At 36.5% G+C, this 144,179-nt stretch overlaps 1 protein-coding gene across 1 annotated transcript; it reads left to right on the forward strand.

Moving 5' to 3' along the window:
- Window positions 1-32,991: 32,991 nt before the first annotated feature.
- LOC131859039 (uncharacterized) lies at window positions 32,992-89,409 on the forward strand. The gene is made up of 3 exons (XM_059212551.1): window positions 32,992-33,672; window positions 88,555-88,725; window positions 88,918-89,409. Exons 1-3 carry the CDS (start codon window positions 32,992-32,994, stop codon window positions 89,407-89,409), a joined length of 1,344 nt encoding a protein of 447 aa, XP_059068534.1.
- The last annotated feature ends 54,770 nt before the right edge of the window (window positions 89,410-144,179 follow it).

The following is a 144,179-nucleotide window of genomic DNA, read 5'->3' on the forward strand; positions in this document are numbered from 1 at the left end:
AGCAGTGGTAGTTAGTGCATTTTGAAAATAGTTTAGCACTTTGAAGCATCAGCTTAGCACGTAGGGGTCAAACTTTAGCACGTAGGGTTTAACTGTTAGCGCATAGGTGGCCCATATTGGTGCATAACCTTTTGAACCAAATTTGAAGAAATATTAAATAGTATTAACCAGTTAGCACGTATCAAGGGCCAGCATAGCAAGTGGAGTCTTTTCGCTAGCACATAGAGAAGTTTTTATAGCGTATTGTGTCTCTGTTCTAACGCATAGTCAAAACCAGAAAAACAGGGGCAAAACAGAGGTCAATTTTGAAAATTTTGAAAACAATTTCGAAAGCTTTCCTTCATCAACCTGAAATCAATCAGAAAACCAAAAATAGAGTATCAAAAGTTGTTTCTACAAGAAAATTTCCATCAAGCAAAGTTGTCTGAAAATCTGAAACTAGTCACAAGATAAACATATCTCTCCTATCAAAATCAAGAATCATCATCACAAGTGGCAAATGGGTCCTTTAAATCAAACGGATTTTTATCCCAAAACACACTTTTTTAAAACTCTAAGTTGTCAAATCAAGTTTCCATATCGGAAAAGCTCATATTCCATATCTTTTGATGCACTTTGTCGTGAGGGGGCATCTAAACCTTCACTTTGATAAAGTAAGACTTAAGTTTCCAAAACAAGCTAAACCAAAAAAAATCAAAGGACACCATTGATCGCTTGTGCATGACTAATCCTCATATTCTGAGAAGAAAGAATATTTATCATTACACTAAGTTGAAGAAACAACAACCAAGTTCTTCGAAACTTGCCAAAAGAAATAAATTATTATACATCAATTGCCAACTCTTAAAATCTCATCACACATTTCTTCGTCATATACGCTTGTATCTTCAAAACAAAACAAATGAATTTGACAAGGAACCCTTGAGGAGTAGGGCATTCTATCAAAAATCAACATTCAGTCAACGCATAAATCAAGGAGGGAAGATCAATCCGGCCTTCTTTCCCGATGAGTGCATCACTTATAACATACTCCGATTTGAACCACCAACCCCTGAGCAAAACATTGAAGAAGAGTTTGTTCCTTTTGTCATAGAGCTCTTCTAATAGATTCCCATCGTTACTCGCTCTCAATGAAACAAACAAAGCGAAATGCAACTGGAATCCAACATGAATCAGAGATTATCAAATCCTTTCGAGTGTCCAAATCTAGAGGACACCGAAATTTCTGAAGAACTTCTTCAAGAATGTCAAGAGAGAGCTTCATTTCAAAAACTTGTGGAAAGACTCATGGAAAATGACAAGGAAAAATACCTACTCATGCTCACAAGCAAAGGAGTTAAACTTCCTGAAGACTTTGACACGGACATTTTTAGAACAAGATCTCAACATTATGAATATCAAGAACAACAAAGAGAGGAAGAAACACGTGACCCTAAGCAAAATATCCTTGAGCAAAATATACCTGAGCAAAATATCCCTGAGCAAAACATATTGTTCCATACACCATTTCAGCCTAGAATTAATGCAAGGGAAGCATTCTTCCCTCGGAAAAATAATGCACCTTTGATTGCTCTTACTCAACAAATGCAAGACATGCAACAAGGGATGACATTACGGTATTCATTAACTGAAATTTGTCCTTATCCGTTTGACAGAAGATTGAACATGGTACCTTTTCCTCCAAACTCAGACGTTCTCAAATTTGACAAATATGATGGGAAAAGTGATCCCCATGATCATAATCGCGAATTCTATACAATGAGTCTGGAATTTACTCATGATGATACCTATTTGATGAGGTTATTCCCAAGAAGTTTGGGTAGACAAACAATGGAATGGTTATCCAAAATCACACCTCCTGTTAGATCATTCAGTGAACTAGTCAACAAATTCATAACTCAATATTCCTATAACATTCAACATGCTATCACCATGTTAGACGTCTGTAACACCAAACAGAAAAAACAGTGAAACATTCATGGTATTCCTTCAACGTTGGTGGTGTATGGTTTCAAGATATCCTCGTGACATACCTGAAAAGGAAAAGATGGAAATTTTAATCGACAACTTGAATAGTGAGATGAGTTATAGACTCAAACTCCAATGCATACCATCTTTTGCTAAATTGATTGAGAATGGCATCCAAGTAGAAGAAGCATGTGTCAAAAAGGGAACGTTGAAATTTTTCAAAGAAGGAACAAGTTCATCCATTTACAATAACCAAAACAACAAAAACTTGGACAAATCTAGATTCTGGACCAGAAACAAAAACAATGGAAATGAAGGAGGAAATGAATCAAATGATCCAAAATAAAAGAAGCCCATGCTCGCATTATCAGGTAATCCTCAAGCTATAAAAAAACCCAAAGGTGCTAACCCAGGCACTAACACTTATGCACCGAATACCAATCAAAATAAACTCAACACAAACAACACCAACAATACCCAAAAAAATAACACTAATAGGGGACCTAATACAAACTCACAGGGTAATGCAAACAACTTTTCAAAACGCATTGATACACCACTAGGGAAATCACTGGAGTCGACATTCAGAGAACTCCTGGCAAACAAAATTATCTCTTTACCAGTAATCAACAACTTTGAACCACAAATCAAACCACCCTGGTGGAATGACTCACACTTTTATGATTTTCATCGCAACAAAGGTCATCAAACAAATGATTGCATGAGGCTGAAAAACATTGTTCAAGACATGATCAATAGAGGTGATTTAACGGTCGATGGCCTCAAGACAAATGGTGACCACTGAGCTTTCAAGAATCCTCTTCCAAACTACAACAAGGATGGAGCTTCAACCTGAACTGATACACGTGGAGCTCATATCAATCACATATGCAATGACACCATTAATCACATATCAGCTGAGGACAATCAAGTCAATGTTATCACAATCAAAGAGAAGTGTGAACATGAATCCATCAATGTAACAACCAGAGCTCAAAAATATGTCAATCGGGAGACATCATTACTAGTTATGGTGAAATGGAGATTGCAAGTGAAATGAAATCCTTGCTCAATCAGGACCGAAGCTATACAAGGCAATGTGGTACTTTTAATTTCTAATGACCTTTCTGCCTTTTTCGATGCAGGGATTTCTTGAAGATAATGAGCTATTAAATAGGTGTCATATCATTATTATTTGGCATGGGTTATGGGTGCTCTTACAGAATAACCATAGAAACTAGAGGAAAAGTTATCAAAATGAGAGAAGGCATTGCAAGGAAGGTGCTGGAAAAATGGGAGGTAACAAGAAAAGATTTGAACTTGCGTCCTGCTCTGAATGGAGAAAGAACGAAGAAGTCTGGGGTATCCTTCAGCACGGGGGTCTCAATGTTTTCATGGAATGACTAAATGGGAAGGACCCCACAATCACCAGCTATTTCATCAAGAACTAGAAAAATGGAAAAATTCTAATTGGATCACATATGATGAATGTAGATGAAGAGGTTATCACTGAGGCCACGGGGATGACTACCGAGGGTATGAAATTTTACAGGGACAGAGGGATATCAGATAAAGTTGCAGATAAGTTTCCTATTACAGATGGTGAGAGAAGAAAGATGATCAAAATTGACAACTCCTACCACTCCCCGAAGAGAATTTGTAGGCCATGGAGGTTTGTCTTATTTGCTTCTATTGAATATATTACCTTAGATGGTAGGTTTACAAGGGCATATGGGCATCACTTCGTCCTTCTCAACCATTTCCGTGATGGTGAAAGGGTTAGCCTTCCATATTACCTTGCCTGTTTAATGGATCATACTATAAAGGAGATCCAGAAGGACCCTAAAGGTGATCATGCCCTCCACCAGGGGCTTATGGTCCTAGTTTATAAAATGCTAAAGGGGAAGTGCATTGAAAAGCCTATTAAAGGCAAAAATGCTAGAGATGAGACTATGGAAAGTAAGGATAGTGGTTTCAACTTTGATTCAGAGACTGAGGGAGAGTTAGAAGAAACTAGAAAAAAAGGGAGGATTAGGGCCAAGAAGAGGAGGATTATTGTAGAATCTGAAATGTCGGATTCTGAAACTGAATCCCTTGAGGAAAAACCTATTAAAAAGAGGAAAGGGAAAGCCTCTGGAAAGAAGGCTCAAAAAAAGAACACTAAAAAGGGTAGAAATTCTAATCTCAATTATGTTCTGGTTGAATCTGAGGAGGAGGATGAAGAAAATAAGAGGATTGATAGTCAGGACAAAGAAGGGGAGGGTAACCTGATTAAGGATAATTTGGAGACTGTGAACACCACTAGTCTGCATAACGAGGAGAAAGGGGGTCAAAGTGATAGTGGTGACAAAGATACTATTAAGGCTTTCTGTGAGACCATTGCTACTATGGTGAAGGATATTAATAGTTTGAAAACTGATACACAGGCCATGGCAAGAATTACAGTTGGTGACAAGCCCTTGGCGGAGCATGTTAAAGAGTTAGTGGTCATTCTGCATAATGCGGAAGCTATTGAATGTATGGTTGGTAAAATCTTAGCAACAAAAAAAAGGTCAATGAGATGGGAGATAGAAAGGAAATGGAAAACAAACTGAAAGATTTTGGTAGCACAATCGACAGGCTGGAGCACAACGTCAAGCAGATTGCTGATCAAAATTTCCAAATCCTCAAATCTTTGATGGACAACATGAACATCTTTATCAACAGGTTCGAGAATAATTCAGAGAAGGATGGTGATAAAGAGCAGGTGAACAATAAGGGTCATGAAAGGAGGACCAAAGCCAACACAAAGAATAAGGTCGACATCGATGGTTGTGAGCTGGAGGATATGAAGACCTTAGCGAACAACATGAAACAAATGGTTGTTCATGCTGAGGAAATTCTGAATAGTATTTAGTTCCAGTTGTTGTCCTTGGTTCTGTCTCTTTGTTGTCCTTGTTCTTTCCTTTTGCTTCTGAGTTTTTAATGTAATGATGTTTTAAGTTGTTCCCTTTCGGTGGGTTTATTTTGTCTTTTTGAAAGTGATCAGGCACTTTTTTTAGCATTTTTATTTTCCTGGCTTGTAAAAGGTTTGGGTACCTTTCAAATACCTTCTTTTACTTAATCAAAACAACAAACATCGTATCCAAAATTCAATATGATCTAGTCTGTCAACTACGCAAAACTCCTGCTCAAATATCTATAATGGAATTGTTAAAACTTTTGCCAAAACACAAAGACATATTGGAACAAGCATTATTAGAAATAAATGTACCTCAAGATCTGGATGTTGAAAAATTCCAAGCCATGGTGGCTCATATGATAGGGCCTCATAACCTCACTTTTTATGAGCATGATAATATCTCATTGAGCCATCCACACAATACTCCACTCCATATTGAAGTCATGGTCTATAAACACCAAGTTAAACAAGTATTAATAGATGGAGGAGCTGGACTTAATATTTGTACCTTAAAACTTATCTATGCATTAGGCTTCTTTGAGGAGTCTATTGATCAATGCAAAAAGATCACTATAAAGGCATATTACGATGAAGAAAGATCATCCAAAGGAACAATGGTGTTTCCAATTCAAGTAGGACCGATACGAAAGGATACTATGTGCCAGGTCTTAGACATAGACCTCACATACAATATCTTATTAGGTCGACCTTGGATACATGAAATGCAAGCAATACCCTCCACTTATCACCAATGTGTTAAATTCCCCTACAATGGGCAGGAGGTTTCTATATCAGCTGATCATAATCCATTTCAGTATTGTAATGCTATGGGGGCAGCCCAAGACAGCTTGGTTCCACATAATAGAGAGAAACACAATTCCTCGGCACTAGATCTTCAACAAGAAAAGCCTAAATCATTATCTATGGATTTCAAGCAGAAAATGAAAATCAAAGAACAGGGCATGGGAGAATATGCTTTGGAACCCATGTGTTTGGCCAACTTACCAACATCACCTAGATCTCATGGATTACCTACAACATCAACACATCAAGCAACTCAGCCCATCACCAAGTTTGATGGCACATTCATCCAACTCGACACTCTAGCACATGAATCTGAGGAAAAGGACGTCCTTAGTTGGCTATACAAAGATGAGGAAGAAGACAAAGAAGCTACTATGGAAGTAGCTATACCAACACACTTGTATGGAAAAGGCTACTTAATCATGCAGAAAATGGGATATAATGGCAAAGGACCTATTGGTAAGTGAAAGGAGGTGTCACAGAACCATTGGATCCTCCTCCACAATTTAGTAAAGACAAAAAAGGATTGGGCTTTGAACTCACTCTACTACCAAAGAAGGCACCACACAAATATCAAAAACCTCAGTGGAAAGAAAAGAAGAAATACAAAGAAAACTCCTGGCAAGAGGCACTATTTGAATCAGCTGAGACAATACATAAGGAATGTGAGCATCAAGAACAAAAGCAATATCAAAGGCAGCCTATCAAATAGGAAAAGGAAGCATCTACTACAAAAGCGCATCATATTCAAGAACCAATATCCAACAAAGAAGAATCACCTCCTGATTACATCATTCCTCCCTGAGGAGAGATAGTATATGAACAAATGCAAAGAGTGGAAACAGGATCTGACATAGAATTAGAGAAAACTATCAAACTTGTCTCAATTATCAAAGACTTGTTCTCACCCTACAACATACCAGTTCACAACACTACTAGAATCTGGGATAATACCTCTGAGACTGATTCCAATGAATATGAATGGGGCAATTGTTCTAACATAACTGAAGATATTTGTGCAAATGACAATAATACACCCATCTCTCAAGAAGAATGCAGCACAGAATCTAGACCACTTGAATTTGGCCCACAAAATATCTATGACGCCAAGGAAAATGAGTAGCGACATTATGAACAAGTCTATACGGAAGATGATACCATCAAAGACCTTGATGAGATCCTTAACTTCTTTAACACCCAGGCTGACCACGATGATACTTCCATCCTGTCACTTACAACAGTCGAACTTGATCCACCTAACGACTCCTTACCACTTGTCTTTCCTAAGCTCATAGACTGGGACGAACCTAAAACTCATGATATACCAATTTTCCCAAATGATGAATCCATTATCCATTACTTATATACCGTTAACCCAAAAATAGACTCTACCAGTAAACAAAGTAATGATGTTTGCAACCAGGGGAGTGCCAAGTCTCTCAGTCACAAAAATGAGCAAACTAAAAGATCTACTGTGGAAAACCAGTCAATGGCAGCAATAGATCACACAAGAGTAAAAATAAAGGACGCATCTGAGGGAAAAAACCTTTTTAAGACACCTAAAGATGGGAGACTTGACACTCTTCCTGAGCATTATCATGAGCGATCACCCATATTGATTGAGCCCACTCAATCAATCAACATTGGTACTACAAAAGGAACCAGAAATATACACCTCGCAGAATCTTTGATAGAGGAAGAAAGATCAAAATTTATTAATTTTTTTAAAGAAAAGAAAATCAACTTTGCTTGGTCATATGCAGATATGCCCAGCATTGATCCATAATTAATCATGCATCACTTGTCCATTGCCACAAGAGCTAAGCTAGTCAAGAAAAAACTAAGAAAGATGAATCCACATGTAGCACTCATGGTCAAAGCTGAACTAAAGAAACCGTTAGACGTCGGATTTATCTGACCTATCAACTATGCTGAATGGATTTCCAACATCGTACCAGTATCAAAACCAGATGGTAGTATTAGAATCTGCACTGATTTTAGAGATGTCAACAAAGCCTGTCCAAAGGATGACTTTCCTTTGCCCAGTATCGACATAATTGTAGACCTCACAGTAGGCTATGCAATGCTATCACTAATGGATGGTTTTTCAGGCTATAATCAAATAAAGATAGCCCCAGAGGATCAAGATAGAACAACATTTACCTGTCTATGGGGAACTTACTGTTGGAATGTCATGCCTTTTGGCTTAAAGAATGTAGAAGCAACTTATCAACGAGCAATGACAACAATCTTTCATGACATGATGCATACCTTCATGGAAGAATATGTAGACGATTTACTAGCTAAATCCTTCACCAGAGCAGAACATTTAAGCATCTTAGAAAAGATTTTTGATAGATTGGAAAAATTCCAAGTCAGGCTCAACCCTAAGAAGTGTGTCTTTGGGGTTACATTAGGCAAATTACTAGGCTACATAGTTTCAGCTAAAGGTATTGAAGTGGATCCAACAAAGGTACAAGCCATTATGGAGATGCCACCACCAAAGAACATCAGCCAGCTTAGATCTCTACAAGGACAACTCCAATCAATTAGGCGATTCATCGCTCAACTAGCAGATAAAAGTCTCCCATTCAATCATTTGCTCCATAAAAATGTATTGTTCAGATGGGAAGTCAAATGTGCCGAATCCTTTTATCAAATCAAGTAGTATCTAATAAACCCACTAGTTCTAGTACCACCAATAGTAGGGAAGCCACTGTCCTCTACATTTCAACAACAAACATATCACTAGGGGCATTGTTAGCACAAGAGGATCAACAAGGCAAGGAGCGAGCTATCTATTATATCAACAGGACATTGAACAGATATGAACTCAACTATACATTCATTGAGAAAGCTTATCTAACAGAGGTATTTGCCTCTCAAAAATTCTGACACTACATGCTAGCTCACACAATTAAGCCAGTTGCAAAAATTGATCCTCTCAAATATTTACTCTGTAAAGCAGCTCTTACAGGAAGATTGGCTAAGTGGGTCATGATCCTCAGTAAATTTGATATCCACTACACAAAGCGAAGAGCTATCAAAGGACAAGCAATTGCAGATCAACTGGCAGAAGCACCACTACCAGGAAAACAAACTATGGAGATTGAATTTCTAGACAGAGACGTTCTTGCCATCTCCACCAAATAATGGACCTTATATTTTGATGGATCCTACACGCAACATGGCTCAGGTGCTGGCATTCTGTTCATCACTTCTGAAGGACACACTATACCAAGATCATATAGGCTTATGTTTCCATGCACAAATAACATTGCTGAATATGAGGCATTGGTTATAGGCATCAAAATGGCTGTAGAATGGAGGATCCCAAAATTAAAAGTCTATGGAGATTCACAACTAGTCATCAATCAAATCAACAATGACTATCAGACAAAGGATGCCAAGCTGCTACCCTACAAGCGAATGGTTGATGATTTCAAACAATATTTTATACACGTCACCTTTGAGCAAATACCAAGGTTGGACAATAGAGCAGCCGATGCTATGGCTACTATTGCTTCACTACTGCAAATTCCAGAGAACAAAGTTTTTATGAGTTTCTGGTAGAGCAACTATTCTCCCCAACCTATGATCATTCAGAATCCCATGTTATTTATGCCTTGACCAATTTTGACTCTCTGTTATATGGACCAATCTACGACTATCTTAAGAACAATATCCTACCCATTGACCTGTCCTGAAACCAAAAATGTAACTTTATCCGACAAGCCACCTGTTATATTCTTATTGCTGATACTTTGTACCGTTGAGGTCTAGATGGTACTCTTCTTCATTGTCTTGATTGTAATGAATCTAACTCTGCTTTACATGAGCTTCATGAAGGTATCTATGGCACACATTCAAGTGGTACTACTCTTGCTAAAAAGCTTCTAAGAATGGGATATTACTTGCCAACAATGGAAAAAGACTCTTATTATTTTACAAAGAAGTGTCCTAAATGCCAAATCCATGGCAATCTTATACATGCACCAGCACAGGAACTACAACCATTCACAACATCCTAGCCCTTTTGCCAGTGGGGACTGGACTTGGTTGGCAAAATTCATCCTTCATCTTCAAATGGACACAAGTTCATTATAACTGCAATGGAATACTTTACCAAATGGATTGAAGCAGTCCCCATGACCATAATGATTGGGAAACAAATTGCCTCTTTTATCCTTAATATCTGATCTACAGATATGGCATTCCAAATTCCATCATCACAGATAATGGACGACCCTTCAAAAACCAAGATGTGCAAGAACTATGTGAAAAATTCAAAATCCAAAACCATTTTTCTACACCTTACTACCCGCAGGGAAATGGTCAAGCAGAAGCATCCAACAAGACAATATTGAAAATCCTAAAGAAAATAGTGAATGATGCAAGAAAAGATTGACATGTACAACTCAATCCAGCACTTTGGGCATACAGAACTAGCATCTGCACACCAACGGGAGCTACACCATATTCATCGGTATATGGATCTAAAGCAATTTTACCCTTAGAGGTAGAAATTCCATCTCTTAGAGTCTCTTTAAAAGGCCTAATTCCAGATGAAGAGTATTGCGTTAACCAACTACAAGAGCTCAAGCTTCTAGATGAAAGACGTCAATGTGCCTACTCTCATCTCAAAGCATATCAGCAATGTATGTGTAGGAGCTACAACCACAAGGTCATTCCCAGAATTTTTAAAATTGGTGACCTAGTACTCAAAGAAAATCCTAGAAATCAACAAGATCGGGAAAAGAAAGGGAAATTTGAACCTAACTGGTTAGGTCCCTATGTCATTATATCAGCTTATGGATTAGGCGCCTATCAACTAACAACTTCAGAAGGAGATGTGCTCGATGAACGAACTAACAACATCCATCTGAAGAAATACTACACTTGAGTAATCTAATGCACAGAAAAGTCAAAAAATAAAAAATATCAAAAAATCAAGAAAAAGGTAAATAAAAAGGTACAATAAAAGCAACTGGTGAAAACGTGGCAACAAGTGTATTGTGAGAGGACAACTCCTCTATCTATATCCATACCATTATATCCACAGTAAAGCACTATTGGCCATCGCCCATCATTTTTATCACAATATCCATCCAGGACATACTTAGCGTAGTCACTATCTTGGTTTATCCACATATCCTTTCACCACATCTCACCATGGCTTGGTAATCACTGTACAATCCACATTTAGAAGCACACTTGACTAGGGGCAGTATAAACTTGCAGCACATTCAAGCCATCAAAACTTGTCGCAAACTTAGAACATCATATCCAACAAACAACACTTGCACAATCACAAAGAAAAACATTGATCGCTTAACATGATTCACAAAATATGATGGATGATTTTCTGAAGTATCAAATGTTGCATCTTGCTTTAAAGTTTTGACTATTTTTGCACTTGAACTTTTTGAATTGTTGGATCCTATAAATTTTCTCAACAATGCTTCAAAGCTAGAGAACGTCATGGGGACTCCAATATTTTCTTAGTTTTCTATCTGTGAGGTGATCATCTGTACTGTATAAATACTTGTCTCGAGACGTGATTCACAGCATATCACTGAAGACATGATTCCACTTTATGCATACAAATGATTTAATCTTGTCTATTTATACGCAATCCACACTCAGGTCATCCTGGTTCAATTATACCTTGATGCTTATGCTATCTTGCAAAATCAACAATCATGAAAAATTTTCTCAACTCATTATGGTTCAATTATACCATTATGCTTGAATAAATTTTCAACATATCCCGAAATTAATCAATGCTCAATGATGATACATACAGAGAAAGCAAACAACATGTGGCTATACAGGGATGACAAGTACAAAATGAGGATGCTCAAAATCAATTAGTTGAATATCATTTTACAATTAGTTGCATATCATTTTACAATTAGTTACATATCGTTTTACAATTAGTTGCATATCATTTTACAATTAGTTGCATATCAAATCAATTAGTTGCATATCATTTTAAATCTGGCATAAGTCTCACATCATATCATTATCATACATCTCATTTTCAAGATACATCTCACAACATATCATTATCATACATCTTATTTTCAAGATACATCTCACAGCATATCATTATCATACATCTCATTTTCAAGATACATCTCACAACATATCATTATCATACATCTCATTTTCAAAGATACATCTCACAACATCATGCATTATCACATCATATTCATCACATATCAAATCACATACATCTAAGCATCACATCATCATCATAGAAAAATCAAAATCATATAGAAATCATCATCCATAACACATCACATGAGGATCAAGGAAGATGGTGTCATATATATCTCAAAAATGATCAATGTACAAAATATATCATGTCTATGCTAATACAAAAAAATGATCAAAATACAATAGAGACAACGTCTCTCAGGTATGACTATCTCCTAAAGGAGACAGTCTCACTGTAGATGTCCCAGCACCTAGATCTCTAGGTGGATCCTATCTAGGAGGCCCTGTCACACCTTTGCTCTCTGTCCTTGACCCAGTATCTCGAGATCGACTTGATCTTGATGCTGTAAAACTTTGCACTCGATGCTCCCTAGGCACCGCATCCTCATAATGACGTCGGTAATACTCCACCTCCTTGGCTCTCAAAGCTAGCTCTCAAGGTGTCTCTCATCAGGCCACCTGCTGCAGCTCTCTGCAAACTCACTGTGAGTTCCTCTGCTCAACCCTGATGCTCTATCTTAGTATCACGCTCTGTGGTTAGCTGAGTAATTTGACGCTGATGTGCCAGCAACTGCTACACTGACAATTGCAGAGATCTAATCTGCACATCCTCCAAATGCGTCAGAATCTGCATCTGTAGGGGTACTTGTGAAGGGGTACCCCTTGTCCCTCTACCTGTCCTTGGTGCTGGTGGAGGTAGCACATATGACCTCCTCCTTTGGGCTGATCATCTGATGTCATCATACCCTCCCACTGCCGCTATCACCTCCCCAACCCTCTCCTCACCCCCAGCTCTGATAGCCAAACCTCATCTCCCTCTATCCATCACAGCTTGCCGCATAGCTCTCTCCGCCCATATCCCCCTATCACCACCATCTCCACCCCTATCTCCTCTCCTCCCCCGATCCAGTCTCCCTCTATCTCCTCGCTGACCTTGGCCACCTCCTCCACCATCTCCACCATCACCTCCTCCACCATCACCTCCTCTGCCATCACCTCCTCCTCCATCACCACCTCCCTCATCTACCTCCTCATCGTCATCAAAAGCCATAATCATCTCACTTGGATCCGATATCCTAGCCACTGCATGCGCTGCGAACAATCCTATGAACTCGTCAGTCATCCCCGCATCCACTATCTCAGGGGCATGATCCCAAATCTGGTCAGCTAAATGAAAGAACTCCTCCACAACCACCGCGCTATCAATCGTAGGTCCCCAATCTGGAATGTCCTATCTCCGTCGAGCATATAGGCATGCTCCCTGTGGAATCCCCTTTTGTCGACCATACTGTCGTAGTACCTGGCTATGCAGAAACCTTTCAATAACAAAGGGCGTCCACCCTATCAAATATCTGGTCATATAAACATAGGGCATCTCCATCCCATCCTTGGCCCATACCTTGCAACTTGTATATGGTTGCCAGACGATCATATCAATATCATCTAAACTCTCCTCCAGTGCTCTAGTTTGCCTAGCTTACGCTGGACAACTATCCCTCTGTATTTGTATGCATACACACACCCAACAGGGCTATCTTTGTCCGCTAGTGGCTTGGCTGTGGGAATATGCTCCCATGCCCATACCTGTAGTAGTGTCACTCCAATTGATAAAATGTCATAACCTAAGTATACCACCTGATGTAAATCCCTGTATAAGTGGGTCAGCATAGCCGACCCCCATGCAAATCGGTGACCCTGTGTCACCATATCCTCCAAAACCAATCCCCACCCCACTGCTAGTCCCTTTGACCTATGGTCGACACATAAGAAACCACCTATGAAACCTGCCAGTACTAATGGTAGAGGAGTGTAATCCAAATCCAAGAACTCCTGCCAGGGGATCTCATACCCACAAACAGTGTCATCCTACAAGATTTGACAAAGTGCCTCAGTCCCACCCTCCTCAGTCTGCTCATAGGGTAGCAATGCACCTACCACAAGAATCTGTAGAATCCGGTAACAATCCTCAGGCGTCACTGTAATCTCATGTGTCACCAAATGGAAGGTGTTCGTATCATTGTGCCACCTCTCCGCTAATGCTGTCAATAAACCTCGATTCACGATAAACCGAGGCATATCTAACAATGAGGTCAAACCACACCTCTCAATAATATCTTTATCTGCTTGTGTGAATTGTAGTATCAATGACCACGGTCTCAAAAATCACTCACGTAACTGAACCACTCCAAGACGCTCCTATCAAAAAGCAAAACAAGTCCAATATTAGTTTCCTCATTAAAACATAGATACCAAAATCAAATTCATATCAAAACATGAAAATTTGACAATCTAAATCAAGTTCTACATCATATCAATCATATCAACTTGTAACACAACTCAAGTTTCATATCAACTTGTAACACAACTCAAGTTTCACATCCATATCAACTTGTAAAACAACTCAAGTTCCACAATCAATGTAGCTTGTAAAACAACTCAAGCTCCACAATTCATATCAAAAACCACAACATATCAAATCCGCATCAAATCTATATCAACTTGAAAAATCACAAATCAAATCAAGTTATATCAGAACTCATATTAGACAACTCATACGCAGACCGACAATTTGCACCTATCTTGGCAGAGCTAGCATAAACCTACCAATTTTCTTCATTCACAAATCACACTATACCAAATTTTTTCCCTATGCGCTAACCAATCTTGTCTACGTGCTAAACTGATTATCATGCGCTACCTTGTCCTTGGTAAGCACTACTAAATCTACCCTATGCACTAGCCAAAACCTATGTGCTGCCCTTTTCTTCCAAAGCGCCACCTAACCTAACCCTAAGCGCTAAACTACCCTATGCACTATTCTATTTTACTCTTGCGCTATATTTCTATCCCTATGCACTAGGCCATACCTATGTGCTATCTAGCCCTACCCATGCGATCTCCTAGAAACCCTATGCACTAGGTATCTCCTATGCGCTACCCATTTTACCCTTTGCGCTACCCTGTGATCCTAGTGCGCTAACCTGACCCTAAGCGCTACCCTACACTTTTCAGATGCTACCCTATTCATTAAACCCTATGCGCTACGAAACCTATCGTATGCGCTATTTCTTGACCTTGATGCACTAAACCACCAAATCTGCATGACAAAATAAAAAACATGATAAAAAATGACAAAATAAAAAATCCAAAAGGGGTCAAAAAGGTTGAGTTACTAGTGGTCCATACACGACAGGCCTCTGATACCTCTAAATGCGCTCGAATCGATGCGAAGCATAAGGAACAGGCATATTGACTTCTCTCCTAAAATCACTTTCTCCAAGGTCAACAAGCACAAATGAGACAAAAGAAATCACTTTTCCCCTTTATATAGGGTAAATAAAAATTAGGGTTACATGGAGGGATGCGTAAAATTGCTCGCGGTATCTCCTACCACCCTACCAAATGGCAATATCAGGAGATGAATCAAATTACCACATTCAACATAGACAAAATTTTACAATGCAATGAAATTTATCAAAATTATCTAAATCAAATCAAATTTCCAAAATTTTTGATTCATCTCCCAAGGGGGCATTATCAACATCGTTTATCAAGTCTGGGGCACGACATGAAAATCTCAAAATGACATAAAAATTGATCATAACTAAATCATGATGATGCATCATTTTCTTTGAATCAACATGTGCACACATGTCACTTCAAAGAGGGGCAAAATGTAGACGTATAAAATTAACCATATTCCTAAATGAATATTTTATTTTCATTCCTCTATTTTAGTTAAATCTAATTTAACTAAATCACCTACATTCTTCTATTTAATTAAGTAAATTATTTAGTTAAATTCACTTAAGCCCTTTATGTCATTTAATTGAATAAATCATTTTATTTAATTAAAACCCTTCTTCTTACCTTTTAATTAAATTTACATTTAATTAATAGTTTACCCCAAATTGAATAAATCTAATTTATTCAATTTCCCAAATTGCAACCAAATTGAAATAAATCAATTTTATTTTAATTAAATTCTATTTTCCCCACCCACTTGCATTTTCCTACATTTCCCACTTGCCTCCTAAACCCTATTCCTATTTTCTTCTAGAATCCATATAATCCTAATCAATTAACACCAAACCCATCCATTATCCCTTTTCCCTAAATTTGAGGTCACTTCTCAAATTTGGAGTAAAGTCTTCAAAAGGCATTAAAGCCTTTATCCATTCAACAAGCTAGCTTTTTGAATACCCCCAAATTTGGAAGGACTCTTACAAATTTGTCCCCAAAGTCTTCAAACCATTAATGGTTAACTAACCCTTAGTGGCATGGTTAGAGACTTTTTGACTAACTTAACCTCCATCTAACCCAAGGGTCTCATCAAGCATTTATTGCTTTGACCATGGTTATTCCTTTAACCTTTGCACAAGAGTTTACCCCTTGGGTAAAAGATTTATCCAATAGATAACCCTAACCTAACCTTAACCCTTACCTCCTAGGGTAACCATGAGGTCTTCTCAAGCATTTAATGCTTCTTACCTCTCCTCTCAACAAGCCTTATGTTAACAATTGTCACCATTTCATTGGTGAAAATTGAAAACATGGATTGACAACTTTCAAACTTGACCCTTGATTAACTCTTTCAATCCTGACCATCCATTGCCCTATTTTCACTATAAATATAGCTCTCATTCCTCCATTTTAAGGATCCATGCAAGCTTTTAGTATCTCATTTATGCCCAATTTTATTAACACATCTAGCTTCTCTTTGTAAATAGGAATTAATCTAATAAGCATTTTAGACTATTTCCTTTATCATTAGCTTAACTCATAAACTAGTATATCATGTTAGGATAGTATTGTTACTAATCTTGTCATCTTATAATCTAGTTTATTGCATTTGTAGAATCATGCATAGATAGGATGCATTTTCATAACTAAATCAATCATAAGCATCCCTAGTTCTTGCATTTGTCATCCCTAAGCCACTTTGCTTAGTAATCTGAGAGCAAAGGCATTGGCTTGAGGGACCTTGTGAGATAGAGAACCATGGAACCAACCTTGGGAAGTTGATTCATTCTTCATGACTCCATAACTTGCACCAAGAAGTCCTGTGGGTGTGTGGACAAGCCTCTTTGAACTTCATTTTTTTTACATTTTAGGTTTCATCGCCCCGCTTTTCCCACTTACAATGATTACATGGGAAAACCCTTTTGAGAAAAAATCCACACTCCAAAACACCCAACTCAAATGTGTAATTCAACAAACAATAAAAGGTTACAATGCGATCTCAGAGCAATACTCTACAAGAGTTTACACACCAAAAAAATCTTGGAGTAATCCTAACAAGATAATGGCATATCAAAATATCTTCAACCTATAATATAAAATGAGCTAACATGTCATATATTTATATAACTTCAACATGAAGTAATTAGTCCTACCATGGGTAGTTAGGATTATTATATCATTTGCTATGGTTTGTTAGTATTAGAATATTTTGTGCATAGGTTAATATAATATTTTTGTATGAGTGTTTGTAGGGATTCAATTTATTTGAACAACTCACATTATTAGAGATTGGTTATGTTGAATCTCAAATCAATATATTACTAAAACCTTCAACATATAAGATATCATGCTTACCATCAAGAAAAATAGAACCTCTACCATAGATTATACCATTTTTGTCATCACCAAATATTACTACACCACCATCATACTTTTCCATACTCACAAAGTTACTCTTATCACATGTCATATGATGAGACAAGCCACTGTCAATAACCCATTCATCTTTCTCTTGAACTTTAGTAGCATGAAATTTCTCCTCATTAGTGCAGCTAGTGGAATCAATAGTAACTGGATCATCTTCCTTGATAGCAATAAACACCCATTCATCTGCTAAATTTCCCTTACTAGATTCATCATCTGTCACACCTTCATCAGTAGCATAATAACACTTATTCTGATATTTAGGCTTGCATGGCTTGAAAGGCTTCTTAGGAACTCTTTCCAGACACCATGAAGAAAAATGTCCTATCTTGTTACATGAAAAGCATTTAAGAGGCAATTTACCTTCATACTTACCGACACCTTTAGGCAATCTCCTAGCAATAAGTTCTTTAAGCTCCTCAAGTTCTTTTTCTTTTTTCTTCAAGTTCTTTCATCCTCTTCTCATATCTGAAAACCCTTGCAGAACTTTCTCCTGAATCATATCTATGCTTCCCAAAAATAGAAGCTTTGAATGCAGATTCAGACGAATAGATTCTCCAAATTCACTCAACTCAAAGGTAGCAAGCTTACCAATCAGCATGTCTCTAGTCACATTAGTCATCGTCCAGATCTCCTCAATAGTAACAACTTTGTGTTTGTGAGAATGAGGCAAGGATCTCAGTACCTTAGCTACAATTTTTGATTCATCCAACACACCACCAACACATCTGATATCCAACATAAACTCATTCATCTTCTACATAAAGGATGTAATATTCTCATCTTCGCCCATCTTCAGCATCTCATATTTCCCTTTAGTCTCTGCAACTTAGCAACTTTCACATGAATGTCACCTTCATACAAAGTCTCTAGATTCTTCCAGATCTCATGAGCAATCTGCAAATCCATCACATTAATCATCTCAGAATTAGTCAAGGCACTCAATAATGCTTCCTTTTCCCTAATATCGTATTCAGCTTCTTTAATCTCATTCGTAGATGAAGGACCATTTGGAGGAACATTATACACATTCTTTGTAATCTTCCAATAATCTTCACCAATGCATCTCAAGTGACATTCCATCAGGTTCTTGCAAAGAGAGTAGTTCATTCCATCAAATCTTAGGCTATCCTTCTTATAAGTATAGGTTGCCATCCTGGATCACCTCAAGTGGCCAAGATTCTTTCGGAGGATCTAGATCTGATACCAATTGTTGGCAACAATGAAGAAAACTAAGAGGGGGGTGAATCAATTTTCTAAAAAAATTACTCAACTTTAAACACAATTTCAGAACTTTAAACACAATTTCAGATCAAATAAATAATAGTGAAAGCATAAATCAACACCACATCAATAACACACATAACACCAATATTTTTGACATGGAAAACTCGATTAAGGGAAAAACCATGGTGGCAACCTACATGCAATATGATGATACCCTATTAGAAGTATATGAAATATTGCAATGGGGAATGCACATGCATTCAGGCACACTGCCTAGAGCTCACTACTCAAAACATAATAACAACAAGGGCTACAACCCTAGGGAAGACTCGTTGTCTTGCAAAAAGATTCAGATTACTTATAGAAGATCATGAACTGATAGAATAGCATCTCCTCATGCCTAGTTATAGTTCCAGTTAAGCTCATATACTGCTCTACCAGACTTCTTCCACACTTCTTCTCTACTACCGAAAGATCAAAGTAGTATTCTCAGATCACATACTCGTAGATACCACAGATACACCTGCAACATGATATTACATTGATTTATACAAATCATCAACCTATATTTCAAGGTCAGCTCAATCCACAACAAAAATTACAAAATATAAGTACACACACTACAATAACACATGCAGACCAAAACAACATTGGAAAAGACATAGTATGAACCCAAATCACCACCTCGAACAAGAAAAATCTCCAAGAATTATGCCTCAATCATCCACAACATGCTATAATAATCATGTCGGCCAAGAACATGAAGAACACCACCACAATAAAGAAAAACATCAATAATGCATACAACAATCAATGCGGACCACCAACACAAATAAGACACGATCTAGAAACATCCATGATCATCATGAATTAACATAACAACAACTCCAACATCACCACTTACTATAATCTTCATCATTATTATACAAAACTTCAAGAACACTAACTGAACTGACTATCAAATTGAAAAATACACTTGCAAACCTCCAAATCACAAATTATCTGAATTGAGGACACACCAAAACATCCCAAACATTCTCCCAAATCTGGAAACAAAGATATTGCAACGCGGAGCAAAATCCAGAACATTGAACAATACCAAACAATTGAAAAACTAACCGCAATACCGGATCTCTTAATTTGATCAAATGATCATGCAAACCACTAAAACTTTTGTTGAATCAAGTAGAGTTACTTATCTCAAAACCCTTTAATTTTCAATAGCTCAACTACAACACACTGGCCAAACCATGTAGCGCCTGCCAACAGACCCCAGGGAACTTACACTAACAACCTAGAAATGGAGTAATTTTTTATTTTTTTACTAATTAAGTTTCCATCATACTTACTCTAGGCAACAAAATTATGAAATTAGTTCACTTAATCTTATCTTAGTGATTAATCTTAAACATTGATTGTCTAATTATGTTCTTGACATAATCAAAAACTTGATTACATAGTCACATATAGCTCCCTAGGGCATATTAATGCCACCACTTAAATTCCATGCTAACTTTATGATTCTTAACCCATGCATTAGATTTACAATCAACATGACAATGCATATATGCACTTAATGATCTAGCTATCATAATGTATCTACATGTGGGTATTCTACATAGGCTTCCCCCTAATCTCTCAATGCATTCTACTATCCATAATGTGTAGTAACTACTTAACTACATATGAAGTAAACCCCTCTATACACTAGCTCCTCCTAGGAGCCAAAATCATTCAATCCTACAAGTCTACATGCCTTAACTTACCTAATGCATTGCCACTTCTTACTCTTCCTGGTACATGACATTAAATGAGAAGCTCCTATCATATGCATATTACTTAAGACTACATATATCATGCCTACAAGATTATAGTGCATTCAAATAGATTATCTATCACACTATGCAATGCATAATCACTAACTCTCATCCTACAACATGCATGCTACTAAATGCTTATGCCTTAACATGCTAACGAAGAGCTCCTGCTACCATTATCTTAATGTTTCTATTTCTGACCACAAGTAAATGTTGGCATTACACACTCAAATGAGAATGGTTGATGTTGTCATTGATGGCAACCAATTGGTAACAACATTCTACAGGATTCTATTAATTATACTGGCAACAGTCTTCGTATATCGGCACCGGCAGCTACACAAAGTTCATTCACACCATCATCCAGTTTACACTGCCAATGAATCATACCGGCACCCAGGTTGACATATGATAAAGTATTGTTTATGTGAATTATATTGTAATGTAATTAATTATTTGTAGCTGACATGGTGTATTGTAAAGACTCATATATGTATGAGATCTTGTAGGTCATTTTGTAGAAGATAGTTTTGTAATTAGGTAATGAATATGAGAGCAAATATCTGTATATGCACTTTGATGTACTAATTTTATGAGCGAATAAGAGCAAAGAAGAGCGAAGAAAGGTTTATGGCAGAGGTATTTGATAGAGCTTAAATCGGTACTGAATCCAGCATTGCAAATGCTATTTTGAGCAATACATTGTCATTGGATTTAATCATCTAATTTTGTAGTCAGTGTGACTACTTTTTGTGATTGAGTAGTGAGCTCTAGGCTGTTGGCCTTCCTACATGTGTAGGCCCCTATTCTATCAATAATATTTATTCATATTGGTCAATGAGTAAATATTGTGGGTCACAAATCCCACTGAGGTTTTTCCCCTACCGGGTTTCCTCACCAAAATATCTTGTGTTATGGTGTGCATTGATTCTGTCTCTCTTATTTCTCTTTACTGCATTATTACTTGTTTACCAGTACATTAATTTGGGTAGTAAAGTTGCAAATAAGTTTAAATATTTTGTTTACCAATTAAACACTGATTCACTCCCCCCCCCCCCCTCTCAGTGTCTTTGGGACTGATCAAGTATCTAAAAATTGGTATTGGAGCCTAGTCCTCTATTTACAGAAGCCTAACAACTTGAGGAAGATTCTGAAACCAATACCGATGGAAAGTTTGAGACAACAATTGAAAGGATCTCTTGAAGATTTTGATGCAGAAAAATTGAAGAATATCAAACTGGAAGATGAACTCACAACTGCTCGGGAATTTATCAAAGCACTTCAAGATAACTTGGTTATAGAAAAGAATAAGAGAAAAGAATTACATGTGAAATTGCAAAATCAAGATGATGAAGAAAAAGAAACTCTCAGAGATATTGCAGAGAAATTGAGACAAGAGAACAATAAAATGAAGAATGAGATGCAAGATTTAACCATGAGACTATGCAAAGATATTGAAGATAGGAAGAAGAATGAGGAAGATTTGGCCAGAAGACTTAATGAAAGTTTAGATGAATCTCTAAGGCTTAGTTATGAAAATGATATGCTTAAAACTGATTTGATTCACATGCAACATGACAAAGAGGAACTTTTGAGACAAGTTAGTACTTTGGAAAGTGAGTTGTCACTACAAATGAATACAAAGACAAATTCAAGAAAAGTTCAGATAATCTTGATGATATGCTGAAATGTCAGAAACCTGATGGAGAAATAGTTGGACTTGGATTTGAACATGGAGAAAGATCTAGGATTGCAAACAATCATGATTACAGCAAACCAGTAAGGCAACCTAATGCTTATAAATTTAATGAGAAATGTTATAATTGCAACAAATTTGGTCATAGAGTCAATCAATGCAGATTTAGAAATAATCAGAATACAAACTTACGCACCAGTCAATGTTCCAAATGCAATAAAAATGGTCATAACTCAGACAATTGTAGAATGAATGTGAAATTCTATGTTTGTGGTAGATTTGGACATTTATCTAATCACTGCAAAACTCAAACCGGTCAAGGTTATAGAAAGGCAATTCAGAGAATTAATGTAACTTGCTATGCATGTAACATTGGGTATATTGCAAAATTTTGTAGAAGCAAAGATTCACCGACAAACAATAAAGGATTCAATAACAAAGGCAAAGAAAAGGTGACTGAAAATCAAGCAAGAATTTTCATACAGGGTTCTACAGGATTCTATTGATTATATTGGCAACAGACTTCACATACTGGCACCGACAACTACACAAAGTTCATTCACACCGACATCTTGTTTACATCGACAATGAATCATACCGGCACCCAGGCTGACATATGATAAAGTTTTGTTTATGTGAATTATATTGTAATGTAATTAATTATTTGTAGCTGAGATGGTGTATTGTAAAGACTCATATATATATTAGATCTTGTAGGTCATTTTGTAGAAGATTGTTTTGTAATTAGGTAATGAATATGAGAGCGGATATATGTATATGCATTTTGATGTAATAATTTTATGAGCAAATAAGAGCAGAGCAGAGCGAAGAAAGGTTTATGGTAGAGGTATTTGACAGAGCTTAAACCGGTACTGAATCCGGCATTGCAAATGCTATTTTGAGTAGTACATTGCCATTGGATTTAATCATCCAATTTTGTAGTCAGTGTGACTCCTTTTTGTGATTGAGCAGTGAGCTCTAGGCTGTTGGCCTTCTTGCATGTGCAGGCCCCTATTGTATCAGTAATATTTATTCATATTGGCCAGTGAGTAAATATTGTGGATCATAAATCACACTGAGGTTTTTCCCCTACCAGATTTCCTTGCAAAAATATCTTGTATTATGGTGTGCATTGATGTTGTCTCTCTTATTTCTCTTTACTACATTGTTACTTGTTTATTGGTACATTAATTTGGGTAGTAAATTTGCAAAGAAGTTTAAATATTTTGTTTACCGGTTAGACATTGATTCACCCCCCCTCTTAGTGTCTTTGGGACTGATCAAGTATCTAACAATTGGTATCAAAGCCTAGTCCCCTATTTACAAAAGCCTAATAGCTTGAGGAAGATTCTGAAACCGGTACTAATGGAAAGTTTAAGACAACAATTGGTGGATCTCTTGAAAATTTTGATACAGAAAAATTGAAGAATATCAAACTGGAAGATGAGCTTGAGACTGCTGGGAATTTATCAAAGTACCTCAAGATAACCTGGTTATAGCAAAGAATAAGATAAAAGAATTACATGTGAAATTACAAAATTAAGATGATGAAGAAAATAAAACTCTCAGAGATATTGCAGAGAAATTGAGATAAGAGAATAGTAACATGAAGATTGAGATGCAAGATTTAACCATGAGACTATGTAAAGATATTGAAGATAGGAAGAAGAATCAGGAAGGTTTGGCCATAAGACTTAATGAAAGTTCAGATGAATCTCTAAGGCTTAGTTATGAAAATGATATGCTTAAAACTGATTTGATTCACATGCAACATGAAAAAGAGGAACTTTTGAGACAAGTTAGCACTTTGGAAAGTGAGTTGGTCACTGCAAATCAATACAAAGACAAATTCAAGAAAAGTTTAGATAATCTTTATGATATGCTGAAAAGTTAGAAACTTGGTGGAGAAACAATTGGACTTAGATTTGAACATGGAGAAAGCTCTAGGACTGCAAACAATCATGATTACAACAAACCGGTAAGGCAACCTAATGCTTATAAATTTAATGGGAAATGTGTTAATTGTAACAAATTTGGTCATAGAGCAAATCAGTGCAGATTTAGAAATAATTAGAATACAAACTTACCCATCGGTTAATATTCCAAATGCAATGAAAATGGTCATAACTCAGACAATTGCAGAATGAATGTGAAATGCTATGTTCGTGGTAGATTTGGACATTTATCTAATCAATGCAGAACTCAAACCGGTCAAGGTTATGGAAAGGCAATTCAAAGAAATAATGTAACATGCTATGCATGTAACAAGATTGGGCATATTGCAAAATTTTGTAGAAGCAAGAATTAAACAATGAACAATAAAGGATCCAATATTAAAGGCAAAGAAAAGGTGACTTAAATCAAGCAAGAATTTTCATACAGAGTTCTACAGGATTCTATGGATTATACTGGCACTAGCAGCTACACAAAGTTCATTCACACTGGCATCCAGTTTACATCAGCAATGAATCATACCGGTACCCAGGCTGACATATGATAAAGTTTTGTTTATGTGATTTATATTGTAATGTAATTAATTATTTGTAGCCAACATGGTGTATTGTAAAGACTCATATATGTATGAGATCTTGTAGGTCATTTTTTAGAAGATGGCTTTGTAATTAGGTAATGAATGAGAACGAATATCTGTATATGCATTTTGATGTAATAATTTTATGAGCGAATAAGAGTAAAGTAGAGCGAAGAAAGGTTTATGGTAGAAGTATTTGATAGAGATTAAACCGGTACTGAATCTAGCATTACAGATGCTATTTTGAGCAATACATTGTCATTGGTATTAATCATCCAAGTTTGTAGTTAGTGTGACTCCTTTTTGTGATTGCACAGTGAATTCTAGGCTGTTTACCTTCCTGCATGTGCAAGATCCTATTGTATTAGTAATATTTATTCATATTGGCCAGTGAGTAAATATTGTGGGTCACAAATGCCCCAAGGTTTTTCCCCTACCGGGTTTCCTCACCAAAATATCTTTTTTATGGTGTGCATTGATGATGTCTCTCTTATTTCTTTTTACTACATTATTACTTGTTTACCGATACATTAATTTGGGTTGTAAAGTTGAAAACAAGTTTAAACATTTTGTTTACTAGTTAGACACTGATTCACCTCCCCTCTCAGTGTGTTTGGGACTGATCAAGTATCTAACAATTGGTATCAAAGCCTAGTCCTCTATTTACAGACGCCTAACAACTTGAGGAAGATTCTGAAACTGGTACCGATGGAAAGTTTGAGACAACAATTGGAAGGATCTCTTGAAGATTTTGATGTAGAAAAATTAAAGAATATCAAACTGGAAGGTAAATTCAGAACAACTCGGGAATCTATCAAAGCACTTGAAGATAACCTAGTTATAGTAAAGAAAAAGAGAAAAGAATTACATGTGAAATTGCAAAATCAAGATGATGAAGAAAAAGAAACTCTCAAAGATATTGCAAACAAATTGAGACATGATAATAGTAACATGAAGATTAAGATGCAAGATTTAACCATGAGACTATGTAAAGATATTGAGGATAGGAAAAAGAATGAGGGAGATTTGGCCAAAAGACTTAATGAAAGTTCACATGAATCTATAAGGCTTAGTTATCAAAATGATATTCTTAAAACTGATTTGATTCACATGCAACATGACAAAGAGGAACTTTTGAGACAAATTAGCATTTTGAAAAGTGAGTTGGTCACTGCAAATGAATACAAAGACAAATTCAAGAAAAGTTCAGATAATCTTGATGATATTCTGAAAAGTTGGAAACCTGATGGAGAAACAGTTGGACTTGGATTTGAACATGGAGAAAGCTTCAGGACTGCAAACAATCATGATTACAGCAAACCGGTAAGGTAGCCTAATGCTTATAAATTAAATGGGAAATGTTTTAATTGCAACAAATTTGGTCATAAAGCAAATCAATGCAGATTTAGAAATAATCAGAATACAAACTTACCCACCAGTCAATGTTCTAAATGCAATAAAAATTGTCATAACTCAGAAAATTGCAGAATGAATGTGAAATGCTATGTTTGTGGTAGATTTGGACATTTATCTAATCAATGCAGAACTCAAACCGGTCAAGGTTATGGAGAGGAAATTCAGATAAATAATGTAACTTGCTATGCATGTAACAAGATTGGGTATATTGCAAAGTTTTGTAGAAGCAAGAATTCATCGGCGAACAATAAAGGATCCAATAACAAAGGCAAAGAAAAGGTGACTGAAATCAAGCAAGAATTTTCATACAGGGTTCTACAAGATTCTATTGATTATACTAGCAACAAACTTCGCATACCAAAACAAGCAGGTACAAAAAGTTCATTCACACCGGCAATGAATCATACCATCCCCAGCTGACATATGATAAAGTCTTATTTATGCAAATTATATTGTAATGTAATTAATTATTTGTAGCCAACATGGTGTATTGTAAAGACTCATATATGTATGAGATCTTGTAGGTCATTTTGTAGAAGATGGTTTTGTAATTTGGTAATGAATATGAGAGTGAATATATGTATATGCATTTTGATGTAATAATTTTATGAATGAATAAGAGCAAAGAAGAGCAAAGAAAGGTTTATGGTAGAGGTATTTGACAGAGATTAAACCGGTACTGAATCCAGCATTGCAGATGCTATTTTGAGCAGTATATTGTCATTGGATTTAATCATCCAATTTTGTAGTCACTGTGACTCCCTTTTGTGATTGAGTAGTAAGCTCTAGGTTGTTGGCCTTCCTGCATGTGTAGGCCCCTATTGTATCAGTAATATTTATTCATATTCACCAATGACTAAATATTGTGGGTCACAAATCCCACCGAGGTTTTTCCTCTACTGGGTTTCCTCGCCAAAATATCTTGTGTTATGGTGTGCATTGATGTCGGCTCTCTTATCTCTCTTTACTGCATTATTACTTGTTTACTAGTACATTAATTTAGGTAGTAAAGTTGCAAACAAGTTTAAATATTTGATTTATTGATTAGACACTGATTCACCCCCCCCCCCTCTTAGTGTCTTTGGGACTGATCAAGTATCTAACAATTGGTATCAGAGCCTAGTCCTCTATTTAGAGAAGCCTAACAACTTGAGGAAGATTTTGAAACCGGTACTGATGGAAAGTTTGAGACAACAATTGGCAGGATCTCTTGAAGATTTTGATGCAGAAAAATTAAAGAATATCAAACTGGAATATGAACTCAGAATTTCTCAGGAATTTATCAAAGCACTTCAAGATAACCTGGTTATAGAAAAGAATAAGAGAAAAGAATTACATGTGAAATTGCAAAATCAAGATGAAGAAGAAAAAGAAACTCTCAAAGATATTGCAGAGAAATTGAGACAAGAGAATAGTAACATGAAGAATGAGATGCAAGATTTAACCATGAGACTATGCAAAGATATTGAACATAGGAAGAAGAATGAGGAAGATTTGATGAGAAGACTTAATGAAAGTTCAGATGAATCTCTAAGGCTTAGTTATGAAAATGATATGCTTAAAACTGATTTGATTCAAATGCAACATGACAAAGAGGAACTTTTGAGACAAGTTAGCACTTTGGAAAGTGAGTTGGTCACTGCGAATGAATACAAAGACAAATTCAAGAAAAGTTCAGATAATCTTGATGATATGCTGAAAAGTCAAAAACTTGATGGAGAAACAGTTGGACTTAGATTTGAACATGGAGAAAGCTCCAGGACTACAAACAATCATGATTACAACAAACCGATAAGGCAACCTAATGCTTATAAATTTAATGGGAAATGTTGTAATTGCAACAAATTTGGTCATAGAGGAAATCAGTGCAGATTTAGAAATAATCAGAAACAAACTTACCCACTGGTCAATGTTCCAAATGCAATAAAAATGGTCATAACTCAAACAATTGTAGAATGAATGTGAAATGCTATGTTTGTGGTAGATTTGGACATTTATCTAATCAATGCAGAACTCAAACCGGTCAAGGTTATGGAAAGGCAATTCAGAGAAATAATGTAACTTTCTATGCATGTAACAAGATTGGGCATATTGCAAAATTTTGTAAAAGCAAGAATTCCCCGATGAACAATAAAGGATCCAATAATAAAGGCAAAGAAAAGGTGACTGAAATCAAGCAATAATTTTCATACAGGATTCTATAGGATTCTATTGATTATATTGGCAACATACTTCGCATACCGACACTGACAGCTACTCAAAGTTCATTCACACCGACATCTAGTTTAAACTCACATTGAATCATATCGGCACCCAGGCCAACATATGATAAAGTTTTGTTTATGTGAATTATATTGTAATGTAATTAATTATTTGTAGCCAACATGGTGTATTGTAAAGACTCATATATGTATGAGATCTTGTAGGTCATTTTGTATATGATGGTTTTGTAATTAGGTAATGATTATGAAAGAGAATGTATGTATATGCATTTTGATGTAATAATTTTAAGAGCGAATAAAAGCAGAGCATAGTGAAGAATGGTTTATGGCAGATGTATTTGGTAGAGCTTAAACCGGTACTGAATCCAGCATTGCAGATGCTATTTTGAGCAGTACACTGTCATTGGATTTAATCATCCAATTTTGTAGTCAGTGTGACTCCTTTTTGTGATTGAGCAGTGAGCTCTAGGTTGTTGGCCTTCCTTCATGTATAGGCCCCTATTGTATCAGGAATATTTATTCATATTGGCTAGTGAGTAAATATTGTGGGTCACAAATCCCACCAAGGTATTTCCCCTACCAGGTTTCCTCGCCAAAATATCTTTTGTTATGGTGTGCATTGATGTTGTCTCTCTTATTTCTCCTTACTACATTGTTAGTTGTTTATCAGTACATTAATTTGGGTAGTAAAGTTGCAAACAAGTTTAAATATTTTGTTTACCAGTTAGAAAATGATTCACCCCCCCCTCTCAGTGTCTTTGGGACTGATCAAGTATCTAACAATTGGTATCAGAGCCTAGTCCTCTATTTATAGAAGCCTAATAGCTTGAGGAATATTCTGAAACCAGTACCAGTGGAAAGTTTGAGACAACAATTGGAAGGATCTCTTGAAGATTTTGACGCAGAAAAATGGAAGTATATCAAACTAGAAGATGAACTCAGATCTGCTCGGGAATTTATCAAAGCACTTCAAGATAACCTGGTTATAGCAAAGAATAAGTGAAAATAATTACACCTGAAATTGCAAAATCAAGATGATGAAGAAAAAGAAACTCTCAGAGATATTCTAGAGAAATTGAGACAAGAGAACAGTAACATGAAGATTGAGATGCAAGATTTAACCATGAGACTATGCAAAGATATTGAACATAGGAAGAAGAATGAGGAAGATTTGGCCAGAAGACTTAATGAAAGTTCACATGAATATTTAAGGCTTGGTTATGAAAATGATATGCTTAAAATTGATTTGATTCACATGAAACATGACAAAGAGGAACTTTTGAGACAAGTTAGCATTTTGGAAAGTGAGTTGATCACTACAAATGAATACAAAGACAAATTCAAGAAAAATTCTGATAATCTTGATGATATGCTGAAAAGTGAGAAACCTAATGGAGAAACAGTTGGACTTGGATTTGAACATGGAGAAAGCTCTGGGACTGCAAACAATCACGATTACAGCAAACTCGTAAGACAACCTAATGCTTATAAATTTAATGGGAAATGTTTTAATTGCAACAAATTTTGTCATAGAGCAAATCAGTGCAAATTTAGAAATAATCAAAATACAAACTTACTCATTGGTCAATGTTCCAAATGCAACAAAAATGGTCATAACTCAGACAATTGCAGAATGAATGTGAAATGCTATGTTTGTGGTAGATTTGGACATTTATCTAATCAATGTAGAACTCAAACCAGTCAAGGTTATGGAAAGGCAATTCAGAGAAATAATGTAACTTGTTATGCATTTAACAAGATTGGGCATATTGCAAAATTTTGTAGATGCAAGAATTCATCGGCAAACAATAAAGGATCCAATAACAAAGGCAAGGAAAAGGTGACTGAAGTTAAGTAATAATTTTCATATAGGGTTCTACAGGATTCTATTGATTATACTGGCAACAGACTTCACATATTGGCACCGATAGCTACACAAAGTTTATTCACACTGGCATCCAGTTTACATCGGGAATGAATCATACCAGCATCCAGGCTGACATATGATAAAGTTTTGTTTATACGAATTATATTGTAATGTAATTAATTATTTGTAGCCAACATGGTGTATTTTAAAGATGCATATATGTATGAGATCTTGTAGGTCATTTTGTAGAAAATGGTTTTGTAATTAGGTAATGAATATGAGAGCAAATATCTGTATATGCATTTTGACATAATAATTTCATGAGTGAATAAGAGCAGAGTAGAGCGAAGAATGGTTTATAGCGGAGGTATTTGATAGAGCTTGAACCGGTACTGAATCCAGCATTACAGATGCTATTTTCAGCAATACATTGGCATTGGATTTAATCATCCAATTTTGTAGTCAGTGTGACTCCTTTTTGTGATTGAGCAGTGAGCTCTAGACTGTTGACCATCCTGCATGTGCAGGCTCCTATTGTATGAGTAATATTTATTCATATTGGCCAGTGAGTAAATATTGTGGGCCACAATTCCCACCATGGTTTTTCCCCTACCAGGTTTCCTTGCCAAAATATCTTGTGTTATGGTGTGCATTGATGTTGTCTCTCTTATTTCTCTTTACTGCATTATTACTTGTTTACCGATACATTAATTTGGGTAGTAAAGTTGCAAACAATTTTAAATATCTTTTTTACCAGTTAGACACTGATTCTCCACCCCCCCTCTCAGTTTTCTTTGGGACTGATCAAGTATCTAACAATTGGTATCAAAGCCTAGTCCTCTATTTATAGAAGCATAACAGCTTGAGGAAGATTCTGAAACCAATACCGATGGAAAGTTTGAGACAACAATTGGAAGGATCTCTTGAAGATTTTGATGTAGAAAAAATGAAGAATATCAAACTGGAAGATGAACTTAGAACTACTCGGGAATTTATCAAAGCACTTTAAGATAACCTAGTTATAGCAAAGAATAAGAGAAAATAATTACATGTGAAATTGCAAAATCATGATGATGAAGAAAAAGAAACTCTTAGAGATATTGCAAAGAAATTGAGACAAGAGAATAGTAACATGAAGAATGAGATGCAATATTTAACCATGAGACTATGCAAAGATATTGTAGATAGGAAGAAGAATGAGGAAGATTTGGCCAAAAGACTTAATGAAAGTTCAGATGAATCTCTAAGGCTTAGTTATGAAAATGATATGCTTAAAACTGATTTGATTCACATGCAACATGACAAAGAGGAACTTTTGAGACAAGTTAGCACTTTGGAAAGTGAGTTGGTGTTTGCAAATGAATACAAAGACAAATTCAAGAAAAGTTCAGATAATTTTGATGATATGCTGAAAAGTTAGAAACCTAGTGGAGAAACAGTTGGACTTGGATTTGAACATGGAGAAAGCTCTAGGATTGCAAACAATCATGATTACAGCAAACTAGTAAGGCAATGTAATGCTTATAAATTTAATGGTAAATGTTTTAATTGCAACAAATTTTGTCATAGGGGATGACCCTTTGGTGAAATGGTGGGGCTTCTTGCCTATAGTGCCTACAACCTAGGTTCAAACCCTATGGGTTCATCTCTACTGTGTTGACAATGGAGCATGTTTGTCCATGGAGAGAACCTTGGAGAAATGGTGGGGCTTCTTGCCTATAGATCCTACATCCTTGGTTCAAACCATACAAAAAAAAAACCATAAGCGGCAATGGGGGAAGGCGTAGTAAGCGGCAATGGGGGAATTCAAAATTCAAATTCTTTGCAAGGCGGGAACTCTGGTTCCAATGATGGGAGCAGCCAGATTGTAGCTGGTCCCATAGGAGAGAAGGATAAGCCTCCAGACTATCCAGAAGCTGCTACTATTTAGCAGACTAGTGGTACTCTTCCAGAGAAGATAGTGGGTTCCTCTAGGCCCTTGGGGGAAGGGACCAGTGGGGGGGCCATCCCACGTGAAGATTCCGGGGAGAGCGGAAAAGAATAAAAAAAATGGTCTTCCCTTTTTGGAACTAGACCAACTGGTAAATCCTCTTTTCCTCCTGTCAAGAATATATCTAATCCTTCAAGAGGTAAGTTCACTATTTCTATCCCTAATTTGGTTTTGGACCATAATATTAATAGTATGTCGAACTCCTTGGTAGGCAAATTTATGGGACTGCGACCTAACATTGAAGTTGTTAGGGCCTATGTCAAATGAAAATGGGCCCTTAAGGGTAATGTTGAAATTTAGGCCTTACCCAAAGGCCTTCTATCCTTTTCTTTCTCTTGCGAAGAAGATAAACACATGATTCTTTGTGGAAGCCCCTAGTTGGTAGGAAAGACAGCGTTGGTTCTTCGTAAATGGCAACCGAATATGAATATGAATGACTCTCTCTTGACACAAGTTCCAGTTTGGGTTAAGTTACCAGGCTTGCCTCTGGAATATTGGGCAGAAAGTATCTTCTCTGGAATTGTAAACTCTTTTGGTGAACAGCTTTTAATAGACCCAATAACAGCTTCAAAAAGGAGACTCACTCATGCTAGGTTTTGCGTAGGGATAGCCCATGACGCAGATATGCCGGAACAGACAGATCTAGTATCAAAGCTGGGAACATGGAAGCAACATATTGAATATGAATCTATTCCCTTTGCTTGCTTCCATTATAAAAAAGCAGGGCACTGGGCGAAGTCCTGTCCCATCAAACCCAAGGCAGAATCCAGGCAGCCTGAGCCCCATTCTGAGAACCAAAGGGCACTAGAAAAAATGGTATGGCAAGTTAAAAACTTAGAAAGTAAAGAAGAAAACTCAAATTGTTTTAATCCCTTGGGAGAGAAGAAGGAAGTACCCTTAGTCTCTATCTCCAGTCCTACAACCCAGGAAGCTCTGAGAAATGATTCAACCATTGTCAACCTTCCGATTACTTCTCAAACAAGGGAGCAGAAAGATCAGACTAATTACCCAAATGATATAGTTGAAGTGGTGGTTGATACTTGTGAAGGAAATGAACTGCAAGAGAAAAATGATCAACCAGAGGAAGGAGAAATCCCTGCATCCCAAGAAGAAAAGACTGATTCCTCTCTGCTCATGTCTAGTCTTGAAATTCAAGAAGCCCAAAAATGTTCAATTTTGGGCCTAAACCTCTCGGACTTAGAATGGAGTTCAAAATTAGCTAACAGTGATTTAAATGATTCAAATGCTTCTAGAACCCCTAATTGGGGAAATGAAGAAGAAATTTGCAAAATCCTAAGCAACCCGGTAGCGGCTCCTGAGACAGATGCTGAGTGGAAAATACCAAAGCAAAGGAATAAGAAAGGAACTACTCCCTTGACTTCTCTTCTAAGGAAATCTAGCAGAATAGCTCAAGTGGATGTCAGGTATACCTCCTCCCTAGGTCATCCCTCTAGTCACACAGTCAGAAACAAGGAGGCCAGCAAGAACATTGCAGATGGAACCCAGAAGACTCTTAAGGAGTTGGGTATTGGTAAGTAACTATGAAGATTATTTCTTGGAATATTAGGGGACTTAATAACCCCCATAAGCATGACATTATCAGGAACATGATAAGGGATAGTAAACCTGATATATTTCTAATTCAAGAAACCAAAATGAGTAAAGAAAAAGTTGAATCATTCAAGTTTTTCAAAAATGGAAGTGTCAGTGGCGGCAGTTCTGAAGGTGCTCAGGAGGTATAGCTACCATTTGGAATCTTAATTTTGTCAAAGGGCATATTATTATTCAGGACAAGAATTTCTCCTGTATCAAATTTGAGCACCTAAAAGATGGTACTTCATGGGTCCTCACCAACATTTATGCTCCCAACACTTTGAAGGCTAGAAATTCCTTCTAAAAAAAACTTATTCAAGCTAGTGATAGCTTTGGGAATCTTAGCTGGCTAGTTATGGGAGGCTTCAATACTCCTTTGAGAGAGGAGGAAAATTATGGAGGAAGCCCCCCTCAGCTAGAAAGCAAGTTGGCCCTTATGGATTTCATTAACTCTCAGGCTCTCAATGACTTGGAAATATAGGGATGTAATTATACTTGGACTAATAGGAGAAATGGTATTGATCTTATCCAAGTTCGTCTTGATAGGACCCTCATTTCCGATGACTGGTTTAGTCATTACTTTTGTTCTCTGTCAGCCCACATTCGGGTTGGTTCGGATTATTTTCCCATCACCTTTATTGCTAATTCCATCAACAGAAGGAGAAACTTCCCCTTCAGATTTGAAAAAATGTGGACCCTCCACCCAAATATCAAAAGTAATATCTAGAAATGGTGGAGCATTCAAGTTGAGGGAACTGCCATGTATAGAGTTGTTAAGAAGCTTAAGAGTGTTAAGGAAAACATAAGAACCTAGAATAAATCCAGCTTTGGGAACATTTTTGAGGCCAAAAGTAAAGTCCAAGAAGACCTCAAAAAAATTCAAACTCAAATCCAAAAAGATGGTTTCAGAACTGTATCCATTGCGGATGAAAATGAGACTCTCAAAAAATATCATGATATCATTGCCAAAGAGGAATCCTTTTGGAAGTAGAGATCAAGATGCATTTGGCTTAAGGAAGGAGATAGGAACACAAGATTCTTCCACATGTCTACTATCAAGCATAAAGCAGCTAACAGGGTTACCAAACTCGTGGTGGATAAAGGGGAGATTATCAAGGAGGAAATTAGAAAGGAAGCTAAAATGTTTTTTTCGGAACTGCTAACAAGGGATAATAGATTGGATGTTGAAGCTCAATCTTCTTTTCTTCTTAACATCCCTTGTCTCATTGATGATCATAAGAATGCCTCTCTTTCTTCCATTCCTTCTATTCAGGAAATCAAAAATGTTGTTTTCTCCTTTGATGGTAACAAAGTGCCAGACTCGGATGGTTTTCCAATGTTCTTTTTTCAAGATTTCTGGGACATTGTCGGGAAAGATGTTACCAATGGAGTCAAGGAATTTTTTGGGGCTAGGAAACTTTTGAGAGAAATCAATGGTACATTTCTGGCTCTCATTCCCAAATCTCAAGGTGCTGACTCTATGGACAAATTTAGACCTATCAGTCTTTGCAATTTCTTTTATAATATCATCTCTAAGGTCCTTACTTCCAGATTGCTTTCTATCCTTCCTGCTCTTATTAATCACCAGCAAAATGGTTTTGTCCCTAGTCGTCAAATTCTTGACTCTATTATTACTATTCATGAGAACATCCACTCTCTTGTTAAAGCTAAGAAGCAGGGTCTCATCCTTAAGCTTGATCTCTCCAAAGCCTATGATAGGGTTGACTTGTCTTTCCTCTTGAAGGTTCTTAAGTCTTTTGGTTTCTCACCCAGAGTTTTGGATCTAATCACCCAACTTATCACCTTTGCTTCTTTTGTTGTTATTATCAATGGATCACCTTCTCCTTTTTTCCAAGCCTCTAGAGGTCTTAGGCAAGGGGATCCTATTTCCCCCATCCTCTTCATTGTTATGGCAGATTTTTTTGGAAGGAGTATGGAAAATTTGGTTTTGCAAGGCTCCTTTAAGGGTCTCCACCCCTCCTCAGCAGATCTTGTTTATTCTCATCAGCAATTTGTTGATGATACTATTATCATGGGGGAATCTAGTATTTTTGAAGCTAAAACTTTGAAGAGTAATCTTTGTAAGTTTGCCTCTGCTTCAGGTCAGCTTATCAATTGGACAAAAAGTGAAGTTTTTTTCATCCATACCCTAGAGAGAAGACAACAGAGAATCAGTAGAATCCTAGAGTGTAGGATTGCTTACCTTCCTACAAACTACCTTGGTCTCCCTATGGGCACTACTCCTCCAAACTCCTTCTAGAGTTCTCTTGTGGACAAATTCCATAAAAAGTTAGCTAGATGGAAAGGAGCCCTCCTAAGTCAGGTTGAAAAGCTCCAACTTCTAAAAGCTTCTCTTCTAAGTATTCTGATATATTCTCTTAGCCTTTTCAGAATTTCAGCTAAGTATGCTAATGCCATCGAGAAAATTCAAAGAAGATTCCTTTGGTCTGGGGTTGAGGACAAGAAAAGAATGTCCTTGGTGGCTTGGGACCAGGTATGTAAACTAAAGAGTCATGGCGGTCTGGGCCTGAGGAGAATCTGAACCCTAAATGAAGCTCTTCTGTCCAAACAAGTCTAGAGAATGTTTCATCTTGATACTCAATGGTGTAAAATTTGGTGAAGTAAGTACTCTCTTCAGTCCTCTTCCCTTTCTTATTTTATCAATTTGGATATTAGTATTAATGGCTCCCACATATGGAATTATGCCTCTAAATGTAAAGAAAGTATAGCTGAAGGAGTGATCTGGAAAGTTGGAAATGGGAGGAAAGTTAAATTCTGGGAGGATCCCTGGCTTTTTGATAAACCTTTGATAGAAATCAATGAATGGACCCCATATGCTCCCTCTTATATAAGATCTTTTGGCTCCTTAGTTGTTGAGTACTAGACTGGTAATGAATGGTAGAATATTGAAAGCACCCAGCCAAGCCTCTCTAAGCTCAAGATCCATTTGTCTGCAGTTTGGTTGAACAAAGAGGTTGACTCCTTGATTTGGAAACATGATCCCAAAGGTACCCTTACTATTTCCTCTATGTATTGTGTTATGTCCCCTGATCCTTTAGGTAATCCCTTTTGGTCTAAAGTCTGGATTAGAGGCCTAACCCGCAAGATCAATTTCTTCTTCTAGACCATCCTCCATAATAAAATCTTGACCCTTGACAACCTGAAATGCAGAGGCTTTGCTATCCCTAATAGATGTGCTCTATTCCTTCAGGAAGAAGAGTCTATGGACCACCTTGCCATTCACTGCACCTTCTCAGCCTCAATATGGGAAAGCTTTCTCAATAGTTTTAGTATTTCTTGGGTGTTTCCCAACACCATCACAGATCTATTTTCCTCCTGGAACATAAAATGGACTAATTCTTTTTTGAGATCTTTGTGGTAGCTCACGCTTCCTCACATCCTATGGGGACTATGGAAAGAAAGAAATAATTGAATCTTCAGGGATATTTCCCTCAATTAGGATATTGTGCTCCAGAAAATCCAATGGGCGATTCAGGAAAATATAGAGATCATTGAGGGTCCTTGTTTTCCAAACAATACAGTGGAAGCAAATATTTTAAGGGTGTGGAATATGAAGAGCACCGACAGTCCAAATGTCACTCATAACAAAAGGCTTAAAGTTAAATGGAAAACCCCCCCTCATGGTTGGTTCAAAGTTAATTTTGACGGTGCTATCAAAGGTAACTCAAGTCCTTCAGGTTGTGGAGCTGTTCTAAGAGATGACAAAGGAATGTCTAAGGAAATGGTCATTGTCCCTATTGGAATTCAAACTAATCATAAAGCCGAAGTGATGGCTGCCCTCCAAGGTATCCTCCTAGCTAAAAAATGGAATTGTCCCCTCCTTTGGATTGAAGGGGACTCAAACAATATTATTAACTATCTTAAGGGAGTCTCAAAACCTTCATGGTCGATCAACAACATTATCATCTATGCTAAAGACCTTATTAGCACCTTTAAAAAAAGCTACATATCCCACATTTACTGGGAGGCCAATGGCTCTGCTGACTGGGCTGCCGCTGTAGCGGTTAACAAGGAAGCAACTACCACATGGACGGGAGAACAAGGACTCCCCGAAGATGTTAGGCAAATCATTTGCTATGATCGTTATAGAAGTACTCCCAAGATACTTGATGGACAAGATAATTATGAAAAGAACTAACTTGAGTACTTCGAGTCATTTTGATAATGAGAGACTCATTTATTATACTACCAATGCCATAAGTTCCCATGCTTTCTAGGTGACTTTGATAGTTTTGAAAAGCTCACCGGCTAATCTGCTCTGCAAGTTTCAAAATTTGGTGTTGAACAACGACAATATGAGTGGTAATAGGAGGCGATATGAACCAAGTAGTTGTAAAGAATGGAAACAGAAGGAGGAAGTTTGGGGTATTCTGTAGAAGGGTGGCTTCTCAAAATTCATGGAGAGAATCCATGGTCGTGACGGTATGATCACCAGTTTTTTTTGTAAAAATTGGAAAAAGGGCATGTTGAAAATGGGAAACCAAACTATAGAAATCGATGAAGATTTAATTGCTCAAGCTACGGACCTCACAAGAGAAGGGTGCAACTTCTACAGAGATAGGAAGCTATTGAAAGATACCCGGACACAGAGAAAGAGAAGAAATGACTGGTAAAGTTGAGCAAAACCTACTACCCGCCTAGGGCTTTTGCCAAACCCTAGCGGGAAGTCATCTTTGTTTTAATGTGATACATCACTCTAGATGGTAGGTTCACTAAAGTTTATGGTTATCACTTTGTTCTAGTGAATCACTTTAGGCACAATGATAAGGTTAACTTCCCTTATTTTCTGCTTTGCTCGATGAATGCATCCCTCAAGGCCTACAAAGAGAACCCACGGGGTGATACAGCCATGCACCAAGGCCTTATGGTTCTAATCTATGACCATCTTAAGGCCAACCAAATTGCTCGGATGCAACCCTCTATGGATTATAAGGATGAGGGGTCTGACCCTGCCTTCTCAAAGGAAGAGGAGTCTTAAAGTGACCCTTCGACTAATACTGAGGACAACATGGATGTCTCAAATTATGAAAGTGGGAAGAAGAGGAAATACATCAAAACCAGACCCTCATCCTCTAAGGGCAAAAAGCCTAAAGGTAGACCCCTGATTAGTATTTCTTCAAAAGAGGAGACTTTGGATGACTCTGAGGAGGAATACCCTCAAGGGCAGCTGAAGAAGAAGACTAAAGCTCACACCTAGGAAAGGAAAATGCACAAGAAGAAAGAGGAGACTGTTAAGGAACCAAAAGCCCACAAGCAGGTAAGGGCCCTAGAAGATGATCAGAATCTAGAAAAGGAGACCATGGATGAAGTTCTTAGGGCTATTGACACAACCATCCAGCACACCCCTAAAGAGGAAAAGGCAACCCCTGGAAAAGTTGACCCCCCCTCTAACCCTCCCCCCGAGGGTCTACAAGGTTTCATGGAAACTATGGAGTGGCTCATCAATGGTTACAAGAAAGCTGTGGACGAAAATAAAAAACTCTGTAACAAAATCTTGATCTTGGAAACCATCAATATAAGGGAAGGGAAGACCATGGCCAACTTTATCGAGGACCTGAAAAGTACCATCGCTAAAGATAAAGACATAAGAGATACTTTCAACCCTAGGTTCAAAAAAATTGAGAAGGATTTGCTGGAAAGAAAGAATCTTGCTGACACTAACGACCACACTCTCACGGAAACTGTTAGCAAAATTGGTAAAATTGAGGAGTGCTTGAAGAACATTGCTGAAAAGAGCCTTAACATCCTGAAGATTTCAGCCAACAACACCAACACTCTCATCAGTAAATTGGATGATGAAAATGAAATCCTGGACATTGACCTGGAAACAGAAGGAACAGGGGAAGCTCAAGGCCACAGAACCTGCACTAGAGACAAAAAGAAGGATAAAAAACCTAACAAGGATCTGGAAGACCTTAAAGCTATCAGGGCTTCTTACAATGAGCTGGTGACAAAGGCGGAGGACTTGTTGAAGAAAATTTCAGTGTAGTGTCTTCTCAGTTTCTTTGTTGTTGTTAGTTTTGTTGTCCTTTCTGTTCACTAGCTTTTTGCTAGTCTTTTTGTATGTGGCTCTTAAGCTCTGATCTTTTTGGTGTCTTTTCTTAATATCTTATGTAAAGGTTTTGGGTCTTGAAAACCTACTTTTTTAATTATTCAGAACAAATTTTATCATAGAGAAAATCAGTAAAGATTTAGAAATAATCAGAATACAAACTTACCCACTGATCAATGTTCCAAATGCAATAAAAATGGTCATAACTCAAACAATTGTAGAATAAATGTGAAATGCTATGCTTGTGGTAGATTTGGACATTTATCTAATCAATGCAGAACTCAAACCGGTCAAGGTTATGGAAATGCAATTCAGAGAAATAATGTAACTTGCTATGCATGTAACAACATTGGGCATATTGCAAAATTTTGTAGAAGCAAGAATTCACCGGTGAACAATAAAGGATCCAATAACAAAGGCAAAGAAAAGGTGACTGAAATCAAGCAAGAATTTTCATACAGGGTTCTATAGGATTCTATTGATTATACTCGCAACAAACTTCACATACTAGAACTGATAGCTACACAAAGTTCATTCACACCAGCATCCAGTTTACACCGGCATTGAATCAGACCGGCACCCAGGCCGACATATGATAAAGTTTTGTTTATACGAATTATATTGTAATGTAATTAATTATTTGTAGCCGACATGGTGTATTATAAATACTCATATATGAATGAGATCTTGTAGGTCATTTTGTAGAAGATGGTTTTGTAATTAGGTAATGAATATGAGAGCAAATATCTGTATATGCATTTTGATTTAATAATTTTATGAGCGAATAAGAGTAGAGCAGAGCAAAGAAAGGTTTATGGTAGAGGTATTTGACAGAGTGTAAACCAGTACTGAATCCACCATTGCAGATGCTATTTTGAGCAATACATTTTCATTGGATTTAATCATTAAATTTTGTGGTCAGTGTGACTCCTTTTTGTGATTGAGCAGTGAGCTCTAAGCTGTTGGCCTTCCTGCATGTGCAGGCCCCTATTGTATTAGTAATATTTATTCATATTGTCCAGTGAGTAAATATTGTGGGTCACGAATCCTACCAAGGCTTTTCCCCTACCGAGTTTCCTCACCAAAATATCTTGTGTTATGGTGTGCATTGATGTTGTCTCTCTTATTTCTCTTTACTGCATTATTACTTGTTTACCAGTACATTAATTTGGGTAGTAAAGTTGAAAACAAGTTTAAATATTTTTTTTACCGATTAGGTACTGATTCACCCCCCCCCTCTCAGTGTCTTTGAGATCGATCAAGTATCTAACAATTGGTATCAGAGCCTAGTCCTCTATTTACAGAAGCCTAACAAATTGAGGAAGATTCTAAAACTGGTACCGATGGAAATTTTGAGACAATAATTGGAAGGATCTCTTGAAGATTTTGATGCAGAAAAATTGAAGAATATCAAACTAGATGATGAACTCAGAACTACTTGGGAATTTATGAAAGAACTTCAAGATAACTTGGTTATAGCAAAGAATAAGAGAAAAGAATTACATGTGAAATTGCAAAATCAAGATGATGAAGAAAAAGAAACTCTCAGAGATATTGCAGGGAAATTGAGACAAGAGAACAGTAACACGAAGAATGAGATGCAATATTTAACCATGAGACTATGCCAAGATATTGAAGATAGGAAGAAGAATGAGGAAGATTTGGTGAGAAGACTTAATGGAAGTTCAGATGAATCTCTAAGGCTTAGTTATGAAAATGATATGCTTAAAATTTATTTGATTCACATGCAACATGACAAAGAGGAACTTTGAGACAAGTCAGCACTTTGGAAAGTGAGTTGGTCACTACAAATGAATACAAAGACAAATTCAAGAAACATTCAGATAATCTTGATGATATGCTGAAAAGTCAGAAACCTGATGGAGAAACAGTTGGACTTGGATTTGAACATGGAGAAAGCTCTGAGACTGCAAAAAATCATGATTACATCAAACCGGTAAGGCAACCTTATAAATTTAATGGGAAATATTTTAATTGCAACAAATTTGGTCATAGAGAAAATCAGTGCAGATTTAGAAATAATCAGAATACAAACTTACCCACCGGTCAATGTTCAGAATGCAATAATAATTGTCATAACTCAGACAATTGCAAAATGAATGTGAAATGCTATGTTTGTGGTAGATTTGGACATTTATCTAATCAATGCAAAACTCAAACCGGTCAAGGTTATGGAATGACATTTCAAAGAAATAATGTAACTTGCTATGCATGTAACAAGATTGGGTATATTGGAAAATTTTGTAGAAGCAAGAATATACCGGTGAACAATAAAGGATTCAATAACAAAGGAAAAGAAAAGGTGACTGAAATCAAGCAAGAATTTTCTAAACAATGGGTTAGGAAGAGAGATCAAAGTAGTGATGAATCTATCTTTGCACCGACAAAATAGGGTAGTCCTACACCAGCAGGAGGTACTTCATCTAACTGAGGAATAATCCTTAGGGGTAAGGCAGCAAATTGAAAATCATGCATTTTACCCTCGGTTGATTGTAAGAAGTTATATTTCTTCTTTACCGGTAGACATGTTTAGTTTTCACTTAACTGAAAGCATTTAATGTGGCTGTTGGCGAACTTTTTGGTTATAAAGCGTGGAAATCCCCCATTTTGAATCACAAAGCATTCAAATTTATCAAGAGCGTGAAGTGAGCGAAGGTATTCAAGAGGTGAGGCAGCTAAGACATTTTCAGAGCATTTCAAAGGATTTCACTTGCAGAAAAGGTATTTATTTTAGTATCGTGGCTACTTCATTTTTTGTTCTCGAATTCATTGCAAACCCTACTGTGGTAGAGAATGTTAAGTGTCCTAGACCCATTTTTAAGATCATTCCTGAGATTGCTAAGCAAGATGATTCCATTGGTGCCTTTTCTAAAATTCTGAAGGGAGTTCCTTTTACTGAAGATCTAAGGATATATATTCATTGCAACATAGATAATTTAGGGTCTAATGATTTGGAAAACATATACTAGAATGTTATAACTGATAAACAAGGTTTAATCAAGCGAGATGTCATGCCCAAAATTTAGGGCAAAAATGGAATGAATTTTTTTTTTTAAAACAACTAGTTAATTAACAAAGTTTGCTTTCACGACATGTTTAAACATGTTGGTCATAACAAGGTTCAAACTAACTCTTGATACAACTACGTATCGAAACTTAATTAAAATTCATTTGTGGAAACTAAATGTTTTAATTTATTTCCTCGTCAAATAAAGTTGTTAGTTTGATTTATTAAACTTATTTAAATGGGTAGACGAAGATAAGAATTGATCTCTCATAAAGTCATATTGTCTGAATTTCATTTTAAATTACAAATTAAATTAATGGATTAAAGTGTCAACTTAATTTTCTAAATGACATTATCCGAGGAGGAAAATTATCTTTCCAAAATCCAATTTAGTTTTCGAGAAATTAATTTCCCCTATTTTTTTTTCTATTTAATCAAGGCTTCACAATTAGTCAATTTAATAAAATAATTAGTTGGGATTAAAATCCCCACGTCTATCTATAATGAAAAACCTATCTAATCTTAAATATAGATTGTCCACTACTTTTTAAAGTAAATTTTCATACAAACCCTAATTAGGGATTTTTTTTTAATATATATATTAAATGTCTCTAAACTAAATTAATCTAATATAATATTTTTATTTCATTTACCCTAGTCCTACTCGGGCTAGGGTTTAATCCTTTTTTTTTATTACCATTTATTTTCCATAGGGCCGAAACCCCATGGCGGCGGCCACGAATTTTTTTTTGATGCAGGTTTATTGAGGAGTGACGGGGGGGTTTCCAAGGCGGCGGCTCGGCCATGGCCGCCCACTGTGCACTGCACAGTGTTCGGCCTTGCCGCCCACTGTGCACTGCACAGTGTTCGGCCTTGCCGCCCACTGTGCACTGCACAGTGTTCGGCCTTGCCGCCCACTGCACAGCGCACAGTGTGCGGCACCGCCGCTCACTGTGCTTTGCACAGTGCACGATACCGTCGGTCACTGTGCATTGCACAGTGCGTGGCTTGTCGCCGTTCACTATGCGATGCACAGTGCTCGGCCCCGCATTTTTTGTTTATTTTTTTTTAAATTTTTATTTATTTATTTATATATAATATAAATATATATATATAAATATATATATATATATAAATATATATATATATATATATATATATATTTCTCAAAGCTAATTTTATATGCAAATTTTTTTTATAAAAGACACAAAATAACAAGAAATCTCATAATGTTAAAATAATATATATATATATATATATATATATATATATATATATATATATATATTTGGTAAATAAACTTAGGCTCTCTTTTTCATTTGTTTTATGAATATAGGGTTTAGAAGAAATTTCTATATATTTAACACTCTGATTTTTTTTCCTTTTCTGGATATTATCAAAAGCAAAATTATGATATTGCTGGAGTCTAAGATGAATAAATTTAATAAGATAACAGCAAAGTAATAGTTATAGATTTATATCTTGCAATAAAATAACCATAGAAATCAATAACTTAATAGCAACTAAAAAAATAATCTAAAGTTTAATAAAATCAAATTAAGAAATTAGAAGAGATGAATGCTTTGATTTTATTCTTAAACTTAATTATGAAATTTCATTCTTGCTACTATTATTTTCTAGGATCCAAAAAAAAACTTAGATCTCACAATAGAAAAATAAACTGCAATATTCACCTTTAAAACAACATGCATTCATTCATTAAAATACTAACAATAAATACTACCCATATTTTTTTGCAAGTAGAATGAAGGTAAAATTAATTAAAAAGCTGATTTTCTTTTATATTTCAAAAAAAACTTTTGCATGCAAATCAAAGCAACCCTTTTCTTTTCAAAGTAGAAAATAGAAGCATATCTGGCTTTTTACAACTCTTTCAATATTCTGCAAGATTACAGGGTGTTTCTTTATTTAACTAAAATAACAAATCTCATGTCTATTTTCAAACAAATTACAACTTGCCTCTCATTTTAAATGAATGAGGGTATATTTCTCCTATCAAATGTAGACTAATAACTACATATGAATTTTAAGATTCTTCAACAATAATCTTCTGCATCTTTTTTCCTTTGTTCCTATTCTTTTCTCCTGACATTCCTGCATAATAGTAACATAAATATGACCACGGAGTGCTCACCTCCCAGCCTAGGCTAACTGGTAGCCACCCTCGAGCTCGGAGAACCAAGCCCTAGATGGGTAACAAATAGGCAAACACATAGAAGGCAAAATACATACAGAATTTCAGACACACTCCCAACTTGGCTTCACAACACCACACTTTGGTGATGATCTTTTCAAGGGTGGTAGTGGACCAATACCCTGAGGAGAACTACAAGTATGGAAAAACAAGTAGCCACCTCATGGCACAATAAGTACATCAAGAATCTCAACCCCTTATTCCTTATGCCCCCCAAAGGCATTCTAGCCTTATAACCCTCCTTATGACCCCCATTGCACAAACAGGCCATGCAGCAAGGGTCACACAAAGATCCCTTGTGATCGCTCTCAAATGAGAGTCTCTCACTCGAGGGTTGTCATTGCTACCACCCACAAGATCCTCCTCTCTCCTAAGAGTAAGAGGTCTTGAGAAAACTCCCAAAGCACAACAAAACATAATGCAAAATTTTCAATGAATTTCTAAAACAAGCCATTCAAGAAACTCAGATTTCTTCACCAATCATACACTCAAACACATACAAGAAAAATAACCACTTTAAAGAATAATCAAACCAACCTTAATCTGCCCAATGGTAGTTTGATATTTGAGGAAGAGCTGCCCAATCCACGATTCTTCTTCTTCTACCCTTAGTTAAATTTTCTATTCCAACACTATTCTTTTCTTTTCAAAATTTCTCTTGTCTCCAAAAATGGAGAGTGGGTGATTACCCTCAAATTCTCAAAATCTTGCTTAAGAAGCTCATTCTCTGAGTTCTCACAAGTTCTAAAAAACCAAAAAGGAAAGTAAAGCAGAAAGCAAAAAGACTCTCATTCGAATTGGAAAAATCTCAATTAGATTCAAACTTCTAATTTTCAATTTTCGCACAACTCAAAAAAGCCAATTTTTAAAGCATCAAAAAGATCATTTAAAAGTAGAAACTTGCCTAAAAATACCCCTAACCCCTAGGTATACCTTGTGGGCTTTAGGAAACCCTATTAAACTATCCCTAGGTGTTCATTTAACCCATTTTAAACCCCTCTGAAGTTTATTTTCGGGTCAAACATATGTTGACCACTCCAAAGATTATATTCCCAAAGTATTTATGACAACACATTATATTATTTAAGAAAAACTATAGTTAAACACTTTCTCACCAAGAGACAAAAATAAAACATTTAAATTTAAATCACACATGTGTCAAGTGACACAAATAAAACACTTTTACAAAATAAAACATGAAATTGTCTCTTGTGGTTTTTACACATTAAATTTAAATAACACTTAACACTCATGCAGAATATACTGTTACGAATAAAATACAACACAAACGGGGTGTTGTCTCTCCAAATAGACAACCCCCGGCTTACGAACATACATAAGTCTAGGTTTGGTTCTCCATAATTTTCCATGGTCACATGGTAAATTTCCTGCGCATCTCAATTAACACATTAGTACTTCCAAATATCCATATATAATATAATTCAATAATATAACAATACACATAATCACTTGCATAAAATTTTCATCCGCACAGATTAAATACATCTTTTATCAAGCAAATTCTCATAAGCAATTTCATCCCAATTCACATAAACTTAACCATACATCATAGTTCAATATTCATAGTAAAGTCCTGCAAATTCAATAACGACATCTATCATAGCAATATCATCCTATCTAACAATCATGTAGTGTTCTATCCCATAAAGCATATAAGTAAATCATCAAATCATAGTAATGTTATCCAAATCCTGAAATCATATAAGTTCTAAGTCTCAAAATGCATCAAAATAAAGTATCCATAATAGTCTAAATATAAAATCCACTGAATGTCAGACTGAGTCGAGGTGAGGCCTCACATGAGAGCATAAGATTGTTGAGGATTTAGGATTTGTTGATATCTTGAACATTCTTGAATTTCCAGATGAGATAGTTAGTCTTGTACTTAGCAGGGTTCATGGTGAATTTATGTGGTTAGATTCTATTTTCAAAATTACTAAGGAGGCAATCAAGGTGGTCACTAATTTACCCTCTATCGGTACTAGGCCTGACAAGAAGAAGATCCCAAACAAGGGGGTTATGAACCTAACCGATGGTACATCTGATAGTAGATCCCTTAGGGTTAGTGATATCATTGATGAAAATGTGAAATATGTGAGTATGATGATTGGTTACAGAGTTGCTCATACAAATAGGTTAAATTCTATTTCTAGTCTATGTATACATAGTGCATATGAAATGGTGAAGAACAGTGCAAAGATTGATATTTGTGAATGGCTAAATTGTTGGCATTCTACACTCTTATGAGAATAGTTGATGTTGTCATTGATGGCAACCATATAGCAACCAATTGGCATTCATCTAGTAAGCCACCGACAGTTACCGACACCAGCAATAGACTTCTACATACACCGGCAGGCACTTCACCGATAGCGACAACAATGCATACCGACACTCCAACCGACAGGGAATGAAATTTTGTTTATTGTATTTTAATGTAATTATCTTTTGTAAAGCTGACATGATACATTGTAAAAGACTCATATATGTATGAGATCTTGTAAGTCAAATTTATGATAGAATGTAAGAAAGAATAAGGAAAAGGAAGGATGATATATGCGAATGCATAAGGCAAATTTTGTATAAGGTTTTTGTATAACATGTAAAATTCATCTTATTCAAAACAATATTCAATTAATTAAAATTCAAGGAAAATCACGAATCCCTATCTAATCAAAGAATCTAACAAACAAGACAATTAAATAATGCAATATCAAGAAATAAGAATTATAATAATTCAATGAAACTCCCTATTCCAAGATTGCATATTGCTTCCGTTGCTCTTCTCTTCTATGTGGTATGATGGCTCTCAGATATTGCACTGGTAACCTGCAAGTGACACAAATATTCAAAGTTCGTGATTGTTGAGAATGGAGATTGAATGCTCAATTTATAGAAAATTGGAGAAGATTGATTGAAAGGTGGAACATAATGATCAAGAGGTGGAACTCAGGTGAGCTCATATGAAAATTGATAGTCGAACTGCTGATTGTAGGAGTGAAACTCAATAGATTGAATAGATTAATTGAGTCAACTGATTGAGAAAAAGTTGATTGAAGGAAGAAAAAGAATGATTGGTGGAAATAAAGAAGATGACACAGAAAGCTTAATTTAGAAAAAGCTAACTGAAATATGGAAATAGAAGTTGAAGAGATAAATGATTTAATTAATTAATTTAGCATGTGTTTGCATTTAGATTTAGATTTTTAATTTAATCTTTGCATGATATTTATTCAAATAATTGAATTTATTTATTCAATTTAGCATTTGAATATATTTAGAACTTAACTTTGATTTTCAATTTGGTTTTTGAAATCATGCACATGTAATTGAATTTGGAAGAAATTAGAAGAATATGAAATTAAATGAAATTAGAATTTGGGGATTTGAAAATGGAAGAATTAATTAGTTAATTAAATAATTTAAAGAAACTATTTAATTATTTTAGAAATAGAATTTAATTAAATAATAAAGATTATCTAATTTAAAGGATTAAATCATAATTAATTAAATAATAAATATTTAATTAATATTTAGAAAAGAGTTAATGATTAGATGATCAGAGATAGAAATTGAATAATTAGTAATTTATTTAAATAATAAAGATTATTTAAATTGGGGAATTAACCATGATTAATTAAATAATAAATGTTTAATTAATATTTAGGAAATGATTAAAATGATTAAATGATGATAGAATAGGAAAATAGAATAATTAGTAAGATGGTAAGGAAATATGAAATTAGAAAAAAATAGGAAAAATAGAAGAATAGGATTAATTAACTTAACTAAATAATTAAAGAATTATTTAATCAATTAGAGGAATAATTAGTACATGATCAATGAGACATTTTTAGGTGTCTACATTTGTCCCTTTTTGAGACAATGTCAACATGACGTTATTTCAAAGAAAATTAAAAAAAAAATTTGCCCCAGCATGCCTTTGTAATACTTAGGGTGTAATGCCCCCTTGAGAGATTGTTTGTGCATTAAAGACATGCATGATCTCTCGAAAAAAGAAGAATGTGAGATGAAAGATAGAAGAATGGTTAGCTGATTAGAGATAGAGATAGGTGATGTGAAGATGATATTGAGATAGAATATAAGAGAAAAGATTGATGAAAGAATAATGTTAGAAAAAAATATGATTTAGAAAGAAAATGGGAATTCAACAGACTATCAAGAAACATATGAGATGAGAATGAAATTGAATGAATCACGAACTTGTGTCATTATTTTATTGTGCAATATATATTCATCACTGAGCCTTATTATTGAACAATGAAGCTTAGCACATTAGGGTATAAGGAACCAAGATGTAAAGATATCTCATTGAAGAAATAAACATGTAGCAGATAAGAAGCAAACAAAGAAAAATATAATGCCCATCATGGCTCCTCTAGTCACTTGTGGACATCCTTGAGTAGCATAGAAACAATATCTATTGCCAAATGATAAAAGATAAAGATTGACCCGGACAAAATTCAGCAGCTATACTGACCTTGTGCCTTCGTTCTTAGTTGCTTGATGTGATAGTTGATAATGTCTGATCTTAGAAAGTTGTAGACCCCATTTAAGACTGACCTATTTGATTTCGAGTGTATCCTCTTGTGTTAAGATAATGATCACGTTGATATGGATATGATACGATTGATAAGACAGTTTGATCTATTGATTGCAGATGTTTGACTGGATAGTCATATCCTTTGTTAACTTCATGCAAAGTGTTTGTTGGTTATTTGCTAGGGTATTTGTTTCTCACAAGACATTTTATTGCAAGTTTTTTGATTGATTGATTTTCAATTTTTAGTTCTTTTCCAAGAGCTTTTTCTAATATTTTTGGATTATGTAGATTGATATTTGAATGTTTTTGGATTGATTTTTTCAAGATCATATTTGAATGTTTTTTGGTTGACTTTTTCAGGACATTATATGATTTTTTGCGATTTTTTCAGGACTTTATATGACTTTTTTGGATTATTTCAGATATGCCTCCAGTGTGTAGACCTGTAAGACATGATGATTTGCAGAATGTATGTGGAGACAAATGAATTTTTGACATGACCTATATGAATGCAATATGCAGAATGAAGATGCATTTCTTATTCGAACAAGGTTGGCTGTGTTTGTTTTAACATTTGTAATACATCAATTGAAATGGAGGTGCAAAACATTTCATAGATAAGCAGTCGATCGATCTTTAAGGTCCCTTGGAACATTCATCTCAACAGACTTAGTGACTAGGATTTACAAATGGACACGCGAAAAAATTCCCCATTGGTTCTTGAAACTTTGATCTTCTTTTGCCCATGTGTGTGCAGATGAGTTAATTCCTTCTTTTGTGCTCACTAAAGATCCTTAGCATCCTATATGACTAGCTACATGGATTATTCTAACTATAAAAGCATCTCGAATAGAGCCTCGCTGCTAGCAAGCCTTGAGAGCTCTGACGAGGTTATAGACTATAATTTCCCAAATATTGCTCCATCGCCAGTAGGCGTTCATAGCCCTGATGGAGTTACTTACATGTTCCCATAGTCAAGCTTTTTATTGCACTTTGTATACATGATATTTCAGTTATATATCATTGCTCTTTTGCCTTGAGATGGATATTTGGCATAACTCTTTTTCTTTTTATTTTCTTGCCTTGACTTGTAAGTAATGAAACCTACTTGGGTGTGACAATTACAACAGTGCTGAAGTATAATTTTAGATTTTTCACTAGTCATATGATCAACTAGGTGTCTAAAATGAATTAGAGATTTATTGTGTTTGAGATATAGCAATTGATAGATTGTGGGTTAACAAGTCTCAAATAGCGAAATCACTACCCAACCATAAGTAAAGCATCGTCATAGGGTAATGTTGAAAATGAATGACCTTAGGACCTCAAAGACTTCATGTCTGAATATCTAAGAAAGGAGATGACCTTGTTTCTCTTAGATGCAAACATATGATAAACTTGGACAATTGCCTTGTTTTATTGATGCTGCTATATGTAATTGCCGAAACTTTTGAGAATGCGATGCATTTAAAAAAGAAATTATATGTAATGCAATATTTTAAATGATATGATATGCAATGCAGAAAATAAAACCTAAACTATACAGCCCTTATGTATTGTAGACACCTAAAATTGTCATGTCTAATTAAATAAATATTTTATTTATTTAATTACTTTAGCCTAATTCTTCTATTAATTAAATAAATCTTTATTTATATAATTAATTCATTTATCCTCTTCTAGCCTTATTTTTCATTTAAATAAATACATTTATTTATTTAAATTATCATTTTCCTAAATTAAATAAATATCGTATTTATTTAATTGATCCCACTTCTTCTATTAATTAAATGAATCTTTATTTATTTAATTAATTCATTAACCTTTTCTATCCATGACACATGCCATTCATCTCTTAATTCCTACACTACCTACCCTCTCATTATTTTATTATTTCTTTTACCTACTCTCTAATCATAGCCGACCATTTATCTTTTACACCTCTCAATCTTATCCTTCCATTTCTTATAGTGTCTTCTATATAAGGAGATGCTTCCTTCATTATAAAACCTTGACTAACTACTTGATCAATTGACTACACTATGCCTTTGCACTTTCATATGCTATCCTACTTGCAACCACATTTCCATTCTTTGTTGAGCTCTTGTGCACATAAAATCTAAGAGCAAATATATCAAGCAAGATCAATGGAGATAGGAAGAATGGAGATCCAAACCCTATTGGACATGTGATGGTATAATCTTTGCGATTTCATTTGATTTGCATTGTCTTAGGTAATCTTCACATGTTATGGTAGATCTTTGTTGTTGTTAGGCTAGGGTTTTGTGGTTGAATTCATTCAGCCTTTCAATATTGTTGCTTCCATTTTCACCGTATACATTTTGGCACGCCCGGTGGGACTCTTGTCCCTTTTGCATTTAACACCTTTTGTTGCAAATTTTGTTTTGAGGTTGCAGATCTGACATTTCTAACAACATTTTGATATTTCGTGTCTGTGCACTTTCAGATCGCGTTTTTAATTTTTTGCCGCATCTGTGACATCTGGAACCACGTCTGCGTATTTGACAATATTTTATTTTTGCAGATTTTGGCAAACGCGTTTGTATTCCATAGTCATGTTTGTGAAGTCTTCAAGTACGTCTGCATTAGGAAAATGCGTCTACAATTAGGGAGTCGCGTCTGTGTCAGATCTAAGCGCGTCTGTGTGTTTTGGCAGCATCTGTGTCTGTGACAACTACGTTTGTGTTTAGTTGTTGCATTTTTTGTTTCATTGATTTAGTTTTTTGTCATTTGGATTTCAGATCTGGTTTATTTTGAGCTAACATTTTCAGATCTAGCTAACAAAAGTGGTGCAACTTGTCTTGGAAACAAAATCATTTTGTTGAAGGCCCCTATTTCACAAAGTCTTTTGGATCGAAAATTTACCTAACTTGTGTGCTTGCAGGAAGGGGTGATTATTTCAAACAATCCAAACTACTAATAAATCTTTGTTGCAGGTCCTTGGCAAGGGTTTTTGGATTTTTATTGTGTGCCTTGTTTTCATAGACTAGAAAACACTTCAATTGGTGCACTAAAATTGAACCATTGTCTTTTGTGTCTTGAGCAATAGGCTCTTTTTGTTTAATCTTTAGAGGGCCTGTCTCCCTGTGTGGTCATTAGGACTACTAGTGAGGAGAGAATGACCCAAGTGGTAGCAAAAGAAAATCCATCTTCTTCCAAACCACTATAAATAACTGTATTCATGGTGAAAACTATGAATAACATGTGCTGATTAGTTCATACCGACACTATGTCTCCCCATAAACCCGTTTGATCAAATTTATTTGATCATTTATAGGGCATAACCCCTACCGGTTGGGAGCCTTCTGTATTTACAGAGCTAAAAGTGTCGCATGTATGGCCACATGAGTGGATGCCCTTACTAGCACCTTTTTGTTTTAGAAGCCAAAATCCTTCTAGTTGTTGGGGCAGGAGGTCAGACCTCTGGTAGCGGCCCACACACATACGGTTCTTAGTAGAGATACAAAGTTTGCCACGAGGAGTTTTTGTGGGGACTGATGCTTGGCTACCCCGAGAAGTGAGTGCCAAGGGTGGAGCCAGTGGGGTCAAGCATCTAAGTATCCACTCTGAATAGTGTAGCCTCAGGGGAAACTCCATGTGGGATCAACAACTATTGTCTTGGCCAGCCATAAAAATTATGCTTGACTGATCTTAAACAATCAAACATTCAAGACCAAACATCAAAACATTGTGTCTTTTATGTCTTCAAGTGTATGCAAAACATTTTTACACCAAACAACACACTTTTCTTTGAGTCATTTTGAGTTTAAACACTTGCAAACATTGAGTCCTCATCAACATTGTGTCCTCTTGTCATGAGAAATAGTCAAACATTTAGATTTGGTCACAACAAACAACTTCACAGATTGGAAAAATTGCACAAAGTTTGCAGAAACGCGTCTGTGTTAGAATAGTGTCTATGTCATTTAAGTGCGTCTATGTCTGATAGAATAGTGTCTGTGTCCTTTAAGCGCATCTGTGAAGTATACAGGCACGTCTGTGTTCAGGATTGAAAACTTTCATAATTCAGCAAACAAGAACAGTCAATTTCAGACTTATTGAGCTTCCTAGGTTATCTCTTCAGGTTTTCATCTAGCATTCAACCTATCTTTGGGTCGCACAAAGTCCATCATTTCTTTACACCTTGCATTAAATTCACATTTGTCTAAACTTGAGTCAAAAGGTCACTTGCTTGTCCTCATCATACTTTGTCAACACACTACATACAACATTTTGCTAAGTGGTCCCTCATCAAGGATTATCACCTTTGGATCTCATTTGGTCTTACTTAGAGTCAAGGTCAACTTACCTCATCAAGAGAAACTATCATCTCTTTGGAAGCCAGACCTACTCTACTACATACATACTTGGTCTTACACTTTGGACATTGCAAGTAAACCTCAGATTCATTTACATTCCATCCAACTCTTGGTCTTCCATACTCTTTCCATTTTCATCTAGTCTCAAACATCATGGTCAATACCTAGTTCATGGTTGAAACCCGTTTCCAAAAATCTAGGGGAGAAGCTAAAGAGGCTCAAGAGTTCATAAACATGAGTGCCTATGAGTATGACAATGATGTCTTTTTCAATTCTGATCATACTATTATACTTGACATGGATACCTATAGAAACATTCCAAATGTTGAGCACATGGACACTATAAACAACAATGATACACACAATGACAATATGGGCAACATTTCAATACATTCAGCAGAAGTGGAAGACTCCATTATGGATCCCCGTTTCAATCGATTGGTTGAGGAAATAATGAGGAGGGATTGACAATATTTCTTACAAATGATGGCACAAAGTGGAGCCAAGATCCCTCATGATTTTGACATGTCTCAAATAATGGAAAATCGACCTTAGCAACAACCTCACCTCAACATGGATCAAAGGAGGCCTAATAGTGGAGGCAATAGAGGATCACATATGGTGCCTGAATCACCATCATCTTTGTTTCAAAAACTAGAAGTCCCATACACACATGGTCAAGCATATGATACTCACCTTCGTAGACCATTATGGAAGTCTTATGCAAAAAAATATACTCAATCACATACCAATGCTAAGGATCAACCACCAAAGCAATTGGATATTCAAAGGCATGCTCAAAATTTGGACACAAGGAAACCCCGCGTCAAATTTGGGGGCAACACACTAGAACAAACTCATGACATGCCTATAGAGTATGGTATACATGGACAAAGCAGATATTCCATTCCTCACCATGACTCTATACCAAGTGGTCCATATACGTAGCATCATTATAGACCTCCTCCATATGAACATGTGTATGATCAATACCATCCATATATGCAACATGCTCCTCCTCCACATAGTGGTTCAGGCATGGGGTATGGTCCAAGAAGTCGGTCTCCACCTAAGAATAATTTGGAACAACAAATTAAGGACTTACAAAAGAAAATGGAGGACATAAATACACCAAATCCAACTTACACAATGAGAGACATATGTCCCTATCCATTTGACAAAAGCATTCCAATGCCTCTATTTCCTACACACTTTATGACACCTAAGTTTGATAAGTATAGAGGCAAAGGGGATCCTGAGGCACATATAAGATAGTTTTTCATAGCTTGCATTGAGGTAGCAGCAAAAGAGACATATTTGATGAGATTATTCCCACAAAGCTTAGGTGATCAAGCTATGGAATGGTTCTCCCAACTTCCACCTGGTATTAAGTCATGAGGCAACTTAGCAGAGGCATTTATCCAACATAGAGACAGACATATTAGTCACTACTTTGTGCAACACCAAACAAAAGGATGGAGAATCTTTTTCATCATTTTTACAAAGATGGAGAAATCTAGCCAGTAGATGCTCTTGTGAAATTCCACAAAAATAAATGGTATAAATGTTCACCCAAAATGTTAACAAAGACATTGGTTATGACCTAAGAAAAGCTTGTTTGTCCACCTTCAAGGACGTCATTGAAAAAGGCTTAGCAATAGAGAAGGTCCTAATTGAACAAGGAGTCATTAAGATATTCAAGGAAAACAAATATGACTTTAAAGGAAAAGATAAGCCAAGATTTTGGAATAAAAACAAGAACACAGTCAATGATGGTGTTGTTGATGCCAATACAGTATGACCCAAAATCATTTTTTCTGGATCAAGCTCTACAAACAATCAAGTGAATACTCAAACAACTTCCAGATCATGAAGGAAGTACACCCCATTGGGAGAACCACTTGAGTTAGTTTTCAAAAAGCTAGTGGCAAACAAGATAATCACAATTCCAAATTTGCCTCCATATGAGCCAAAGGTTAAATCAAATTGGTGGAATCATGATGAGTATTGTGAATTTCATAAAAGCAAGGGACATAAAATAGGAAATTGTCATCAACTGAAGAGCATCATACAAGATCTCATTGATAGAGGTGACATTGAGATTGAAGGACACTCATCCAATCAAGAACATGAGATGTTTAAGGAACCATTCCCAAAAAATGACAAGGGAAAAGCTAAAGCCACAGATGAGTAGACCAACTATACCAAAGCATCCTATAACTATGATTCAACTATCAATCACATTTCAATGGACAATTATGTCTCTACCATTATCATCAAGGACAAAATACCTGAGAATTCTACCCAAAGACCCAATATTGTCCTAAAAGGCATTGGATCTTCTTCCGAACCTACCTCTGAATGTAATGTCACAACTCATCGAGGTAAATTCACTTTGCAAGGTGCTCTAGCTAAAAACATTTGCTTCCTCATCAACCAAGTCTGAGTACGATCTTGTAGAATAGTTAGGGAAGACACCTACGCTTATTTCAATCCTTGAGCTCTTACGTATATCCCCCACACATAAAGCCATTCTTGATAAAATCTTGAGAGACACTGTTGTCCCCACTGATCTGAATGTGGACCAGTTTCAAACCATGGTGGGATACCTTTCCATTCCACACTCTATTACATTCACAGAAGCCGATGATGCCTCTGTAAGTCAGCCACATAATGCACCACTACACATTGAAGCCTTCATACACAAACATTGAATAAAACGAGTCCTGATAGATGGAGGAGTAGGTTTAAACATTTGTACATTGAGCACTATTAAACAATTGGGATATTCAGATAAAGCTGTGAATTCTACAAACAAAATTACCATCAAGGCATATGATGATGAAGAGAATTCATCCAAAGGCATAGTCACATTGCCTCTCAGAGTTGGGCCGGTTACAAAGGATGTGGTTTGTCAAGTCCTAGACCTGGATCTCACATACAACATATTGCTAGGACGTCCATGGATTCATGAAATGAGAGCTATTCCATCTACATATCACCAGTGCATTAAGTTTCTGCACAATGGAGTTGAAGTGACCATCAAAGCTGACCCAAATCCATTCATATATGCAACAATATGCGACCTAGATCAGAAATAACAATCTCAGTCAATCGAGAAGCTATTCCTTCATCAGCATATGTGGATCCAGAATCATTGAAAGCTTCTACATCAAAACAAACAGAGCTCAGAGAAAAATTCAAGATTAAAGACATGGGATGTGGTGAGTATATCTTTCACGTTGATCAACTCCCATTATCTCCTAAGGTATTCAGTCGATAGGAACAATCTATAAAAAATTTGCAAGGAATTGGGTGTGAACCACCTAGTGTTGTGGCTACTAAGTCAGAATTCAAATCTCCTCTAGTGGTGCAAGCAACTCTTGATATCAATAGTCCTAAGAGTGATTCCAGCAAAGAATCCATTGAGTGTATCACCAGACCTCTTGATAACTCACATATCTTTACCATTTCATCCACTCATTCCATTTCCACTCCACTTCCAGAATTGGATCAACAAGAATCACAAAAGGCCTCACTTACTGGGGATCAAAAATCAAGATTTGAAAAGAAAAATCTAAAAGTCAATAATAAAGAAAAGTCCTTTAGTCCAAATCAAAATCAAAAGCTACTGGACTCCACAAAAATCAAAGTCAAGGATAAAAATCCTATGAAGCAAAAAGAACAAGAGTTGATCTCCCCTAATATCAAAATAACTAGGGGCAAAAGTTCTAAAATTTCAAGTCAAAAAGCATACTTGTTGATCCTAAGTCTCCATCATGCTATCCTACTTTCACTTCTTTTCACAATCATAAGCCTTCATCACTCATCTACTTGTTCCACACATCCTTTCCCTTCTGGCATACATCATGGACCTTTAATGGAACTTCCTTGAGGTACTTTGTTATCAGGGATGCCCAAACTTCTTTAGGTGACACGCATATGGGCCTACGTAGTCCACACATTAGTAATTCTATCTCAGTTCCTTTATCAAGGCAGACAGTCACTCAATCTACACATCATTCAGTCAAGGAACAATGCAACTACAATCACAAGGTAAAGCCTCACACATTTGAGGTGGGTGACTTAGTTCTCAAGGAGAATCCTAAAAATCAGCAAGACAAAGAGAAGAAGGGCAAGTTCGAACCAAACTGGCTTGGTCCTTACATCGTCACAACAACATATGGATCTAGAACATATCAACTCTCAACCATAGAGGGTGAACCTTTGGAGGATCCTATCAACAGCATGCACCTTCGCAGGTTTTACACATAGCTCTTCAGAGTATCCCAATTTGAAAATAAAAAAAAATAAAATAAAAATAAAAAAATACAAAAAAATACAAAAAAAATCAAAAAATCAAAAAAGTAAAGAAAAAATAATTTGTCCAATGGTGAAAACCACTTTGGTGGTGCCCTGGGCAAGTACCATGGTGAAAACTGGGTCACTAGCACCATGTGTAGAGACATTGCTCCTCCCTCCTTCAGGATTCCATTTCGTCCTTCACTTTGCACACACTCACAACCTATCTATCCATAATAAACTTACCCATTCCCATCATGGCTTGTTATTGATCTACCTAAGATTGGTTAGCCATTCATAATAAACCTTCCTTTTCCCCCTCTTTCCATCCATAATAAATCAGCTCCTATCTGTGGCTAAGGCAAATCCTACGTCTAGTAATGGGTGTGGAACTAAGAACATCACACGTTTCGAGGAGTACAATTTCTTCCACTTTCTTTAGTCTATTCATGCACAATCCACAATAAAGTAACATTTGTATCAATGATCCACAATAAAGTATCAATTACATGGATTCAGTCAGTTTCAGATGAGACACAGCAACAACAATAGGCTTCAACAAATCAAATCTTTCAGCAGACTCAGACAACATTATGGTTCAGTGCTATCTATCCTTTTTGTGAAAGTAAACATTGTGACCACAATCAAATAAGACTTATACAAGTGACAAGAGACACTAAAACTTGATGACTACAGTAGATGTTGGTGTCGAGTCTTGGTTTTATTTTGATTTTATCTTTTGGTGACATGTCTTTTATCTTTTCCAGGATGTATCTGACTAGAGATTCTATCTCTTGGATGTCTTTGACTAGAAAGACGAGGATGGGGTATTGTCACCTATTTTTCTTTTGCTATCTGTGGATTGTCTCTTAGTAATGCTATGACTTGTCCAAGGATATGAGGACACTAAGAGTCTAGTATGAACTGGGGCATTCTTTGTTTGTGACTGTCTTATCTCCATGCAAACAAGTACAATGACATTCTGGGTCGAACATATGCCTCAATTGTCATAACCTATCTTGCCATAATAAAGCTCAATGATGATAATGCACAAGAAGCTTTTTCATTTTCATATCTTCTATCTTCCATCCCCCTTTCTTGATTGACTTCCATCATCCTTCTTGAGTCTGTGTAGCCTGCTATCACATGACTGAGTATAATGACACGCCAAAAACATTTGCATTTCATGTAGTTTGCAACTGCATTACCACATATAAGAATTTCATACATACATATAGATATCACAATTGCATCACATCCTGCACACAACACATGTTAGCACATTTTACATTTTCATCATGTAAATAATTATTTGCATTATCATATTCATCTGCATTTCATACATTCACATTTGCATTTGCATAACATATTTAAAAATATAAAAGAACAAAAATATTGCATTTCATTATGTACATATTTGCATCGATATCATAACCATCACATAGAAACATACATCACAGGAACATAAGCATCACATAGGTACACATGCATATAGTTGCCGCAAGAATGCATCTCATATATATATAAATCATAAGTGTCACGATACAATGATGTCAAAATCATATGGCAAAATCACCTGAAGGTGTCTACATCATCATACAAAATGGTACAAAACTGATACATAGGGAGCCCTCTAAGGCTATGATGAACTCCCTCCCTTGGAGCCGCCTGGCCTCGATGGAGTCTGAGCCCTAGAAGGACTTGCCTCAGGGTCATCTCTCCTGCCCCCTCTATCTGGTGGTCGTGGAGGACCCATAACCCAACCACTAGACACACATCTCCTCTGGCTCCCTCCCGTAGCCGTCGCTGTCTGTGATGGTCTATGGAAGCTCCTCGCCCGTTGCTCTAGTGGCACTGCCCCGTAGTATAGGTCTTGCCAGTAAGCTATCTCCTCCCCTACCCATAGAACATAGGTGTATCCAGCCCCTGTGTCCTCTGCCGCCTGCCTCCCAGCCCTCAGTGTTGTCCCAACCTCAGTATAGCACTGGATAGCCTGATCCCGCTCATGCTTTGTGTCCCTCAGTCACCTCCTAAGCCTAGTTGTCTCCCTCTCCAGGTCCTGGATCTCATCTGCCTATCCCTGGCAGATCTCCCTCAGCTCAAGAAGCTCATCCTCCTCCTCCTCGACCCCCTGTGGCTCCCCCTGTACTGGTGGCTATGCCTGTGCCTCTTCCTGTACCTGTACCTGCCTCTACCCCTGTCCCTACACCTATCTAGGACCCTATGCTGCTGGCACCTGTAGTGGCAATCCATTGCGACCCTTCACCACCCGAGCCTGTCTCTCCTCCCCACCCTCTCTCCATGGACCCACCCTCCTCTCTCCAAATGCACCCCGTCTCCTCCGTCGGCCTCTCCCTCCACCATCTCCATCATCATCCCCATCCCCACCACCATCTCCATGTAGAGGCTCCCCTAGGTCTATCAGTCATGGAAAGGGATGCTCAACCCAATATGCAGTGTACTCTGCATCCATGCTCACATCCTCAATCTCTGGCCACATATCCCATGGCATAGGCACCATCTCTACCAGATGCATCACGACCTGATCATACAACAACAGTGGCCCAAAGTGTGCCTGATCCCTGACTGTCTGAGCATACATCCCGGAACCCCATGGCATCCGCTAAATCTAGCCAAACTGCCTGCATGCCCTATCAACTAGCTGTCTCTCTAATACATAGGGCATCCGTCCAATCAGATATCTACTCCAAAAGGTATAAGGTAGATCCACTGCATCATCCTCCCACTGCTCGCACTCATGGTACGACCTCCATATCATAGTGTCGATCTCATCTAGGACTCAACACCAATGCTCCAACCTGCCAATCTGTGGCTATGATGTAATCATATCGTACAAATGAACAAAGCTGCGTCCATGACCCCTGCCCCTAAAATGTATCGATTGGGTAACCGATAGATGCTCATATGCCCACACCTGTAGCAATGTAACTCCGCAGCCCAATCCTATAGATCCATGATAAACAAACTGATGTAGCTCATAGTATAAGTGTGCCAGCACGCACGGTCCCCAGGCATATCTAGTGTGCTGTGTGACCAGCGTCTCCAAGGTGCTCCCCCAGCCCACAACCAACCCTCGTGTCACCCTGTCTAGACACAGGAACCCACTTATCACTCCTCCTAACACTGCTAGTAGTGCCAGTCCTGTCGTTGTCATGGTATCCCATGCCACATGTCCAGCCCTCATCTCCAGTCCTAGATCGTGAAACACTCATCTCAGGGTCTCCCTGTCTCCATCTCGATCATAGGGTATCAGCTCCCCATCAATCGGTATCCTCAGAATCCTGTAAACATCCTCCAAGGTGACTGTCATCTCACCCATCGGCAAATGAAATGTGTATGTCTCAGAATTCCACCTCTCAGCAAGTGTAGTCAGCAAACCCATGTTCACCTGAAACTCAGGCACATACAAAATGTATCTCAAACCCATAACCTCAATGTCAACTCTGGTCATAATCTCTACGTTGACGGGAATCTCTCTCGTGACTCTAGCATAGGCAAGTACTCTTGCAGTCAAGCAAATCAATCATGTTAGTCAAAGTGACACTCACTATTCATCACAAAGTGTTGCCTCTATCCTAGTGACACTCACTGTTCATCACAAAGTGTTGCTTCTATCCTAGTGACACTCACTATTCATCACAAAGTGTTGCTTCTATCCTAGTGGTACTCCCTATTCATCACAAAGTACTACATGTTTTGCACTCACTGTTCATCACAAAGTACTACATGTTTTTGCACTCCCTGTTCATCACAAAGTGCTGCTCCTATTGGTACTCCTTGTTCATCACAAAGTACTATATCTTGCTACTCACTGTTCATCACAAAGTGCCTTGATCTATCCTAGTCTTCCCTAGAGGACCTTCTTGAGTGTATCCTCTCAGCAGCTTATCCAATCGACAGTGTATGTTCATCACAGAACTGCCAATTTGACCTTGAAGACACAAACGTGCCTTCATGACATAAACGCGCTTCCAGACTACACAAACGTGCCTTCTCTACACAGATGCACTTGAAATACATAGACGTGCCTATGCTCTGCATAGATGCACCTGCCCTACATAGACGTACCCACATTTCACAAATGTGTTTGCACAACATAGATGCATTCGCATTTGACATAGACGCTGCTGAATTCATAGACGCACCTGGCACAAACATAGACGCGCCTAGCCAACATAGACGTGCCTAGCACCAACGCAGACGCGCCTACACATTTTTGACATTTTTTGACATTATCCTAAAGTGCATTTATTGCACTACCTAGCATGCATTAATGACAACATTTAATGCGACAAAGTACAAAGAGGTTTTGTGGTACTCACTGACTCTCCTACATCTGTTGGCCTCTAAAATCGGTGAGCGCGATCGAATATGTGCACCAATACCATCGTTGCTGACTACTACTGCTCTATTCTCTCTCTACACTCTGATCTCTTGGATGTGTGGATGACAATGAGGATGTTTTCCCCTCATGGTCTATCTTATAGACTACCCTAGCCCTAGCCCTAGCCCTTGTTTCCCGAGTCAGTCTTCATTATCCTGTGACTCTGTCACTCTATCCTATCCGGTCAGTCCATTCTACCCTTTATTTCTTATCGAGAGATTGTCTACCATCTTTTCAGACATTTTAATCCAATCTCTCGAGGGGGCATATCATTTCCATCTTGAGGTAACTTTGTATCAGTTCGTATTATTTTCTTTGAAACAACGCGACAAGCTGCATTGTCTCAAAGAGGGACAAAATGTAGACACCTAAAATTGTCATGTCTAATTAAATAAATATGTTATTTATTTAATTACTTTAGCCTAATTCTTCTATTAATTAAATAAATCTTTATTTATTTAATTCATTCATTTATCCTCTTCTAGCCTTATTTCTCATTTAAATAAATACATTTATTTATTTAAATTATCATTTTCCTAAATTAAATAAATATCTTATTTATTTAATTGATCCCACTTCTTCTATTAATTAAATGAATCTTTATTTATTTAATTAATTCATTAACCTTTTCTATCCATGACATATGTCATTCATCTCTTAATTCCTACACTACCTACCCTCTCATTATTTTATTATTTCTTTTACCTACTCTCTAATCATAGCCGACCATTTATCTTTTACACCTCTCAATCTTATCCTTCCATTTCTTATAGTGTCTTCTATATAAGGAGATGCTTCCTTCATTATAAAACCCTGACTAACTACTTGATCAATTGACTACACTACGCCTTTGCACTTTCATATGCGATCCTACTTGCAACCACATTTATGTTCTTTGTTGAGCTATTGTGCACATAAAATCTGAGAGCAAATATATCAAGCAAGATCAATGGAGATAGGAAGAATGGAGATCCAAACCCTATTGGACATGTGATGGTATAATCTTTGTGATTTCATTTGATTTTCATTGTCTTAGGTAATCTTCATATGTTATGGTGGATCTTTGTTCTTGTTAGGCTAGGGTTTTGTGGTTGAATTCATTTAGCCTTTCAATATTGTTGTTTCCATTTTCACTGTATACAGGTATAATATCGCTTGAGGTGCATGTTGTTCGTAGGGTCAGAGAGTGGATCACCCTCCATGGTAGCCAAATTTTATGCTCCATTGCTTATGACCCTTGTTATAATGAAAGGACCTAGCCAGTTAGGTTCGAATTTCCCTGGCCTTTCTCATTCCACTAGGTTCCTTTGATTCTCTTTAAGTACTAGATCTCCCACTTGAAAAGTTCATGGGTGGACCCATTTATTATAACTTCATCTTAGTTTATTTTGGTATCCTTGTAGATGGTTAAACGTTGTTTGTCTTTTTTTCATCAAGGGTTTCGAGTTCTTGTAACCTTGCTACCCTGTAGTCTTCCTCTGAAATGATGTTCTGTAAGGAGACTCTTAGAGACGGTATTTTTATTTCAATGGGGAGTATTGCTTCTGTCCCATAGACCAAGGAATATGGTGTTGCTCTTGTAGGTATGCATACTCCTATCCTGTAAGCCCAAAGAGCAAGATTTAACTGGAGATACCATTCCCGTCTTGTGTCAGTGACTACTTTCTTAAGAATTTTCAATATTGTTTTATTTGTAGCCTCTTCTTGCCCATTACTTTGTGGATAATATGGCATGGCAAATCTCTGTTGTATGTGGAATTTGTCACACAACTCTTTCACTTCTTGGTTTTTAAATGGATGCCCGTTATCTGTAACAAAACACATTGGAACTCTGTATCTACATATAATGTAGTTGAGCATGAATTTTTCTATTTGCTTTCCAGTGGTGTATGTTAGAGGAATTGCCTCAACCTATTTGGTAAAGTATTCAGTGGCTGTCAAGATGAACTTGTGCCCATTGGAAGAAGTAGGGTTGATTTTACCCACTAGATCTAATCCCCATCGTGAAAATGGCCATGGTGATATGATGGGTTGAAGATCTTGTGTTGGTGCATGAATAAGGTCTCCATGCATTTGGCATTGTTTACACTTATGTACATACTTGTAAGCGTCCTTTTCCATGGTTGGCCAGTAATAACCTGTTCTCAATAATTTCTTTGACAATGGCGGACCATTTTGGTGAGCCCCACAGATTCCATCATGGACTTCTTTTAAAGCAAGGTGTGCCTCATTCTCATCTAGGCATCAGAGAAGAGTTCCATCGAAACCTTTTCTATACAAAGTATCAGCTATAATGGTGTACCTAGATGCCTGACGAATAAAAGTCTTCTTTTGATTCCTGGATAGATCCAGTGACATGTATTGAGTATGTAAATATGTATAAATTTCATTGTACCAAGGTGATTCGGGACCCATGATTGCACATACATATTTTGACAAGGGAGTCTCATATGCAGGTAGCATCAACTGTTCTATGATGAACTCAAAATGAGTTTCGTTAGCAGGCATATTCAGAAGAGATCCTATGGTTGCCATTGCATCTACTACCTTGTTTTGTATTCTTGGGATTTGTTCAAAGGTAATTTTGCTAAAGTGCTCCTTGTAATCTTTGACCAACTTCTTATAAGGCATGAGTTTTTCATCCTTCATGTTGTAATCATCATTGACCTAGTTTACAATCAACTGTGAATCACCATAGACCTGTAACTCTTGTATTTTCCATTGTACAGCTATACGAAGCCCTTTGAGAAGAGCTTCATATTCAGCCATATTGTTGGTGCATTGGAAATTGATCCTAAATGACTTAGGTATAATGTCCCCTTGAGGAGTAATGAAGAGAATCCTTGCTCCAGATCCGTGACTTGTATATGACCCATCAAAGTATAACTTCCACATTACTGAGGCAGTTAATGTAAACATGGATTCATCTGGAAAGTCTATCAGCAACGGGTGACTATCCTGTATAGGAGCCTCTGCTAATTGATCTGCTATAATTTGTCCTTTGAGGGTTTTTTTGTCTATGTATTCTATATCAAACTCGCTCAAGATCATAACCCACTTAGCCAATCACCCGGTCAATGTTGCTCTGCTCAATAGGTACTTGAGTGGGTCAAAGCATGCAATGAGTTGTACCTTATGACTCAACATGTAATGTCTGAGCTTTTGGGAAGCAAATATTAATGCTAAGCATGCTCGCTCTATGGGGGTATAATTAAGCTCATAGCCGATCAGAGTCCTACTTATATAATAAATGGCTCTTTCTTTTCTATTTTTGTCATGCTGTGCCAATAGAGATCCTAGAGCTGAGTTCATTGCTGATATGTATAACAATAGAGGTTGTCCTGGAGTAGGAGATATTAACATTGGTGTGTTCAAAAGATAATCTTTCAGAGCTTGGAAAGCTTCCTGGCATTGTTTTGTCCATTTAAAAGTAACTCCTTTCTTGAGTAAATGCTGGAATGGGTGACACTTATTTGCCAACTATGCTACAAATCTCCTTATGGATTGCAGTATTCCTTGTAACCCTATGAGTTGTTTAAGTGTCGATGGAGGTTGCATATCAATGATTGCCTTGACCTTGGCAGGGTCTATTTCAATTTCTCTGTTTGATACTATAAACCCCAACAATTTACCTGCTGTTACACCAAACACACACTTCTTCGGATTTAATTTGACATTATACTATTCTAACTGATCAAATATCTATGTAAGAACTACAAGGTGACTTTCTCTTGTTTGTGGTTTAGCCAATATATCATCCACGTAATCTTCCATTATGTTGTGGATTATGTCATGAAACAATGTTGTCATGGCTCTTTGGTATGTTGCTCCGACATTTTTGAGACCAAATGGCATCACATTCAAGTAGTATGTTCCCCATGGGCATGTAAAGGTCATTTTATGTTGATCTTCTGCTGCAATTTTAGAATGGTTGTATCCTGAAAAACCATCCATTAAAGATAGCATCTCATTTCCAGTTGTTAGGTCAACTATCATATCGATATTAGGTAGCGAAAAGTCATCCTTAGGACAAACTTTATTTAGATCTCAAAAATCAGTATAGATTCTTATGCCTCTTGTGGGCTTAGTCATAGGTACTAGGTTGGATATCCATTTTGCATAGTCAATAGGTCTAATAAAACCTAAATCTAGAAACTTTTGTAGTTCTATTTTAACCAGTAATGCGATACTTGGATGCATTTTTCTCAATTTTTGCTTGTAAGGTTTAACTCTCGGTATCAAAGGTAAGTGATGCAACACTAATTCGGAGTCTAAGCCTGGCATGTATGAATAGTATTAATCAAAGTTGATAGGTCTTTGTTTGAAAAAATGGATGAATCTATCTTTTTCTTCTTTGCTTAGTGATTTTGCTAGATGGATGTTATGTACAACTTCCCCTTATGCTATGTTTACTTCTTTTGTTTCCTCTGTAAGTAATGCTAAACTTTCTCTTTCCATAGGAAGGTTACCCAAGTCTTTCCATTATGGGTAGTTTGATCCTTATCTTCTGTTGCAGAAGAAATTTCTTCTCTAAAGTATGCCATTCTATTCAGGTCTATAACAAACCCTGCTTTATGATCACCTTGTGGAAATCCCTCCTTGACTCCTAGAAATTCTGTAATTGCTTTGTCATTTTCAAACCAATCTAGTGTTGGTTTTCCTTCTTGCCCCCAATCAATCAAGTGTGAATGAACTAGGGGTAAATAATTATTCCCTTCTTTAGTAGACTCTAATAACATGAAGACTTGAGTGTTTGACTAACTTTGTGTATCTTCATCCTATATATGCCTTATTTGATTCCTTAATATTACACTTTCTGGTGGGATAGAATCATGGAGTGATAAGAATTCATAGTCATGAGAGTTTGTCTCACTTTCAATATATGTTTCATCATATGAGCTATCATCACTTATTTCTTCTTGTTCCTGTCTCTGATTCTATTGTAGATTGACTAGTCTTCTTTGGACATTTGTTACCCTTGTTAAGCCTGGTATAAGCCTTTGCAATCTTTCTTCATCTATTTCATTAGGTTGAGCCTGAGTGGCTTCTCGTGGTAGAAGTAGTGATAATAACCATGGGTGGGATTTGGGTGGTAGTGGTAAACCTGCATCTGTTTCCATATTAGCCTGTACTTTTGTGTAAACAACTGCATCATTTTGTAACTCAGTGATAGGTTCTTCCAAGAGTTGTCTCATGTCTTCTCCATCTGATTCTGCACTAGGTGATGTAGGTACCTGATTACTTATTCGAGATGAAAATGGAAGTTCTTGTGTCGACCAATTCCTTTGTGATATGTAGTCAGATGGCTTGCTTGGTCGATTTAGAATATCAAGAGTACGTTGTCTTGCTTCGGTGATATGTTGTACATGTTTTTATCCCAATCCTTGATTCCTGAGATTATCATTAGGAACAATAGGTTCAAGTCTTCCTTGTTTCTGTAACCCAAGGCCTATGGTACCATCATATCCATGTCTTTGGAGTATTTTGAATCCATTGCCATACTGATATGTGTGTATTCTGGGTATTGTCATATGATCTTCTTCTCTATATATCCAATGGTTAACATCTTCGTTAAGGGATTCTTCTTGTAAGTCACCCCATCTAATGAAAGAGCATGAGTCTATATATCTGACAATTTCTTTTCCTTTGTCTCACTTTTGCACTGTAGTGTGAGGTTTCCCAAAGGAATTAGGAGAAAGAGACAACTATTTCCCACTTAAAGTATTTGCGATAGAGTACTCTCCACAACCCATATCTTTTATTTGTAAGGAGGATGTTGTAGGCATTTCCTTTTTTGTTTCTATGATCTTTAATGTTTCCAGCTGTGTAGTGAGAGGTGTGGCCTAATTGATAGGTGCCTAATTATCCACACCGTCTTTCAGATAATTGCAATGTTGGAATGGATTTGGATCACCCTTTATGGTGATTTTAATATCATTGTATGGGAATTTGACACATTGATGGAATGTGGATGGTATTGCTTGCATGGTGTGGATCCATGGGCAGCCCAATAACATATTATATCCCAGTTCTCTGTCTAAGACTTGAAAAGCAACCTCTGTTGTTATTGGTCCTACTTGTATAGGTAATGTTACAATTCCTTTAGATGGACGTTCTTCATCATCGTAAGCCTTGATACTTATCCTCTTGGAAGAATCAATGTGAAGTTCAGAATACCCTAGTGCTTTGACCAGCTTTAAAGTACAAATGTTGAGACTAGCTCCCCCATCTATGAGTACTCTTCTGATTCTTCTCTTATGAATGTAAGCTTCCAGATGTAGAGGGTCGTTATGAAGTAGTCTATCATTGGGAATATCTTGTTCTGTGAATGAAATACGTGTGCCTTGTGTCAGATTTCCCACCATAGATTGGAAGGCATTTTCATCTATATCTTTGTTCACTATCAAATCTTGAAGTGCTTTGTCCAGTATAGCTCTATGAGTGGGCAAAATTTGCAATAGTTCGAATAATGATATCTCTCCAAGAGTTTTCTTAAGTTGGTTAACAACATTGTAAGTTCCTACTGCTGGTGGTTGATTTTGTGGTATTCTGTTGGCATTTTTTGTTTATGTTGTGATTGTCATTGATGGACACACACTTGTATTGAGATCCCCTTTATGTGTATGAGCTTGTGCTCAACCAGTATTTGTTCGAAATGGTATGTTGTATTCTAGTCTTTAGACTAGTGGTGATTTTGCAGAATGTGTTTCCCAGTATGAAGCGGCATGTCGACCCCAAGCGGTTCATAGATCCCAAGCGGCATGAGGGAGCAAAGTGGCACAACACATTCTTACCAGTCTTCATTTTTGTCAAACCGGCAATCGGTATTTTGTATGAACCGGTAATACTCTGTGATGAGTTACCAACCGGCATTTTGTGATGAGTTACCAATCCACCAATTGTTTAATGGTGCCGACACATTGACGGTGCTTTTTGTGTCATGTAACTTAATATGTCTAGATGCATTGAACCTAGTAAATTGTAATGTAATCCTATTGGACCGACATGAAATCAGATTCCCTTAAAAGGACATCATGTCTAGGGTTTTAAGTTGTTGCTGAAAGGGTTAATGTCGAGCTAGGGTTTAAGGTGGAAGTTGAGAATGATCTTATCTGAGAAGATCAAGTTGTAACTATGAGAGAGATAGAGAAGCCTGAAGTAATGCTAAAATGCATTAACTGTGAGAAATACTAGATCTAACCAAGCAGTTTGTGCTATCCAATAGATCAAACACTTGTTGATTACTCACATCTTTGACAAGTCTGTAGCCCTTAACCGGGTAGGCCTCAAAGCCTTTGTAAAATCCTCTAACAAGGTGGTTCACACATGTGAATCTAAAATCCTCTAACAAGGTAGTCTTTAATCGGACTTATCTCCTAACAGAGATCGAGATTCCTAACAGGATCTGTTATGGTGAAGAACATTGTAAGACCTTAACTGGTCTGACCTTAACCGGTCTGGTTTCTATTCTGCAGATAGTGACTTGTGAGTTCCATCTCACCGTGGTTTTTCCTAGTTGGGTTTCCACATCAAATATCTTGTGTTATGGTTGTATTGGTTTTGTGGGTGAATGCTTTATTCGCATTTTGGTTTGCATGTGTGGTAACCGGTTTGACTATTAGACTGCTTTACCGGTTTATCTTTAGACTGTGTAAGTGTTTTAGTGCAGAGATTTTTGGCATACTAATTCAGCCCCCCCCCCTCTTAGTATTCATCAATTGGTATCAGAGCCTACCTTTCTATAAGTTTAACCACTTGGAAAGAGATATGGGGGAATACACCATGAGGGAACTTACTCAATGACTCACTAAGTTTGAGCAAGCCTATGATGATCTTATGGTCAAATACAAGGCATCTCAAGCAAAAAGGAGAGAACATGCAGAAAAGTTGATGGAACTATCTGAAAGTAGTTCTGAAGATGAAGCTAACATGGAAGCCATGATTGCTAAAGTAAATAAACTGAATGATTCAAACTCCAATCTAAGAAAGGATTTGGAAGGACTAACTATTAGGTTTAGTCAAGAGATTGAGAACCAGAGAAAAGCTGAAGATCGGATAAAGGATAGAGATCATGAGATCTCCAAGTTGAAACAAGAGATTAGTGCACTGACTGCTCGCCTTCATGAGAGCAGAATGGAAAAAGAAGACATGCAAGGAGAACTAAACATAGCCATCTCAGAAAATGCAAGTCTAATGGAGACAAACACTACTATTTCCAAAGAACTCTTTGAGTCAAAGGAAATACTTGCTAAGTTTGGCAAAAGTACTGTCAAGCTAGAGCAAAAGCTTGAGTCATCTAGACCGGCAAAGAATACCAATGGTCTTGGTTTCTCTAGACATGAGGAAGGAGAATCCTCAGGAACAAATGCTGAAGCATCAAAGAAGCAACCGACACTCAAAGAAAAAGGTAAGCAAAAATTCAAACCTATTTAGTTTAACTGTCTTAAAGAAGGACACACTGCCAATCTATGTAGGAGCAAAGCCTATAATAATTTTCCTTATTTTATCAACAATGTACCTAGATCCAATAAGTTCAATGGTCATTGTTATGCATGCAACAAGTTTGGGCATAGAGCATTTGAATGCAGGTCTGTGATGGATAACACTGGAAGATATCCTCAGAGGACCTAAGGAACTAGTCCTAAACCTTTTGTGAACTGGAATCACAACTGGTTTAATGTCTTCAATCATCAGTCAAGAAGCGGTGGTCATCAAGAGGCAACCAGATGGAGAGAAATTTGTATGATCTATCATGGTCATGGTCACACTGCTACAACATGCAGAAGGAAGAATGGAAACATGTACAATGGACCTTGGAGAGCACCTAGACTTGTTTACTATCACTGCAACAAACCGGGTCACATTGCAAGATTCTGCAGAAGCAAAAAAAGTATATCTGATGATATACCAGTCACTCGGGAAGGAGAAATTGATGTTGAAAAAGTTCAAGGGGACATGAAGAAAACATGGAGGAAGAAACCAACAATGTCAGAAGAGGAACCGGTTTCTACACCTAGTGTGGAAATATCGGAACTAGCAAACTAAGCCTTAAAGGCTTAGGGGGAGCAAACGGCGAAAATGCTTTCGAACCCCCGGTTGACACCGGTAAAAGACCTTAACTGGTATGTGATACCTATCACTTGGCAAAAGATTAGAAATGGTAAAAAGGAAAATTAGGGTTTACGCCCTAATAGAGGAGCATTAATGATGGTAGGTGAGAGACATGTATAAATGCATTTTTCAAATCATTTCTCACTATCTATTTTCGAGCGAAGAAAAGTTTTCAAGTGTAGAGCAAAGAAAAGGAGATTTGAGCTTAGATTTCAAGAAATTGAATAACCTTGAAAGAGATTCAAATCCAATTTGCAAGCGGTAGTGGAGAACACAAAGTGGTGATTTGGCATCCGATGGAGAGTGGAGTGAAGCAGAATCAGGAAGCCCTAAATTCGCGTTTGAAAGGTATTTTTCTTGTTCTTGAAATACTCTACAATGGCTTCTACATCTCATACTAGTTCGAGTACATCAATTGAGTCGAAAAGTTTTATTCAAAGGAAGTCTAAAGATAATGCTTTGTCACAAGTTCCGGCTAGAGTCATAGTTGAAGAAGGAATTTTTGATTATATTGATTGCAAAATAGAAGACCTAGGGTCCTTAGCCATTCACACTTAGTTAGGTCTATTTTGCGGCAAGGACAAAAGAATCAAACCGGAATTTAGTATCTTAGAGAAGAAGAAATTCCATAACGCAGTATATTTTCTGGAAGATTTCACGGAGGATCACATCAAAATTATTTTGAGCAGAGTCCACAGCGACAAGATGTACTTGGAGAGGACGCATGACATTACACCTCAGGAAATTCATGCAGTCACCAGCTTTTATAACATAGGGGAAGTGCCAGCCCTGAGAAAAGTGAGAAAAACCAAAATATCCAAGCTCACCGGTTCAACCAGTGACTCACGGGGTATGACAGTCAATCCTATCAAGGATGATCTGCTGAAATACGCCTGCATGGTGATAGGATACATAATGTTTTCAGCCAGCAGGATTAATTCTGTATCTGCTGCAGTGGTAAATGTCGCTTACCAGATGATAAAAGAGGATGCATCTTTCAACTTATGCACCGGCATGCAGAGGCAACTCCTGTTGAATCTTAAGGCAATCAAATAGGATAATTCACCAAGGTTTAAGTTTGGACAACTACTAGTAGGGTTGTTCTTTTATTTTCAAGGCTACTTTCCTAGTGTAGGAGATGTCCAGTGGTCCCCTGACCAACCGGTAACCAAGCAGATAAAGGAAAGTGTATAAGCCATTGGAACTGGCTACCCTGAAGTACTGAACAAATATTTTGATGAGTTCAGAAGAAAGATGAGTCAGAGGGTAAGAATCTCAGGTGACATAGTGAAGAAATACGAAGATGACATCTGTTTCACTATTCAAGTGGACAAATGTTTAATGGAGGTTGTTGAGCCTAGAATGGAGGAAGTAGAACCAATGGGCTATGAAGTTATGTTTGACATGCTGGAAGGGTATGCCTCAATCCTTATTACCTCAACTCTTGATCCAAAGGCTAAGATAACCGGAACCTACTTGGAGAGGATTGCACCGATTGAAGAACCATCGGTGAAGAAAGGAAAAGAACCGGCAACTAAGAAAGCCAAGGCAGTGCCTGCAGCATCGGCACCGACTACCACTATAACTCCAAGAGTGACCAAGCGGTCACCGGAAAAAGTCTTCAAAAGAAAAAGGAAGACTAAGACAAATGAACCAGACTTTGAAGAAACCGAGTCTAATGAAAAGCCGAAGTAGGCAAGACAGACAAAGAAGGTGAAGAAGAATGAACCGACAATGTCTGCACTGGTAAATATTGATATCTCCTCATACAAACCTTTGACACATTGTCAAAGAATAGTAAAAAATATTAGGAGAAAATTACTTCATGATTTAGTAGATTATTATGATGATTTTAATAGTGAGGAGAAAGATGAAGTACTACAGGAAATCATTCTTTATTTATGTAAAAATGACTAGTCACCATAAGAGATTAAAGCTCAGACACCAGATTCATTATTTAAAGCATTAGATAATACATGGCACATTGCCATTGAAAAGGAATAGGAGATTAGGGAGAAAGTCTTTGCACAGTACTTCCCCGAACTCTCAAATTCAGAATTATTTGATGCCTTGGATCAAAATAAAGGTCTTTTCTTCACAAGGAGAAGAAGACTCTAGTTGTTGGAGGGGATAATTGATGATGTTGAAAAAGATACTCATCAACATATGGCACATGCTATCAGCTCTCACAAAGCATGAATGGCCAACCTCCAAGTAGAAAAGGAACCGGTTATTTCTAGACCGGATGAGGTCTTTGATGAGGAAGGAAACTTGGTGGAAGAACCAATTGACACTATCGATGTTGATGCCCTAGATGTAGAAGATGTCACTCAAGACATACCTTCTGAGGGAACTGAACAGGGGAAACAAGCTGAGGACACACAACAAGCAGCAAAGGAATAGGAAGAGAAGAAGAAGAGGGATGAAGATGAGAAAAAGAAGAAAGAGGAAGAGAAGAGAAAGAGGAAGAGGAGAAATGAAAAGATGAAGAAAAGAAGAAGCAAGAAGATGATAGGAAAAAGAAAGAAGAAGAGGATAAGGAAGAAAAGAGAAAGAAGGAAGAAGAAGAAAAGAATAAGAAGGAAGAAGAAGAGAAGAAGAAGAAGAAGAAGGAAGAAGAAGAGAAGAAGAAGAAGGAAGAGGAAGAAAAAAAGAAGAAGGAAGAGGAAGCACAGAAGAAGAAGGAAGAGGAAGCAAAGAAGAAGGTAGAAGCAGAGCAGAAGCAGAAAGAAGAGGAAGACAAGAAAAAGATGGAAGAGGAAGAGAAAGAGAAAGAAGAGAAGGAGAGGAAAATAGAAGGAAGAAGCAGACAAGATAGCTGAAGCAATGAAGAGCACATAGATGGAGATGGAGACTTCTAAGGCAACCGAAAGCCAAGCCAAACCGGCTGCTATCTTAAGTCCTATTGATCTCCAATCTACAAGTGAGTCTAAGCTTATGCAGAGCATCAAGGTTGCCCAAGAGCGCCTTGAAGTCATTCGCAGGAAAAGGGAACAAGATATTATTCAGGCGGTTGTAGACACACTTACCGGTTTAATCCTCGGTACTAATCTTCCTAACACTGAATCATCACTAGCACAACTCAAACTTCTATGTACTGTAGTGGATGATCAGGTGCAGAGTCTGGAAGAAGCAGCAGAGGCCAATGTAAAGAAAGAGCACCAAAAGGCTCTTAATGTTGCTCTAGTGAAAAAGATGAATGAGCTTAGGACTAAATTGCTAAAAGATCAAAAGGACATAAGGAATGCCTTGGATGAGGGAAACTTGCTACGTAGTAAAATCTGTCAACCTCATCTGTTTTGTGACGATGTGCTAGCCAAGAAGCAAAAGCTTCAAACAAACTTACAGTCCTACTTGGGCACATTTAAGACACCTTATGATTCCTTCCTTTGTAGCATATGGGCAAACCATTCACCGGTTCCAGATCCAGTCAGCCAAGATGGAGCAAGAGATCAGCACACGGTCTAGAGATTTGTAGGAGCTTCAACTGGTATTACTTCCATGACTGCAAATTCTTCAGAAGTGTTATCTGAACCTAGATGCCTTGACAGTCACACAGGAACTGAGCACAATAGATGCCATGGAGGAACAGGTATCCCAGATGCAAATAGAGAAGGAAGTGGCAACCTCCCTTCTTGAGTCCTGGTCTCTATCCATGAAACAATTTTTGCAGGACTATAAATTGGTTTTTGACAAGTATTATTCATTATTGTCATAAACTTTATATATATATATGGAAATAGGGTTTTTCAATAGTACTTTGTCATTGTTGGAAAAGGGGGAGAAGTATATTTGGTTTTTGGTTTTAAAATTTTGATCTTCTGACACGGGGGGAGAAGTATCTGGCTTTGAAATTTTGATATATGTTGTGATATATGCCATATGCTATGATGATTATGCTCTGTATGCAAAATTTCTATACACTGTGTTGATTACGGGATAGTGTATATGCTTAGGGGGAGCAATTTTGTTAATGGCAAGTTTTTTGTTGTAAAACACTTAGATGTCAAAATTTTTATTTTCCTAAGTGTTGCCATCAATGCCAAAGGGGGAGATTGTTGGCATTTTTTGTTTATGTTGTGATTGTCATTGATGGACACACACTTGTATTGAGATCCCCTTTATGTGTATGAGCTTGTGCTCAACCAGTATTTGTTTGAACCGGTATGTTGTATTCTAGTCTTTATACTAGTGGTGATTTTGCAGAATGTGTTTCCCGGTTTGAAGCCGCATGTTGACCCCAAGCGGTTCGTAGATCCCAAGCGGCACGAGGGAGCAAAGCGGCACAACACATTCTTACCAATCTTCATTTTTGTCAAACCGGCAACCAGTATTTTGTATGAACTGGTAATACTCTATGATGAGTTACCAACTGACATTTTGTGATGAGTTACCAATCCACCGATTGTTTGACGGTGCCAACACATTGACGGTGCTTTTTGTGTCATGTTACTAAATACGTCTAGATGAATTTAACCTAGGAAATTGTAATGTAATCCTATAAGACCGACATGAAATCAGATTCCTTTAAAAGGACATCATGTCTAGGGTTTTAAGTTGTTGCTGAAAGGGTTAATGTCGAGCTAGGGTTTAAGGTGGAAGTTGAGAATGATCTTATCTGAGAAGATCAAGTTGTAACTATGAGAGAGATAGAGAAGATTGAAGTAATGCTGGAATGCATTAACTGTGAGCAATACTGGATCTAACCAAGCAGTTTGTGTTGTCTGATAGATCAAACACTTGTTGATTACTCACATCTTTGACAAGTCTGTAGCCCTTAACCGAGTAGGCCTCAAAGCCTTTGTAAAATCCCTCTAACAAGGTGGTTCACACATGTGAATCTAAAATCCCCTAACAAGGTAGTCTTTAATTGGACTTATCTCCTAACAGAGATCGAGATTCCTAACAGGATCTGTTATGGTGAAGAACATTGTAAGACCTTAATTGGTCTGACCTTAACCGGTCTGACCTTAACCGGTCTGACCTTAACCGGTCTGACCTTAACCGGTCTGACCTTAACCGGTCTGACCTTAACCGGTCTGGTTTCTATTCTACAGATAGTGACTTGTGAGTTCCATCTCACCGTGGTTTTTCCTAGTTGGGTTTCCACGTCAAATATCTTGTGTTATGGTTGTATTGGTTTTGTGGGTGAATGCTTTATTCACATTTTGGTTTGCATGTGTGGTAACTAGTTTGACTATTAGACTGCTTTACCAGTTTATCTTTAGACTATGTAAGTGTTTTAGTGCAGAGATTTTTGGCATACTAATTCACCCCCCCTCTTAGTATTCATCATATTCCTTGTAAAGTTACCTTTGATCTGTGAGTAACTACTGCACAGTCTCTGTCTCTGGGAGTTATGGTGATCGTAGAGATTGTATCATTTGTATAATAGGCTATTTTATCAAGATTTAGGTTAAATCCCTCTTCATCGTCTGTGTGGGTATGTTTGACATCCATGATATGTTCTATGATTTCATCTTCAAACCAACCTAAGTGAGATGGTTGATCATGCCCCCAGTCTCTGAGACAAATATTTCTATCATCATCATACTTTGGTGCCTCTAATATTATGCAAATTTGGTTATCATCTGTGTGAGTGTTTTGATATTGGTCATCTTGATCAAGTTTTTCTTGTGAATCATTGTTTGCTACATCTTCTGAGCTAATTGCATGAATAGTGTTGTTAGTTATATTGTCTTGGGTACCTGATGTGGTAGCTTTCCCCTTGTCATTCTTAACAAAAGGATCCTTAAAAATCGTATGATTTGTGTTTGCTAAGGTTTTATCGGTATCAATTGTGATGTCCCCTTGGTCTATCATATCTTGGACCAAGTTTTTCAATTTGTAGCAACTTGTTGTTTTGTGACCTTTAGTTTGATGATAATCACAGAAATCATTATCATTCCACCATGTGGGTTTGAAAGGACCTGGTTCATACACTCTTACCTCAAGTAAAGTGATCATGTTTGTTTGTATTAACTTTTTGAGCACTGACTCAATAGGTTCTCCTAGAGGTGTGTAATTTCTTCTTGGAGCATTTACCCTGGGGTATCTTGTGTTCATGTTTCGTGTAGCATTTACATTTGCTGATGTTGCGTTATTCCCTGTATGTGGATTAGATGAGATACTCGTTCCCAAAGATAATATGGGTTGAGTTTTGTTTATCATTCTGGCATCTACAATACCATTATTGGTCACATTTTTGTTTTTCGACCAAAACTTAGATTTTTCATTGTTGTTGGTATTACCATACTTAATAAGACCTTGTTCTACTAGTCCCTTCTCACATTTGAGAGCCTTTTTCCATGATTTGTTTGAATGTGGTTAAACATTGCATTTGTATCGGATATTTAATCTTAGGAATCAAATTTTCTGTGAACATATCCACTTGCTCTATTTCTGGGATAACTGTCTTGCACCTCCTATAGAGAGCCCTCCATCATTGTATGAAGGATGCAAATGTTTCATTCTCATATTTTTTAGCAGCATACAAGTCCATCAAAGTAACCAGGGTGTCAATGTTGTGTGAGAAGTTTGCAATAAATTATTCAGCTAATTCTCCCCATGATGTGATGGTTGGTGGTAAATGTGAAAACCACTCTAAAGCCGAACCTCCAAGACTTTTAGGAAATAATCTCATTAGATAAGTATCTTCTAAGGCAACCTCTATACATGTTGTAAAAAATTCTCTGATATGATCTCTAGGATAACCCTTCCCTTGATATCTATCAAATTTGGGCATTTCAAAATGTTGTGGGAAAGGTGGCTTGTATAATGTGTGATCAAATGGATAAGGACGTAAGTCCTGCATTGTGTAGCTCTTGTTATCATTACCAGTTTGCATGGTCTTCATTTGTTGTGTCAGAATATCTGTTTGTGTCAAAGGTATACCTTGTGTTTGTGTATGTCCCACAAAAGGATTCGTGGTTGCATAACTAGGAGGTTGTTGGAAGGTACCGAGATTATAACCCTGTGTGTTGTGCATTCCACTAGGTACCATGAAATAGATGATATGCGAACCCATGTTTGGTTGAGTTGTACTTGTTGTATTGACAATACCTAGGTTTGCATTTTGTTGACTATATGTGGATCCCATAGAATAGGAAACTGGAGGTTGGGTTGCACTTGTTGCTTGTGTTTGAATAGGTGTTGAGACACTTGATATTATCAATATTCTCTATGATGGTATACTAGCATTGACTTCTGAAGATGACACACTTGTTTGAAAGTTTGCATTTGTGTTGATATTTGTTTGGATAGGTACGTTTTGAGGAAAACTAGAGGTCGTTGCTTGTATTTGTGTCAAGGGTGGTGTTTGACTGTTATCTTGACCTAAAGTTTTTCTTGGTGGTAAAATCTTTGTGACATCAAAATCCTTAGGTAGTTTTGCCCCATTTTGTATTAACAATGAAAGATACTTGTCCCTATCGCTATGTATAAGTGCATCTAGGATCATGAGGACATGTGGGTCTTGTTGTGTGGATTTAATTTCTTCCTTTGTCAAATGCTATTGTAATTTGTTTAGGGTGGACATTGTCTATGTACCTGAGTGTTGACCTATTGAAATGTCTAAATTCCATGTAGGGTTTACAGACTGTGTGTTTCTCAGGTCCATTATTCCTTTCGCTTTCTGCAACCTTGTGACAGGCATCTAAAATTGCTTATATGAGGGTGGTTCTATGCAAGACGATGACTTAACCCTAGACTGTAGACGTAAATGCAAGGCTATACTAGACTCTCTATTGAGGATTTTGACGTGAGACCTTTTGAGCATTCCTAGATTTCTCTAATGCAAGTCTTTCCATTTGTTGATGAAGTTGTTCAGCCTCAATCTCTCTATCAATTATATGGGAAATCCTAGACTCAATTTTTATCTCGTGTATGACTCCTATATATTGAGGTGCACTTCTTCTTAAATCCAAAGCTAAGTTAGCTAGACCATCAATTATTTCTCATTGACCACCATTCAGAACTAAATTAGGTTGCTCAAAGGGGAGAAAACCATCACCTGGGAGACCCATGAAGGCACATGCTATGAATCTATAACTAACAATGGACTTAGACGTATATGAGGTCTAGATGAAGACGTATATGATAATGTAGGACTATGTAACTAATATGGATGATAATGCAAAAGACTTAGGATGATAATGAGGATGTGATTGGGACTATGCAAAAGACGTAGGATGATAATTAGGACGTGATTAGGACTATGCATAGGATGATAATGAGGATGTAAGTGGGACTATGCAAAGGATGTAGGATGATAATGAGGACGTAAGTGGGACTATGTAAAAAACTGCCTAGGGTCACAAGTATGTAAGGACTTTTGAGTTTTGGTTTCAAAATGGACTTTGTTTTCTATAACTTCATGTGTAAGACAATGTTTTGTAGTTTTCCAAATCTGAGAACAATTGCTGGTAGGTATGTATAGCTGACTGACTCAATTTTCATACAATCTCAGAAAATGTGGAGATACATGGGATAGGGCCTGAAATAGCCCAAGGGATTGACTCAATACTGGTCTAGCACAATGATAAGTTAAAAAAGAATGGAATACAATCTTAGGATGGATAGTGGACACCATTCAGTGAGGCCCTTACGAAATACCGAGACAAAATGAACAGATAGAGAGTCTAGCAGCACTGGCTCCACTCCATGACACACACTTCTCGGGCATGCCAGTCTCTCTTACCTTGAAGATCCGAGGATCTTATAGATGAGGGATTCCTGTATCATAGTGTAAGGTACATGAAGGGTATCTATGGGGTACGATCCGCACTCCCAAAACCACTGAATGTAGGATTTTTGGTAACTAAATTGGTTCTTAGTATTAGGTTTCAAGGGGTCCTGATCCAATGATGGATTCTCAGAGAAAGCCACTTAAGGCTTTAATTGATCTTATCGATGCAGGAAAGGCCCCCACATACTTCGAATTCACTCAACACTCTAGTTGCTTGACCAGTATATTTATATAGCAGCTCGAAAACCCACTCAAGAGTACGCTAGGAGAGATGATATCCCCAATGCATCCCAATTCGAAGTACCTATGTGGGGTGATGAAATCCCCAGTCAAAGATACCCCTCACTATGTAGAATAAAATAAAATTTGGATGTCATTGTCACCTTCCTTCTTTCTCCCAAGACCCTGAAGGTGGGTGGAAAGTCAGTTAGTGCAACAGTAGGTCCACCCTAGACACAATAAAAAGTTCTTTACCTTAAGAAAATGAAAAAATGATTTAATCTAATGTAGCCTAATTCACGTTCATTTTATAGCCCAAATTTAGGTGTTAGATACGCATGTGCATGTCTATTTTAAACACCAAATCAAAATATGAAGGCATACATGTCAATTTTAACCATTTGTTGATTTTAAGCACCAAAAACCAAGTGTGAGATACATGCATTTCAATTTTAGCCCATTTTCATTTTAAGCACCAACAACGAAGTGTGAGATTATCCATGCATGTCCATTTTAACCCATGTTCATTTTAAGCACCAACAATGAAGTGTGAGATTATCTATGCATGTCAATTTTAACTGTTGTTGATTTTAAGCACCAAAAATGAAGTGTGAAGTGTGCATGCAAATATACTAATCTAATCCTTTCTGCAAATCTGCCACAACCTATAAACAAAAGATTAGTAGTAAAAGCAAACTAATAGAAAACAGAAACTCAAAATTTGACAGAGGTGGATGCATAAATTTACCTGTGCGTTTGCTTGATACTTACAGAGCGAATGCGTGAATCTGACAAAGCGAATGCGTAAATCTGATAGAACGAATGCGTGACAATATCTGGTCGATTGCATAGCACTAACAAGTCGATTACATGATAGAAGGCAAACAACAACAAAAATTAAAAACTAACAAATAAAATAAAACTAAACCTGATCAGGAACCTGCAAAACCAATTATGAAGCCCTAGCCAAATCCCTCATCATCCATTCAATATTGATTAGATCATATTTAATTGTATAAGAAAGAACTAGGCTATTATATCTATCTAAGGCCAGTTGTTCTTCTGAATCCTGTATTAATTTTTCTGCCTGGAGAACCTTTTGATAGCGTTTGGCTTCTCTCCTTTGTTGTTTCATCCTTCTTGCACTTGAAATCCTGAACTGAACTTTTCTTGCCATAAACTGTATCAATCAAATCATAAAATAAAAGTAATTTGATTCTAGATTAACCAAATTTAAGACAAAATTAAATAGAACAGATAACAGATGGAAGAAAAAATTAAACAGCAAAGCTTCCTGCGAATGCGTGATTCGGAAAGGGCGATTGCATGACCCTGTCAGAACAAATGCATGACCCCAAAGGGTCGAATGCATGATGTTGTCTATGAGATTGCGTAATGATGAATGCTCGATTGCATGATGGAAAAATCTTTTCTCTAAATTCGTGCAACCTGCAAAAAAATGAAAAATCCGCACAATCTGCAAAAATCACACAGAAAAATAAAGAAGGTTAAATTGTTGTTAGTTCACGTCGGGTTCACCAAAATGTCATACATGTAAAATTCATCTTATTCAAAACAATAATCAATTAATTAGAAATCAAGGGAAATCACGAATCCCTATCTAATCAAAGAATCTAACAAAGAAGACAATGAAATAATTCAATATCAAGTAATAAGAATTATAATAATTCAATGAAATTCCCTATTCCAAGATTGCATATTACTTCCATTGCTCTTCTCTTCTCTGTGGTATGATGACTCTTAGATATTGCGCTGGTAACCTGCAAGTGACACAAAGATTCGAAGTTCATGATTATTGAGAATGGAGATTGAATGCTCAATTTATAGAAAATTGGAGAAGATTGATTGAAAGGTGGAACATAATGATCAAGAGGTGGAACTTAGGTGAAAATTGATAGTTGAACTGCTTATTGTAGGAGTGAAACTCAATAGATTGAATAGATTAATTGAGTCAACTGATTGAGAAAAAGCTGATTGAAGGAAGAAAAAGAATGATTGGTGGAAATAAAGAAGATGACACGGAAAACTTAATTTAGAAAAAGCTAACTGAAAGATGGAAATAAAAGTTGAAGAGATAAATGATTTAATTAATTAATTTAGCATGTGCTTGCATTTAGATTTAGATTTTAAATTTAATCTTTGCATGATATTTATTCAAATAATTGAATTTATTTATTCAATTTAGCATTTGAATATATTTAGAACTTAACTTTGATTTTCAATTTGGTTTTTGAAATCATGCACATGTAATTGAATTTGGAAGAAATTAGAAGAATATGAAATTAAATGAAATTAGAATTTGGGGATTTGGAAATGGAAGAATCAATTTGTTATTTAAATAATTTAAAGAAAGTATTTAATTATTTTAGAAATAGAATTTAATTAAATAATAAAGATTATCTAATTTAAAGGATTAAATCATGATTAATTAAATAATTAATATTTAATTAATATTTAGAAAAGAGTTAATGATTAGATGATCAGAGATAGAAATTGAATAATTAGTAATTTATTTAAATAATAAAGATTATTTAAATTGGGGAATTAACCATAATTAATTAAATAATAAATATTTAATTAATATTTAGGAAATGATTAAAATGATTAAATGATGATAGAATAGGAAAATAGAATAATTAGTAAGATGGTAAGGAAATATGAAATTAGAAAAAAATAGAAAAAATAGAAGAATAGGATTAATTAACTTAACTAAATAATTAAAGAATTATTTAATCAATTAGAGGAATAATTAGTACATGATCAATGAGACATTTTTAAGTGTCTACAACTTTGGTTATAGACTAAGCTTAAACCAGTATTAAACCTGGCATAGTTGATGTTGATTTGAAGCAGTACATTGTATTGGATTTGATAATCCACTTTTGTAGTCAGTGTGACTCTTATTGAGCAGTGAGCTCTAGGCAGTTGGCCTTCCTGCATGTGCAGGCCCCTCATTGTAAGTAATATTTATTCATTGACCAGTGCGTAAATATTGTGGGTCACAAATCCCACCGAGGTTTTTCCCACACCAAGTTTCCTCATTAAATATCTTGTGTTATGGTGTGTTCTCTATGTTGTCTCTGTTATTCTTATTTGTTGCATTAATTCTTATTTACCGATACACTGTTTTGGGATGGAAAGTTCTGAATAAGTTTAAATATTTTGCTAACCGGTTAGATACTGATTCACCCCCCCCCCCCCCTCTCAGTGTCTTTGGGACTGTCATTAATCCTAACAATTGGTATCAGAGCCTGGTCCTCTATTTTCAAAGGCCTAACAACTTGAGGAAGATTCTGACACCAGTAAAGATGGAGAACTTAAGAAAACAATTGGAAGGAGCTCTTGTAGACTATGATGCAGAGAAATTGAAGAATATCAAACTTGAAGATGATCTGAGGACTGCACAGGAATTTATTTAAGGACTTCAGGAGAATCTTACTATAGCTCAAAATAAAAGAAAAGAACTTCATGAGAAGATGTAGAAAGATGACGATGAAAAGGAAACTCTTAATGAACTTGTAAACAAGTTGAGAATAGAGAACTATAACTTGAAGAATTGAAAGTAAGATATGACTATTAGGTTAGTAAAGACATTGAAGATAGGAAGAAGAATGAAGAAGACTTGACTAGGAGACTCAATGATGCTGGAAATGAAAATCTAAGACTCAGTCATGAAAATGATATGCTGAAGACGGATCTAATTCACATGCAACATGATATAACTGAGCTTATGAGACAAAAGGGAATTCTAGAAAATGAGTTGGGTATTGCAAATAAACATAAAGAGAAATTCAAGAAAAGTTCAGAAGAACTTGATGATATGCTAAAAAATCATAAACCTAATGGAGATACTAATGGACTTGGATTTGAAGTTGGAGAAAGTTCTGGTGCTGCAAACAATCATGATCATAGTAAACCGGTATGACAACCTAGTGATTATAAATGTAATGGGAAATGCTTTAACTATAACAAGTATGGTCATAGAGAAAATCAGTGTAGATTTAGAAACAATCAGAACATTAATGCACCCAGCGGTCAATGTTCCAAATGCAACAAAGTTGGTCATAATTCAGAAAATTGCAGAATGAATGTGAGATGCTATGTTTGTGGAAGATTTGGGCACTTATCTAATCAATGCAGAACACAAACCGAGGTAGGATATGTAAAGGCTATTTAGAAGAATAATGTAACTTGTTGTGCTTGTAACAAGATTGGACATATTGCAAAATTCTATAGAAGCAAGACTGCACTGGCAAACAATAAAGGATCCAGTTTGAAAGGCAAAGAAAAGGTAGATGAGGTAAAGCAAGAATTTTCAAAACAATAGATTAGGAAGAGAGATCAAAATGTTGATGAACTATCTCTACATCAGTAAAATAGAGTAATACTCCACCGATAGGAGATTCTTCATCCAACTGAGAAGTAACCTGTTTTGGGGGTATTGCAGAAAGTTGAAAATCATGCAGAGTACCCTCGGTTGATGGTGAGAAGATAGATTTATTCCTTACCGGTAGATGTGTTAAGTTTTCACTTAACCAGCGAGCATTTAATGCGGTTGTTGAGAAAAATTTCATTATAAATCAGCTGATTTCCCTCTTTTTTGACACACCGAACATTCCAATTAGCAGAGAGTGCGAAAACTGAGCAAATGCATTCAAGGCAAAGGTATGAAGTGATTTCTTTGAAGCATTCAGAATACTTTAAGGTAGCTAAAGGTATTTTTCAATGGCTTCTTCTTCTGCTCCCGAATTTATTCGAAACCCTACAATTGTAGAAAATGTGAAACGCCCTAGGCCCATGTTGAAGATAATTCTCAAAATTGTGAAGCAAGATGACTCTATAGGGGCATTCTATAAAATTCCTAAAGATGTAGCATTTGCAGAAGACCCTAGGATTTATATACATTGTAACATTGAAGAATTAGGTTCTGAAAAATTGATGAAAATGTTTAAAACGGTAATTTGTGATGAAAATGGTGTTGTTAAACCTGAACACAAGATTGTAGAAACTCTAGGTTTTGTTGAGATATTGAATATCCCTAAATTTTTGGAGGAAGTAGTCAGGATTTTTTTAAGTAGAGCACATGGAGAATTCTTATGGTTGGATTTTGTTTACAAAATAACCGGATAAGCAATTAGGGCAGTAACTGGTTTACCCTCAACTGACAAAAGACCTGATAAAACTAAGAAGATTCCCAACAACACAATGATAAGCCTAACTAGAGAAACATCTGACAATAGATCACTAAGAGTGATTTATATTAAGGACATCAATGTGAGATTTGTGAGTATGGTGCTAGGATACAAGAATACACATGCTAACAGGCTAAATTCAATTTCTAGCCTCTATATACACAGTGCTTATGAGATGGTTAACAACAATGCAATGATTGATGTATGTGAATGGCTAAAAGATGAGCTTATTGACAACCTAAAAAAGATCAAAGGTGACAAGAAAGGAACATTCCTCTTTGGAAACCTTTTGGTATGTTTAATGTTGTATTTCACTAAGGAGATTCCTGGTACATGACCCAAAGACTTTGGTTATGATATACCGATAGGAAAAAAATTATAGGTGGCTTTCACTGGCATGGGAACTGCTAAAGACAACAACATAGCTGAATACTTTAAAACTTTCCAAGCTAAGATGAGAGCTAGAGAAAGATTACCACAGAGTATAGTAGACAAGTATGACAAAGAAATCTATTTTGCTATCAAGAAAGATGAGACATGGATGAAAGTTGTACTCCCTAGGACTGTATGGGTGACTGAAATGGGATATTAGGTAGATCTTAACATTCTTGAGACATATGCTAAAGCATTACTAGATGCATCGAGAGAACCATCAGAACAAGTTTTTGGCAGTGCTAAAACTATTGAAAGTGATGTAAAAACATTGAAGCAAAGGAAGAAAAGAGAAAAATTTATCAGAGATGCTTCTAAGAAAGTAAAATAAATCAAGGAAAATATAATGAACATCAGTGGCATATCACAAAGGAGATTCCTAGCATTGGTCACAAGGACTTTGCTTATGACATCCCTATTGGAAGATAGATTATGGAAGCAATTACTGGAATAGGTGTTGATGGTGACAAGCTGGTAAAAGATTATTTCAAGAACTTTCAAACTAAGATGAAGGCAAGGGAAAGGATTCCTCAAAGCATTGTGGACAAATATGACAAACAGATATGTTTTGTAATGAAGAGAGATGAGACATGGATGGAGGTTGTTACTCCTCGAACCATTTAGATAACAGAGATGGGCTATGAAGTAGATTTGAACATTCTTGAGTCTTATGCAAGGATACTTCTTGATGCACCAAGGGAACTGACTGACAAGATATTTGGCACAGCTGAAACAATTGAGAGTGATGTATCCATGATGAAGGAGAGGAAGAAAAGAGAAAAATTAATGAAAGATGCTTCGAATTTTGTAGCAGATGTTAAGAAAGGATTGATGGGACTTGAACATATGAGTGGTATTGCTAAGAGCATGAAGGAAAGTAAAGCCAAACAACAACTGGTAGCTCATGTTTCCCCAGTTGTTACTTCTTCTGAGATGGAAAGTGATAAAGAAGCAGAATTTAAAAGAGTTGAAAGAAAGAAAAGGAAACCTTCACCGACACCTACTCCTTCTCCAAAGAGGAGAAGAACACTAAGGAAGAAACAACAAGCTATGAGAGAGCCCAACATTCAGAGAAAGAAACTTATACCAAAGAAACTGACACCTAAGGTATCAGACATTCTATCCCCGGAAGAACTTATAAATGAAATTACCCAGGATGGAAACCTTAGCAATATCATCAAATGTTATCATACTTTCAAAGATTCTGATAAGGGAACAATTGAGGAAAGTATCATTCTACATCTTGATATTTACAAGAGTTTTAATTGAGGTCGTTGATGATTTGCCTAATGATCTTTATCTGAGACTTGAGGCAAAAATAATGTCTATAATGGAACTTGACAAGAAATTGAAAGTTGAAGCATTGTTGGCAGTTCACCCTGTCAATTCCTAGCAGGAGATTGATGAATTGATTGCAGAAGCCAACCGGTCAGTTTTTGCTAGTGGTCACTGGTAGGTTAGCTTAATGGCAAGCAATGTCAAAGAGATTACTGATGAAATGGCTGACAAATGGGATATATTCTTTGTGGAAAAGGAGAACAAGGAAGAGAAGGATAGACAGAAAATAGACAATCTTTCACTAAAGTATATTAGAAAAGTGATAAGGGTAAGAACAAAGTTGGTGGTATTCCTGACTTGACTATCAAGGATAACCTACCCCACCGGCTGAAGACACACCACCGGTAGTGGTAGAGAAACAAATTGAGGAACAACAAAAGGAATAGGTTAAAGAACAAGTTGAGGCACAAGTTGAACATGAGGAAGAGAAAACAGAGGAAGTGAACACTGAGATTATTGATCCAGAGTCAAACATTCTATTTACCATGAATGTGGACACTCAGGATATCAATGTAATTATAGATAAATCTTCTGAGAATGTTGAAGAAAAGAAAACTGAACCTATAAATGTTGACACTCAATAGAAGGTACAAAAATCGACAAAGAAAGAACCTGAACAGAGTATAGTTGAACCGACAGTCAGCAAGGCAGAAAGTAAGGATGACAGTAAGGTTGAAAACAAAGTTGAAACACAAAGTGAGCAAAAGGAAGAAATAGTGGATAAAGAAAAGGTCAATGATGGAAGTAAGATAGCTGAAGTGCTTTATGTGCAGACATCCAGAGATGAGAAGAAACCAACTGCAGAACCTCACACTCCGCCTAGCACTTCCACCATGGATTACAGATGTACAAATGTGACAGATGTACTTTTGGATTCCATTAAGAAGATCACTGAATGCAATGCCTTAGCATTTATGGCTATTGATCACACCTTACCTATTTTACAACAGATAGCATCGACATGTAAGGTAGATGATATTGTAGGCTCTATTGGTAAGTTAGACACATTGTCTAAATTCATTTCATCTAATATTCAGTCGATTGATAAGATTAATCAGGAGACAATTAGAGAAAGGGTAAATAAGGAGAAGGTAGATTTCTTTAATAAATCTATTGAGGACTGTACAAGAAATTTAGATTCCTTAATACTGGCACTAAATTCAACAATTTTGGAGTTTAAGGAACTGTATAGAGATGTTTGCAAGCCACACCATTTGACTACTGATATTGATGATCAAATTAAACAAACACAGAAGGAAATTGATGATATAGCAGACAACCTGATTGGTTCTTCTAAACTCACTTCAATTTTAGATCAAGAAATGATAGTATATGAGGAGAAAATAGAAAATATTGAAAAGGAGAAAGCTCGATTAAGGTTAAAAGCCCGCGAGTTAAAGAATAAACTTGGTCCTAGATTGGACAATTTGTTGACACACTAGAATGGACTATCTAAGGCTACTATTACAAGAGGAAGATCACCGGAGGAACAAATGCTTCATCTAACCAGCATGATCCGATAGATTGAGGATATCATTTCTAATAGTTCTAAATTTTTTCAAGGAGTTAATCTGATTGTAGTGGATATCTTTCAGATTGTACATAACCGGTTATAGTCTTTTAGGTAGAATTTTTGAATTTTTGATTCTTTTTAACAACCTTTGTCATTGATGCCAAAGGGGGAGTGATAGAGAAAAGGAAAAGGTATAGTGAAGGAGATCATTTGCTCAGAGGGAGCACTTTTGGTTTTGGCAATTTTGGTTTTTGTTTTTTCTCATGAGTGTTGCCATCAATGACAAAGGGGGAGATTGTTAGCATTACACACTCAGATGAGAATGGTTGATGTTGTCAATGATGACAACCAACTAGTAATATGATTCTACATGATTCTATTGATTATACCGGCAACCAACTTTGCATACCGTCACCAACAGCTACACAAAGTTCATTCACATTGGCATCCAGTTTACACCGGCAATGAATCATATCGGCACCTAGGCCAACATATGATAAAGTTTTGTTTATGCGAATTATATTGTAAAGTAATTAATTATTTGTAGCCGACATGGTTTGATGAGGTCTTATTTAATAGTAATTACACAAGTTTTAGAGTCTCATAGACATGATCTAATATCTAATTATATTGTATCCACCTATACATGAAAATACCTCATTCCCATACATTGATTCATTCCATAATTAGCAACATAACACGATGAAAGTAAACCAATACATCTTTTCTTCATTGCAAAATGACTCTAACTAAATGCATATTTCTATTGCATGACAAGATGGTGCAAAATAAATGTTTAATTTTCCACTCTAAGTCTATTCCAATGTTAAACACATAAGATACAACTCACTAATTATATTACAACATAAACATGGCAATTTCAATACAAGTGTTTATGTTCACTACACATGCTTATAATGTTGCCCAAAAGGTGAAATAACCAACAGTCTACACTCTTTTCATATGTTTACAATGATGTCCAAAGGTGGCATAACCATTGTTAAATCAATGATACATATGAACCATTACATAACAAAACCATATGAAGAACTCCATAGGAAGCCAAGTCTAATGTATAATCATGGATACACTACATGCTACTAATACATAGTCCATATGATTCTAAGATTGCTCAATCTTTCAAATGGTTCCTACACTATTACATAACAAGTACATCTCATAAACCATAGAAGTTGATACATAAATATGCTCCATCAAATCCGTAGCCATCATGAAGAAAGACCCAAGTCCACGCACATGAAGCACAAGAACAAGAAGGGAAAAACCCCAACGGAAAAAATCTCCAACCACCCGATCAATTTGGAACCTACAAGGAACCACCCCTCAAGCTAAGAGATGTCACTAGGTACCAACACACACACTACACCTAGGTTGATGCTTAAGACCAAAGGGACTAACACAAATAAGGACTTCCATACACATGGACCAAACACCAATGCAATTATAACTAAAGAAACTCCCAGAGGCCAACACATCATCAAACATAAATACGAATGCCAAAAACATAAGGGAAACACATGTACAAGGGAGTGTCATCACATGCCATACCAAAAAAAGGCTCTATCCTAAGGGCATGTGGAGCCATCTCAACCTTTGAGAAACCAAGGGAGATTAGCTTACCATCTCCATGGTCTTCTCATGCTTAGCCTAAAACATCCTCCCTAGGACTGACTCATGAGGCACTATCAATTATTATCTTTTTAGTTACTTAACCACCCATTCCCATCCATTATTTAGTTATCACTTGATTTAAAACAAGGTAAACTCCCTTACGTCCAAGAGGTCTGGACTTCATGCATCCTTACAAGGAACCTCATGATACTCCATCTCTCGTGAACTTGGGTGTTGCAAGGGAGCCCACTCCCTTTACATGGACCCATAAACAACATTTCAAGAGGCTCTAAGCTAAATAAGTAAATCTAAAATGCAACAACATGTAGCACCAACCCATGCACAACCACATAAATATGAAAGCTTAACATTAACACACAAAGAGAGAGAGAGCCTCTTGACATATAAATCAAATAATTTTGTTGTAACAAAACAATAAAACCCAACAAGGTCTCTGTTGGAATCCAAGAACACTGAGAGGGGGGGTGAATCAGTGTTCTACCAGTAATGTTAGTTTTGAACTTATTCCTTATTAACCGGTTAATAGTAAATAAAATTAGAGTGCATACACAAAATATCACAATGAAAGGCAACACCATAACACCAATATTTATACATGGATAACCTTGCAAAGGGAAAAACCACGGTGGGGTTGATACCCACAATATCTATATACTTGATCAAGGTATACAAATATTATATAAGGGGGTCTGCACATGCCGAAAGGCCAACCACCTAGAGCTCATTTCTCAAACACAAAATATAGGAAGTCTCACTGACTTACAAAACACTTACAAGTGTTTACAAATGAAAATGAACTTATAAATAGCATCTGACCATGCTGGATAAGTTCTGGTTAATGCTTTGATATCCTTCTCTATATACCTGTTCTTTAATACTCTGTTCTGCTACCCATTAAGTTGTGCACGTGAAACTGCACATAGTCACTTCCAATCGCATACCAAAATGCATACCAAAACTCACTAAAATATTTGCAATCAATAGCTCGCATACCATCTAACATATATGATCTATCACAGAGGTAATCTTCTTAAATATCCTTCAAACTTAACCATGTTGGCTTCAACAAGAAACATAAACAAGTCAGCTGCCGGAACATAATGAAAATCAAACATAAATCCAATGACCATGTCGGTCATCACACTTTACCATCAAAATCCATAAAAATATAATCGAGACCAAAATATTTCCTTAGCCGAGTCCTATCCATTACTAGGTTCCATATGCATTTTACGGGGATCTCGACATGTTTCTGAAATCAAGACTTAGCCGGGTATGAAGTGAATTCCGGTTTTGGTGTTGGTGTAAAGAAATGTGAATACCAATACAGGTTAAGTGCAATGAATGTCGGTTAATAAAACAATGAAACATTTTACCCTGAGATGATGATTTTCCATCAATGACAACCCATAATGCCATGAACCTTACCAGATGAGTGTCAATTTCCAATAGTCTCCACACTTGTTATTAAAAATTAGCAGCATAGATAAACTAATTCTCACAACAAATAACATGAAAGCATCCCAATACAACATGAATCTTGCAACCAAACAATGGTGCAATGAACATAAAGGTGACACCAAATCTGAAAACCAAAACCAATCAAACTCAATAATTTCAAGACAACCTCTGGTTCCCCAAGTGCAACATAGCACATAACATAATATGATGACCATAGTAGAAAATGATAAAATGAGGGAGGGCATCATTTACATTACGCTTAGTCTGTGTTGTAACTCAGGGGCTTCATCCAAAATCACAGCTAAACTTGACACTAAAATATCTAGAACTCATGCACAACATGATACATAGAATCATACAACAAAATAAAATTTACCAATGAGCTACAACTCCACATATACATAACCTTTATGTTGCCTAGCAACATGGACTCACATTAAGCAAATCTGAATACACATACCAATACCAAATAAAACACTATATTTATAGCATCAACCAAAATGTACAAATTCATTTACAGACCCATCGAAATGGGTGTTTTGGTTCAACGACGTGAGAAGGCCCATCAAATGGGCATTTATCATAAAATACCCCATGCTACAAGAAAACACATCCCAACATCGTGGGTGTTCAAATGTTGTAGAACATGACATAAACATCGTGGTGTAGCAATCCATGATATGTGTATCGTGTTGTTGCAACCACAATACATGTATTGTTCTTGCAGCAACCACGATACCCATATCGTGGGTTGTTGCCCCCATGATCCATGTCATGTGGCAACATCCACGACATGTATCGTGGGTGCTACCCTCCATGATATGTATCATGGAGAAGCATCCATGATATGTGTTGTGGGTGTTGCATCCCACTTCACACACCCAACCAAAATAAAAAGAACAGAGAGGGTGGCAAGTAAGTATGGGCTGCTGGAAAATAAATAAGGTATGGGGGCGACACACAGCCAGCAACCCCATCTGAAACAAGGGTGCTGCATACAAATTGCCCCCAAATACAAAAATAAATAATATAATAACAACAAGCAATACACAAAATCACAATTCCATAATTCGTAAAAGGGTTTGACAGAGAGATTCAATACCAAATTCAAGGAAGACAATGAAGGTCTGAAATTTTACAAACATAGATTCTAGACAACAAATGTTGTCACTATTTACATTGCAATTTCATAACAATTAATTTTTCATTTCCTTATTCATTTGCGAATCTCATTTAGGAAGTAAACTACTCATTCTACCTTGAGTTCACAAGCAATTTCAGACATAGAGAAAACACACAACATTAAAATCTGAGAACAATACAAAAGGAGAAAACAAGGGGCCAACCTCTTTCCTGTGTTACTGAAGAGAGCCTTTGGTGAAGAGCTTGCTCACTGCCTCCATCAACAACACACTTCCAGAACAAAACTCCAAACCACCAATTGTAAAGCCAAAATCCCCAAATTTTGCCAAGTGCCAGCAGAAAAATGAGTGCAGAAGAAGACAACATGTTTCATGACAAGCATATAAAAGCCCAAGAAAAATAATGAAACCCTAGCCTTTTGATTAGCCAATGAGAATATTTCATTTTGAAATATATTTCCCTCTTCCACCATGACAATATAATAAACTTATTTATTTATTATTTTCTTTTCTTTTTTTTTATGGGATATTTTGAGAATCAAAATAAAAATATATTACTCTCGTTAAAATAATAGTAACCATAATATTATAATATAATAGGTAGGGTAATTATTTATTATTTACCCTTATTATTACTAGTATTTTCAATTGTTTGAAATAATGCTAATAAATAGGCTTTATTAAGTAATAAAAAAGGTTGATTAATTAAATATTCAAACTTCACAATAGTAGCTAAATAAAGATTAAATATTAAATAAATAAAGTAATTAAAGTAAACAAGATAAATAATTGAATAAAGGTTAAAATCACCAATAATTAAATAAAATCAGTAAAGCGAAATAATTAATTAACTCAATAGTCTTTGGACATGTAGTGTCACAGTTAAAACACTTCGTTGGTGAAGCGGCCACCAAGGTTGAAACCCCTGTTGGGCCATTGTGCTCGCAAGCCTTGTGTCTTCGCTGGGTCATTGTGCTCACAGGTTTGAACAAGTGAAGTGTGGGGATGAGGTCCCCTAGTTGTGGCCTCACCGGTTCATAGCTCTGGGTCAAAAGTGTTTCACATGGAGCTGGAGGGTGTATCATGCTAGCGTCGCCAGTCACATTAAAAAGTTTACCAGACATTATTTTATAAAAAAAAAAAATTAATTAACTCAATAAATCAAATCAACTAAAAACATTAATTATTAAATATTTAAATTCAATCGCGAGAAATAATTAAATAATCAAGAATCGTTAAATCTTAGTAAATTAAAATAACACTACCACTAATTAAAATCATAAATTATTATTAAATAATTAATCAATCACAATAAATCATTTATCACCAATTAAATAAATTAAACAATCAATCCATTACTAAATTAATAAATCGCGATTAAATAGATTAAATAATTAATCTATTACTATAATCAATAGAGCATAATTTAAATAAATTAAATAGACTAAATGGTCAAACTCACCATGTCACATATCATAAACATGATGACTGACACGACATGACAAAATTCGCCAAGACTGACGACAAGACTCAATGACAACCTAGACCTAGAGTGTGGGTAGGGAACTAATGACATCTCCGAACAATATATTTGCCATTGGGAAGAGATACACTCACACCTATAAAGCCAGGGGAGCTCGCACCTGGGTGTCTGGGAGGAATGAATGTCTTAATACCTGCAACCCTGCAACCATAATGAAGATACATGTGAATATACATATATATACAAAAAAGGCAAGTGGAGGGATATCACAATGACACATCCCACTCGCAATGAGTGATGTGACGTTGATCCCCCCATGAAGACAATCAAACAGTATCCATACAGTGAACATATAACTCATGAAACATCGCATCATAAGTAAATCAAACTAGGGTTAGTATATCCATTCCAAAACGAGGCATAATCCATAAAATCTATCAAAGCACGTGATAATCAAATGCGGTTACTATCCATCTATGCATCAATCATTATATAGTACATTTAGCAATTCACATCATGATAAACATCTAACCATGTAGAAATCATAACTAGTCATGAGTATAGTTAGTAATATCAATAGTATAAGATCATGTAATGTCTATCATCAAAAAAATCAACTGAGAAACGTAAATAGTCATAATCAATATCCATGCATCACATAAGTCGAATCATATCCAGCATATCCATCGCACAAAATAAAGGTCTGATCAAGTCAATCCAAAATGAAACAAGAGTCTACTCAAGAGTGGGCACTACAAACCAACTCACTTAATCTGACTACAACACTAAAACACACACAGAGATATGTTGACATCAATGACAAAAACACATTCCTGAAAACTTCTCAACAATATCCAACAAAGTCTTATACTCAATTTTAGTACTAGATTTAGCCAATGTATAGGATTCAACAAAAAGTTCATATCCTCTATACTTTAGGTTGTGCAAAACCTAGGTGGGTCCCCCTTACTGGCATTAAAAATTAATAACCAACAATCCTAACACAATTCCTACCAGAATAATCAAACAAAATTACAAGGGTTTGTGTGATGACTTATTGACTTATTTATCCCTTGTTTTCCATTTAGCACTTCCATTTAGCACAAGCATGAACTGAATAGGAAAACTAAAACTAATTTAAAACATGGAACAAAAATGATTTTCAGATTTAGAGATGTTTCCATCCAAGGCCTAAGCAAATAAAAATAAACAAGATGAGTGCCCAATCTATTACAAAGCTAAAAATTAACTGTTATTATTATGATCAAAATTACATCATTCTTTCTGTGAATTTCTTTAGACTTCCTAGATCTAACTGGCCTCACTACAAAAAATATTGCACCCAAAGTGGTACGTGCACTTTGAATGGAACCCCTAAGACTGAAGAAGAAAAAGAATAAATAGAAGAAGAAGAGAGCCCTAAAGCTAATCTGCAAATGATAACTAACAACTTCCACTTCACGATCAACGACACTTGGACCTTGCATCTACAAAACAAGTATTCTCGTTCAATAGTTATATATGCCTTTGGTTTTCTCTCATTCAACTTGCAACTGAAAATTTATCTTTTTTCTCCTACTGGGCTCTTCTCGTGAAAATATTTATGTTGTTGTTGTATTATACCTTTCTTGATGACCATGTGAATAATTTTTAATCTGAGTAAAAAATATACTCCCTCCTGGAATTTACCATGTTTGACTTTCATACTCAAATTTTCTAGGTAGTTAAAATGTTTCTGCAATTCTTATACCTCATCATTTTAACCCATAAAATTATATTTTTGTGTTATGCCATGTAGGACATTATATCATACATTTGGCATACGTTAGTCCTAGTTGCATCTTTGCACCCACTATAATATTATCATCACATATTAAATCTTGTATCCTCTCAGTAATCATCTATTAGGATAAGTGGTGAACAACTAAGAGGCAGGGGGGGTGAATTAGTTTTTGATAGATTATATCAATTAATCCACTTAATAACCTTTAACCAGATCACATAAACATTAAGTACTAGAATAGAAGATATAGATACTGGTAAGTAATAAAACTTAAGAATGAAACAGAGAATTAACACAATGCAACCATACCACATAACCCCATGATTTATATGTGGAAAACCCAGAAAGGGAAAAACCACGGTGGGAAGCCTACCCACAGTGAGATGATACTTCTATAGAAAGTATGTGATACAATGAGGGGCTTACACATGTAGGAAGGCACACTGCCTAGAGCGTACTGCTCATTACAAAAGAGTCTAACTGACTACAGAGAGGTTATAACCACCTCAAGATAAATGGACAACAATCCAGAATAATGAACTGCCAGAGATAGCATCTGCCATGCTTGAGTAAAGTCGCAATTAAGCTCAATACCAAAGGCCTTTGACCTCTTCCTTAATGAAAATTCAATCACCTATGATCGACCAAATCTCCTTCGCATATGATATTACATTCCACGACCACAAATATGATCTACAATGAGATCTTACATCAATTTATACCAAACCTAAGGCCTAAAACAATTAGGTCAGCCACCTAAAAGATATTACAATAAGATCATTACATACATCCATATTACAATGATATGCCATGTTGGCTTAAGACCAAGACAACAATAACCAATCCATAAATCATCCAGGTAATGTATAGAGAACACGTCAACATGATACTGGTCCATAACATAGATAGGCACCAGACCTAATCTGGGTCCACCATGCCAAAGCAATGTCTTCAATCAGTTGAGGCATGATCAAAGAACATCTTCAGCATCCTGAAATCCATGTAGAAGTTGCACCAACACCACTTATGCATCCTGTCAAGATTTCTCAGTGAAAGCTCTGTCGTTTAAACCTTAAACCCATGCTGATAAGGGTTTACAAGAGTGTATGATAGCATCTGATTACCAAATCAATACTAACTAACCAAAAAATGCTCCAAAAGCATGTAACACATAAAATCAATCATACTTCATTGATCCAAACATGTCAAAAGTGTCCAACAGATAGTCCTTTCAGCCCGTAACACCAGATCTTCTACTGGTAACCAAAACTTGTCTGTCAGTAACCAAAACCTGTCTGTCGATAACCAACCATAACAGTTAGTGTTGACATCAATGAAAAAACATCAATGCAATGCATAATCAATTCATCCATATTGCCAACAATCTCCCCCTTTGGCATTGATGGCAACACTAGATGTGAAAAATATCTAAGTACCAAGAAATGCCAAACAAGTCTCCCCCTGTGAAAGACAACCAACAATCTCCTGAATATCAATAGCTCTCCCCCTATGAATAGTATCTCTGTAAAGTTCTAAATTTTTTTTACATCACTATCTCTTCCCCTTTGACATCAATGCCATAAATCTGACAAAAATATCAAAGCAAGAATATAAACCTCTAAATCTCAAAACTGACTACTCCCCTTGAGTAGTAGCACCACTCATCAGTGCTAGAATGAATAATATCTCTGATACTGCATGTCAAACTGATGACAAACTACATCAATCAATTCTCTGTCAGAGGGGTAGAAACCTTGAACCTATCTCTCAAATACTCAAATGATTCCTTAGACAACAGTTTAGTGAATATATCTGCAATCTACTCTTTAGTGTTCACATAAAACAATTTCACTTCCTTTTCTTCTACCTTGTCCTTCAAAAAGTTATATTTTATTGATATATGCTTAGGCTTAGAGTGAAATATCAGATTCTTAGACATGTCAATAGCTGCAGAGTTATCGCAGTAGATAACTACCAGTTCACTAGAATTTACCTTGATATCCTTCAACATTTGCTTCATCCACAAGACTTGAGTGCAATTGGTTGCTGTTGCAACATATTCAGCTTCTACAGTAGATAAAGAAATGCATGACTATTTTTTGTTGATCCATGAAACCAATTTCTTTCCAAGAAAGAAAGCTCCACCAGAAGTGCTCTTTCTGTCATCAGTATCTCCTACCCAATCTAAATCAGTATATGCACATAAAGTGAAGTCATCATCTCTAGAATACCGCAAGCCATATTCTATTGTTCTTTGGAAATACTGAAATATCCTCTTTATTGCACATTCATGATTTTCTTTAGGATTACTTTGATATCTTGAAACAATACTTACTGCATTCCTAATATCTGGTCTAATCTAAGTTAGATATAACAAGCCACCAATCATAGACTTATACCTTGTTGGATTTTCCGGTGTAGATGTATCCATGATAGATAATTTCTCACTTGTCACCATAGGAGTACTTACTGGTTTAGAATTATCCATACCAAACTTCTTCAACAATTCCCTTAGATACTTATTTTGACAGATAAAAATGCCTTTACCAGTTTGAGTAATTTGCAAACCTAAGAAAAATCTCATTTCACCAATCATGGACATTTCAAATTCATTCTTCATGTTGTTAGCAAATTCCATGCACAATTTATCTTCTCCTCCAAAAATGATATCATCAACAAATACTTCAATAATCAGAATATCATCATGAGTAATTTTATAATATAAATTACTATCAGCACTTCCTTTAGTAAAACCAAGCTTCAAAAAATATTTATCCAACCCTACATACCAAGCTCTAGTAGCTTGTTTCAATCTATATAAGGCTTTCTTCAATCTGCAAACCATATCTTTATCATCTGTCAGTGAAAATCCATCAGGTTTCTCAATGTATACTTCTTCCTCAAGTTCACCATTCAAAAATACACATTTAACATCCATTTGATAAACCTTATAGTTCTTATAAGCTGCATAGGCAAGAAATAGTCTAACAACTTCAATTCTAGCTACAGGTGCAAATGTTTCATCATAATCAATTCCTTCCATTTGAGAGTATACTTTACAAACCAATCTAGCTTTGTTTCTTTCAACTTGACCATCCTCATTCAGTTTATTCCTAAAAACCCATTTAGTTCCAATAACATTCTTATTTTTAGGCCGAGGAACTAAAGTCCAAGTCTCATTCTTTTCTATCTGATCTAATTCATCTTCCCTAGCCTTTAACCAATGTTTATCCTTACATGATTCAATAACAAATGCTGGTTCAATTAGAGAAATAAGACATACCTCTTCATTTGCTAGTCTTCTTCTTGTAATAACTCCCTTGTTCCTATCTCCAATGATTTGATCTTCAGAATGATTTAATCTTACATACATTGGTGTCTTCTGAACTTCAAGTTCACTGCTCTGATCATCGGTCACAATTAAATTTTCTGATTGTGCCAATGTAACTTTCTCAGTTTCCTGTACTAGTTGAGGCATTGCCGGTTCAGTTATGATCATTTCCACTATCGGTTCCCTGTCATATGATATAGATTGATTTCTGTATTGCTCATCCACTTTCACATTACTGCTCTCCACAATTTTCTGCAATCTTTTATTATAACATCTATATGCTTTGCTTTGAATTGAATAACCAAGAAATATCTCTTCATCACATCTAAGATCAAACTTCCCAATTGAATCATCCCTTTTGATAAAACATTTACTTCCAAAAATTCTGAAATATTTAACAGTAGGTGTATGTCCAAACCATAATTCATAAGGGGTCTTACCGGTTTCACCTTTGATGGTAACTCTGTTGAATGTGTAGATGGTTGTACTCACTGCTTCTCTCCAGTAGATGTGAGGCAATTTGGCTTCCATCATCATAGTTCTTGCTTCATCCAAAATGGTTCTATTCTTCCTTTCCATTACTCCATTTTGCTAAGGAGTTCAAGGTGCAGATAATTGTCTCCTAATTTTGTTTGTCTCACAATAACTATTAAATTCATGAGAAGTGAACTTACTGCCTTGATCTGATCTTAGACATTTGATTTTCAATCCAGTTTTTGTTTCAACCTTAGCTTTAAAGATCTTGAATTTCTTAAAGGCTTCAGACTTCTCCCTAAGATAAGTCACCCACATCATTCTAGAATAATCATCAATTATTAGCATGAAATACCTATCACCTTGAAAGCTTCTAGTCCTCGCTGGACCGCATAAGTCAATGTGAATCAAATCAAGTACATCAATAGATTTATCATGTATTCTCTTAAAATAATTTCTAACTTGCTCTCCTAATTGACATTCCTTACATATCAGATTATAAGGCTTCATAACTTAGGTATATCTCTAATTGCCTTTGTTGAACTGATCTTAACAATAAAATCAAAATTAACATGACACAACCTCTTATGCCATAACCAACTCTCATCAATATGAGTAATCAAACATGTCTTATTACTAGTATTCAAGAGAAAGATATTACCTCCAGTCTGAGTACCAGTTGCAATATCCAAACCAGTTTTGTTAATGATTTTGCATTTTCTATCTTTAAACTGAAGTTGGAAACCCTTGTCCACCAATTGACCAACACTTAAGAGATTATGCTTTAAACCTTATACATAATAGATATTATCAGTATTATGCTTGCCATCCAGCGAAATAATAACTCTACCTTTGATCATAAATTCTTTGTCATCTCCAAATCTAACTTGATTGCCATTGTATTCTTGCAGGGATAAAAATTTCCTTTTATCTCTAGTCATATGATGTGAGCATCCACTATTAATTACCCATTCATCCTTGTCTTCAACTTTTGTTGCCAGGGCCTTTTCTTCATTTATGATAGCCGGTTTTGGTTCATCTTCCTTTAAAGCATAGAACACCCATTCCTTTCCATTTCCAGATCCACTAGCAGAGTCTGCTGCTGGTTCATCCTCAGAGTCATCACTTACTCCTTCCTCATCTGCTATGTAGCATTGTTTACTTTTCTTGAATCTATATCTGTTCTGATTATGCTTAAATGATTTCTTAACTCTCTCTTCAAATCTTGTATTTCTTTCAGGACATGTAGATGCAAAATGACCAATCTTATTACATGCAAAACATTTAAAAGGTATTTTTCCTTCATACTTACTTCCTAGGGGTCCTTTAGGTACTCTTCTAGCAACTAAGGCTTCAATTGCTCAAATTATTCATCTTATTTCCTCATATCTTCCAATTCTTTTGCATATAAGGCTTTCCAATCACTTTTTCTGGTAGATGATGATGATGCATGAAAAGAAGGTTTAGACTTTGCAACTCCAGAAGGTCCAAATTCTTCATGCTCAAAATTAGATAATTTCCCAATCAGAATATCTCTGTTAACTGAAGTGTTTGCCATTGTTCTCAACTCATTAATTGTAGTTTCCTTAATCTTGTAAGCTAGTGGAAGGGCTCTCAAGACTTTGGAAACTATTTCATCTTCACTCAAAGATCCTCCACAACATTGAATTCCCATTACAATCTCATTTAATCTTTCCATAAACACAACAATTCTTTCATTATCTTCCATCTTCAAGTTTTCATACCTTACCCAGTAACCATCAAGTTTAGCAATTTTGATAGTAGGATCACCTTCATTCAGAGTTTGCAATTTATCCTACATAACCTTTGCCGATGATTTATTAGTCAATCCCATGATTTGTTGATCAATAAGTGCACACAAGAGGGCTTCTCTAGCTTTGCAATCATTTTCAATATTCTTGTCTGGGTCTGCAAGAGAAGGCTTGCCAGATGTTGGATCATAAGGTGTGTATCGTTTCTCAGTGATCTCCCAAATATCCTTTCCAAGACATCTAAGATGAGCCTCCATTCGAATTTTCCATATCCTATAATTTGTTCCATCAAGCTTAGGGATTTCTCTTCTGAAAAATAGTTGTCGGTGGATTTGAAGTGTTAGTTGCCATAGGATCTACCTCAAGTGGTTAAACTTTTGCAAAAGAGGACCAAAACTCTGTTACCAATTGTTAGGATAACTGGTGAACAACTGAGAAGGGGGGGGGGGGGGGGGGTGAATCAGTTGTTGACAGATTATATCAATTAATCCACTTAATAGCCTTTAACCCGATCACATAAACATTAAGTACCAGAATAGCAGAAATAGATATCGGTAAGCAATAAAACTTAAGAATAAAATAGAGAATTAACACAATGCAACCATATCACATAAAACCATGATTTATACGTGGAAAAACCAGAAAGGGAAAAACCATGGTGGGAATCCTACCCACAGTCAGATGATACTTGATACTTTTGCAGAAAGTATGTGATACAATGAGGGGTCGACACATGCAGGAAGGCACACTGCCTAAGGCATACTGCTCATTAAAAAAGAGTCTCATTGACTATAGAGGGATTATAACCACCTCAAGATAAATGGACAACAATCCAGAATAATGAACTGCTAGAGATAGCATCTGCCATGCCTGATTATAGTCCCGGTTAAGCTCAATACTAGAGTCCTTTGACCTCTTCCTTAATCCCAATTCGATCACCTATGATTGACCAAATCTCCTTCACATATGATATTACATTCCATGACCACAAATATGATCTACAATGAGATCTTACATCAATTTATACCAACCCTAAGGCCTAAACAAATTAGGTCAGCCACCTAAAAGATATTACAATAAGATCATTACATACATCCATATTACAATGATATGCCATGTCGGCTTAAGACCATACCAACAATAACCAATCCATAAATCATCTTGGTAATGTGTAGAGAACACGTTAACATGATATCGGTCCACATCCTAGATAGGCACCAAACCTAATCTGGGTCCACCACACAAAAGTAATGTCTTCAATTAGTGGAGGCACAATCAAAGAACATCTTCAGCATCCTCAAATCCATCTAGAAGCCGCACCAACACTACTCATGCATCCTGTCAAGATTTCTCAGTGAAAGCTCTGTTGGTTAAACCTTAAACGCATGTTGGTAAGGGTTTACAAGAGTGTATGATAGCATCTGATTACCAAATCAATACCAACTGACCAAAAAATGCTCCATAAGCATGTAACACATAAAATCAATCATACTTCATTAATCCAAACATGTCAGAAGTGTCCAACAGATAGTCCTTTCTGTCGGTAATGTTGGCATTTTTTATGTTTATGTTGTGATTGTCATTGATGGACACACACTTGTATTAAGATCCCCTTTATATGTATGAGCTAGAGCTCAACTGGTATTTGTTCCAACCGGTATGTTGTATTCTAGTCTTTAGACTAATGATTTTGCTAAATGTGTTTCCCGGTCTGAAGCGGCATAACGACCCCAAGTGGTTCGTAGATCTCAACCAGTACAAGGGAGCAAAGTGGCATAAAACATTCTTACCAGTCTTCATTTTTGCCAAACTGGCAACTGGTATTTTGTATGAACCGATAATACTCTATGATGAGTTACCAACCGACATTTTGTGATGAGTTACCAACCCACCGATTGATTGACGGTGCAGACACACTGACGGTGCTTTTTGTGTCGTGTTAATGAGTATGTCTAGATTAATTGAACCTAGGAAATTGTATTGTAATCCTATTGGACCGACATGAAATCAGATTCCTTTAAAAGGATATCATGTCTAGGGTTTTGAGTTGTTGCTGAAAGGGTTTATGTTGTGGCTAGGGTTTGAGGTGGTAGTTGAGTTGTTGTAAGAGTGATCTTATCTGAGAAGATTGAGTTGTAAACAGAAAGAGACAGAGAAGACTAAAGTAATGCTAGAATGCATTAGCAATGACCTATACTGGATCTAACCAAGTAGTCTGTGCTATAAGATAGATCAAACACTTGTTGATTACTCACATCTTTGACAAGTCAGTAGCCCTTAATCGGGTAGGCCTCAAAGCCTTTGTAAAATCCTCTAACAAGGTGGTTCACTTCTATGAATCTAAAATCCTCTAACAAGGTAGTCTTTAATCAGACTTATCTCTTAATAGAGATTGAGATTCCTAACAGGATCTGTTCTGGTGAAGAACATTGTAAGACCTTAACTGGTCTGGTTTCTATTCTGCAGATAGTGACTTGTGAGTTGCATCTCACCGTGGTTTTTCCCAGTTGGGTTTCCACATCAAATATCTAGTGTTATGGTTGTATTGGTTTTGTGGGTGAATGCTTTATTCGCATTTTGGTTTGCATGTGTGATAACCGGTCTGTCTGTTAGACTATTTTACCGGTTTATATTCAAGTTGTGTAAGTGTTTAAGTACAGAGATTTTTGGCATACTAATTCATCCCCCCTCTTAGTATTCATCAATTGGTATCAGAGCCTACCTTTCTATAAGTTTAACCACTTGGAAAGAGATATGGGGGAATACACTTTGAGGGAACTTACTCAACATCTCACTAAGTCTAAGAAAGCCTATGATGATCTTATGCTCAAATACAAGGCATCTCAAGCAAAAAGGAGAGAACATGCAGAAAAGCAGATGAAGCTAATATGGACGCCATGAATGCAGAAGTAAATAAGTTGAATGATTCAAACTCCAATCTGAGAAAGGAGTTGGAAGGACTGACTATCCGGTTTAGTCAAGAGCTTGAAAACCATAGGAAAGCTGAAGATCGGGTAAAGGACAGAGATCATGAGATCTCCAAGTTGAAACAAGAGATTAGTGCACTGACTGCTCACCTTCATGAGAGCAAGATGGAAAAGGAAGACATGCAAGGTGAACTGAACATAGCCATCTCTGAAAATGCAAGTCTAATGGAGACAAATACTGCTATTTCCAAAGAACTCTCTGAGTCAAAGGAAATACTTGCTAAGTTTGGCAAAAGTACTATCAAGCTAGAGCAAAAGCTTGAGTCATCTAGATTGGTAAAGAATACCAATGGTCTTGGTTTCTCTGGACATGATGAAGGAGAATCCTCAGGAACAAACGTTGAAGCATCAAAGAAGCAACCGACACTTAAAGGAAAAGGTAAGCAAAAATCCAAACCTATTTGCTTTAAGTGTCTTAAAGAAGGACACACTACCAATGTATGTAGGAGAAAATCCTACAATAATTTTCCATATTTTATCAACAATGTAACTAGATGCAATAAGTTCAATGGTCATTGTTATGCATGCAACAAGTTTGGGCATAGAGCATCTGAATGCAGGTCTGTCATGAACAATACCGGAAGATATCCTCAGAGGCCCCAAGGAGCTGGTCTAGAATCTTTTGTAAACCAGAACCCTAACCGGTTCAATGCCTACAATTATCAGTCAAACAACAATGGTTATCAACCGGCAACCGAATGGAGAGAAAATTGTTGGATTTGTCATGGACATGGACACACTGCGGCTACATGCAGAAGGAAGAGTGGAATTATGAACAATGGACCTTGGAGAGCACCTAGATTGGTTTGCTATCACTACAACAAACCGGGTCACATTGCAAGATTCTGCAAAAGTAGAAAGAGTATATTTGATGATATACCAGTCACTCAGAAAGGAGAAGTTGATGTTGAAAAAGTTCAAGTGGACATGAACAAAACTTGGAGGAAGAAACCAACAAGGTTGGAAGAGGAACCGGTTTCTACACCTAGTGTGGAAATATCGGAACCGGTAAACTAAGCTTCAAAGAGGCTTAGGCGGAGCTAACGGCAAAATGATTGTGAACCCCCGGTTACACCAGTAAAAGCCCTTAACCGATACGTGATACTTGTCACTTGGTAGAAGACCAGAAATGGTAAAGGAGGCAAATTAGGGTTTTCACCCTAATAGAGGAGCATTAATGGCGATAGGTGGGAGACATGTATAAAAGTATATTTCAAATCATTTCTCACTATTTGTTTTCGAGCAAAGAAAAGCTTTTCAATTGCAGAGTGAAGAAAAGGCGATTTGAGCTAAGATTTCAAGAAATTGATAAAACTTGAAGGAGATTCGAATCTAGTTTGCAAGCGGTCGTGGAGAACACAAAGCGGTGATTTGTCAATCGATGGAGAGTGGAGTGAAGCAGAATCAGGAAGCCCTAAATTTGCATTGTAAAGGTATTTTTCATGTTCTTGAAAATACTCAACAATGGCTTCCGCATCTCATATCAATTCCAGTACATCCATTGAGTCGGAAAGTTTTATTTAGAGGAAGTCCAAATATAATGCCTTATCACAAGTTCCGGCTGGAGTCATAGTTGAAGAAGGAATTTCTGATTATATTGATTGCAAAATAGAAGACCTAGGGTCTTTAGATATTCACACCCAGTTAGGTTTATTTTGCGGCAAGGACAAAAAGATCAAACTGGAGTTTAGTATCTTAGAGAAGAAGAAACTCCATAATGCAGTATACTTTCTAGAAGATTTTACGGAGGATCACATCAGGATCATTTTGAGCAGAGTCCACGGTGACAAGATGTACCTGGAGATAACGCATGATATCACGCCTCAGGAAATTCATGCAGTCACCAGTTTTTGCAACATAGGGGAAGTGCCAGCCCTAAGAACGGTAAGCAAAACCAAAATTGCCAAGCTCACTAGTTCAACAAGTGACTCACGGGGTATGACAGTTAATCCTATCAAGGATGATCTAGTGAAATATGCCTACATGGTGATAGGCTACAGAATGTTTTCAGCCAGCAGGATTAATTCTGTATCTGTTGCAATGGTAAATGCTGCTTACCGGATGATTAAGGAGGATGCATCTTTTGACTTATGCACCGGTATGCAGAGGCAACTCCTATTGAATCTAAAGGCAATCAAATAGGACAATGCACTAAGGTTTAAGTTTGGACAACTACTGATAGGGTTGTTCTTCTATTTCCAAGGCTACTTTCCTGGAGTAGGAAATGTCTAGTGGTCTCCTGACCAACCGGTAACCAAGCAGATCAAGGAAAGTATACAAGCCATTGGAGCTGGTTACCCTGAAGTACTGAACAAATATTTTGATGAGTTCAGAAGAAAGATGAGTCAAAGGGTAAGGATATCAGGTGATATAGTTAAGAAATATGAAGATGACATCTATTTCACCATTCAAGTGGACAAATGCTTAATGGAGGTTGTTGAGCCTAGAATGGAGGAAGTGGAGCCAATGGGCTATGAAGTTATGTATGATATGCTGGAAGGGTACACATCAACCCTTATTGCCTTGCCTCTTGATCCAAAGGCTAAAAGGACTAGAACCTACTTGGAGAGGATTGCACCGGCTGAAGAACCATCAGTTAAGAAAGGAAAAGAACTGGCAGCAAAGAAAGCCAAAGTAGTGCCTGTAGCATCGGCACCAGCTACCACTACAACTCCAAGAGTGACCAAGCAGTCACCGACAAAGAAGAAACTGGAGGAGACACCGGCAAAAGTCTTTGAAAGAAAAAGGAAGACGAAGACAAATGAACCGGACTTTGAAGAGACCGAGTCTGATGAAAAGCCAAAGAAGGCCAGACAGACAAAGAAAATGAAGAAGAATGAACCAGCAGCATCCACACCGGTAAATATTGACATCTCCTCATACAAACCTTTGACACATTTTCAAAGGATAGTGAAGAATATTAGGAGAAAATTACTTCATGATTTAATAGATTATTATGATGGTTTTAGTGATGAGGAAAAGGAAGCAGTATTACAAGAAATCATCATTTATCTATGTAAAAATGACCGGTCACCATCAGAGATTAAATCTCAGACACTGGATTCTTTATTTAAAGCATTAGATAATAAGTGGCACATTGCCATTGAAAAAGAACAGGAGATTAGGGAGAAAGTCTTTGCACAGTACTTTCCCGACCTCTCAAATTCAGAATTATTTGATGTCCTGGATCAAAATAAAGGTCTCTTCTTCACAAGGAGAAGAAGAATCTAGTTGGTGGAGGGGAGAATTGATGATGTTGAAAAAGATACTCATCAGCATATGGATTATGCTATCAACTCTCACAAAGCAAAAATGGCCAACCTCCAAGAAGAAAAAGAATCGGCTGTATCCAAACCGGATGAAGTTTTTGATGAGGAAGGAAACCTGGTTGAAGAACCAAGCGACACTATTGATGTTGATGCCATGGATGTAGAAGATATCATTTAGGACATACCTTCTGAGGGAATAGAATAGGGGCAACAAGCCGAACAGGGTGGTGAGCAAGCTAAGGACACACAGGAAGCGGCTCAAGAACAAGAAGAGAAGAAGAAGAGGGATGAAGATGAGAAAAAGAAAGAAGAAGAGGATAAGGAAGAGAAGAGGAAGAAAGAAGAGGAAGAGAAGAGGAAGAAAGAAGAGGAAGAGAAGATGAAGAAAGAAGAGGAAGAAAAGAGGAAGAAAGAAGAGGAAGAAAAGAAGAAGAAGGAAGAGGAAGAAAAGAAGAAGAAGGAAGAGGAAGAGAAGAAAAAGATGGAAGAGGAAGAAAAGAAGAAGAAGGGAGAAAAAGAGAAAGAAGAGGAGAAGAGGAAAGAAGAAGACATGAAAAAGAAAGAAGAGGAAGATAAGGAACAAAAGAAAGAAGCAGAGAAAAGGAAGAAGATAGAAGTAGACAAGGAAGCAAAAGCAATGGAGAGCACTCAGATGGAGACTCCGAAGGCAACCGGGAGTCAAGCCAAATCGGCTAATATCTCCAGTCCTATCGATCTCCAATCTGCAAGTGAGTCGGAGCTTATGCAAAGCATCAAGGTTGCTCAAGAGCGCCTTGAGATCATTCGCAGGAAAAAGGAACAGGACATAATTCAGGCGGCTTTAGACACCCTTACCGGTTTAATCCTCGGTACCAATCTTCTTGACACTGAATCATCACTAGCACAACTCAAACTACTATGTACTGTAGTGGATGATCAGGTACAGATCCTGGAAGAAGCAGCTGAGGCAAATGTCAAGAAAGAGCACCAAAAGGCTCTTAACATTGCTCTGGTGAAAAGGATGAATGAGCTTAGGACTGAACTGCTGAAAGACCAAAAGGACATAAGGAATGCCTTGGATGAGGGAAACTTGCTACTAAGAAAAATCTATCAACCTCATCTATTTTGCGATGATGTGCTAGCCAAGAAGCAAAATTTGCAAATGGACTTACAGTCCTACTTGGGCACATTTAAGACACCTTATGATTCCTTTGCAACATATGGGCAAACCATTCATCGGTTCAAGATCCAGTCAGCCAAAATAGAGAAAGAGATCAGTACACGATCTAAAGATTTGTAGGAGCTACAACTGGTTTTACTTCCACGTCTGCAAATTCTTTAGAAGTGTTATCTGAACCTGGATGCCTTGACAGTCACGCAGGAGCTAAGCACAGTTGATGCCATGGAGGAATAGGTATACTAGATGCAAACAGAAAAAGAAGTGGCCACCTCCTTACTTGAGTCCTGGTCTCTATCCATGAAACAATTTTTGCAGGACTATAAATCAGTTTTTGACAAATATTATTCATTGTTGTCATAAACTTTTTTTTATATATATCAAATGGAAACAGGGTTGTTTAGCAGTACTTTGTCATTGTTGGCAAAGGGGGAGAAGTATCTATTTTTGGTTTTAAAATTTTGATCTTCTGATACAGGGGGAGAAGTACTCTATCTATTTTGAAGACAAATAGGGAGATGTATCTGTTTTTGAAATTTTGATATATGCTATATGCTCTGTATGCAAAATTGCTATACATTGTGTTGATTAAGGGATAGTGTATATGCTTAGGGGGAGCAATTTTGTTAATGGCAAGTTTTTGTTGTAAAACACTTAGATGTCAAAATTTTATTTTCCTAAGTGTTGCCATCAATGCCAAAGGGGGAGATTGTTGGCATTTTTGATGTTTATGTTGTGATTGTCATTGATGGACACACACTTGTATTAAGATCCCCTTTATATGTATGAGCTAGAGCTCAACCGGTATTTGTTCCAACCGGTATGTTGTATTCTAGTCTTTAGACTAATGATTTTGCAGAATGTGTTTCCCGGTCTGAAGCGGCATAACGACCCCAAACGGTTCGTAGATCTCAACCGGTACAAGGGAGCAAAGCGGCATAACACATTCTTACCAGTCTTCATTTTTGCCGAACCGACAATTGGTATTTTGTATGAACCGGTAATACTCTATGATGAGTTACCAACAGACATTTTGTGATGAGTTACCAACCGACATTTTGTGATGAGTTACCAACCCACCAATTGATTGACGGTGTTGACACACTGACGGTGCTTTTTGTGTCGTGTTACTGAGTATGTCTAGATTCATTGAACCTAGGAAATTATAATGTAATCCTATTGGACTGACATGAAATCAGATTCCTTTAAAAGGACATCATGTCTAGGGTTTTGAGTTGTTGTAACTATTGCTAAAAGGGTTTATGTTGTGGCTAGGGTTTAAGGTGGTAGTTGAGTTGTTGTAAAAGCGATCTTATCTAAGAAGATCGAGTTGTAAATAGAAAGAGACAGAGAAGACTGAAGTAATGCTAGAATGCATTAGCAGTGAGCTATACTGGATCTAACCAAGCAGTCTATGCTATAAGATAGATCAAACACTTGTTGATTACTCACATATTTGACAAGTTAGTAGCCCTTAACCGGGTAGGCCTCAAAGCCTTTGTAAAATCCTCTAACAAGGTAGTCTTTAATCAGACTTATCTCCTAACAGAGATTGAGATTCCTAACAGGATTTGTTCTGGTGAAGAACATTGTAAGACCTTAACCAGTCTGACCTTAACCGGTCTAGTTTCTATTCTGCAGATAGTGACTTGTGAGTTCCATCTCACTGTGGTTTTTCCCAGTTGGGTTTCCACGTCAAATATCTTGTGTTATGGTTGTATTGCTTTTGTGGGTGAATGCTTTATTCGCATTTTGGTTTGCATGTGTGATAACCGGTCTGTCTGTTAGACTATTTTACCGGTTTATATTCAGGCTATGTAAGTGTTTAAGTACAAAGATTTTTGGCATACTAATTCACCCCCCCCTCTTAGTATTCATCAGGTAACACCAGATCTTCTACCAGTAACCAAAACCTGTCTGCTAGTAACTAAAACCTGTCTGCCGGTAACCAACCATAATAGCTAGTGTTGACATCAATGACAAAACATCAATGCAACACATATTCAATTCATCCATATTTCCAACATCATCAACTACAATAAACACTCTTTGTAGCACCTACATTCATCAAGAGACATATAATCTGTATATATATTTTACTTCTATTACCCCTGCATACATTCTTGTCCTTACTGCCAAAAATATAAAAAATAAAAAATTACAAACAACCATCGTAGTGGCATTAAACTTTAGAATTTAGTTTTATTTATATCCATCATTATTACAAGTATTTGTTCATGGCAATGGTATGAGTTTTCAAAAATTGATGTTGAATGCCTTGATTGATGAACATTGACTATAACACTTGCGGAATTCTTTGGATTAGAATAGGAATTTGTATTTTAGTCTTTGTACCCCCTACTCAAGTATTTCAAACATTGTCCTCAAAGGAAGATTTCGTAGTAGTAATCAAACACAATAAGAGAGGCCCCATTAATAGGATATAAATCATATGGTCCATTTTAAGCTTAATGCTACCCTATTGGAAGAAGATCTTATAACAATATCGGTCACATCTATCTTCTTAGAAATCCTAAATAATAGCATTGCTCCCTTATCCTCACAGTATGTACAAATATTCAAACTCTTTGAAAACTCTCAATGCTTCAAAAGAAAGTGATTACTATTGCAACCTTCCTTGTAATCACATTAGAAATAGATGCATCAACACTAATCATTACAAAATCAATTCAATTTCTTTTATTGTGAGGAGAGGTCATAGGGAGTGTACCATTTTGTGCTACCAAATTCCATGCTCAATGACAAATGCATCATTATTTGGGGAATAGCACATGCAAAGGCTTCAAAATCATGCATTCACATATATGTTGCATCACATATAAATGTTGCACCACATAAGTCACACCCATATGCACATTTGTGCAAATTAAATTTAGGGTTTTCTTTGGCATCATGTGCAAACATGATATGGGGTCAAAAGGGGAGTATGAATTCATTGCACCCTTGGGAAAGCGTGCAATGCTTTAAAATCAAAATATTATTTTAGCCAAAATTCTTATGCATTGGAGAATACACAACACCACTCAACAAAACCACATGAAACTAAAAACAACATATCATCATTGAATGCGAAGGCAATAAAAAATAATCCCAAACAAAAAAGATGTCCATTTCAGTGTTTCCCACACTCCTCCTCTAATCTCATATGCTAAGCTTAATACCAATCTTGACAAGGCCGAGCCATAACTCTCAAGAACCATTAAATCAAAAAAAAAGGTTTACATGCAATGCTATGCCCTTGAAATGGCATCTATGGCCGTGAATTTGAATTGAAACTATTACTTTTGAATGCCTTAAGAAATATTAAAGTAACATGCATTTATGAAAAGAGAATTTATATATTTGGATAATCACAATTGGGAGCACAAATATTAATCATCTCATTGTTTTGTTTTGTCAATGCTTGGCTAAAAAATGATCAAGAATTCAAGTCATCACACTAAAGAATTATTCATTTAAGGGCCCATCATTTGGACTTTTGAAACTATAATAGTTGATGGTCATTCCATCAATCTTATTCTTCTAAAAAATGGTGGATTTAAAGTGAATCCTTCCTTTTTTTGCCACTTAGTTCAAATTAGTATGGAGCCTTGCCATTATTAACCTTTGCCAACTAAAACACATGACACATGAACATCATAAAATCTCAACAAAGGAATAAAGGACTTGTTTTGAAATTTATTTACTTAATTTTATGCAATTTGAAAGATCAAACTACGACAACCCCTTGCGCACATTGGACCCCGAGGGATTCAAACTTAAAAAAAGAACCATTTAAAACTATTTAGCCTTAGATCATCACCAAACTAAAACTGCTCACATTTGGGCCCAAAAGATGAATTGGATCACTCTCAAAATTTTCAAATTTTAAAAAAATTTCAGGGTCATTTCAGTCTAGGTTGCAGTCACAAAACAATTAAAGAGCATATCAAACCTTATTCTAGAGCTATGAAATTGAAAAAATGCACTCACATATGTCCCAAAAAATTAACCACCAAAGAGTTTCTCATGAAATTCATTAGGCTTCAAGATTTCAATTATCAAAGTAGGTCACTTGACTAGATTTGAAAAAGGGTGTTCCTAAATGCTACAATCAAGTTGACGATGCAAAGGCACTTCAAATTACAAATTTTGAAGGTGCCAATGGGTTCCTCTAATGTAGGAGATGAAACTGCTTAAAGTCTGAAAGTCACTCTGAAAGTCAATATGGTATGTGTGTGAGTAAAAATGTGAGTGCAAAAACAAAGAGATTGAAATTACAGGATAACAACCTAAGAAAACACAAATTATTCAAACACTCAAGATTAGGACGTTAAAAAGGAAATTAATGAAACATAATTAATAAAAACAATAAAGACTCAAACCCCATTTCCTTTATTTGGTTGTCCTTTGGTTTGATGTGTGCTTGATTTTGTGCTTCCAATGGTGCTAGATGTAATCCATGATGACGAAGGTGCAAATTAGGCTAAGATGGATGCAAATAATGGATTGATGTGGTTGCAAATGAAAGTGATATGAGTAATCAAAAAGGCAATATGATGATATGGTTGCATGAAAGTGGATGATTAGTAAAGAAAATGGAGGGATCAAAAAGGCAAGGGTGGGAGATGAAGGGGCTTGAAAAGGAGACACTTGTCCTCAAAGGGGACAAGTGTCAATCCTCAAGATGCCATGTGGAAGGATATTCCACACTTTTCCTCAAGGCTAAGCCAAGGGTGACAAGTGTTCTTGAGAAGGGCAAGTGTCAAGGAGAGGAGTGACATGTGTCTTTGACGACACATGCCTATTTGGGAGAAAAACACCCAAATAAAAGATCATTTTTCAAATATTAAAAATATAAGGAATGTGAACACACATGTGAGGGGGGAGGTTTGAAAAGATAGAGTTGGTTTGAAGGGATATGGTTGGTTAGAATGCTTGGGTTAGGTAATAGGAAATGTTAGAAGAAGGGATAAATGAGGATTTAGGTTAGGAGACATGTGGAAAAATAGGATTAATTAATTCTATAATGGAAAAAGAGGAAAAGGACAAAAGATGAATTAAGTAGTCAAATCATGTATTTGATTTATTTAATAGAAGAAGGGGGCTCATTTAGTTAGTTAAATGATTTATGATTGTCACATAATTAATTAAAAGAGAAATATAGCATAATTAATAAAATTAATTAGCTATTAGGAGGGAACACTAATTATCTAAATAATGTGTAATTATTTAATTTAAAAGCATCCAAGATAGCTAAATTCAATTAATTAAATTAATCAAACTAGGTGTCTACATTTTGCCCTTATTTATGGTGTTGTTAGAATAGCATCGGTGCAAAGACAATAAGACACTAGTGACTTGAAGAAAAAGGAGAGAGAAAAATGCCCCAAGCTGACCTACTGGAGGAAGGACGGGTTAGTGATTCCCCCTTGAGAGGGTGCATGGAAAGCGAAGGTTCCAACAATGTCTTGACAGGAAAGTTTCCCTAGTAGACAGGAAGAACGGAGGTGAGAAACGGGACTGGCAGGAAAAAATGGCACTCAAGATGGAGGTCGAGGAAGAATAGTGAGAAAAATGGTCCCAAAGGGACCTAAACAGTGAAAAATAGGGCTTCGAAAGGCCCTATAAGAGAAAATTTGAAAATTAGAGTCACTTTTAGCGTATGTGAGAGAGAAATAGGAGAGAACCTAGAGCTCTTTAAATTTACCTTGTGCATTCTAGAGCTTTGAGAGTAGCGGATGAGATGGCAGTGAGGGAGGATATGAGGCATCGTGAAGACGTGGTAGTGAGTTTCAGGCATCACTAATGACCAGATTGCCAAGTGACTCCAAAAAAATGAGACCTCGCATATCATTTGAGGGCATTTATTAGCCTAAGAACCAATGAAAACAACATTCCCACTGGTTTGTGACCCACGAGAATGCGCGCAGAAGTAGCAGGAATGTGTTCCCACCACTCGCGCAAGGGAGTGGGGATGGGAAACAAATATAATAGAATAGGGGGTTTAGGATCACATTTTTGCATTAGCGGGAATGCATTCCTATGGTTATCATTATAGCAAGATTGTATCCTGCTATCAGGTGAGAGGGCAAAAGAAGAAGGGAGTCAAGATTTTCACTTTGGAGGGAATGCAGTGAAAGACTATTGGAATGCATTCTCACAATCCCAAGAATGATGAGAATGTATTCTTGTGGTCCCAAGACTAGCAAGAATGCATTCTCATGGTCTACAAAGGGAGGAAATAGCGAGAATGCTAGAAAGAGAAGAAAGGACCAAGGAAAAGGGGCCAAGAAGAAAAGAATAGATAAGGTACAAGGCTGACATGTTGATTTGTTTGATTATAGTGGAGCATGGACATCCTAGTTAGCCAAAAGAAGTGATCATTAGTACTGTGAGTTATAGAGAAGTTTGGATTGGCCAAGTGGGCATAGATTGATATGATCAGGCTTGGAAATATAGCAAGGATGCCCAATATTAGATCGCACATGGCCATGTTGACGACGTTGGTAGAGAGGTGGAGCAGTGATATAGCCACTTTCCATCTTCCTACGGGGGAGATGTTAGTTACCAATGAGGATGTGTACTAGATTCCTAGACTACCAATTAGGGGAGTACGAGTGATCATAGAGAGGGCACCTCCAAATGATGCCATCCAGAGGTTGGTCAGGGATGGCGTGAAGCTGCAACATAGAAAGTTGTCACTCAAGTAGGCACTAAGGTAGGTGTCGCCTGACACACAGGTCTACTTTTTTATTTTCACACTAGTCAGTGCCTTCATTTTTCTAGATAGAGGTGGGTAATCAGTGCTATGGATGATTTAGCTGTGCATAGAGGCAATAGATGGAGGCCAACCTATGGCTCGGGGTACCTTGGTTTTGAGTGAGCTATACAGGGAGTTGCATGATATTTGTTATCATCATAGCCACAATTTTGCATATGTGATGGTATTATAGGTATGGGCGTGGGAGCATAATGTGGTGACATGGCTAGTAGGTAGGACAAATAGGGTAGCTAATTTACTAGTTGCATATAGTTATCAAGATGGGCTCCATTATGAAAAGGCAAAGGACATTGATTGTTGGTTGGTCATTTTTGACAACTTGGATGCAACATAGATTACATGGCACCCATACATGGGTATGGTAGGATGACCAAAGGATCCTCAACATATACCATATATTATCACCCCTATGTACATAATTGACAGGTGGGAGTATGTTATTGAGAGATATAGACCCAATAGGGTCTAAAGACAATTTAGTTTTGTCCAAGATGTGCCAGAGGCACCACACAGGTTTAGGTGGATGACAAGGGAGAGCTCCGTAGAGTTTGGGTGACTACTAGGAGATAGGATGGGCCTCATAGATCAACAGACTCACCTAGAACCTATAGATTGGGATCCTCAAGGAAGAGTTGTAGATCTAGGGGTGACCAACACATATACAACATTGTGGGTAGGGTTGAGGCCCACAACAATTGCTAGAGTAGGATTGGCAACCTTAGGCACGTGAAGGAGGGTGGCATAAGCAATGAGTGTCAGACTTGACACATAACAATTGGCTTGGGGGAGAATAGTGGTAGTGATAGCCACAGTTTTAAGGAGAGGGAGGGGGATATTGGTACCACCATCAGTTTTGATCAAGAGAGGGTGGAGGGAAGGGGTAGGAGCTAGGATAGGGACATGAGAGGGAGAAGGGGCCCAGGCCATGGATGGAGATGAGGGTGCACGAGCACAAGAACAAGGACATGGGAAAAGATAGGGAACACGAACATAGGTCAGAACCTAATGACAAAGGAGGGAGGAGAGGGTTTAGTAGCACTGCTAGATCTTGTAGAGTGGATACAATCTTTATAAGAGGTGGTAGGCAAAGTAGAGGAGTGGCTTCAAATTGTAATGCCCCGACAGGAAACCCCAAAGGGTTTAAGTTAAAAACACTCAAATAGAGTGTAAATATATATATTTTTTATAATAATAATAACAATTAAGAGTGTACTGATTAGTTACAACATTAAGATAATTTGGAGTTACCTAAACTCAGATAACACAGCGGAAGGCTAAACGAACCTAAGGAGTTTCCCAACGCAATTATGTAACCTTACACCTAACTCAACTCGCGACAATTGATCCAATAAGCTGGATATCTTAATTATGAGACAATGCTCAAGACTTGGATATATATTATGTTAGATAAATTGACATCTTAGAATTTTAGGAAGTGTTCATTTATTTTGAATGGATAGGAGGCTAACACGAGGTTATTTATTCAATGCACTTTAGAACATAATTAACTTAAGAGTCCACCACTTTTAGATACCGTGCGACTATTATAACGAAGTTCATTCATTTGGGTTAAAGGTAACCAACCACAAATGATGTCATCTTTACGATTAAAAGTATGGCTAGTGAGATTCATTCATTTAGGATTAAACTGCAAATAATAAAACGAGGTTCCTTCATTTGATTTTAAGCAACACCAACTAATGAGTCGTAGTTCTTTTATGGAGGATAAAATGTAAGTAGCCATAGAGTTCATTCATTGGAGTTAAAATAATGCTAATAGATGGAGCTCAATTCATTAAGGTGAAAATGTATTAGGGCCACATGATTTCATCCCTTTTATTAAAATATAGTTAGCAAGATGATATTCATTCCTTCAGGATTAAAACATAAGTACATAGTGACATTCTTCCATTAGGATTTAGAATATAACTAACTTAATGTGTGTCACTCTTTCTAGTTAAAATAAAGTTAATATGAAGAAATATATTTGCTAATAAAGTTAATATGAAGAAATATAATTGCTATGGACAAGAGTTAAACAACTAAATGAGTTCTCCCTTTTTGTTCCATTATAGTTATTATGAGGAAGCCCATTTATAGAGGTAAAGTGTGGTAACCAATTTGAGTTCATCCAATTATAAAATTGATCTGGTAAGGATTATTTGTTTAGATTAAAACGTAAATAACTAAATAAATTCATCCAATATAGTGACATATATCTAACAAGACGGTGTTCATTTACTCGGATAAAAAGGTAAATAATCGAAAGAGGTTCATCCATTAGATTTCAATTTAGATATTACAATAGTTAATCCAATATATGTTATCAATTTATTACATTCAAATTACAAGCTTTATGACAAGTTAATTTAATACTTGTAACCTAGTGAGTTTATTTCCATGCTTACTTCTTCTTTTTTTGTTAATGTTAACAATTTACTTTCCATAAACATGTTTACAATCTTTTATGACTCTATATTACCATATTTAACAAGATGGTTACATTTAAGCATTCGACAATTAACTTTATTAAATTCCCATTATACACTTACATAATGCAACCATACATGGTAACTTAAACTATGAAATAAGAGTGACAAAAGCATCGCATAACACAGATATGATCTCGGAGTTCACCCCTAAAGGGCTACATCTCCGGGTCTGCTCAACTGCAAGACCCTTATGACAATAAAATTTGTTTAGGGTTACATAAGTTACATGTCGTATACATTTCTTCCTTTTAGGTGAACACAACCATAATACAAACAACCACTTCGGTCAGTCAATACATCTCTACAAGTTTTCCAACCAAGTTCACATAAATGTAAGCATCACTCGTCTAGATATGTTACTTAATCCTTAGATAAACATCATTGACATATTGGTTTAGAACTATACACTAGTACCCCTCTCTAGCAACACAACTATACCCTAATCAAAAGAAAATATACTTTAAAAGGAACCTTTGAAATGAAAAGAAAATGCTCCCCAATGATTTATAAATCTCTTGCGTATATATAAAGCAAGTATACGTGAATCTCAATTTATATCTAACCAATTAAAAATAACACCCACATTTATCCATAATTAATAATTAATAATTATTAATGCTATATATATTAATCAGTGTAGCAAAAATCAATATATGATTAATAACATATATTACTATATGGGTTATCTAAATATCAATTATCTAAATTCCAAATATTATTTAATACTCAAATTAAATAATATTAAAAAAAAAAAAAAAAAAAACTAAATTTAAATAATTAAAAACTCCATTTAAAATTATTATTATTTTATTATTAACTTACTATTATATCATTAGTATATTGTTTTTTTTTAAACAATAAATTAAAAAAAATATTAAAAAAAAAAATACAAATTTGGGGTTACCCACGTGGACCCCACGTGGGCCCCCTTGGTAGCCCACGCTACCATTGGTAGCAGGCCGCTACCTTTGGTAGCGCTGCTACCATTTAGTAGCAGTTCACTACCAATGGTAGCACTGCTACCAACTGGTAGTAGTTGCTACCCATGGTAGCCCGTTAGCTCCCAACCATGGTGGGGGGTTTTAATAAAATTTATTTTCTTTTTTTTTTTTTTTATATATATATTTTTTTTAAATAACAATAACAGACCAAAAACAAAACTGCCAAAATGTGCAGTCAGAAATTTTCCCAGTCATTAGATACTTTCATAAAAATTATTTTTACTTATTGAATATATATATATTTTTTAAATAGTATATGCAAATATAGATAAAAAGATAAATAACTCACCAAAATAGCCCACACAGTCTGAGACACAAACTCAAAACATTTTCCAGCAAACCCCATTTTTTTTTAAAACAATCACAGATCACAGTCCCATATAATTTCCAGAATTGCTCAAAATAAACAACAAACTGGGGAACACTATTTTTTGAAATAAACATGAACGAAATAACCAAATCAATACATAAAAAACCCCATTTTCCATTTATCACAGTCACAGACATTTCCCTTTTTTTTTTTTTTTCAGAATGTCAAGGGTTTCAAAATAATAGAGGAAATTGTTGAATAACCCACCCATTAAGCACATCTTTGGCACAAGGAAGCTCTCTTCTCACACAAAGATCCAACAAAAGCTAATCTTTAACAAATTTCTACAATGAAACTTACTCATGAGCAAACAATGGAGAATCTAAAAACCAAAATTGCAAGAACAACATACAAGCCCCTTTTCTCTTTTTTTTTTTTTTTTAAAAAAAAAAACAACTTAATCAAATCGATAAAAGAGATTCCTACCTCAATAAGCTTTCCTGGAAGGATTTTGATGATGAGCCCCCAAATTTGTTGCTGTAAAACTCCATCTTTTTCCAAAATCTCCAATCTCCCTTCCAAAACCATTTTTTTTTTGTTTTTTTCCCCCAAAAAAATCACAAAAAGAAGAACCCCCAAAATATTTCAAAAACTAGGTTAAATGAGAATCCCCTTTTTTTTGCCTAATTTTCAATTTCGAATTTAAACACTTTTTTTTTTTAAATAAAAGAAAATGAAATCATTCTTTTCCACTATTCAATACATCTAATTCACTTTTCTAATTAAAATTAAAATGCTTCTATCTCTTATTTAATTTAATTTTAATTTCTCCATATTACTTTAGCCAACATTTATATTTCAAACTATTAACAAGGGTAAGGTATTTAGATTAATTTAATTTCCATAACCAAATCTTTTATACTATATCAACTTTACAAATTAAAAATAATTTTCTTTAAATAATAAAATTTACCCTTTCATTTTCCAGAATGCAAAAATGATTAATTTATTTCTATTTCCAAATGTCTTTAAATCCTTCTTTTTTTTAAAAATGTATAACTACTTAAATTCATTATTTAAAATTAACTATTAAATTAAACTCGCTACAACATAATAAAGCGATCCTTTTTAATAAATGATTAGTCTCATGAAGGAAACCTATTTATTTTAATTCCTCAACTACTAATGTGTAAATGAACACATTAATTCAATTTAAGTACTTAAGCTTGCTACAAGTATAATTAAAGCGATCTCTTAAATTAACGATTAATCATATAAAAGAAAACTTCCTATTTTAAATTTCTAAATTACTAATGCGTACATCCACACATTAAATTGAATTAAATACTTAGGATAACAAACTCCATTTACCACGCGCAAGGCACGCAAACCAAGAAAGTCCACCAATCACACGACACGCAACCCAAACAAAAAGAAAACCCTATGGGCCACACACGACGCTCACCTGACCATAGCTAAGGCAAGATGAGAGTTTTATGACCCCCGAATCCGAATTCTAAGGATGGAGGAGGTATACTCAACCCTGCGAATCCCGAAGGAGATGAACCTCGCCCTAGGCGGTGTTGTACCTACAATCTCCTGCACCCATGAATCACGCAAGCATACATATACATATACATATTCAATGTAGGTGTTAGCTCGAGATTTATCACAAGAATCAGGAAACAATTACATTTACACAAGAATCGATGCAAAAGCACAATAATAGGTATGCACAATTATTCATATTATCTAAACTACACATTGCATCACGGTTAACCTACCATTCAAGAATGCCACATAGGAAGTCAACCAAGGTCAAACGGGTTTTACAAGTCCGACTAGGGTAGGGGCATTACACAAATAGTCACTATAAAGATAAAAAGTCTCTGATAGGAGAGAGATCAGATAGAACGGGCTAAGGTCCAACTACAAGAAGACAAAGATCGATTGATACAAGAGAGGGACACAACTATAGCTATGAGGGATGTCATGGAGCATGTGTGGTAGAGGATAGAGAAAAGGATCTCCCAGTATCAATGAGAGAAGGATGAGGCATGACAAATAGCTGGCAATGAGGGAGGAGGAGAGGCAACCCTAGCTATAGTGATCAAATGGCATCTTCAAGAAATACAAGAGTTATCTCACTAGTTAGGGTGGTACAGGGCGCATTATGAGATCGTAGTATCGCCTCCATAGAGAGGTATACATAGCCCCTCTGAGATCCAGGAAATACAACTCCTCCAACATTAGAGGATCTAGCAGGTAGATGGGGAGATCCACTTGAAGCTTAGAAAATTGGTAGGAGGACCCATACACAGTAGAGTGGGAATAGCATAGGATCTGCATAGGGATCCCAGGGGCAGGATCGGGAATAGGGGCCTACAAGACAGAGACTAGTCTAGTCTACTTGGAGAATTTTGTACAATTGATGCAGAGGACCATGTACCATACATAGGATTTCATTCATATATTGTATTGATTCTTTGCACCCTATGCAATTTTTGAGCATGAGTGGTGTACTCCATTCTTTTATTTATGATGATTTAGAGATGTATATTATTCTTTCATATCTGATGTACCATATGATGTATACATAGACAGAATTGTACATATATTTTTGATAGACATTTTGATGACACTTTTTATGTTTTTGATGCATGTATGGATGGATCATAATGTATGTATGGATTCATAGGATATGAGATTCATGACACGTGTTGATGGATTTGTGATGAAGGGTTTGATTCATTGATGTAGTTATCTATGTGATTGATTCTTATGTGGATGACATGGATATATGGATAATGATATTATGGATGGACATGTATGACCTAATGAGATTGTAGATGCATAGACATGATATGGATGATAGGGTGTTATGATCATGCAATATGAGATGTTTATGATATGAATATATGATGGATGAATATGCATTACATACTAATCTATCTATGATGTAGGATGTGATACATTTGGATTATATGCTAGCCCATTTGTGATGTAGGGTGCAATGCATGTGGTAGTGATGAGGATTCAAATGTAGTGAATGCAAAATACACATGAGAATGAATGTGGAATTCTCTAAGGATATTCGATGAGGACAACATGGTGGAAAGAATAACAAGGGATGTGTGCACATTCCCAGTCACAACTAACAAAGGAAAAGAATAAGATGAATGCAATGCAAATGAAGAGATCAAGGAGTGTGAGCACCCTAAGAATGGGTTTCCAATGTAGCGAGCACTTATTTTGATTCATAATTTTATGTGATGCACTAGGGTACAAGGAACCAAGATAGTCAATGCATGGAATAACATGAAATAAACAGACACAAAATATTACCCTAGCACCACACAAAATTATAGAGAACTTTGCAGGAAACGATGCTAGAAAAACCACAAGCAAAAGACATGCCCTAGTGTAACATGAGATAGTTGAGACCTCATGAGGATACAATAAGGAACACATAAAGAAAACACACACCAATTAAAAACAAGAACCAACAAGATCAGACCCCTGGTTTTGTTTTTCCTAGCACACCATGATATAAAGGATCCTGGTGACCAATAGGAAACAAAATGAAGGAGCTCAAAAAGATAAACAAATATCAAAAGGAATCAACACCAACACGAGTGTATCAGATATATTTTTCCAAAAGGATGACTAATGGATGGAAATTTGATGTTGTTTTACTAGAGGAAGGATACATCCTATGCAGATTGATGATGGGATGAGAGATCAATGAGACTGGCAAACAAAATGTTACTTGATATAATCATGATGACAAAGACACTCAAGGATAATTATTGAGGAACCAACTGATGGGGTATGATATCAAAGACATGAATTATGCACCTATGTACAATTGACACTAATATACAAGTAATACCTATATACAATCAACATGAAAACCAAGAAGAATCCAACAAGAATATTCAAAACAAGACTAACACTATATACAGAGATACAAATGTAAAAACTATGTACAAGAAATTATGGATAGGAGATGACTGCACAAAACCATAGAAGGAGATGTATAATGTGAAGTGAATGGATGTGAATCATGGATGAGGGGATGCAGGTAATGCACTGGAAAAGGTTGATGTGAAGAAGATGCAGATGAGGGTGGGTAGCGAAAGATACCTCACTAGGCCAAGTGGATACAAGGAGCTCAAGGATAATGAAATTGCCCTTTACACACAATGGTTATTACCAATTTTTCACCATGTGTACATGCCCAAGGCGCCACCAGAAGTGGTTTTCACCATAGGACAAATTTATTTCTCTTTACTCTTTTTGTCATTTTTTGCTTTTCCATTTTTTAACATTTTTAAATTTTTTTTAAAATTTTAGAACATGAGGTACACTACCACGAACTAGGCATATAATCTCTCTAGATGTAGGATATTATAGGGATCATTGAGGGGATCCCATTTTGGAGTAGATAACTAATAGGCCCTTGAATCATACTTTGCTATTACTATATATGGGCCTAACTAGTTAGTTTCAAACTTCCCTTTCTTCTCTTTGTGCTACTAATTCTATGGATTTTCTTGGAGGACCAGATCACGTACCTCAAACTCATGAGGGTTAACTTTCTTCTGATTTTGTCTCTTAAGCCTATTTTGATATATTTTCAAGTGATAATATGCTCTCTAGTGTTGTTCATCAAGGAGGTCTAGCTGAGCTAGCCTTGCCACCCTATAATCTTCATTAGAAACAAAATTTTTCAAGGATATGCACAAAGATGGTAGCTTGACCTCGATTGGTAAGACCACTTTTACATCATAAAAAAGGGAATACAAAGTGGCTCCAGTGGGAGTTTGAATGCTAGATCCCAAAGGGTTGGGTTGAGATGGAAGTGCCAATCATGGTCAGTTTCATTGACAACCTTCTTGAGGATATGTAGTAGAGTTTTGTTGGCTGCCTCAACCTAGCCTTTACCTTGGGTGTAATATGGAGTGGACCAACGGTGCTGGATATGAAATATAGAACAAAGATCATGCGTGTGTTAATTTTTAAAAGGGGTTTTGTTATTAGTAATGATGGTGGAGGTGACTCCATAATGACAAAGGTTGTGATATAGGATGACTTTGAACACTTGGACACTAGTGGTAAGGGTAAGAGGGATAGCTTCGACCCACATAATGAAGTATTCAATAGCTACAATGATAAACTTGTGTCCATCTAAGGGTATGGATCTTACTAATAAGATCAAGGCCCCATGTAGAAAAATGCCATGGTGTTGTGATTGACTGCAAATCCTATGCTGGAACATGAATTGAGTCTCTGTGTCACTGACAAAGCACACACTTCTTAATGAATTCACAACAATCATGCTCCATGGTGGGTTAGTAGTATCACATTCATAAGAGTTGTTTGGTAAAAACATATCCACTCGTATGAGCACCATAAGTTTTGGCATGCACTTATTTCATCACAAGATTAGCTTTATTCTTGAATCTAAACATCTAGCAAGGATGTCATGGTAGCCTTGACGATATAGATTTTCTATAAATGTAAATCGGGCACAATGGTGGATGAGGTATTTATAAATATCATGGTACTAGGGTGATTGAAGACCAATGATGTTGCACACCATTTCTCTGTGTGATGTTTCAAATGCTGGTTGGAGAAGCTGCTCGACCAAGAAATCATATTTATGGCTATCTAACACTATTGTGAAAATAGAACCAATAGTGGCCATTGCATCAGATGCCTTGTGTTGAAGTGATTTGATCAAATATGATGGTCATAAAGTTTTGCTTGAGGTCATCAACCATTCTCTTGTATGGCAGGGGTTTATCATCCTTAGTTTGGTACTCATCATTCACTTACTTGATAACTAGTTGTGAATCTCTATAGATGAGGATTTTTGTGATGTTCCACTAAATATCTATTTTTAGACCAGTGATGAGCCATTCATATTCAATAATATTATTGGTACACGAGAAAGACAACTTGAATGACTTGGGAATGAGATCCCCTGGAGGAGTAACAAATAGGCCCCCAATCCTTTCTGTGTATGAGAACCATCAAAATAGATCTTTCAGGGGGTTTGTGTTGTTATTGTGCAGATATATTCATCCAATAATTTTGTGACCAATGGATAAGCATCGACTAGGGGTGTTACCACCAATTGGTCTAAAATGACCTATCCTTTGATGGCCTTTTTTTCCACACATTGGATATCAAATTGACACGACCCACTTAGCCATACGAATAGTAAGGGTTGTCTTTAATAATAGGTACTTTAGGGGATCAATATTATAGATGAGCTTGATAGTTTGACTTAACATGTAGTGTCAAAGCTTTTGTGAATAAAAGACAACATCTAGAAATGCTTTTTCCATAGGAGAGTAATTAAGCTCACACCCCACTAAGGTTCAACGAATGTAATAAATGTATCGTTCTTTTCCCTAATCATCATGTTGGGCAAGGAGTGCCCCCACTGATATTCAAGTAACTAAGATATAAAGAAGCAAGGGTCAACCTGGGATAGGTAGCATTATGACTGAGGGATGAACCATATATTCCTTTATCTTGTCAAATGCTTGTTGGCATTTAAACTCTATACTTTTTCTGAGCAGATGAGTACATGGTTGGAATTTGTCAGCAAGTTGAGCGATGAAGTGCCAGATAGATTGTAACTTTCCTTGGAGGTTGTGCAAATTCTTTAGTGTTCTAAGGGGAGGCATTTCTAAGATTACTTTAACTTTCTTGGGGTCAACCTTGATGCCACACATCTAAATGATGAATCCTAAGAGCTTACCTAATGTAACTCCAAACACACACTTTGTAGGGTTTAGGCACAACTTATACTTATCTAGATGTTCAAATATTTTCTCAAGGATAGTCGAATGTTCTACTCTTGTCTTTGATTTACCCAATATGCCATCTACATAATCCTCCACTATCCTATGCATAAGGTCATGAAAAATAACTGTTATGGCGCATTGATAGGTAGAACCCACATTCTTGGGACCAAAATGGCATGACCTGATAACAAAAATTTCCCCAAGGAGTGGTGAACATTGTTTTATGTTGATCTTGTTCTACGATCTTTATCTGATTATACCCAAAAAACCATCCATGAGAGAAAGAATTTCATGTCCTACTGTCAAATTGACAAGGATGACAATGTTGGGAGGTGGAAATTTTCCCTTATGACATGCTTTGTAGAGGTCTCCAAAGTCTATACATACTCTAATATCCCCATTGGGTTTAGAAATAGGTACCATATTGGAGATCCACTCTGAGTAATCAATTGGTCTGATGAACTTGACTTCTAATTTTTTGCAACAACAATGAAGGAAAACTGAGAGGGAGGGGGGTGAATCTGTTTTCACTGGATATACAAACTTAACCACAAAAACAAAGATAAGAAAATAGATAGCACAACACATAACACCAAGATTTTGATGTGGAAAACATGGTTAAGGGAAAAACCATGGTGGAAACCTACCCACAGTAAGATGATACTCTGTAGTAGTATGTGAAAATATTACAATGGGGAATTCACATGCATTCAGGCACACTGCCTAGAGCTCACTGCTCAAATTACAATGACTTAGAAGGCTCCAACCCTCAGAGAAGGTTCACTACCTTACAAGAAGATTCAAACTACAATCTAGAAGAAATGAACTGAAAGAATAACATCTCCAAATGTTTGATGATAGTTCTAGTTAAGCACAATTGTCTTCTCTACACCACCAGGGTCTTCTCAATACACCACACTGAAGGATGAATCCTTGTTCACACATACACTACTCTCTGATAATGTAGACACAACCTTGACACATAAATTACATGACAATATCACCTATTTATATAATTCATCAACCTTGACAACAAGGTCAACTAAATCGTCAACTCACAATTACAAAATTACATCACACGATATAAAGATCAACCATCAGACCAATATGATGATATACATGGCATAACATGGACCTGAATCAATTTCCAAATGCTCATATCTACCAGAAATCTCGCCAAGATCAACTGCAACATGCTACACCGCCAAGAATATCTCATAACACGAAAACCATCACCGGTTCAACAAAATCACCAAGAACTCGCACAACAATCAATGCAGATCATCAAAACCAATAGGACTCAATTAGGAAACACTAAAAAGCACGTTATAATCATTACTAACAATTGCACCAATACCACATCAAATCTTCATTTGTCAATGTCTGAAAACTCAAGAATACTTAAACAACAGGAACTATCAGGAAGAAAGATAACTTGCAGAGCACTAAATCACAAACCATCTGAAGTGAAGATATACAAGACCATCCAAAACCATCTCTCAAAGACTTAGCTCAAGATCTGATCACACTAGAATATACCAGAGGAAATACTCAACTCTGCAAAGCACTGATCAGAAAAACAAATTGCAAACCTGGATCATATGATATGATCAATTAAGCTTCTTGAATACTATAAATACTCCATACACTAAACTATGATCATAATAAACCAATATGCAAGAACCAGAGCATGATTATGTTGACATCAATGACAACAACATATCCTGCAACAACAATGTCCAACACTAATAACTTTTCCAACTCTACTTTGACCAATAATACAATTCAAGGATGCATATTCTAGAGTTTCTATTTAATAGGTTTGGCATTCGGATCAATGGCCAAATGATGTACTACAAGTTCAGGATCGAGGGTGGGCATGTTTGCATAGGACCATGTTAAGTTGATAGGACACTTGTGAAGGATCTGGGAGAAAACCCGGAGCCCTTCATCAGATAGGGATTCGACCACATGACTGATGCATGGCTTGTCTACGGTACTCAAGTTGATTTCTCTTATCTTTTCTAGGAGAATTAGTGATTTGTCAAGAACATGCATGTCAATGAGGGGAAGAGGGGATTCCTCATCCTCTGGCACCTCAAATATTTTTCACTAGAAGATACACCCTTTGTTTTTACTATTTTATGGTCTAGAGGTGTCTCATAAAGGTTTTCACTAATAGACTCTTGATCTTTTAATTTTTTTTCACTTTTGCGATTAAGGATCCCCTCTTCCTCAAAGTAGCCTTGAGGATCCAACTTATATAATGTATTCTTCTTTGGATGATAATATGGTGCACAGTCGGTTGCTCCCAAAAACTGTTGTCACTAAGGATTGCACCCGTGATGCTAAGTTTGAAAACAAGCAATCCTGTGAAACATGGAAACAACTTCGAGCCTGTGGGTTGCTCAAAGTGAAGGTGAATCTCTAGAGATTAGGCCGGCTTCCTATTCTGATGGATCTCTTACACTAACTTTTTGTGGGAAAAGGGTAAAAAGTCTTGCCTGTAATAAAAAAACCCATCCTAATGAAGGTGATACACCAAAATGATGCAGTTGCACTTATTTTCCTAAAACTATAACCAGCTGCAACAAGACCCAAATATTATTTCATGAATCAAATAAGATCATGAAATTCATAAACATTTCATGTGGAGGCTCGAAGTTATCTAACTTCTGCATGTAGGAAAAGTAATTTTTCACAAACATGCAAAGAACAAGAAACCAAATGAACACAACCCACAACCTGAATTTACTATGAAATCTTCCTATTTCTGCAAAGCATAAGTGAGACAAAGAAAAGGATTCAGAATTAAATCACAATAACTTTGTCAAATCATTCATCTGACAATGGAAAAATAATAAATAATTGACAAGGAAACTGAAACTCTCTATTGCAAACTGAAAATAATCTCTATTACAATGCTGAAAATTGAAAAAAAGTGCTGAGATACAATGCTTTTTTGCAAAAATGTGTATGCAAAAGAAAGAACTAGAGGGAAAAAAGGAGAGAAGGAATATATAGAAATCATGATGAATTCGCTTCAAAACCCTAAAAACACTGCATGAGAAAAGCCTTGGGTGAAACTAACCCCAAAATGGCATAAAAACTCATGCATAATCTGTAAAATAATAATCTTTACTACTCAAAAGGACTGCCACTGATCCTCCTATAAGAAAATTTGCATATCTAAATGTGAAAAATAGTTATCCCCATGTGAAAGCTGCATGATGAAGTGAACTATGACTGTATTTAAAAGAAATCCCATTGAGAAAATCTTATGCATCCCTTGGCGACTGCTCTCTGTGTTTGAAAACTTCTGTTAAAAATGGTTGTGGAAATGATATCCCTATTTCATGAGCTTTCCAATGGTATGTAACACTTACATATTTAGATAATCAATTGCATTGATCTTTCATGTAGAAATCATCCCCTTGCTTGGCGGGTTTTTCACTGTTTGAACAACCAATTCTGAATCCACCATGCAATTTAATATTATTGTTTGAACAACCAATTCTGAATCCTACATGAACCATGGCCACTTGCATTTAACTTTTTCATTTACTTCTTAGCAGGCCCCATCGTTTGTCACCAAGTCGCTATGATTATCCATCAAGTATTTTTATCTTGCGGTATAGTGATGATCATCGATCTGTCAGGAACCTGCTTGCCTTTTAGTTTGCTTGTTTTCTTTTATCTTACTAGGCCCACGGGAATGAGCGATGTTAATGAACTTTGAACTATTGAACCATTTTGAACCATTGAACCACTTTGAAGCGGTTCAAAGTTCAAGTTCAAAGTTGAATTAAAAAATATATACATCTGCTCGTCTGTAGACTTTTGCCACATGTCTTCCTTTTATTTGCTCATGGGTCCACCTTGTCTTCCATCTGGACTATCATCTTCTCTCTACCAAGTGGCGCATCTCCATTCATTCTGAGCCCATTGAACCAATTTGAACCGGTGAACCACTTTCAGCTTCTGATTGTAACTGGCATTGTTCTCTATCGAGTCATCAGGATAGCATTGAAACACTTATTCTGATGGCCAATGATATTTTCCAAATTGTGCACTCCCTCAACGGTTTCCATCAGGTCATCAGAATAGCACTGAAACACTCATTCTGATGGCCAATGATGAACACCCAACTTAATGTTGTTCTATCGGATTATCGGGCGGCACCTAAAAATGATATACCAATACCTGATAGCTCCACTCTGACTCACTCCAATCCATTGGTGACCTCATCAAGATATCAGGGTAGGTGGAAAATCAGTTGTTCTGATAGCCGATGGTAGCACTCCACATATTTCTTTGACGGGTCCCACCACTTGGTCGTCAAGTCGTAGTGAATAAACACCGTGCACCTTCCGATCGCAGTATAGTGACCACTGCTAGATCTTCAGGAACCTGCTTACTTTTTACCTTTGGTTGTTTCTCTCTACATCTGTGCCATGTGTCAACCTCTAGTTCACCTTTGGATCGAACTGGGCACCACCTTAACTGCCAAGTCATCAGTCGCTATGTCATGTGAGATAATGGGCAATCATCTTCATCATGTGGTATAGCGACATCCATTGATCTGCTCTCAAACTGCTCAACCTTTAACTTCTTAGCCGCTCACCTTTTCCACATGTGCTTTGTCGCCAAGTCACGGAGATAACCGGCGAGCTTCTTTCTATAGCAGTATAGCGATAGCCCTTAGATCCTTCAGACTACCGTTGATCTTTCTTGAACTTTCTCGATCTTTAGCACCAACTGATCTTCTCTCTTATGTCACGTGTACACATGTGTCACCACTTGATTGGCTCATGAGATCCACCTTGGCACCACCTATCTACCACATCATCAGTCACCACACATCTTGCTATGTCTAATCTCTTCTTTCATCCAAACCACTCTCTCGGCAAACTTTTTACCAGTCTAATCAAACCTAAGGTTTCATCGATATTGTTATGTCGATGAAACTGAGCCTTCGGTGAAACTTTTTTGGGACTCATCGTGGCCAAGATTTGTTGGATGTCATCCATCCGTGCCATGTCACCAGCCACTAGACCTCCATCTATCTACCATGTCATTAGTCTCCAAGTCACGGTGATAATCCGGTGTGCATCTTTTCATTGCGACATGGCAACAGTCATTAGATCTCTGCGATCACTGTTGATCTTTCTTCAACTGCTCGACCTTTAACCTCGACTGATTTTCTCTTTTGTGCCACATGTCAACATGTGTCACTTCTTGATTGGCTCATGAGATCCGCTTGGGCACCACCTGTCTACCATGTCATCAGTCGCCAAGTCACGGCAATAATTGGTGAGCATCTAACCATAGCGCCTTAGCGACCACCGTTAGATCTTTTGCCTGACCATTGGATGTGATCAATCTGCTTGATCTTTACCTTCTTCTTAATGGTCTGATGCAAAATTTAGGTCACCTTGAGATGTGCATGCACGCGGGGTCCGCCAGGCCACAAGCTGCCTCTTCTTGCCAAAAGCTCGTAAGCTTTGACACTATAGTTATATGTGACTTTGGTTTTAAATACAAAAAAGCTCCTCCCCATGAGCAATGTGGGATAAATGTTCTTCATGCCTGGTGACTGAAAATGCTTGGAAGTTCTCTTGCTTTTTTAAAATAACCCTCTTGGCACCCAAGTAAAAATTTACACAGGTCGATTACATTTTCTCTGAGTTTCTTTTGGCCTTACATCAGCCCCACCATTTCATTTACGAAGGAGCATAAATATTTTTGTGATCTACAACATGCTGAACTCAACCCTCGTGGGAGCCCATTTTAACCCACATGTTGCATTGCTTTCCTGTATCTGCACATGAAGCAAACAAGTTAAAAAAAATAGTGCATTTCTTCCTAGTTCATGATTTGGACCTTTTTCAAAAATGAATGCAAGGCTTCATTAGGGCACCAAATTTGGCATTTTGCAAAATTTTGGTAACAATAACTATAGGAGCATTGTATCATTTTGGAATGTGTCAAGGTGTGTAATGGTTTGGCCTTGATCGATGAGTTCAAGATGGTGAAGTTGAAGGTCAATTAGGAGGACAAATGTGTCAAAGAGGGTGGGTGTGCCAAAGTTCAAGTAGTTATCTATATCATCGTGTGATTGTTTGAAAACATCCTCAAGCATGTCTTTGATATTGATCAAATTTTTTTGTTGTTTCCAAAAGTGTGTCGAAGTTGAGGCTTCATGAGAGGGAGGTCCAAAACCAAGCCCTTGATGGCAAACATTGGGAGCTAGATCAATAGGTATTTTGATTCCATTTTATTATTGTCCTACTCCTCTACCTTGATGATTATATTTCTTGGTAGTCAATTTGTAGGATACTGGATACTTCTCTTTGAAGTGATTAAGGTGGGTATTATTATCCATAGAGACATCTATGAAAAGCCACTGGTTGATATCTCCTTCTATAACCTCATGATTAAGTTCACCATGAGATTGGAAGGTGGTGGAGCCACACTTTCTGACCATAGGTTATTTATTTTTTTGTTTCTTGGTGGGCTTCACATGGGCATGAGGATCTAGAGGTAGAGAACCCACTGTGAAAGTTCCTTGTAGGGCATGTTGGAACAATATTGCAAATATGTGCTTGAGAGATGTGTTGTCATTGATGTTAACATATTTCTCTATTTGAGACAATGATGCAGTGAAGTTCAGTGAGTTAATTTGTTTAGCATAGTAAGCATGATGAAGATTAGAGTTTGTGGATTAAAGGGTTTGTAGAGAGTTGTTTGTAGTTGATTTAGTTCAATTTTCAGAGGTTCACATGAAGATTTGATTGAGTTATGGGTATGTATTGTGGCTGTTTTTTCAGTTGTGACAGAGTGTCAGTATTTTGATCTGGATTGTAATATCCCATTCTATAGATTTGGAGGTATGTTTGGGATGTTGGTGTATTTCCTCAATTCAATTGGTTCATGTTTTGGAGGTCTACAAGTGATTCTTCAAGGTTGTCAGTCATTGTGGTTGGTGTTCTTGAGGTTCGGTATGAAGATGTTGGTGATCCTAGTAATTTTTATTGGTGTGGATGTTGCTATGGTAATTCATGATGCTTGTGGATGTTTTTGGATTGTGTGCCTTTTGTGTTGGTGGTCCTCATTGATTGTTGAGATCACAATTGATGTTTTTCTTTGGTACATTGGTGTTCTTCATGTTCTTGGCCGACTAGATGCTTGTAGCGTGTTGTGGATGTGCGAGGCGTAATTTTTTAAGGTGTGACGTATTTGAGGTGATAGATTTGGGTCCATGTTATGTCTTGGCCAACATTGATTAGTATGTGATACTGCATTGAGTATTGTTGTATTTTTGAATTAAGTGATGAGTGTTGAGCCGACCTTGTTTATTTATGCACGGTTGATGTCATGTATAAATAATTGTAATATCTTTGTATTTGAGTATGATGTGGGTGAGTGGATGAGTATGTATGTGCACTAAATGTATACATCTTTTGAAGGCTGAGAAGAAGTGTGAAGAAGAAAATTGTTTTGTGCTTCAATGATACTAAACTAGGCATTAAGGAGATACTATTTTTTAGCTCATGATTTTTGGATGTGATCTGAGATTGTTTGTATAGGGAGTGAGCCTTCCCTGGGCAGTGATCCTTCTTTTATTTTGAGCAGTGAACTCTAGGAAGTGTGCCTGAATGCATGTGCATTCCCCATTATAATACTTCTAACAAAGTATACTTATTTTGTGCATTCATCCCCATCATGGTTTTTCCCCTAACAGGGTTTTCCACGTCGAAAATCTTGGTGTTATGTGAGTTTATGATGTGTTGTTGATTTATGCTTTCATGTTTAATTATCAAATATGTGAATAAGTTTAAGTTGTGTGAGATTTTAAGATAAAAAATTCACCCACCCCCTCTCAGTTGTCTACCCTATTTCCATGAATTGGTATCAGAGAAGGTTTCTCCAAAAGAAGCTTAACCGCTTAAGGTAATCCAGGATGGTGACTTACAAGAAGGAAAATTCAAGATTTAATGGCACCAACTTCTCTCTTTGGAAGAATTGAATGAAGTGTCATCTGAGATGCATTGGTGAACCTTACTGGGATATTACTAAAAAAATTATACCATTCCTACAAATGGACCTTCAACTCCAGATGAGATCAAAAGTGTTGAATACAATATCAAGGCTAAGGAATCATTGTTGAGTGCTCTGACTGACTCCGGAATGACAAATGTTATGGAATTGTAGACTGCCCATGAGATATGGAAGAAATTGGAAACCTTGTATGAATGTGACAGTTATGTGAAGATTCCTAAGTTGCAGAGCCTAAAGGGAAAATATGAGATGTTGAGGATGAGAAAAAATGAGAACATCACTTCTTACATGCAGAAAATGAATGAACTTGTGTGCAATATCAGATGTGTTGGTGGAAATTTGGAAGAATCAAATATTGTTGCTAAAGTGCTTACATTTTTACCTACATCCTACAAACATAAAGTTGTTTCTATTGAGGAGATCAGAACTATGACATATGTGACTAGGGACATGTTGATTGTTAAGCTTTCATCCTTTGAGTTAAGTGAGTTTGGTGATTCTCTTCCTAAGGTAGAATCTCCATTCAAGGCTACTATTTCTGAAAATGATAAGCAAAGATATGATCTAGGAGAAAGTTCCTCAAGGATGTCTAGATATGAGAAGGAGAGGAAAGATTTTTAATATGAAGATTGAAAGCTTGAGGAGCTTGAAGCCCTTATTGCCAAGAGATTACCCAAAGGAGCTGGTAAGTATGAAGGAAAATTGCCTCTTAAATATTTTTCTTGCAATAAGATAGGTCCTTTTGCCTCAAGGTGTCTAGAAAGAGTTCCTAAAAACCCTTACAAGCCTAGATTTAAAAAGATATGTTATTATGCTACTGATGAAGGTGTGACAAATGATGAATCTGATAAAGGAAGTACAAGTGGTAATGAATGGGTGTTTATTGCTATCAAAGAAAATGATCCAATGCCTACTGATTCTGCTAGTTACATGAATGTGGAAAGAGCTTTGGCTACACAAGTAGAAGAGAAAGATGAATGGGTGTTTGAAATTGGATGCTCTCACCATATGATAGGTGATAAGAGTAAGTTTGTAAGTTTGGAAAATTATGAAGGTGGCATTGTGAAGTTTGGTGATGATACAATTGGTATAATCTATGATAGAGGATCCATTTCTCTTGATGGTAAGCAAAATAATGATGATGTCTTGTATGTAGAAGGTCTAAATCATAATCTCTTGAGTGTTGGATAGATAGTTGACAAGGGATATGATCTTCAATTCAAGAATAGCAAGTGTAGAATATTGGGTAGTTTTGGAATTGAGATTACATCAGGTACAAAGGCTAAAGGTAATATCTTTCATTTAAATAGTGTTGGTAAAAGATGTTTGATTTCTAAGGATGACAAAAGTTGGTTGTGGCATAGAAGAATATGTCATGTGAATTTTGATAACATTGCTAAGATAAGTTCTAGTTAGGCTATGAGAGATCTTCCTAGGTTGATGAAACATACTAGCCCTATGTGCAAATAATTTTAGTTAGGGAAACAAACTAGAGTTACTTTCAAAAGTAAGAAGCATTCTTCAAGTGGATTATTGGATCTTGTGCATATTGATTTGTGTGGTCCTTCTAGAGTCATAATTTTGCAAGGGGATAGATATTTCATGTTGTTGATTGATGATTATTCTAGGATGACGTGGCTTACTTTCTTGAGAGAGAAGACTGGGGATCTAGACAAATTCAATATTTTCAAAGCTATGGTTGAGACAGAGAAAGGTTTGAAGCTAAAGTGTGAGATATAATAGAGGTGGTGAATTCACATCCAGTGAGTTCAATGCATTTTGTGAAGAACATAGGATAAGAAGATAGTTGTCTGCTCCAAGAACCCCTCAACAAAAGGGAGTTGTGGAAAGGAAGAACAAAACCATTCAAGAAACTGTCAGGATAATGAAGTTGGAAGGAAATGTTCTGCATATCTATTGGAGAGAAGTTGTGAGTACTGTTGTTTACACTCTTAACCGGGTACATATCAGAGGTGATACCGGTAAGACTCCTTATGAATTATGGTTTTGGTCATGCTCCTATTGTTAATTATTTCAAGAAATTTGTTAGTAAACATTATACTAAGAAGGATACAGATCTAGGAAAGTTTGATGCTAGATGTGATGAAGGAATATTTCTTGGTTATTCTTGTTAGGATGACCGATGAACAACTAAGAGGGGGGGTGAATCAGTTGTTAACAGATTATATCAATTAAACCACTTAATAACCTTTAACCAGATTAAGTACCGGTAAAACAAAAACAGATACCGATAAAGAATACAACTTAACAGTTAAACAGATAATCAATGCAAAGCAACCATGCCACATAACACCATGATTTGTACATGGAAAACCCAGAAAGGGAAAAACTACGGTGGGAAGCCTAGCCACAGTTAGATGATACTTCTGCAAAAAGTATGTGATACAATGAGGGGCCTCTACATGCAGGAAGCCACACTACCTAGAGCGCACTACTCATTACAAAAGAGTCTCACTAACTACAGATAGGCTATAACCACCTCAAGATAAATGGACAACAATCCAGATTAATGAATTGCTAGAGATAGCATCTACCATGCCTGATTATAGTTCTGGTTAAGCTCAATACCAGAGGCCTTTGACCTCTTCCTCAATCCCAACTCAATAACCTATGATCGACCAAATCTCCTTCGCATATGATATTGCATTTCAAGACCACGACACTTATTCCACATTCCCATACCATAATCTACAATGAGATCTTACATCATTTTATACCAACCCTAAGGCCTAAACCAATTAGGTCGGTCACCTAAAAGATATTACAATAAGATCATTACATAAATCCATATTACAATGATATGCCATGTTGGATTAAGACCAAAACAACAATAACCAATCCATAGAACATCCTAAAACATCCCAATAATGTGTAGAGTACATGTTAACAAGATACCAATCCATAACGTAGATAGGCATCAGACCTATTATGGGTCCACCATGCTAAAGCAATGTCTTCAAGCTATTTGAAGCATGATCAAAGAACATCTTTAGCATCCTGAAATCCATGTAGAAGCCGCACCAACACCACTTATGCATCCTGTCAAGATTCCTCAATAAAAGCTTTGCCGGTAAAACCTTAAATCAATGTTGGTAAGGGTTTACAAGAGTGTATGATAGCATCTGATTACCAAGTCAATACCAATTGACCAAAACATGCTCCAGGAGCATGTAACACATAAAATCAAACATACTCCATTGATCCAAACATCTCAGAAGTGTCCAACAGATAGTCTCTTTTTTCGGTAACACTAGATCTTCTACTGGTAACCAAAACCTATTTGTCAATAACCAACCATAACAGCTAGCGTTAACATCAATGACAAGACATTAATGCAACACATAATCAATTCATCCGTAATGCCAAAAATATCACCCGTTGGCATTGATGGCAATACTAGATGTGAAAAACATTTAAGTACCAATAAATGCCAAACAAGTCTCCCCCTGTGGAAGACAACCAACAATCTCTTGAATATCAATAACTCTCCCCATGTGAATGATATCCCTATAAAGTTCTGAAATTATTTTTCACATCACTATCTCTCCCCCTTTGACATTAAAGTCCAAAAAATCTAACACAAATATTAAAGCAAGAATGGAAACCTCTGAATCTCAAAGTTGACTACTCCCCCTGGGTAGTAGCACCACTCATCAGTGCTGGAATGAATAGTATCTCTGATAATGCATGTCAGACTGATGATAAACTGCATCAATCAAGTCTCTGTCAGAGGGGTAGAAACCCTTAACCTATCTCGCAAATACTCAAATGTTTCCTTAGACAATAGTTTAGCGAATATATCTGCAATCTATTCTTTAGTGTTCACATAAACCAATTTGACTTCCTTTTCTTCTACCTTGTCCTTTAGAAAGTTATACTTTATTGATATATGCTTAGTCTTAGAGTGAAATACCAGATTCTTAGACATGTCAATAGCTACAGAGTTATCATAGTAGATAACTACCGGTTCACTACAATTTACCCTGATATCCTTCAACATTTGCTTCATCCACAAGACTTGAGTGAAATTAGTTGTTGCTGCAACATATTCAGCTTTTGCAGTAGATAAAGAAATGCATGACTATTTTTTGATGATCCATGAAACTAGTTTCTTTCCAAGAAAGAAAGCTCCACCAAAAGTGCTCTTCATGTCATCAATATCTCCTGCCCAATCTGAGTTAGTTTATGCACATAAAGTGAAATCATCATTTCTAGAATACCATAAGCCATATTCTGTTGTTCCTTGCAAATACCGGAATATCCTCTTTACTGCACATTTGTGATTTTCTTTAGGATTAATTTGGTATCTAGAAATAATACTTACTGCATTCATAATATCTGGTCTAGTCTAAGTTAAATATAGCAAGCCACCAATCATAGACCTATACTTTGTCAGATTTACCAGTGGAGAAGTATCCTTGATAGATAATTTCTCACTTGTCACCATAGGAGTACTTACCAATTTGGAATTATCCATACCAAACTTCTTCAACAATTCCCTTAGATACTTAGTTTGATAGATAAAAATGCCTTTGTCGGATTGAGTAATTTGCAAACCTAAGAAAAGTCTCATTTCACCAATCATGGACATTTCAAATTCATTCTTCATGTTGTTAGCAAATTCCATGCACAATTTATCTTCTCCTCCAAAAATGATATCATCAACAAATACTTCAATAATCAGAATACCATCATTAGTAATTTTATAATATAAATTACTATCAGCACTTCCTTTAGTAAAACCAAGCTTCAAAATATATTTATCCAACCCTGCATACCAAGCTCTAGTAGCTTGTTTCAATCCATATAAGGCTTTCTTCAATTTACAAACCATATCTTTATCATTTGTCAGTGAAAATCCATCAGGTTGCTCAATGTATACTTCTTCCTCAAGTTCACCATTCAAAAATGCACATTTAACATCCATTTGATAAACCTTATAGTTCTTATAAGCTGCATAGGCAAGAAATAGTCTAACAACTTCAATACTAGCTACAGGTGCAAATGTTTCACCATAATCAATTCCTTCCATTTGAGAATATACTTTACAAACCAATCTAGCTTTGTTTCTTACAACTTGACCATCCTCATTCAGTTTATTCCTAAAAACCCATTTAGTTCCAATAACATTCTTATTTTTAGGCTAGGGAACTAAAGTCCAAGTCTCATTCTTTTCTATCTGATCTAATTCATCTTCCCTAGCCTTTAACCAATGTTTATCCTTACAAGCTTCAATAACAGATGTTGGTTCAATTAGAGAAATAAGACATACCTCTTCATTTGCCAGTCTTCTTCTTGTCATAACTCCCTTGTTCCTATCTCCAATGATTTGATCTTTAGAATGATTTAATCTTACATACCTTGGTGTCTTCTGAACTTCAGGTTCATTGCTCTGATCATTGGTCACAGTTGAATTTTCTTATTGTGTCAGTGTAAATGTCTCAGTTTCCTGTACTAGTTGAGGCATTGCTTGTTCGGTTATGATGATTTCCACTGCCTGTTCCCTATCATATGATATAGATTGATTTATGTATTGCTCATCCAATTTCTTATTAGCACTCTCTACAATTTTCTACAATCTTTTTTATAACATCTATATTCTTTTCTTTGAATTGAATAACCAAGAAATATCCCTTCATCACATCTAGGATCAAACTTTCCAATTGAATCATCTCTTTTGATATAGCATTTATTTCAAAAAATTCTGAAATATTTAACAGTAGGTGTATATCCAAACCGTAATTCATAAAGGGTCTTACCGGTTTCACCTTTGATGTGAACTCTGTTGAATGTGTAGATTGATGTACTCACTACTTCTCTCCAGTAGATGTGAGGCAATTTTGCTCCCATCATCATAGATCTTTCTGCATCCAAAATGGTTTTGTTCTTTCTTTCCATTACTCCATTCTGTTGAGGAGTTTGAGGTGCATATAATTGTCTCCTAATTCCATTTGTCTCATCATAAGTGAACTCACCGCCTTGATTTGATCTTAGACATTTGATTTTCAATCCAGTCTCAATTTCAACCTTTTCTTTAAAGATCTTGAATTTATCAAAGGCTTCAGACTTCTCCCTAAGAAAAGTCACCAACATCATTCTAGAATAGTCATCAATAATCAACATGAAATACCTATCATTTTGAAAGCTTCTAGTCCTTGCTGGACCACATAAGTTAGTGTGAATAAAATCAAGTACATCATTAGATTTATCATTTATGCTCTTAAAATAAGTTATAACTTACTTTCCCAATTGACCTTCCTTACATACCAGATTATGAGGCTTCATAATCTTAGGTATATCTCTAATTGCCTTAGTTGAACTAATCTTAACAATACAATCATAATTAACATGACACAACCTCTTATGCCATAACCAACTCTCATCAATATGAGCAATCAAACATGTCTTATTACCAGTGTTCAAGTGAAAGATATTACCTCCAGTCTGAATACCAGTTGCAATCTCCAAACCAGTTTTGTTAATGATTTTGCATTTTCTATCTTTAAACTGAAGTTGGAAACCCTTGTCCATTAATTAACCAACACTTAAAATATTATGCTTTAAACCTTCTAAATAATAGACATTGTCAGTATTATGCTTACCATCTAGAGAAATAGTACTTCTACCTTTGATCATATATGCTTTGTTATCTCCAAATCTGACTTGACTACCATTGTATTCTTTCAAGGATAGAAATTTCCCTTTATCTCCAATCATATGATTTGAGAATCCACTATCAATTACCCATTCATCCTTATCTTCAACTTTTTCTGCCAGGGATTTTTCTTCATTCATGATAGCTGGTTCAAGTTCATCTTCCTCTAAAGCATAGAACACCCATTCCTTTCCATTGCCGGATCCACTAGAAGAGTCTTTTGTCGGTTCATCCCCAGAGTCATCACTTACTCCTTCCTCATCCGCTATGTAGCATTGTTTACTTTTCTTGAATCTATATATGTCTTGGTTAGGCTTAAATGATTTCTTAACTCTTTCCTCAAATCTTGCATTCCTTTTAGGACATATAGATGCAAAATGACCAATCTTGTTACATGTAAAACATTTAAAAGGTGCCTTTCCTTAATACTTACTTCCTGTTGGTTCTTTAGGTACTCTTCTAGCAAAGAAGGCTTCAAGTTTCTCAAATTATTCATCTTATTTCCTCATGTCTTCCAATTCTTTTGTATATAGGACTTTCCAATCTATTTTGCCAGTAGATGATGATGATGATGCATGAAAAGCAGGTTCAGGCTTTACAGCTCCAAAAGATCCAAATTCTTCTAGCTCAAAAGCAGATAATTTCCCAATCAAAATTTCTCTGTTAACTAAAGAGTTAGCCATTGTTCTTAGCTCATTAATTGCAATTTACTTCATCTTGTAAGCTAGTGGAAGGGCTCTCAAGACTTTGGAAACTATTTCATCTTCACTTAGAAATCTTCCACAACATTGAATTCTCATAATAATCTCATTTACTCTTTCCATAAACACAACAATTCTTTCATTATCTTCCATATTTAAGTTTTCATATCTTACCTGGTAACCATCAAGTTTAGCAATTTTGACAGTAGGATCACCTTCATTCAAATTTTGCAATTTGTCCAACATAACCTTAACTGATGATATATCAGTCAATCCCATGATCTGTTGATCAGTAAGTGCACACAAGAGGGCTTCTCTAGCTCTGCAATCATTTTCAATATTCTTATCCAAGTCTATAGGAGCCAGATTTCCTAATGCCGGATCATAAGGTGTGTATCCTTTCTCAGTGATCTCCCAAATATCCTTTCCAAGACATCTAAGATGAGTCTCGATTCAAATTTTCCATATCCCATAATTTTTTCCATCAAGCTTAGGAATTTCTCTTCTGAAAATAGTTTTTGGTGGATTAGTTGCCATAGGATCTACCTCAAGCGGTTAAGCTTCTGCAAAACAAGACCACAGATCTGATACCAATTGTTAGGATAACCAGTGAACAATCGAGGGGGGGGTGAATCAGTTGTTAATAGATTATATCAATTAATCCACTTAATAACCTTTAACCAGATTAAGTACCGGTAAAGAAGAAACAAATACCGGTAAACAATACAACTTAACAATTAAACAGATAATCAATGCAAAGAAACCATACCACATAACACCATGATTTGTATGTGGAAAACCCAAAAAGGGAAAAACCATAGTGGGAAGCCTACCCATAGTCAGATGATACTTATGTAGAAAGTATGTGATACAATGAGGGGCCTCCACATGTAGGAAGGCACACTGCCTAGAGCGCACTGCTCATCACAAAAGATTCCCACTAACTACAAAGAGGTTATAACCACCTCAAGATAAATGGACAACAATCCATAGTAATGAACTACCAGAGATAGCATCTACCATGCCTGATTACAGTTCTGGTTAAGCTCAATATCGGAGGCCTTTGACCTCTTCCTTAATCCCAATTTGATCACCTATGATCGACCAGATCTCCTTCGCATATGATATTTCATTTCAAGACCACAACACTTATTCCACATTCCCATATCTTACATCATTTTATACCAACCCTAAGGCCTAAACCAATTAGGTCAGCCACCTAAAAGATATTACAATAAGATCATTACATAAATCCATATTACAATGATATGTCATGCAGGCTTAAGACCAAAACAACAATAACCAATCCATAGAACATCCTGAAACATCCTGATAACGTGTA

Source organism: Cryptomeria japonica, chromosome 10 (genome assembly GCF_030272615.1).
Source record: "Cryptomeria japonica chromosome 10, Sugi_1.0, whole genome shotgun sequence".
In the NCBI taxonomy this organism is placed as follows: Eukaryota; Viridiplantae; Streptophyta; class Pinopsida; order Cupressales; family Cupressaceae; genus Cryptomeria; species Cryptomeria japonica.

Excerpts from the sequence above, each read along its gene's own strand:
- LOC131859039 (XM_059212551.1), top strand. The coding sequence starts at position 32,992 with ATGCCGGAACAGACAGATCTAGTATCAAAGCTGGGAACATGGAAGCAA. Across the intron at positions 33,673-88,554 it reads GCAAAATCCTAAGCAACCCG|GTACAAAAATCGACAAAGAA; the intron begins GTAGCGGCTCCT and ends ACTCAATAGAAG. Across the intron at positions 88,726-88,917 it reads ATGGAAGTAAGATAGCTGAA|ATAGCATCGACATGTAAGGT; the intron begins GTGCTTTATGTG and ends ATTTTACAACAG.